This window comes from Eleginops maclovinus, chromosome 20, assembly GCF_036324505.1.
Source record: "Eleginops maclovinus isolate JMC-PN-2008 ecotype Puerto Natales chromosome 20, JC_Emac_rtc_rv5, whole genome shotgun sequence".
NCBI classification, from domain to species: Eukaryota; Metazoa; Chordata; class Actinopteri; order Perciformes; family Eleginopidae; genus Eleginops; species Eleginops maclovinus.
Window position 1 is genome coordinate 20,141,782 of NC_086368.1, and position 144,179 is coordinate 20,285,960.

Here is a 144,179-nt window from a genome sequence, read left to right on the forward strand (position 1 = left end):
TGCATTGATGTTCAAATAGCAGTTTGAATGCTTCCTCAGCGGGAAAGACTGTGATTGTATGGTTGGCGAGCAAACAAGTGTATCAGATGATATCTGCCTTGGCCCACTTTACTATCCCGGGTGAAACGCATGAGTCCGTATCATAAAAACTACACCCGGCTTATACATACATCTGTCTCCAACTCCACCATCAGCCCTCCTCGGAGTGCGTGCGTGTCTGTGTGTGCAAGTTCCTCGACCCCTGCGTCTGTTGCACTTTATGGCAGTAATATGTTAAGTACCTCATATCACAGTCATAAAAAAAAGGTCTGCAAGTTGCTTGATGCAGTTTAAAGCTGTAGAGGTAATGCTGCAAATCACCCTCTGCTCTTTAGCCCGACACGCACTGACACACACACACACACACACACACACACACACACACACACACACACACACACTCTCGTTCATGTTTGACTGGCTGCCAAAGGCCCCGTCTGCCTTTCATATGTATACAAGATGACAAGAGAGGAAGAGGGAAGAGAGGACAGGAGACAAGAGGACAAGAGAGGAACAGAAACAAGAAGAAAGATGAAAAAGAGGGTTGAAGAAAGACAGTAATAAGGAGTGGAAAGCGTCTGAATTGTAAATGAGTAAATGTCACTCCGACAGCGGAGCAGCCGGACAGACACATGATGAAGCTTTCATCCTTCACACTTCTGTGTCATTGCCCCCTAAATGTAAGATATATTTTTGCATTTAATGTCCAATTTCCCTGGGATAGGAGGGCACAAGATAAGTGAAAAAGAGAGATGGAAGCACCCCTACCTACATGTCTCTCTCTCTTTATTTCTATCACACACAGCCACGGCGAGGAGACCAACTTCCTCTTTCTCTTTAGTTGCCGCGCCAGATGAGGTTTGATACCTGCGATTCCACAGTTAATCCTGGTTGGAATTTAAATAGAAGTGAAATTATTGTCTTTTTCTTACTTCCATTTTCCTCACTTCCATTTTCACTTTGAACACCCTCTCCCAATCTCGCTCCCTCTCTTTTTCTGCGGCACGGGGTGTAGAAAAAGCCCTGACCTCTGCGTTTTCTCCCGTCCTTAAGATTGGTTTTAAATACTCCGCAGATTAAAGCAGAGGCATGAAAGCTCACATTAGCCATATATTTAAAAATCCCCCTGGCCGATAATCCATGTATTTGTCAGAATCAAACACAGGGGAATAGAAAAGGGACCAATGACATGATGAGTAGCCTGAGCCAGACGTATTGTGAAGGGGAATTAGAAGCAGAGAGATACATTTAGCAGACTGTGGCCCAAGAAGAAAAGTCCTTCAGGATGATTATTGAAATTCAGTCAAGACTGACTCGCATGAGAGTTTGACAGGACAAAAAGCACCGTGGCAATTTGACGACCTCTGATGCCCTTCATCCTCTTTCTTTTTCTCTTCGCAGTGTGCGCACACACACACACACACACACAGAGTGACCTGTAATGCTGAAAGGCTGATAGAATCTAATGTGCATTTCTCACATATTGGATGTGTAACGGTAATTGTTACAATCCCGCTATGGTGGAAATTTAACCTTCAGAGATGTGAGCATAAAAGTGAAATAAATGTGAATGAACATAAGTACTTCTTTTGTGTGAAAGTGTATTTTTGATATATTTAAAAACCTCTTAAACCTTATAACACATCAGCTTTATATAACGAAATACATCTATGAGCTTTTTTTAATTCGAGAGGGGGTGGTCATAGGATGTTTTTTATGTGATGTTTTATTTGTATTGAAATATCTATTCATATTTTAATTCATACAAAACTTAAAAAGTGATGTTTTGTATGAATTTAAATATGTATTCATAAACACAGATTTGACTTCAATTCACTGTTGTTTGCTTTTTGTGTTTTTAGTTTGAAGTTTGTTGTAAGTGCACTTGAAATGCATGTGGAAAAGCTGAATAAATGCATGCATATTTAAAATGAGAAATATGTTTTTTGTCCATCTGTGGCACATTCTCTGTGTGTATAGAAAAACACAAGGACATACTACAAAATAAAAAAAGAGTCATATTCATAAACAGTCTGCCGCTGCATCTTTGTCGTTGAAACGATTGGCATGTTGCAGTGTGTTTCCATCAAGATAGCTAAACGGAGCTAAAGAAGACGAGATGAATAGTCTCAGAAACTGAGATGTGCAGGTCAAAGGAAATCATTGAGCCTTTCACAACCACAGTTCACTGAGACAAACAGAAACACAAAAACCCATATTGCATTCAATGATGTGAAGCCTCCAAGGTTGTCAAAACTACAGGACGTTATAGGTTTTTATTTTATTCAGTTCAAATGAGTGAACTTTTCTTAACATTTACGGAGAGCTTTTGATAACACATGGGGACAAAAAAAACCTGCAACACATTCTTGAATAATTGTGGGGGACAAGGTGGCTTGTTTGAAATAACTGAAAGAAAAATTGTGTATTTTCAATGTCAATAACGTTATAGTGCTTTCATTTATTGTATTTGTGTTTCAATTTGGGTTCCTTTAAAGTGCTCGGCAAAGGACAAGGAGTTCAACCCGAATGGAGGTTAATGGGCTGTAGCTTCATCGGTAAGAACATGTATTTTTTTTATTTTCACCTATACTTTATTTATTTTTTATACATTGTTCATTTTATCTTCCTCACTTTCAATACTTTTCCTTAGTAACAAATGCTTTCCCTGCCATCTATCAACCTATCGTGATAGAGTCTTGAGCTGGTTATTGTATCAGGGCTGTTATATATGTCAGCTTAACACTGATGGCCACACTAATGTGACAGAGCTCTCCGAGTTACATCTCTCTCTCTGCTGTGTTAAAAAAATCCTCTGCAGAGAAATGCCATACATCCCATCTCAAAAAAAGAAAAAAAACACACACTGAAAAGGTTGCTACAGAAAGTCAATCCTATCTTCCTCTCCATCCCTCCATCCCAGCCTCTCTCCTTCTGTGGACCAGTCACTGACGGCACACAATGCAGAGGTAAAATCATAGAGGCTTTTCCACATCTTTCTGTGTGTGTGTGTGTGTGTGTGTGTGTGTGTGTGTGTGTGTGTGTGTGTGTGTGTGTGTGTGTGTGTGTGTGTGTGTGTGTGTGTGTGTGTGTGTGTGTGTGTGTGTGTGTGTGTGTGTGTGTGTGTGTGTGTGTGTGTGTGTGTGTGTGTGTGTGTGTGTGTGTGTGTGTGATGCTTTCGGAGACAAAGACCCCTGCTGTAGGGAGTCCTGTGGGAAAGGCGTGCGGCCGGAAGATGTGAGCGCGCTGGCGAGTGATAATGTCAGCTGGAGAGATACGGCGTGTCATTTTACACAACCACACATCAAAAAAGACAGTGGGGGGAGAGAGGAGAAGACAGCATGTCATTTGTTTGCTTTGATACAAGATCGCACCGAGGGAGGGACTGGAAAGCTCAAAGTGTGTGTGTGTTTGTCTGTGTTTTCTTGACGTATGTTTGTATGTCCTGCATGTGAGCAGATGAAGGGATAGGGTTTCAGGGATATTTCCTAAATGTCCTGGATTGAGTTACAACTAAATGGACAGACGGACATGAAGAGTGGCACAGTTCCGTCATGTCTGGCTTTGGAGCTCCTCACCCTGCATGTGAGGCCGTGTCACACAGCCACACACTGAAATATCGCTGGATGAAATTGACCCAGTTTCGATGAATATTGTACAGACAGAGCACTGGGTTAACTTGACCCAGTAACCAGCGTTTGTAGAAGTATGCTAATCTCTCTCTTAAGCAAAAGTCCTGCATTCATACTTGCACTATACTCAAGTGGAAGTATATAAGCATTAGGTTCAATATACTTTAAGTGTCAAAAGTAAAAATAGTCATAATGCAGAATGGCCCTTCTCACTGAAATGTGATATTATTAGATTATAATTTGTTATGTATTAATGTGTAAGCACTACTAATGTGCAGCTGGTAATGGTGGAGATAATTTCAATCACTGCAGGGTGCCTAATCCATAGTAATCCATCATAATTTATAAGATTTATTTTTATAATATTTATCTGAATTTGCAAATTAACTGGCAACTAAGATATTGTTGGCTTTCTTAATGCAAAATCTAAAGTCAGAGTTGTTGTATTTAAGGGCAGTACTTTAAATTAGATCCCCACATTGGTTTTGGATATTTAAAACGGCAAAGCAAATGCATTCTATTAAAAATTGAAAGCTAAGGAAAAGTGACATGTAAGTACAAAGTAGATCAAAAACACGTATAACAACACAACAGCTAACAGCGTTATGTATTAGAATCATCCATAATCTCTTTTTCCCTTTCCTTCTTTGAATCCCAGGTTTGCACAGTCACTCTTACACCGCATACAAATTCTAATAACTTGCACTTTCAAACACTAGTAAACAGTTTCCCTCCTTCACTTTCGTCACCCTCATGTCAGTGTGTAACATGCAATCATGTGTGTGTAGATTCACTGCCTCAGATGTGGTGCGATTAAATGACATTACTCCCAAAACATCAGAAAACATAGCATTTCTTTTGCTTTTTGATGCATCGTTGCATATGAACTGGAATCTAATTGTAAATCCCCAAACTACAAGGGTGTTTTAGAAAATCTGTAAAACTGTTTCCTAACAGCAACATTCAATATTAAAGTTAGAATAAATTCCTTACGATGGAAATCCTTCTCTATCTTTGATATAACCACTGCCTTTACTGTTGATCCTTCATCCATAAAGACATTATTTTTTCTTACTAAGTTTTTTTTAAAAGGATAATTGTCCTTACTTTTTTTTAACTCTTCACGTGCAGCCTTGGCTTTTTAGTTTGAGCCTTGCTGATGTGTGTGCCACACCACTCCAGGTAAAGGCTTGTTTCTGGACTCAACTTCTGGGTCAGAAAGGTTTTAAAATGATGTGAGTCCTTGAGGCATACAACAAGATCCTCTCTCGCTCTCTGTGGTTATCCCTGCCTGGGAAGAAGTGTGTGAGTGTGTGTTAAAACAGCTTGTTAACACATACACCACTGCCTTGGCTGGGACTCCCTAACTATTCCCTTCAAACTAAATGCCAAGGAAAGGAGATAGTATTCATAAACACACTCTTAGTCTCACGTTAGTGTGAGTCGTTAGTGTGTTTGTGTGTGTGTTAGAGATGCGTAGCAGCTGTGACAGTAAACATGTTTATGAAGCACCTGCTAATAGAAAGCAGGTGTTGATTGTCTTCTGAGTATATTTAGAGAGCAATGCTGACACTATTGTCTGCAATGGAGGGTAGATTAACACACACACACACACACACACAGTCATTTTTTTATTATAATACACCCAGCCTTGAGAAAGCAGTTTCAGACATTCTTCTGTTGTCTTTTGCATAACCACAGAGGCGGCAGTGGTATGTTTGTGTGTGTGTGTTTGTTTATGTGAGTGTGCTTATGCAGCCTTCCCACTTTGTCTTTTTATTTGTAAACATGCACACTCATATGTGTACCAAAGTGGGTGTGGGCACATATGAATGTGTTTGTGAATGTTTGGATAATATGGTCTCTGCGCTGCTTTACTGCTCTGGGTCTGTTTATTTGTATACGTGTGTGTGCATGTGTGTGTGTGTTGTGAGACCTCCTTTTGGGTTTGACTCTCAAGGCATTGTGGGGATTTTGTGGGGGTTGTTTGTAAACATCAACAGCAGTAAGTTTTATTTTATTGTGTCTTTATTTTACGACATTATTCCCAGATGGCTGCTAAAGCTTGCAGATTTTAATGCGTCTACCACACATTTCTGCGCTCCCTCGCCTCACGCTCCTCTGCCACACATGTGCTTTTGCTCTCATACGCAAACAAACAACACGGTCTGCGGGGCTGATATGTTCAGGAATGAGCACTGAAGAATAATTCTCCCCCACATTTCCACTCAGGCCAGAATCAGCTCTTTTTTTTTTAAGAATCTAAAATCCTGCGTTTAAAGGATCAGAGTGAGTTATTCAAGTTAGTGGCAGGAGCTTTTTTTCCCAGCTCTGTGACACTGTGGGTGAGCTCTCCCATATTTCTCTTTAATTAAGCCAGAGAAAACCTTGTAGTACAGCCAACCCAGCTCATGTAGCCACTTATGTTTTAATTTAATTACCTGTCCACTTTGATAATTATTTCCCCTGATTAACAGGGAGAGAAGGGTTCCTAAATGGGAATTGGAGATGGGTGAGAGGGCCAAACAGCGCCTTTCTCTTTTCCCCCAAGAATAAGAAGGAAGGTGTGGACTTAAGATGTCCAAGCCAGCCCTTTTTTTCCGGTTAAATTTTTGGCCCGCTTCAGCCCAGGGTTGCTCGGCTTTATTTAGGCAGTGCTGAATACAGAGTCCTATTGAGTTTCCTGTGCTCTGTTTAATCTTGTAATTGTATGCAACTATGAGCCAAAACAGGCAAACAACTAACAAATCATGATTTTCCAAGCAGGCAGGGGGTGATTGATATCTTTAGTAAAAATGTCAACAGTTACACAACAACAAGCACAAAGATGATTCAGTCTCTTCGCCCTCTATTGTTTTTCTCTAGTATATTATTTCCCTATAATTTGGTTGATTTGTCTGTAAGTGTATTATCTGTTGTCATCATTTCTGTGGACCCGAGGAAGAGTAGCTGCTTCAGTTACTAATGGGGATTATAATCAAGTCCGACACATATTTAGTTATATGAATTTGGTTGTTTGTCACTATACAGATTTTACCTTTAGTGGTGTCCTACTAACTTTGTTTTAATAACAGCGTCTCGTTTTTTCAATCAAACTTGGAAGTGCACCTTCATGATAATGGCCACTTAAAAAGCATCACTGATCACCGTCCAGTTTCTCACATTAGCGCCCGCCACTCCTCTGGAGATTTATTGGAGATATATAACAAAGTGTTCCTGGCAAAAAAACTGTCAGGCTCAGAGGAGAGGTGTATAAGTATAAAATAAAATATGGTTGCTCATGTAGTAGTTAGATTCACACACACCACAAACACACACACTAAACATTTGCACACATACACACATATTTTAGTGGTATTGATCGTGCTAATGAATGTGTTGTGATTTACTGCAGTCGTGACCCATTGTTGGGTGGTGCTGTGATGGACTGCCATCATTTTCCAATGGTAAAAGCTCAGATACAGCAAAGGCAGGAGGGCAGAATCTCATTTAATGGCCAAAGCAAAATTATTCTAAGATCTTCTTATGAGTTATGGCAATCTCTTTTTTCCCTCACTTTATTCCTTTTTTTCTGCGACAGGTATGATGTAATTTCCAAATTTCATCAGAGACAGTAATCTCAACACTGATTATGCTGTCAATTACTAAATGAATGTGGTGGTGAGGTGAAGAAAAAAGGTGGTAATAACTCTGTCGAAGGATTTGTCAGGCTTCCGAAATACATAAAGGACATAGTAAGGTAGGCAGACAGTACAAATTGTCCAATCACAATATAACTGTCTGTTTGCAAGGTAAGTGTAAAACAAAAAAGAAACCATTTAAAATGATTTTACAATTTTTTTGTATTTGTTGTTAAATGCAGCGTTTCTTATGTTGTGATACATCTTGTGAACCAATAAAGGTTTCCATGCAGTATCACGAAAAGGTCATTCAATAGTGGAAAAGGTAGAAAAAGACAACATGTATACTTTATTTAAATTGTATAAACCAATACACATTTTAAATCTCTGAAATGTACAAATGTTTAAAGGAAATCAAAGTGTTTTAATATTAAGCTTCTTCAGTTTGTGTGATCGTGCTTTGTTTGTGACGGTTTTTGAGCTCAAACTCTGGGCAGGCTAACATCTGTTCCTCTCTGCCTCCACAATAGCACAACTCAGCCGGGATGCAAAGAGAGGTCAAAAGATCAGTGCCTTCCCCTCAAACACACACACACACACACACACACACACACACACACACACACACACACACACACACACACACACACACACACACACACACACACACACACACACTGGGAGGGAGGGAGAGAGAGAGAGAGAGAGAGGGATACCTCAAACCGGCTGCTGTTTTCCTATTGTGCGCCAGGGCTTTGCGAGGATAGGGCAAGCGATCAAAAACGCGCACCTGCTTTAGAGTAATTACGGTAGCGCAGCAGCAAACTGTCCCTCTCGCAACACACACAATCCACACTCGTTCTCTCGCACAGCCCTAGTGATTCAACCCTGATTTCCAGCGAACAGACGGGATGCCAAAAAGTGAGGACCGGTGAAGAGCTTGTTCGCGCTGAAGAAGTCTCTTGAAGAGATAGCGAAGGGAAGCAGACGCAACAAAACAAGACGAGAAGCTGCGTGCTTTCTCCGCGGCAACTTGCGCACAGTGCCAGAGTTTTAGCGGCAGTATTGTTCTGACTTCACTCCAGAGGGGCCACTCGGAGGAGAGAGGACGCACACAAAAGGGAAAAGGAAAGGACTAACGAGCACGCTTTGTCGTTTGAAGTAATGGTCCTGCGGTCTTAGATCCTAGATTTCTCTGTCTCTCTCTCCCCTCTCTGTTTCTTTCCATTTTTCTTTTTTTGAGATTTTTTTCGTCGGTTTGTGTCCCCCTTTGTCGCCGCGAGAGAGTGGACGCACCGGGGGCTCGAGGAGCAGAAGCGGGGCTGTCCACATGGTCCAACCACTGGCGTGAAAGTTGACTTCTTCAGAAAACCAGAGAACAGGTTGATGCATTATACACTTTCCTTTCCCACTTCTTTTTTTACCTTCCTTAATCTTTCCTCACTCTGTGCTTCCATTGAAACTCTGACACACACACTACTCTAGTAAAAGCCAAAAACATCTCGAACTTCAACTTTTTCATCGCAAATTGTTTGTGAAACATCTCCAAGTCAGCCTAAAAATATAATACGGTATAACAGAGTATTATAAAGGCTGGCACACGCGGTGTTTCCCTCTTTTTGACTTCCCTCATGTTACATTTTAACTTTGTTTTCACCGGAACGTTGAATCACTAAACTTATCAGCCACGTTTTTAAGTCCTCTTTGAAGTTTTCATCTTTTAAATTTGTACAATAGAGGTGGATCAAGTTTCGTGCAATTTCTTCGCAACTTCCGCACGTGTTACACAGAGTAACACTGTGGTTTATTTCAAACGAGGTTTATTTTAATGGTCAGGTTGAACTCTTATAATTTATCGAAGCAGTTGTGTGCACTGAGAGACCGGTGCTTATAGAAAGTGTCATTGTCCGAGGCTCATGAGGCAACACAAAGTTTGTCTCCCAGGTTATGACAAACTAAGATGTCGGGAGTGGATTTGAATGGAGGCGAGAAAACTTAACTTTGCGTGGCTATTATTAGCGCTTGTTAAGCGATTTGATAATAAACACCGACGTAGGTTATGTGGTGATAATTTTACACACCCGTGCGAGAGTGCTTTGTCATCGCTTTACCTGTTTAACTCGCAGCCGTTAAGCACTGTCTCCCTATTCTTTACTTTTTGTTTTTTAAAATGTAAAAATAACTTTTAAAATAAAAAAAAGCTCCATACCCTTAAACGAGGAAATACACCGCTTGTTTAAAAATAGGGGGAGAAACGTGTTTTAGTGGACAGTCAATAGGTCAGGGGACAACACTTTCTTTTCAAATCATTCTGACTTTTGAAATCGGAACCGCGTTAAAGTAGCCTCAAAGAGTTTGTTGTATTTTCCCAATAATCTCACTGGATTAAATAAATAACAATAAAGGCCTAAAGCTGGGGGTCTTAACAGCAGGACGTGGAGGGAAAGTTGTTAATGCATAGTAAAAGTTTAACGGAGAATATTAAAACGGATCTAATTTGTAGACAGTGATAATTACTGCATTATAACACTGATGCGTCTAATTTATTCATAATTCACAAGTGATGGCGTTAAATAAAACAAAAACGTTCTATATGAAAACATGTACAGGCCCACATATTTAAAACAAACTTAGACAATGTTATTCATTTAGAAATTGAGATGGTTAAAGTCTATATGGAACCTCTACATGACCCATGTTTTCCCTTTCTTTTTTGCAGTCATAAACCGTCTTAAAGCAGGCCCACACCACAAAGGAAAATTATATTTTCTTCATGGAGGAAAAAAAAACGTATAACCGGAACTGTAATTTTTTAAATAACATATTATAATGATATAAACAGTTTAAAATCCGCCCTTAATTTGCGCAACAGCACACAACACGAATGGTGTCACATCTACTTAAGTGTTGTTAAAAATAAGTTGTTATTCAATTTCCCCCTGAAAAATCAAACCAAAGAAATCAAATATGAAATTCAGCCACAACAGTCCCGCATGTCAGATGGACTCATGTCCCGCGTGATGGAAGGTTGCAGACAAAAAAGAGGGAGAGATGAAACGACAATTAATCGCTGTTAGTTGTCTGTCATTGAGAGAAAAGCATACAGGCCGTGTGGGTGCACACCCTGACACGGGCATTATTGCCCTGTGATTGATGGGCGCCGGGGCATTTGGCATAATTAATTTTATTTACTGTGTCCTCTCTCTCCTGTTGTGTGTCCCCCCCCCCCTTCCTTCCCCCACCACCGCCTTCCTGTCCTCTGTGGTGGCATTTCCACGACGCGATGACACACTTTTAATTGCACTTTAATAGAAGATCCAGCGGGAATGAAAAAGCTCTTCATCACGTTTTATGACCTTGTCACATTTCTGGTGTCAGACAGGAAAGCAGGTATTTTGTGCTGGCTTGGAGCCCCAGGAGTAAAGTGTTTGCTGAATAAGAAAAAAAAAAAAGTTTATTTAATCTAGATTAATAACATTAATGTGAAGCCCTCTCAAAATTCTGCATCAATGTTTTATGTGTTTATTTCAAACCAGCCATTAGATCAAAATCTGAATTTTGAGATCTTTTAATTTTTATGTACATTTCTGTATATTTGAACCATTTTTTTGTGTGAAAACAATTAGCACAAATGAATGCTGACAGCTTCTCACGGTTAGATAATTCTTATATGCTGAACTGGCTGAAATGATTTTCCTGGAACATGGGAAACAAATTCTTTTAAAAATGCATGTAGCTACATGTTCCTTCAGCTGCTTAATTTCTCTCTGGCACAGTGAAGGCTCGGCAGCTGACATGTCTCAAATACTGTAAAACAAGGTTTCCAACAAAATTCAGATTACTGGACAATTTAGTGAATTGTACATTTTTATTTAAAATTGCCTGACAAAGCTTCCATAGAAACAAATAATAGAGCTCAGGGAGAACAGTGAGACACTGATGAAATATAAAGGATTTTTTAATTAATTACCCCTATTTGAACACTGCAGTGTTTACCAACAGTAAAAAGTCATTGTGAAGTTATCATTCATGATGTGCTTTGTAAATTCATCGCATCAGTAAAGGCTTTCCATGGAAATAAACAATGCGATAAAAGATTTTTTTGAGAATTTGGTTTTAAAGAAGAGTGTATGTGTGCAGGAAGCCAGAGGTGTCAGAGACAGATTGACTCTCTCTGCTCTCTGTCGGCTATTGTGCGTCCGTGTGTTTGCCTCAGCACTGCCACCTTTTTTCATCTGACTTGCCTCAACACTTTTCCTTCTTTGCCTTTTTTTCCCTGCCTCCTCTCGACAGCTGTGTCTTTTCCATGTCCTGTTTTGTTTCAATGTTTGTAAGAGTTGCTCATGTGCTGCTGATTTTTATCAGTTTCAGACTCTGTTCTCCAGCAGACAATTGTTTTTGTTATGCTTACTGACACATTACTTAAATGATGATTTTCAGCCCGGCCAGTGTGTGTGTGTGACTATGTTCCAGTGTGTGACTCCGGTACATGTATGAGACTGTCTAGAGACGGGCATTAACGGCTGTGAATCTCATGCGCGTTAAAACCCCTTCAAGCAGGATTAAAGCCAGCAACATGATTGTGTTAGTCCATAAACTCACTCAGAGAGTCCTTACCTCCAGCATGAGCGTGTGTGAATGTATGTGTGGAAGAGTGTACATATCTGAGTGCGGGAGTGTGTGTGCACAAGAGTGCTTTTTCTCAATTCACCTGTCCTGCTTGAGTGAAAATGGACAGTATTTGAAGTTTTAAATGTCCTGTGCGTCGGTAGCGTTGATGGCTCGCCTGTCCGTCTCTCCATCTCTCGCTTTCCCCTCATTAGAGCCCTCCTGCTCCCAAGCCCACAAGTCTGAGTGGGCTTTTGGCTCCAAAGTGATGTTGAAGAGCACCCGTATACAACTCTGCTATACATGTAGGATTTGACCTGTGATGGATACTCACAGGTTTACTTCTACTGCAGCACTTCAGTGCATTACCTGCTCAAAAAAGCTGAAATGGTTAATTTTCAATATCTTTTAGACGGGGTTTGAGAAAAGCAAAAAATGTCACTGTGCATGGAGCAAGGCATTTAAAAAACATTGAATTATTGAAAGTGTAGGTCCTGCAGCTTTCGTTATAGCAGCTTTTGGCTTTTAAATGTAAAAACGGTGTAGGATAAGCTATCCTATAGGTTGTATCAATTGTTTAAACATGTCTTGAAGTGAAACATATTTAAATGTAGTGTATCTCATATTTTATGGATTTTCATTGTGATTTTAAAAATTGGAAAATAGAAATCTACATGTCTCCATGTGTAATCACTGAGTAGCATTACAATAGCAATCACGGCTTGTTACCTCTTTAAAAATATGTTAATGAAATATAATTGACAAATTAATGGATTAAATGAAGGTGTTATGTATCAAGTGGGGGAGTGCTCTGGTTGTGTATTGAAGTGATTGACTGCACAGTGAAAGTGCCGCCACATTGCTTTAGACTGAGGCCTGATTATACATGTGGTTCTAATTGAACCTGTTATTCAGAAGAAGTCGAGGCCTGAATAGTTGTGTGCGTCTGTCGGTGTGTGCATCATAAATCCCACACATTTCCAAAGATGAGATGTGTTTTTAATGACGGGTCAGAAGGCGCTGTTGCGCAGGAAAGTTGCTGGAAAGCAGAGAAAAGAGAGTGAGAAGATGCCTTTAAGTGGTTATTAGGAAGTTGACCACCTGTGTGAAAGAGACATACGTTTTTCCCTTTGTTGTATTTTGCCTTTTGTGTCTTTTAAAAGAGCAGTCATTGCATTTGTGATGACAGCAGCCCTGCTCGCAGTCCCAACCTCGATTCTTTAAAATCTATACACTTTTCTCCTTCTGATTGATAAGCTAATCATTTTTGCTTCACACAGTGGTTTAGCCTGTGGTCTTTAACATTTCCATACGTTTCAGATGAGTTTTTTCTATATGTGTGTGAGTGTGGGGTGGCTCAGAGATGTTCCTCCATCTCCTCCGAGCACCGGCCCATTAACGGCTGATGGATGTGGGAAGGAGTGACCCAGCAGCTCAGAGCGGAAGAGACTGTTTCCTATGGACACGGGGGGGAAAGGGAAGCAGGAGAGGGACGGAGCGAGAGATATAACGTATGAGTGAAAGGCTGTTAGAAGCGGAGGAAACGACAGTGCGAGTGGGTTTTTAGGCGTGGGTCATTATAGCTGAGGAAGCATTAGATCAGCCTCTCCAGAGTGCGCCTGGCACCTGAGGCCATGGCTGGAGCTGAAGGAGAATGAGAGCACAGATCGGGAAGTTAGGCAGTCAGACCTATCAAGTGTGAGTCCACAGACAGAGAGAAATGGTCACGGGATCATTAGGTCAGCGGCACAGCAAGGTAAAGCACATGAGATGGTGGGCTGAAGCCGAAGGAAATGCCAGAGCGGTGTTGAAAGTGAGCCTGTTGTGTTCAAGCAGAGCGTCTTCATGAAAAAGCTCTCATTGGTTGCTGTGTCCCCTGCTAACTCTGCATTGCCCCTGACAGCTGTATTTGTGTTATGGATTTTCCTTCACTTCGTCCCGTCTCCCTTTCCTTCTCCCCTGCCTCCCTCTCTCTCAGTAGTCGGCTCCCCTACTCTCCATCGCCTCCACCCTATGACCTTTTGTAAGCACTTCATCAGAGAGCCGTTGGTGTTTTCTAAAGCGCCGCGACAAACTGACAGGGCAGCCGTCAATCGAGCGGGGGAACCGAGGGAGTAGATCAGTGGAAAGCTTCGCTCAGAACAACAATGTGACTAAACTTTCTGCAGCACTGCTTTAATGTGTATTGAAAGGATGGCGGTGAAGGGTAGGTGACAGCTGGGAAGCGCAAGACTCGCAATGTTATGGATATACACACACACAGATGCACGCACACACACATTTTTGCACATTTCATAAACTGACTGGAGAGACGAGTTCCGCAATTCTGGAGTGCTCATTTGTCCGTGGTGCTGCGGCGGTAAAAATCTGCCGAGCGGACGAATGAGCGCCCTGATAAAATGCTGAGATTTACAGAAGAGGGGGAGCGCACAGGGAATCATATCCTTGTCCTTAAACCCAACTACAACCTGATTGATCTCAAATCAGTTTTTTATTGTCTTACATTTCCTGTTTCAACAAATAACAGCACCTAATATTTAGACATCTTTGTCATTTTGTTCGATTTTTCTCAGTACCTTTGACTGCCATTATCAGATCTACCATAAATCAGATTTATTTTTGAATTTTTTAAGTTTTTGATTTGCATTAGAGTGTTTGAATTGCCTCAACCAGGATTACTTAACATTAACATATGATGATAGGAAATTAGTAATGCAGTATTTCCCCGTTGTCCCTGTTCTTTGCCATCCTGGACCAGGGAGGTAATAACCATTCATATGCATCTCATTATGTTTTTCTAATCCGTAAAGTATCGGGATGTTGGCTAACGCAGGCGAAAGTGAGGCTGGAGCGTTGGCGCATCGCTCTTTTATGGTATTAGTATTTCTGGTATTAGTTCTGGGGACATGGGATGCCTACTTAAGCTATTAGCATGTGAGGCGCCGTGGGATGATCCATCCCCTGACAGGACGAGCTGTTAACCAGTGTTAAACCAAATCACAATAGGCTGCCTGGGATGATGGATTGACAGAGCTCGCTCTCACCACTTGCTTGGGCCGCCCCTCGCTTCCGCCTCCACTACGCGTAGCCTCACATGACGATTTGTTCGCTTGGGAATTAAGTTTGTCCAACGAATTTTTCAAAGAAATATACATTTTAGGAGTAAATATAATGAATATTATCAGGCCTATAGAAAAGGAACCACATGCTCCCTTTGTCTTCGTCTTGTCAACTTCTGTCCTCCTTCTCTTTTTATTCTTCTTCCTTCTCCTGCTGTGGCTCTCAAGGTGAAGAGACTGTACAGGCTATGCCCAGTGGGGTGCGGACTCTATGGCTTCTATAGTGCCCTTTCAAAGAGGGGAGGGTGGGGAGGGGGGGACTGCTAGAGCCACTATCGGGAGTCTTGGAGATCACTCAAAGACGGGAGGGATGCTGTTCTGCATGTGTGTACACTTCCCGTGTGCGCGTGCGTGTGCAACTACAATTAACTGTCAATCAACCGGTGACCCTCCACCTCTCTCCTCCTCGGACAGAATTCCTCAGGTTTCAGGTTTTGTTTTTCAGACGGCTGTCGGAATAGAAGAAAAGCAAACAGGTCCTCGCTTTCCCAACTTGTGTGTATTTAGTTTACACATATTATATTGAAGAGGAAACATGCTCTGTGTCATTATTTTTAAAGATTCCTCCATCTGCGTCAGTAACTGTTAAAAAAAACGAAAGCGTTCCCAGACAGCGATAGAGTGCTGTGTTGTTAAGTAGTTGGTGCTGGTTGATCAGCGGCCGTTTTTTCCCTCAGTGGCTGCTCGCTGAGCATTGAAACTCTGTTAGTGTGTATGCGCATACACATGCACGCCTGTGTGTGGTGGGCATTGTTGACCGAGAGACATCTGCCACTAGATTATACCCAGCTGTTATCTGAATAATTGTGTAATCCCCCTCCCTCCCTCCCTCCCTCCTTTACTCCCTCCTTCCTTCCCTCGCTCCATCCGCCTCCTGCTTTGCTCTCTTCTTGCACCCACATCTCTTCTCTCTCAGACTGATCAGATGGGGAGTGATGAGTCTCTTCTCTGGGTGGCACTTTTTCAGGAGTTTTTATGAGTGTGAGATCTTACAAGTGTGTGTGTGTGTGTGTGTATCACTGCGGCCTCTGGTCTCCAATCGTTGTCTGACATTTGTAGAAGGATCTTAGTACCCCCTCCACCCGCACACTCACCCAAACCCACCTCCCTATCCTCCCCCCTCTCCCCGTGGCTCTAGGGGAAATAAAAGTAGCCTAATCCTGCCAGATCAAGATTGCTGTCCACCACAGCTTTACCAGCCTGTGAGTTAGAGCCAGCTCTCATGTTCCTGAGGAGCGACAAGGCAGAGTGTGTGTGTGTGTGTGTGTGTGTGTGTGTGTGTGTGTGTGTGTGTGTGTGTGTGTGTGTGTGTGTGTGTGTGTGTGTGTGTGTGTGTGTGTGTGTGTGTGTGTGTGTGTGTGTGTGTGTGTGTGTGAGATTTTGCGTTTGGGCTGTTGGCCTTTGAAGCAGCTTTTGCTGTTTACCGGCAGAACGCTGGTCAGGGGGCGAGAGGAAAGGAAGGCCGAGCAAAGTAAAACAGGAATAGCGGAGCAATTCAAAAGTAGGTAAAGGAGTGAAGAAGTATAGTTGTTCACTATTTATATGTTTGACTTGGTGTTTAACCCAAAGTACATTTGTAATTATTTTAACAGTCTGCATATTACACTGTTCAAATATTGTTATTATAATCATCTTTCGTGTTAATTGAAGAACAAGTTTTCTAATTGTTTTTTGATTTTTAAAACTTCAATACATACATTTCAAATAAAAGGTAAATAATTGTATGTAATTTTTTAACAACTAATTAAATCAATTTTTAAATGATGCTTTCACATTCTCACTGTTCCCCGTATCTACAAAGACACAACACAATGTTTTAAACACAGGCATGTTCCTCCTTCCTCAGAACATTTTGGTCGACTTATAGGGAGATATATAAAACCAAAATTGTATCACTTATTATTTAACTTGTACATTTTTAAATGCATTGAGAAAGATGTTTTTGTTTTACACATAAGGCTGCTTACACACACACACACACACACACACACACACACACACACACACACACACACACACACACACACACACACACAGCATGAGTGCCTGCCGTAGCGAGGGCTGCCTTTTATTTCTGGTCCGTGGTTGGTAGGAAAGTGTTCTTTTCCCTGTCGGAGCTCCGATAGTTGCTCAGTGTGAAGGACTCAACACTCGCTGTCTTTCTTTTCTCCTCCTCTCTGGTGCACTTTCCCCTCTCCCTCTCTCCTCTTCTCCCGTCATGCCTGTTGTCTCTAATTATCAAGGCTCTGTGTTCCCTCAGCCTCTTCATTACATCCAAGCTGTCATCACAGTTTACCTCCAACATTTGCTACCTCTCCTCAGTCTCCATTTCAATAGGATCATTTATTCTTTATGACCGAAATGACAAAACTCAATGCAATGTCATGAGCTCACTCTGAGGAACTGTTTTCCTTTTTGTATGTGTGAAAGGGACTTAAAATGCTTCCCCCAAAAAAATATTATAAACATTTATTGAAAGATTCACAAATACATTTAAAATAAATATTTGTTATCTTTAAATCTATTTTTGAGGAAAGTTATTTGAAAGCAATTTCTTAAGAGAAATATATTCAGTATGACACATTTTTATGTTGTCAATTTTGTGAAAAGCAGTTCTTTTGTAAACTCCTACTTGTCCCTGCACAGAAAACATGTTAAAAAAACTTGCCTTTTTTAAGTACTTTAAGATTTGAATAACAATCAGAAAGTAATGGTGAAACCACAAGAGTATCTTATTCAATAACTGGGGGCATTTGTTATCAAAAGGCAGCCATTAGGTTGTTGGATTAGCAGACACCACAATGCCCATTTTCAGAGTTAAGGTCAGCGCTGCCTTACGCAAACTGTAGCCCTAATCGGCAACTTCTGCTGCTACAGGTTTCCATTGTCTAAAGGTCAGTCAGGAACAGTGCATTAGCCTCGGAAAGTAGTCAGCATAAACGAGGGAGGGGACCGAGGGAGGACCGAAGGACTAAAGTACAAAAAAAGAAGACAGGAGGGAGGGTGAGTGGCAATGAAACCCTGGCATGCTACATGGTGTCAGGCGGGCGTACAGCTTCTGGGGGCTTTGTGAAAAGTTTGCCTGCAAAACTTTGCTGAAGGCTGGGTTTGCTTTGGAGCGGCTCCCCCAGGGGTCCACTCACAGAGTGGGTGGAGGGAGGAGGAGGTGGGGAAGGGAGGTTAGAAACCAAAGAAGAGGAGGAGAAGGGAGCAGAGCTCAGAGAGCCGGCATGCCGTCACAGTTGTCCGTTGTTACGGCGCAGGCCCTTAGTCGCTGATCTAAGAAACACAACTCCTGCCTCACGCCCCCTCCTTATCCCTCCCCCTCTTCCCTTCACCCGTTTTCTCTCCCCTTTCTTTCCCTCCATTCTACCTCCCTGTCTATCTCTCTTTTAGCTTTCAACAGCTCTGCGCTGCGGTTTGAGCGCCGGTTATTAACATACAGTCTGCATTAGGGAACAGTGGCGGGGCCTATTTGCTGGTAATGAGGATAGGGGGCCTGTGCTGTATAGTAACTTGTTTGACCTCCAGTTGGGGGCTCAAGTTCATCCTGAGGAGGTGTAATTCTCTCCTTCCTTAGCCCAAACACATGGCTGCACCCTGGGGGGATGACGTGGGGGGGCAGGAGGAGCGGACCAAGGTGGCCCTCTTCATCCCAAATTTGAATCTCTCATCCCCTTCTCCGCTCTCCCCTTCCTTTCCCTCGTCCCCTTTCTTCCCACAGGGTTAATTGAAGGGGAAATTGATAGTTCTGTGCGGTAATTGTGGCTTTGAGAATTCTCTGTCTCCCACGGAGAAAGATGAGGGCAGCTGTACCAAAGACAAGATGACGTGTCGTAAGAGAGAGAGAAAAATATGGGGAGAGAGTGGCAGATGGAAGAGCAAATAGAAAAGCCCCCCCCACCCCCCTTTGCACCCCTGGGGGTGGGGGTTTGATTGGTTGATGAGGGAGCATGTTGATTGGCTGATGACGAGCTGAGATTTCTGTGTAACTTTACGAGCCGGGCTCTAATAATCATTCAATTCATTATCCAATCAGAGGGACTCACCACACTGCTCTGTATCCTCACTGATTCTCCTTTTGAAGCCCCCCCCCACCGTCCCTCTCCATTCCTCCCATACCTCCCTGAGGAGTCGGGGATGGACAGATGAGTAGACCGCGCTGTATCTGTTCGGTTCTGCTCTGCTGCTCGCTGAAGTAGAGAGAGACAAACTTATATTCCACTGATGCCAGAGCTGAATGGACTCTCTGCCTCCCTCTCTCCTTCAAGAGGGGCTTTTCTCTCCCAGGGGCAGAGCTTTATAATTAGTCTTCTTCCAGAAATAGAAAACTAGTTTTCTGAGGTGAAGTCACCCTCTGATGTGTGGGTTTTAAAGCTGTGAATTTAAATTGATACAGAACAAAGTCAAATCTATAATATATGCAGTATAGAAAAATCTATTTCCATCACAACCTGCTACATTCACATTTAGATTTACAAAATAAACATTTTTAGAACATTTTATCCAAAATGAATTGACTGTAACAGAACAGTTTTGGTCGGATATTTTGTTCCTGTATTAGTGACAGCAGGTCTGGTTTTAGCTCCTGGCTTAGTTGTTTAGTCTCAGCTCAGACCACCCCAAGGCTGTCACCCAGGCAACATTGTGTGTGTGTGTGTGTCTACGGTTTCTTTTATATTTAATTTTTTTCATTGTACTAAAATTTGTCAGTGTATTCATTTCTTTCTTTGACTTATTCCCTGCCATTGATTCCGTTTTTTTTTTCTTGCACTGTTTTTTCCACCTCTTGCCCCCCATCCCTCTCTCCCCCTGCCTCCTCACCTCCCTCCTTTGCTCTTCCCCTTCCCTCTCCTTTCACTTTCTCTGTCCGTTAATGAGAACGTGTTAACGAGAAAGAAAGATCTATTGAGTATAGCACAATTTATCAGAAAGGCAGAGGTTTGGAAGAAAAAAAGGCGACGGGCCCTTCAAAGAAGTCCTATTCTTGTGGTTGTGAATGTTTGATGAGACAGTGAAAAGTTCCTCCTCTAACGTCATGGTGTCTGAACAGAAGAGAACAGAACCGTTCTAATCATGCCGCGCAGAAAAAATGAGTTCCAACCCGATTTAATTAACTGATAAGAAACGGCTTCAAATTAATTTTTCAAGGATGTAAGATTTTGATTAAGAAACTCCTAAAAGAAATAGACGAATAATCAATTTTTTAATCAACTTACTCAAATGGTAACTGGTTAATATGATAATTCTAGCAATTAGGGCAAATATTGTCGAGCAGCAGTTTCTATGCATCCTGTTAAAGGAATTATAATATCTTTACATCTAATTATCATGGTTATTTAATGTTTTTGTATGGCTACCTCTCAATTTTACCATTCATTTTTTCATCTGCCATTATAGGGATAATGAAATGAGAAGTTGGAAAGTGTAACAAGATGAAACTTTAATAAGGGCGAACCTGAATGGGGCTTTTCATGCACCCTGATTGGATAGATATTTAGGAAAGGGGAAAGGGGAGTTGTTCAGAAAGACATTATTTCTGCTGGTTTTACATGCAAAGCTGAGATGGATCTTTTAGATGTATGATTCTTTTATTTCGTCAGCAGATTAAAGTAGCTAATAGCTCCTGGCTCCTCTGTGTGCCTCCTCTCTTATTCATAAGCAGGTATGGGCCCGGCAATGAATATGCTCACGGTTTCTAATCCACAAAGTTTCAAATCATCTATTCAGCCAGAAGAGAGAAAGAGGAAAAAACTGATTCCGCTTTGATTGAAAGAGAGATTGGGCAGTTCACCTGCTAGCGGCCATAAAATGTGGATGTATGTGTGGACGTATGTGCGTGTGTGTTTCCCTAATTGGACAGGTATTGTAGCTGAGGTGAAGAGGGGCCAGTTGAAGAGGTGGATGGGTGGGGGGGGGGGGGGGGGTGCAGAGAAAGAGCTGGCGGGGGGGGTTTGGGGATTTAGGAGAGCAGCAGTTCCTTACTTCAAAGAGGCCTTACAGCCCGGACAAACGCTAACCCCGCTCACATACCACCGCAACACACACACACACACACACACACACACACTCCACATTCACATGCGGTGGCTCTTTTGCCTCTCATGAGATGAATATCCAACCCCTCTCACACTCCTTTCTCTGCGAGTCTCGGCTGTATCCCTCGCTCCCTGTGTGCTGAATATCAGTGGAGTCGTACGTTCACAGGGAAATATTGACAAAGCGTTTGGAGAGATGGAATGGTTCCTTTTAATTATATGCTGCTCTTATGATACATGGTTGTTTCTGTCTGGCTGCTTACGCTGATCAGCTGAATAGGTATTCCTGGCACAAAGCCCCCGTATTGAGCGTACATATTCAATTAGCAAAACGCATTAGCAAAACTTGGCATTTGTTGTTGTTTTTTTCCCCTTCCTTGCTTTGAATTAATGGTTTTGATATGCTAATTAGCGGGTAATTTAATTTCAAAAGGCCTCAATTAACAGCAGCGTTGTGGACACGAGGAAGTTAAGCAGCGTAATCTAATTTGCATTAGTAACGAGCAGGGAGTAATTAGTCTCTAATTAGCCACTTCAGACAGCACTTGTGTTTACTTTCCTAATGAAGTGGAGGGAATTTTTTTTACAGGAAAGTGTGTGTGTGTGTGTGTGTGTGTGTGTGTGTGTGTGTGTGTTAGTGTTTGGTTCAAGGGGGGCACCAGAGGGAGAATGGCATATGGCTTACAGTTTGGCTCCAGTTACACACATGGGCACCCCACACATACACAAAAACAAACACAATTGAACACACACACACAGGTCAGACCCTGCTGTCTCATGTGATTGGGCGCACACTCACAGTAGTTTTAAATCCATTGAAACATCCCTATGAGATCTCATACACACGTCTTAAAGGATCGATTGTGTGTGTTTGAGGGGTTTTATCTCCCCAGGGTTTCCCCTGGTGTTATTTTATATGGTGCAATAGCTTGCAATATTTTCATATTTCCCTTTTCTTTTATATCCAGGCACTTGCTTCCAAATTATTACTTTTTTGTATTTTCAAGCATATAAACTGTAAGTGATGACGTTACAAAGTCGTGGTTGCTGGCCAGCCTTATGCAGGGTTTATTTCTGGGATACGGTTGCCTGTGTTGACAACGTAACAAAACAGAAAAAGGGAAAACAGACATCTATATAGATTCATGGATGGATAAACAGACACCTCATGGCAAAATGTGTTGTTTTCCTGTTGCTGTCATTGAAATAATCAGGAAAAATACCCTGATCAGCACTTAAGGAAAATGGTGGCCAAATTGAATACAACTTTTTTTTTTCTGGGATGAGCTCTCCAACAGTTGGAACTTTTCCATTCACAGCCGTGGCAAAAACAAGTTGAGAACAACAGGCTTCCTCCTGGGCTTTTTTTTTGGAAAGGAGATGGGGTGGAAGGGTTGCAGGGGGAGCAGCGTAGAGGGGCTTTAGGGGAGGGGGGACAAGCAGCTGCCCTATTAGCCCAAATCCGTTGTTCAGAGGAGGTGGGAGGAGGGTGGAGCAACACCACTGAATTTCCACAAAAGAAAGCAAACACTGTGTTCTTCACTTTGTGTGCAAAGAAGGCTAAATTCTCAGATTATGTGACAAATTAACGTACGTTTAACCTCCAACACCTCTTTGGGTTTAGATCTTGTCTTCATTTTTACCCATAATCCAGTGCATAGGACAGAAGAGACCAGAGGGACCCCATTAACTGACAGCTACTCTGACGGGAAGGCGGTTTTCTAAAGGCTTTTCTCCAACCTTCCCTGGGAATAATAAGAGAGGTCAGAAAGTTGGGTGACTTCCTGCTGCAAAGAGCAGGGTCAGAGCGCAGGTTGGCAGAAGTAGTCAACACTCAGCCCACATGACACACACAAACACACACACACACACACATACACACTGAATGGACGTCCCATGACTAGCGCAAAACCTGTGTGATTTACACACACTAAGAGCAGAATCTGGGAAGAATTCAATAAATATAATGAATGAAGGCGCTACAGTGATTATGAGCCTGTTTCCAACACTGACCTCTACTCATAAGCATATACACACCGATTTATAGGCACGAAGCCCCACAAATGCACATACACACACAAACACTGACACGTACACATCCATAAAAAGGCAACTGATTTACAAATGAGCTGACCTATGTGTTGGCCTTGCTCTCAGATAGGCTCACACCCCCGCCAGGATGCATAAATCACAATGGACATGCATATGCATGAGCATCTGAGGAGGTGGGATAAGTGTGTGTCTGCATGTGTGTATGTGTGTGTGAGCATTAGCCAGCAGCGGCATTTGTATCGATCATTGAGGCTTAGTTAAGTGCCTTTTATTTCATTGAGTTAAAGTTAAGGGCCGTGGACAGGCCTCTCTCCACTGTGTGTTGCTTTTGAATGGAGAGAAAGACAGAAAAAGAAGAAAGGACTCTTAACTGTTCTTTTTTCCCTCTTTTTAGTGGCATCCAGGGATAGCACATCACATTAATGGAACCTAGATGACGTTTCACGTCCCTTCTCTCTCTGGAAGAAGTGGTTTTGGTGTTGGACCTTTGCCTGATGTGTGTGTGTGTGTGTGTGATGTGAGCTGCTTTAACCTCCTCTTGTTTTATGGACTTATACATGGCTCTGGATCTCACTGCTGCTAGATTAATTTACACACCACTCACACATGCTTGCCAAATCTCCCTCTGTCTCTCTCTCTCTCTCTCTCTCTCTCTCTCTCTCTCTCTCTCTCTCTCTCTCTCTCTCTCTCTCTCTCTCTCCTCTCTCTCTGAAGACAGAGCAGAAATTGCCTAGTGAGGTAAATAAATTACTTCCATCGATTGCTGTAGTTGAAGAGTGACTTTATCACAGTTTGACTTGTCCAGATACAGATCAGCGTGTGACAGCTTGTGTTTTTTATAATGTGTCTCTGTGTGACTAGTTTACATGTGTTGGTATGTGGGCTGCAAAAATCTGGGTAAAATCTACCTGATGGATATCTCAATATATTAAAATCTATTGCTAGAGCGACTGCATTGTCCATATGCTGTGTGTGAGTATATATGCGTGTTAGAGGTTTAATTGAAACAGGCCGCTGTGTGCATATTAAAAGCAGATGAATAAGGCTGGCATTATTAGGTGGAATCTTACAGCCCACCTTGTGTCCAGGTGGGTTGTTGACTGATTGAATTTATCTGTGTCTCGTTATCCATCAGCGCTGGTCACTGATAGGAGCCGCATACAGATGACTTAATGATACCTTCTTCTGATTGCATACGTTTTATCTACACCGCTGTGTGCATGCGGTTAATACTTTCAGCACACCTTAACCCCCGCCATGCCCCAGATGTCACTTCTTGGAAAGAGGTTAAAAGTTCACCGAGAAAATCCAAGTGCAGAGGCTATGTGTTTTTCTATGTGTGTGCAGGCTGAGACACATGCTGTTTTAATAGACGCTGTGCTGACGTTACTGCAGAGGCCAAGAAGCCACCGTTAAAAAGAAAGGATTTGGAAAAAGAGCGAGAAAAGGCCTCATCTGTTTGCATTAAACAGTGGAAGAACTGACCAGTGAAGGAGCAAATGAGCGGCAGACGGCTAAAAGATATCTGCTTTTCTGGCTACCTCACTCGCTTCAGATTTCCCTCCCTCATTTTCTTCAGCGTAGATTGCTCAGTTGGCTCCTTCTTTTGTTTTTATCTATTTCTTGCCGCACAAAAGCTACATTTTTCTGTTAGAGTAATTGTACTTTATATTCTCTTGAAATAAAGAGACATATCTTTTTGGACTTTAGTACAAACTGAAACACTAGTCCTTCCTCATGGTTTATTCTGACCTGTCTGTCTGTCGTCTACACTATCAGGTTTGTTTCTGCATCAGATCGACTCCTGATTTGAGAATTAATTAGGCAGCGCGGTGGCGTCAGGGTTGGGATTTTAGGTTTGTTCGCTAGCTATTTTAGTAGCTAATTACTGAGGGGGAGAGTGTTAATTGGAATTCTCTCTGATAATATGAACTCCTCTTCCCCTTTTTTCTCCCCCGCCTCCACTAGAGTTTAATAGAAAACCACAGCACTTAATAGACCTCTCCCTCACAGTCAGGCCATGTTTTAATCATTATTTATTTTAATGTTGATGTTTCTGTCAGTAGATCAGCTGATGCATTTATGGACAGAAGATGTGTGGATTTTATGTCATTGTGTGAGCTATACTGAGTAATCCTCTTAGAATTCATCAGAATATTGACTCCTTCACTTTACCTCTCACAGGGCACAACAATACAGAGACACAGAAATCAGCAATACATCACACAGAGAGAAATAAGCAAAGAACAGAGTGCACAAAAAAAAAGCTGTGGTTCACAGAAAGATCCGAATGCATGATTAATGTTTCATTGCATTTATATTCTTTGAAAAATAAGTAAAAACATAAATTTGATAAAACTCATCTTAAGGGCTTGCTTGATCTTTTTATTCATGTATTTTATGCTTAACACTGATAATAATGAACAAAACTGGCCTAACCTGCATTTTGACTTCGCACTTTCCCCGTGGCCTGCAGGGCTGAAAATGATAATTCAGTCGTGCGTAAGTAGGGGGATAAAAACACAAAAAGAGATTTAATTTTAAAGAATGTTTGAAATGAAACAATAGTTGCATTTGAATGTTGTTCTAATTGGAGCGAATGGCTGGCTATATAAACAGACTTCAGTTGCTGGCGTAGGATCACACACTTGGGGGTCTTTCCCTATCTGTGCTCTGTTTAAAAATTAAAACCAGCATAAAGTAGAGCGGGAACTAAATTAATATACAGTGAAAGAAGACTAATCAGAGATCTGTGGTTACATTGTAATTCCTCCACCGTCCTAAACTGTGACAAAAACATTATTTAACATCTTTACCTCCGCCTCAGCCTCTCAGAAAGGCTCGGCGCACACACACAAGACCTTACAGTAGTCACTGCTTGCATATTCTAATCCTGACACCACTTGAAATATAATTCCTTCTCATATTTTAAATCACGGATGTGAAATTGCATTAAGGAAAGAGTGTGTGGGCATGAAAGCAGCGATGTTAAATGGACATATGAATGCAGGGGTGAATCCTAACCTATTAAGTACTTTCCTTATTATTTCTGAAAGTGGAGCGTGATAATTAGTTGGGTAGAAATCCTATAGCGGGGTGGAGGTATGGGTCTCAATAGTTGAGCCAAATTAATTTCTTCTGTCACCTTGAGCATATGTTCGTCTTAATAGGTTTAATTTATTTCACGGTGATTATCTTTTCTTTTTTTTTACCACTTGACTGTGATGCAAATATTCACGGCAAAAAACTACTTCAACCGGTCCACGTGAATGGTACATTCATAGCTAAAGAGAGCTGCACAACGTCATTACAGCTTGACTCCTGAGTCTGTGATCTGAGAGATGGCACAGTGCCGTTTTCCCAGGGGTCCCTACTGCTGCGGCCCAGTTGTCATGTGATCCATTTGTCTGGCTAAGAGCTCTGTTTTTCTCAGGAGTCACTCCAAGTCTTCTTAGTCCTAAAAGTTAACAATCATTCCTGATGTTAAATCCATCAGGAACCTCCATGTGCCACGAGGTCGCTTTAATAATCTCCCGTGTGTGTATGTGTGTGTGTGTGTGTGTGTGTGTGTGTGTGTATATATCTGTGTGTGTGCTGAGGTTAGGTTGGACCATGGGAAAGTGGCATACCTGAGCGGATTACAGTGATCCCAAAGGACACTTTTGCGTGGGACAATATTCAAATTCTAATTTCTTGTAAATTCCAGTTCATGGCCATTTTCTAACACCTCCGGCAACTCTTTTTTTGTATTTAAAAGTCACTGTGAGTTTGTTAGTTTAGAGCATACCTTGTAGGCCTGCGCTTGAGTCTGTGTGTGTATAGCCCCCACCCAAGTGTGTATGGTTTGTTTTTGATCTAGCAGGGATCAATCTAGTTGCCCTGTCTGGTTTCAACTTACACTGGTAAATTACACCCAATCACTGAAATTACATCCCAAAGACTCTGTTTGTGTGTGTGTGTGTGTGTGTGTGTGTGTGTGTGTGTGTGTGTGTGTGTGTGTGTGTGTGTGTGTGTGTGTGTGTGTGTGTGTGTGTGTGTGTGTGTGTGTGTGTGTGTGTGTGTGTGTGTGCTTGTGTGCTTGTGCGTGTGCGCGGGTCTCTTCATTGTTGACGTCATCTCACTGGGATGTACTGGATGTCAGCTTTGATTAGGCAGAAAGTAGTCCAACTGTTTTTTTGTGTTTTCCTCATTTAGGGGAAGTAAAATGGAAATGCAGCTGTTTAGTTTGTGTGTGTGTGTGTGTGTGTGTGTGTGTGTGTGTGTGTGTGTGTGTGTGTGTGTGTGTGTGTGTGTGTGTGTGTGTGTGTGTGTGTGTGTGTGTGTGTGTGTGTGTGTGTGTGTGTGTGCGTGCGTGCGCGTGCCAGCACGCGCTTTGTTAGTACTCCATGGAAATGTCTGTGTTGTGTGTGGTGGTGAGTGCGTAAGAGTGGTTGTCAGCTGGTTAAATGGAAAGACAACGCGCCGAGTGAAGCTGATGTGCAAAGTTTCTGTTTTATTTGAGCAGCTTTGGTAAGGGAAGCTTGATGGGACAAAACTCAGACAGAAAAGCTGTAGTCTGCCAATTAGCACACCAGATGTCAGTTATTGTTGGACCAGGATTATGGCAATAACTGCATTTGGCCAATTGGTGTGTGTGTGTGTGTGTGTGTGTGTGTGTGTGTGTGTGTGTGTGTGTGTGTGTGTGTGTGTGTGTGTGTGTGTGTGTGTGTGTGTGTGTGTGTGTGTGTGTGTGTGTGTGTGTGTGTGTGTGTGTGTGTGTGTGTGTGTGTGTGTGTGTGTGTGTGTGTCTAAGTGAACTAACCCTGCTGTGATAGATTTTAAACAATCTTCTTTTGGGACTTGCTCCTTTCTTTATTACTCTTCTGGCACCTGCAATGTTTTTCAGAATCCTGTCTCTTTCTTTCTGTGTAGTTTTTCAGCATTTTGGAAATGTAAACACTTCTAAAATACATCCAGATGTTACCAGCTGTGCTCCGCCACCACAAACACTGGGCAGGGAGTGTGTGCATGTGTGTGAGCCTCGGTCCTTTCCCAACTATTCACTTACAGACAGACGGACAAAATGATTGCCTGATTTTGTCATATATCTATGCTTCTTTGTCTGAGTTTGAGCAGGTTTTTAAAAAGAGTGTGTGTGTGTGTGTGTGTGTGCTGAATAAGACTATTGTAGTCGTTAAAAGCTGCTGCAGGCTTACATTGGCTGAATTAAAGGCGCTATTACATTTGGAAAAGTCAGAACTGATGCAGTGTGACAAAGACCGTGATTTCATAAAACATTGACCTCTTGTACGCCCCATTATCTCTCTTTCTGTTTCCTTCCCTCTCGCTACTATGGACACACACATTCACATGGAGCTCCATTTGGATTTGTCATTTCAAGAGATTGGACTGAGTTCAACCACTCTGTGTAGGCGAAGTTGAGAAGGGTCTAATTGTGAGGTGAATGGTGTTAATGTTTGTTTACAAAATACAAAATCATACATATACTCACACACACACACACACACACACACACACACACACACACACACACACACACACACACACACACACACACACACACACACACACACACACACAGTACATTCTAGGATTCTAATTAGCAGGTGGGTTCCCTACCTTCATAATGATGTTATGTTATTACTGATGTTATTGTATCTTCATTTCCCTTTCCCACATGGTGCCCTACACACACACTTCTCAACAGGTGAACCATTTAAATGTCAGGCTCATGCTGTTTTAGTTGTATCAGCATAGTGTGTGTGTGTGTGTGTGTGTGTGTGTGTGTGTGTGTGTGTGTGTGTGTGTGTGTGTGTGTGTGTGTGTGTGTGTGTGTGTGTGTGTGTGTGTGTGTGTGTGTTTGTGTGTATGTGTGTGTGTGTGTGTGTGTGTGTGTGTGTGCGCGTGCGTTTGCGTGCGTGCGTGCGTGTGAACGTGTATTTGTTTATGCACTGTGGCTACTTAAACCTGGCTCCTTGGGGAGTAATTACGGAAGATCTTTTCTGGCCATTTTCTCTCATTAGTGTGAATATAGAGAAAAATCGCACAACTTAAGTTAGTATCCATATACACACACACACACACACACACACACACACACACACACACACTCAACACACAGAGGCTAGGGCTGATGCTATGACTTAAGTTTGGAGGTACGTGGTCCATTTCTTTTCCCACAAGTCTATTTCAGCCCGTGCTCCTCTGTATACATACATGCCATGTGTTTGCGCGTGTTTGTGTGCGTTTCTCCGGTTCGACTTAGAGCATCTGGCCTTAGAGGCTCAGTCCTTCAATTCAAACTGCAGGTTGTTTGTTTGGTTTCGCCCTTACAAACACACCATTAGGCCTGAGGACTATTCCAGGCTCTGGCCTCAGTTTAGCTCAGGCCTGCTGCCTGGCTCACTGGAGGTCCCTGCAGGCAAACCTCAGTCCTACCAGAACCCAGGAAGATCCGAACCACAGCGCACCGCCCAGCCACCACAGTGAAACTCTAGCCTACTTCAACCATGCTCACAGCACGGCAAGCCTTAAATGTCAGCTAGAGGGTTTTATTGCGTGTGTCCTGTAGCCTGTCTTCTCTGTTTGAAAGTGAACCCATCATGATGCAACAAGTCCACCTTTTCCGCAAACAAACAGGTACGGACAAGAAGTGGGCCTGAGTCTTTTTGACTCACAATCCCAGCTAGTGAAGAAGGATTTGGGAATGATAGATGAGAAGAAGGGAAAAGAAAGAGAGTCAGAGGCAGCAGTGAGAGAAAGAAAAACAACAAAGGTAGTTAGGACAAAAGCAGTATTGTATCATTGAAATTACTTGTGAGTTGAAAGCCCTAAAAGTCCTCCCCAGAGCCAGGTCATAAAGCCCAGAGTCGAGGTTTGGCAGCCGAGGCCAGAGCCAGACAGCCCTGGCAGTTGAATCCAGAGAGCTTCCAGTAACAGGAGATGTAAAAATCAATTTGCCGTGAAAAAGGTAAACAATCGGAAATGACAAATATGCAGGTTTTTTCCACCGCTTTTTTTTTTCATCTCTTGATATTTTCACTGTTATTAAAGAAGACAAATGCAGGGGCGAGGAGAATGACTAGTCAGGAGTCATGTGGTGAGGGATCCCAGCAACGTTTAGGGGGAGGGTGAGAGGAGGTAATCTTTTTCTTCTCCCTTTTCCACTACCTGCAACAGTCAAGCTGGACTTTTACAGTTGGCAAACACATACACTCCATATTAGTATGGGTGTTGTGAACATGCCCACATGAGTACAAGTTAGCACTCCCGATTAAAGAGGCGGAGGTCAAAACAACCATATGCAAGAAAAACGATAGAGGGATGGTGGTATGACAGAGAGACAGAAAGAGGAGGGAAGGGGGGTGAATCCTTAGGGGCATGTTTGGTGGTAAGGGGCCCTTGGAGGCCTCAGCGGAGACCTCCATTAGCGGAACGATCCAAGCCTGGGGGAGCCCGTATGGTGACGACCCTTCGAGGCAGGGGCCAGTCTGTTTAGCAGCAGTTTGTCTGCATTGCTCATAACATTGATCCAGTGTTGAGCTGCAGCCATAGGAAGCTCTTTGCTGCTGAATAGGCTGAGCAGCGGTGTATTGATAAGGCAGAGTGGACTAGTGGAGGGCCCGGTGCACCCTGTTGGTCACTTGGTTAAGATAGACAGATCTTGTTCAATACACACACCCCACGACTGCCTTATGGTATGTTAAGTCCGTCTGTGCATGTGTCCGCGTGAGCGCTGTTCCACATCTATAAGTGTAACGATTTGTGTCTTACAGAATCTAATCCTCTTTGCTTTCTCCGCTCGTCCTTCTCAGATGAACTGATCTGCTGTGACTGGCTGGGAAAAATAATGAAAGGGAGAAAAAGAACAAGCGAGAAAACAAACATGTTTCCCAGGCCCAATTAGGCACTTTTATTGCCCCTAGATATGCTCTCCCACCCTCCTCACTCCCCCTGCTCACTCTCTGAAGTCTGCTTACACAAAATGCTTCATTGAGAGTGCTTAAACATCAGCAACAAAAAAAGGTGGCAAGGGGACACAGTAACAGCAGAGGGAGGTAGTGATAAATAGAGAGAAGTGCCACTTTTGTCCATCAATGTATCATCTTAAGTCAGTGTTTTTCTTTTAAATGAGTGTGTGTTTGTGTGCTAGCAGCGGCTTGCGTCTGTGCCGGCCGCACTGTAGGAGATATGTGTTTTGTGGTTATTGTGTTTGTACAACATTGGTTGTTGAACGCTCACAAACACAACAGTGCAGTTTGAACTGTGCAGAAGCCATCAATTCTTAATGAGATAATGACATGCTAACGTACTCCCAGCAGCAGCTCTGTTTACAGATGAAGACAAACCACAAACAAGACACAGACATGCTGAGCGCTTTAGTTTCCCCCTCCTATACTCTTTATTCTCGCTACTTTCCCCCCTCTCCTCTAATGTAGCTGTGACTTTGTGCGTTGGCCAAGACTTAGCGAGAATAACAGGTGGGGAACATCTTGGTGGTGTGTGTGTGTGTGTGTGTGTGTGTGTGTGTGTGTGTGTGTGTGTGTGTGTGTGTGTGTGTGTGTGTGTGTGTGTGTGTGTGTGTGTGTGTGTGTGTGTGTGTGTGTGTGTGTGTGTGTGTGTGTGTGTGTGTGTGTGTGTGTGTGTGTGTGTGTGTGTGTGTGTGTGTGTGCATGTGTGTGCATGTGTGTGTGTGGTGTGTGTGTGTGTGTGTTAAATTTGTCTGTCTGACAGACACACACATACGCAGTAATGAGTCAGGCGCTATATTGTGGCTGCAGACCAGATTCCCTAATAAGAGAAGAATGTTGTCCATGGCATCCAGAGTTTTCCACTGGAATCACACATTCATCCAGCCTGTTTCCTGCCCCGGGGTCTTCCTCTCGGCATGAACACAAGAGGAGAGGGAACCCTCTGTCTCCCTCTCGCCATTGTCCCTGTTCCCCCCTCATCGCCACATCCTTTTTCTCATCCTTTTCAACACTTTTCTATCCCCCTCCATCACTCAGGATCAGTTAATGTGGGCTATTGGACCCTTTTCTTCTCTTTCTCTCTGTTAGATTGTGCTAGTCTGGTTCGGGAGTGACACAAGCACATGACTCACAAAGTGAGTCAGACCAATTCAGGCTTATTGCTGAGGAAATGGTGCTGGATTAGGAGGAGATATGTCTTTCTCGGACTGGTACAGGAAAACACACACACTCTTTCACACACATATGAACACATACAGCTGAGTAAGAAAAAGAAACATCTGCGGTTCGCTGAATCTCCAAATTAATGGAACTTTAGTCTGACTGTGGAGCAACTTTAAACAAACCAAGACAGAAGTTTAAAAATTCACATTCAAATACTTTAACCTTGAAATCTCCCCTTGCCAAGGCACCAGCTCCCTCTTTTTTTCATCTGTTAAATGTTTGAGTGTTTGATAGTTTGAGGTCTATAGCAGAACCCGCCCGGGAATTAATGTCATTCATATGCCCTGCGGAAATTACTTTTGAAATGCATATAATCTAAAACATGCAAATGAGGCTGACTTTGTGCACCCTGTTTAATATGAATTATCATTTTCTGAATACCTATTATTACTGCGTACATTTCTCCAATTATATTGTTCTTTTTTTGTCACTTTTGCATAAGGACGCACATGTGCACATCAGGAACAGCAGAAACACGCGCACATGCACTAGCTCGGTCACATGCTTATGCGTGAAGGCGCACACACACACACACACACACACACACACACACACACACACACATACACAGCAGAATGTCTTTGTGATGGGTGTATTTTAATGAGGAGTAATAAGGATGGTAATGACCCAGTCCACTTCTCTCTCTCTCTCCCTCACTCTCGGTCTTTGTTACTCTCTCTCTCCCCCTCTGCCTGGCACACAGCTGTTAGTTTACATGAAGCCATTGGGAAGAGTAAGACGCATCTCATTTAAAGAAATAAATAAATAAATAAAATTCCGCTTTTCGCAGATTCTGCACAAATGTTCCAGTCAAAAAGTCCTTAAACAGCAAATGAGAAAATACAAGGCCAGGAATACAAGTGTTGCTCATCCAGTTTTCATTAGCTGGCTTAAATATTGATGCGTTCTAAAAGTGAACAGTGCATGTTTAGTTATCTATTCCTTTTCTCTTTCAGTGATAGAGCACTGTTATTAATGTCCTTGTCCAAGAGGCAGACGTCTTTTTGCTCTTTTCTCCTAAATTGAAATGAAGGCATCCCTTTTTCAAACGAAGTACTCTATTAATTTATTTATACTGCGCCATAAATTATTCTATTAATATTAGCATGTTCCAAATTAGTGTGACTTCTCTCAATGTTCCTTCTACTTCTATTAATTAGCCTGCTTGTCACTATAACAAAGATTTTTCTTTCTCTGATAAATTATAAAGAAGACATTTTTCAATACAATGAGAACCGCCTAAGAAATTATTAATATTTTAGTTGTGGCCTGTAAGACATACGTAGGGAGAAAAGAGCAAGAAGAACAGAAAACTAACAATTGCATTGAATACATTATATACTGCCATTGTTGTGCAACAGTGTTGATTTTTATTTCGCTTTTTTGAAAGAAATAAGCTGTGTGTGTGTGTGTGTGGGTGTGTGTGTGTGTGTCCATACTGACTGCTCAGGGATATCATCTTGTTTTAGCACTTTTGGATAGGATGTGAATTAATTACCTCTGTAACAGCTTGGACCAAGTTCAAAAGTACTAAAATTCAATTAATTTGAAAAGTGGACATGCTATCATTTTCTCTGCATGTCTCCTTTAAAGTCTGGCCTGTTTTTACTGTGGACTTATTCAATTATATTTGATTAAACTCGCTCTGATCCAATCTATTAATTAACTAGGAAATGCAAAGTGCCCGACTTGAAAGCCGATGTATAAAATTATATGTGCACTTTGATATTTATTTATTTATATTTTATACACCACATTTTTTTAATCCATTGTATCCCTTTATTATTGTAACTCACTGTTGCTCATTTTCAGGTAATATTAAATCTATTCACTTTATCTTCCTTTTAATGCAACATTTGATCATAAATGTAATTATGCCTCACCTACTGGCAAATACAACATGTTACTTCTTCAGTGAAAAATATACCTCCCTCTTTCAAAAATGTGTCTTTTCACACCATACTATAAAAAATTATCTCTTGTAATTAAAGTTAGTAATTTATATGCTGAAGTGGAGAGTATCAGTGTCTGGAATGGAACAATTTCTTGTTTGAATAGGAAGTTATTTTTTATATGAACTAGAGGTTGGTCCACTATTATAAACGGCTGAACATTCATGTATTATTGACAGGGCACACACACATTCATTCATTCTACCAGATTATAGAAGGATAAAATGGAATCGTGTTTGCTGCCTGCATTTATAAATTCCTTGTCAACCTGTTCTTTGGAACGAAGGTCAAACAGATCAAATTCAGCACACACCCTCTTCGCGATGCGTATATACGATTTAAATCTCAATGTCTTTAAATCATAGTTTACTCTTTACTATTTCACCTTCATGTCATCTGTCCATTTCCCTACTGACACATTTTCATCTTTGTCTCTCAAAATGTCTCTTCTCCCTTTTTCTCTCTCTCTCCCCCCCCCCCCCCCCCCCCACAGTGAAGGTCATTCTAATAAAGAGCTCTCGTAGGACAGAGCTGCTAATTGCTCCGCGGCGCTCTAGCTGGTTTCAGATCCAAATAAAGGCACGTCGTTCTTTCTCCAAGCTCCTCTCCTTCCTGCCCTAGACCCCCCCCCCCCCCCTTCACCTCTGTTCCACCGTGTTAAATACAATCTGAGTATTAGCTGTGTGGACTGTCATAACCTGACCTTAGCCTCCATTACCTCTCCGGACAGAGGGGAGAGATGAAGGAGAAAACAGGGATTTTTCATCCTCATGATCACAGGATGATATCCAATGGACACATGGGAACCCGCACATGTGCAAGCTTTACCTCTTTAGGAATGTACAACCCGTGATTTTAGGCTCAGATAAATGAGGTGTGCGTGAAGTCCGCTCCTTCTACAAATATTTGTGTGTGCGGTATGAGTGTATGTGTGTGTGTATCTTTGTGTCTGTCTCCAGTATTTCGAACAGACAGCAGTCTGCAAGCTGGTAAATCACTTACTGCACTCTAAAGGAAGGGTCGAGGTGAAGGCAGGAGTGTATGTTTGCCCCGGTCATACACACATACGAAGCGATCTCATCGGTGTGGAATGTGCTGTGTGTTTACCTATGGCTCCAGAACCCACCTGACCGAGGGAGGCTAATCTTTATGGGCTCTGTAAACAGGGACTTTGTCTTCAGAGAACTGCAGGCGGGCAAGCAGACACACAATTCACACATCGGCGCGCACACTGACATACACTCCAAAGAAGAAAGGGTAAAGAACATACTGTATATGGCAGTTTACATACTGTACAGCCAATACATAGAAAAGCACACATGCACATGCAGAGGCTACGTGCACTCACCAATGCTCACTTAAATGCTCAGACAGACCGAATGCCATATGGCAGACAGAAGTACAGAAGAATTACCCATGTTTATATAGCTAGGGATTTTCTTATCATCTGCACTGCGAGCCCCTCTCTTCTTCTCTCTACTCCCAAACAACAGCACTGGCTTCTTCCATAGCCAGCTGCACAGCACGCTGGAGGTCAGCCTACAGGCCAGTGCTGCTAGCTCCTCTCACTGAGTGGACGCTGCTCTTTGAAGCCAGCCAGCAAGCGAGCCAGCCAGTAGTAGATATTGGCCCACATCTTACTGACTATCTGTCTGTGGGATAATGGAGTTCACCTGTTAGCACTGGAGCAGGGCCAGGGCAACTGCAGACAGCTAGCATTAGCCCTTTGCTGTTAGCCAACCTGTTAGCGCTGGCCGGCTGCCAGAGTAGCCTGGAGCAATGCTGTTAGCGGCTAGCTTCAGGAAGCACGACCTGGCTGCTCCGCTCTGATATCCTGCTGCAAATCTGTCCTGCATGTAGCAAAGGCCAGCTGCTGAGGAAAGAACCAAACTTGGACAGGGAGGTGATGGAAAAAGAATTTGCAGTTTGTTTTTATGTGTGCATTCTCTTGTGTGAAAATACGTGTGTGTTAGGCCTACTTCTTCAGCTTTCTCCTGACCTCATTCTCTTTTATTGAAGTTAATACACGTCAAATCAGGAATGCCACGCAGATATCTCTCCTATCCCCTCTTCCTCTCTTTCTGTCATTACTTTTGAGTCAGCAGAGAAGAAAAGAATGCAAACATCTGAAAATACAAACATACACAACATAAGATATAGTTTTTACTAGGCTTTCATGTACATTTGTGTGTTTTACACTCAGATGAGAAAAAATATTCATACGGTATTTAAAATGAATTTAATGCAACCAAAATGTTGTTATCTAAAGTATTCAAAGGGAGTCAGTAAGAACTAGTGTCTGAAAAGGAAATTGCCCATTTAGTAAGAACCAAAACAGTGGAAACATCCTTTTTCAACAGTTGAATTGCGGCAATAAAACTGAAGCATATTTGCATATTTATTTATTTTTTAAGTCATAACCTGTCCGTCCATAATTCATTGAATTGCGTTAAAATCAACATAACTCAACTTAACATGCACAAGGTAGCCTCATTAGTTAGATATTTGAATATCTGCTTGCTTGGAAAGCTACATAGAAAAGTGCTTAAGTAGCAGGATATAGGAGCTGCAGGACTGTAGTGGAAACTCCGTCCTGAAACTATAATTGTTCAAGAACACCTTGTGTCTACAATAGTTTCTGCTCGGTGTCACTACTACCACGATAATAACCCATGTTGACTTATTTCTTTTTTGCAACTCAATGTCTCACTGGGAGCCAGGATGATTTATTTTGAATAGGATTATTTTTTGTTTCATCTCTCATGTTTGAACCTAAGGAGTGATTAATGGATACATACTGCAGGAGCCCAAACCTGATAGTTGGGTTTGTTCTAGGGTTTGGGGTTGAAGCAGATTCCCCCGAGGGCAGTGTCACTGTTTATTTAGTGGCGCAGACTTTGCCAGTTTGCATTGTGAGAAAGTGAGAACATGGGTGTGGAAGTGTTTACTAAATTAATATCTGTCTGTGTGTTCATGTCTCTGTCAAAGCATTGAAATGTAACAGCTCAGATTCTTTGTGAGGCTTTAAGAGACAAACCCTGGAGCCGCTCCACTGACAGTAAATAGGACATTATACAGACACAGTGACAGCAACCAGGGTCATGGTTTTCATGGGTATTTATTAATTTGTGACTGTCAGTTGTATTGAAATAAAGCACCTTTGATTATAACAGCTTAACCAAATATGTTATGAATCCACATAGCCACTCATTGTCAACAGAGGCTCCTCCAAATTCTTTTTTCCTGATTACAACAGGTTACAGCTCCAATTTCTCCGATTTCTGTCTCCGGGAAGAGTGTTTCTCTTGTTCACAAATATTGATTGAACTATCACAGATCATAGAAATAACCTATGTGGATTCTATTTCAGGGTGAAAACTTTAATGTTGAACTTGCCACTAGTTACCAGGCGTAACCAGAGGGAGGAAGACAGCAGGCAGGGAGAAGGAGAAAGGCAGATAATTCAAGAGTCAGATGAAAGTAGATAGATGATGGAGTGTAGATACTGGTACAGACAATTCTTTTTCCTTACCCCCCTTCCTCCTACTCCTTCCCCCCCTTACTCTCCCTCCCACCCTTATTCCCTCAGTTCTTTGCCTAATAAGCAGCGTTCCTGCGAGCTGATGCAAGGCGGAGGAAACAGAACAGGCGTTATGGGACTGCTGGAAATATTCCCACATGAGGCATAACATGATAAAGACTTATTATCTCACTAAGCTGCTGTAAACACAGATGCACACATAAATACACACTGTACACAACGCTCTCTCACACACACATTCACAGAAAGTGAAAGTGGTCCGGCTTTACGGTTCTGACGAGCTATGACCAGGAGGAATCTGACAGAGCCAATCCCTCCAACAAAGCCTGAGAGTCAGCCGCTGTGAGCCAGCTCACTGGGCATTTGTCTCTGCCTGTTTGAACTCCACACACCCAGAGCAGTGGGAAGGAGCAGGAGGGAGAGTTAAGTTCTGATTATTATTAGCGCAACATTTTTGGGAAACATCTGAACGAGCTTACGTGTTCTAACAGGACTCATCCCAGCTCCTCTCCACTCATCAATCACACACATAAACATATGCACCTAGCGTTGGCTGTGAGCTAATCCATTACAGTACAAAGGTAGGTGTCAGCCTCTAAGACAAACACACACAGAGTCATCAGAAACATGTTGAGTCCCATTTTCCCTTCTTCTCTTCTCCATCCCAATTAAAAGGCAAAGGAGGCCTTTTATTTCCCTCTCCTCGAAACACATTCTTTATCTCTCTGATCTGCGCCCCTCCTTCCCTCCCTCGCTCGGTCCCCTCAGGGTAGTGGGAATGTCTCTTCCAACACACTCTCAGGTCAGGGGTTCAGCTGGAGGGGGTTTCAGCATGTAGAGAGACTGAGGCACAGGTACAGAAAGAGTGAGTGGCGGGTTGAGGCAGGCCTCTGCACGGGCAGCTCCTCTTCGCTGCCAGAAACACTTAAACTTAAAGCACTGTATGTGTGTATCATAACCCTAATCAGAGACTTCAGGCTAGATTTATGCCCCTGCCTTTTTCCCGACCTCCATTACACAAGCTTATATACACCCATTACAGGATATGACAGAGTACACACCCTTAGATGAGCATACCACACTGCCTGTGTGTGCTAAAAAGAGGGCATGCGCTCACGTCTTCACACACTCCCCACTTTCCCATTAGGTCCTTGTCCACCTGTGAGCTCTATCTCTCTTCCCTTCATTGCTAATAAGGTCAATGAGAAAGAGTAAGAAGCAGATTGGTGTACAGTACATTACAGCACAGGCGTAGTGTGGGCTAGATAGCAGGCCGGTGATTCATGCTTAGTGAGACGTGTGATGATGCGAGGAGTTTTTACTGCAGTGCAAAGTCAGTGGAGTGTGCGGCGGGATCTGTTGATCACTCAGCACTATGGCTTGCTTCATAATATTACCTCAGGGAGCAGTTTGACCCAGCAGAGGTCTGAACAAGTGCAGGAGGAGATGGAAGGAAGGAGAATGAAGAGAGGAGGAAGTGTTAGGAAGAAGAATGTGGTTGGAGATTAAGTGACTAGCTTTAAATGTCACAATAACACTCAACTTTGCAGTCTTAACTTCACAGGCGGATGGGTGCCAGGAGAGACACAGGAGAGAGTCAATGGGGAGGAAAAATGCCACAGCGTGATTTGTGGTTGGGTTTTCAAATTGTGCTGCTTGTTAAGGAGAACTGGGGAAATCTGCCTGTAGCCACCTTGTACTTTTAAAGGTTTAGTTCAACACATTTTCTGGGGAAATACATTTGCCAAAAAAAATGCCAATATGTAGGCACCCACCGTCTCCAAGGTCATGAATAAACTTTCCACCTAAGAAGTGCAAAAAGTATTTTCTCAGTGGTATCAAGCTATATTTATTTTTGATTTTATGGGTGCTGAGACCTGCTTCTGCAACATCTGCTAATGTCTGCAAACAATAAAATGTTAGCAAATACATTTTAGTTTGCTCTGCTTAAAGGAGAAAACGTTTTTTCAGAGAAATGAGACTGAAAACCACTTGTGAGAGAATATAGTTTTGAGGGGATTTGTTTAAACACACCCTTTTACAAGCACAACCAACAGCCCTTACACCTGCATACTCTTGTATTGACCACACACACTCACACACTCGGGTCCCTGTCCCTCAGCAAGCATCTGGCAGCATTCCATTAACAGAGCCACCATCGCTCTTTCACACCTTCACCTGCTGTTAGCAAAAAAAATAGGCTTATGCACACACACACACACACACACACACACACACACACACACACACACACACACACACACACACACACACACACACACACACACACAGCACACAGCACACATAGCTCCACCTGCTATTGCCTCAGAGGAAAAGAAAAGTTAGATTCTCTCATGAAATGCCTTTTATTGTTTCCCCAGAAGGCATGGGTTGTAGACTTCTGAAAAATACGCACATACACACACAGACAGCGGGTACAATGCCTCGATGGCGTTTTGTGTACCCACCCTGGGTTGCTGAAATAAAAGCATTAGAACTTTCCCCTTAAAAACTATGCGCTGTGTGTGTGTGTTAATTTCTAAAACTGGATGAGGCGGAAAGACGAGATTGAGCTTGTCATTAGGAGTTCACAGCCTGCGTGCTTGTGTGAAGGTTTGTTTTGTTTTGTGTTAGCAGCCTTGTGTGTGTTCATGCCGCGTATGTGTGTGTCTCAGCAGCTCCTCTCTCCCACGCTCAGGCTCCTAACGATGGCAAATGCGCCTGTGTGTTTGCGAGGCGTTGTTTCTCAAAAAACAACAACACATCCAGGAACGGCTCGTTTTGTCGGGTTTTGTGAAAGGAACACGGTCTAATTAGAGAGGTCCTATGAAGGTGCATCAAACAGATCTGTCTCAAAGACCAACCTGCTCATGGCTCTCACACAGCGCACACATGCCACCTCTGATTATTGGAGAAATGTCTGTGTTATTTAACTATATAGCAGAGTATTAACAGCCTTGTCAGTTTAGATTTGCTGCACGTCTTATCCTAATCCTTGCGTTCGCTCCTAGACACACATTTACATACAGACAAAAAAGTGTCTGCTTCAGGTGTTGCTTTGTGGCCACTTGGGCATGTTTTTGTGTGTTTGGTTCATGACCAAAAGCCCTTTTCAAAAAGTACACATGCACACACTCGTGCACATGAACACACACAATTCACTTCCCTATCTCTACGTGTGTTTACTTTAGTGTCCTGCCTTGTTTGTTCACTCAGATGGGAGCAGGCTTTCTTCTCAAACTGCCCCGGTCACTTTTTTTCAATCTGTGTGTTGTTTTGCCCCACCACCCCTAACCCCCCCTTCTTCTTCTCTGCTTTCAGGTGCCAGTGATGATGGTGGAATCAGCCTCTGAGACCATTCGAACGGCACCGTCCAACCAAAACGGAGTCAGCAGCCTAAGCAGCCAATCAGATGGAGGGGGAGGTAGAGAGGGTGGATCTAACGGAGACACCAATGGAGAGATTAGCCCGGTCGACTTACTGCACCTGCAACAGCAACAGGTGTGTGTGTGTGTTTGTGCCTATGTGTGCTTCTGTGTACATGTCACGCATGCATTTGAACTTTTGTTTACATATCTACCTGTATGTACATGCCTGCGAGAACTTGTTTTGCAACACCTCCCATTTGTGCAACTCGTACATATGTACTGTACAGTTGTATAGAACAGCATGTACACACCAGGCTGTTACATAATGTACAGATGTGACAGCACGTCGTCAACCAGTCTCTGGTAATTGTCAGGCTTGCATGAACAGTGAAAAGCTCTGACAGGTTGGCTTTTAGGTGCTTTAATTACTCACAGTTCATAATGTGCCAATTATTTCAAATGGTCCACCATGATAAATCATATGCCCGAGGTTCACATATTATTACATGTAGCTGGCTGAGAAAATATTAGAAAACACACCTGTGGTTAAACTCTGTAGGTGGAAAAAGCCATTTTGTCCTGTCAAAGGGATCAGACATCCCCGCAATTTAAACTGGAAACACAAACACCCGATATACGTTGCTCAAGAAATGTGTGTAGGAGTTTTACTTTTTTAGTGATCCATGAAGTGCTGTTTGTGTGTGTTTGACAAGTCTGCATGTAGTGTATCCAGTAATGCTATTTGTCTTGCCTCCTGTGCGCCAGTCCCCCTCCACACACACACACACACACACACACACACACACACACACACACACACACACACACACACACACACACACACACACACACACACACACACACACACTGAACACAGAACACAAATGGAATTTCCAAACTTCCTGGAACTTCTTGGATGAAATTTGCCATTTTAAGTTCTCATTTCCCAAAAATTCTCATAACGATGATTGCAGCCCAATTGTCCCGAGCCTTAACACACAAACACACAAATAAGAGCTCAATATGAAATGTTTTTCTCATCCAAATGTCTCCACATTAGTCATTTGTCCATAACCACAAAAGAATGTCTGCAGAGTGTTGTCATCCAATGACGGAAACTCACTGATTCATATTTTTCATCTGCCATTTGCTGCAAATGATGAAAAGATTAGGATGGAAGAAATTCTCCTAGTTACTGCATTTTCTGGCTGTATAAGCAAGTCTGCAATATGTATCACTCCCTGTGTGTGTGTGTGTGTGTGTGTGTGTGTGTGTGTGTGTGTGTGTGTGTGTGTGTGTGTGTGTGTGTGTGTGTGTGTGTGTGTGTGTGTGTGTGTGTGTGTGTGTGTGTGTGTGTGTGTGTGTGTGTGTGCCGCGTGCGCGTGCGCAGTGCGCGTCAGTGCGAGACTGTGTCCGCCCATCACAGAGATTCAGTGATGTGAGTTCTGGGCTCTCTGACACCAGCTGAGTTTCCGGTTGAGAAAACCCAGGGGAAAAAAATCAGGGTTTCCTCCCTGCTGCTAAAATTATGCCCTCTAATTATAATGATGGAGCCTTAGGTGAATGAAGAACACTCAAGGCCCTTCACTCCTGTCCTGCTCTCCCTCCTCCTTCCCCTGACTGCATCCTCACCCTGCTTCCTCAGCAACCTTCATCCGAGGACACACACACACACAGCCACGCACAAATGCACATACATAAACACTAAACCTGTAGCTCATACAAAGCAGGTCTTTATTCTCTCGGACGTGTCTCTGCTCTCTATGTTTTTGCACCTGTGTGTGTGTGTGTGTGTGTGTGTGTGTGTGTGTGCACGCTGGTATTTCCTCTCTTGAGCGGGCTACCAACCACAAACATACCTCCCTCTCTCTTTCCATCTTTTTCTCTTCCTCTCCCTCACTGTACTTCTTTTTGCTTCTATGTGCTGCGGACCATGAAAGACAAGCACAACCTTTCCTCCAGATCCCAGCCCTCACCTCTCTAAAAAATGTTACATCCACATATAATGTAGCAGTAAATACACAGCAATTTATTGTAGCAATTCTGTATTTAGAGCTTTCTGTTCAGCTCAATTTGAGCAGATTGAAAAGATTAGAGTTGTCATGAGGCATAGGTGTGTCCTTCCTGTACTATGGATGTTTTTTTCTGGAACTGTTTTACTTTCTGCCACTACAGTCTTTTCCCAGTTTATGGCTGTTTTACTGTACAGTTGAGTGGTACGTCAGTTTATAATAAAAAGCTAGAATTTATGAATGTATGAGTATAATCTTCAGAAACCTTTATTTTCTTCTTTTACATTTCCATGTTGGGTAGTTACTGTATAATTTTCTGTGTGTCCCCGCCACCTCTCTTCAGAATGACCAGCCTTTAGTAGCATCATACACCTCTGCCTCACCCGCACCTCACCCACTGGATAAAATGGGAGTTCTGTGCCAGTGAGCACTGTTGGCTGCTCTGATATCAAAACCAGCAGATTTTCTTTATTTATTCATCTATTTTTCTCATTCTTGCTTGGTTTTTAGTGTCCATTCACATCATTTAGAACTATCCACTTAAAGTGAAAAAGTATTGTGTTACATGTCCAATTGTAAATTCATATTTTATCATTTCTATTATAATATATGTTTACCGACCACTTCAAGTTTGAGACGTTTTTTTTGCTTTTTCCCCCTAGTTATTGTACTAAAAACTAATAACTTTTTTTTATCCCTTATTCCATCACAAGACAAGTCGTGCTAGGTGGCCATGGAGGCTGTATTTTTTTAAGCTTGTGCCCACTAAAATCAATATTTTCTGACACGGACAGCCTCTATACTGACCCTGGTCACCTGACTAAATTGTATAAGAAACTGCTCTCTAGCTTCAACCTTAAAGATATACCTCCTCCTCCTTCTCTTCTTGTTCATTTCTACTCCACGCTTGAGTCTCTCACCTGAAGGTGTACTGCAGACTAGTGTTGGTGCTTAAACACCATGCCAGTGCGCACTGGAGCAAAAAAGACACACACACAGAACTCCTGACAGCGCGGTCTTGTCAGAACACAAAGCCGTCTTTCCTTGGGCCCCTTGGGAACCTGAGAGAAATCACAGCCATCAAACCACATCCACTTGCCCCTCTCTGTTTTCTGTTTCCATCTTCTTCGTTTTTTGTGTATTTCTCATAGATAGATAGATAGATAGATAGATAGATAGATAGATAGATAGATAGATAGATAGATAGATAGATAGATAGATAGATAGATAGATAGATAGATAGGTAGGTAGATAGATAGATAGATAGATAGATAGATAGATAGATAGATAGATAGGTAGATAGATAGATAGATAGATAGATAGATAGATAGATAGATAGATAGATAGATAGATGTAGATAGATAGATAGATAGATAGATAGATAGATAGATACATACATACATACATACATAGATAGATAGATAGATAGATAGATAGATAGATAGATAGATAGATAGATAGATAGATAGATAGATAGATAGATAGATAGGTAGATAGATAGGTAGATAGATACATACATAGATAGATAGATAGATAGATAGATAGATAGATAGATAGATAGATAGATAGATAGATAGATAGATAGATAGATAGATAGATAGATAGATAGATAGATAGATAGATAGATAGATAGATAGGTAGATAGATAGATAGATAGATAGATAGATACATAGATAGATAAATAAATGAAGGTCACAGTTAGGTGGTCAGCGGACATATGGGGAAGTGGGTGTCCGGAGAATAGGTGTTGGGGATATGGGACATAAAGCCGGAGGGAACAGAGGTAAAAGGAGGGGCAACGAGTCAGCATACTGGTTGGGTGGGTGGGGGGGTCGGGGGGCATTGGTGGGCTAGAGAGGAGGAATAGAGGGATGAGGGAGGGGTGTAACGCTGAGACGTGTCAGAAAAGGGCGCCTGGGCCTCCCTGTGGAATGTTGCCTGTCTGCCTCCCCAGAAAGAACAGAGCAGGAGAGAGGGAAGAAAGGGAAGAGGGGGCGAAGACCAGTTCTGCCCCATCATTGAGGGGAGAGGGAAGGGAGGGAGGGAAAACAAAGCGCGGAGTAATAAGGCGACGGGAGGAAGGAGAGGTGGAAAAGTGAGAGTGCAATGGAGAGTGTATGGCACTTTGTTGAGGTGCTGGGCACGGGTGTAGACATGAAATGATGCATAGCAGAGGAGAAATGTAAGCAGGATAAATCCTAACAAACCTCAAAGTGTGTGTGTGTGTGTGTTCGTGTGTGTGTGTGTGTGTGTGTTCGTGTGTGAGGCTGGGTGGAGGGTGCTCTGACGAGAACCAGGTGTCTTCAATTCTTTTCTTTTCTTTACCTCTCTCATCCCCCCTGACTTTATTTTTTTTGCAAATGTGAGTCCGCACTGAGCTCCACCACTTCCCCCCTGTCCCTCCTTTCTCACCCATTTCATGTCTCCACCTTTTCCCTTGCCATCAATGAATCGCTTCTGGTGTTCCAGCAGCTACAGTAGTTGCGGCCTGTGATGTCAAGAAGAGAGGTGGGGGAAGAAGGAGGGAGAAAAAGGGGGAGACAAAGACAAAAAGGTGCCGTTTCCTCTCAGGAGTGCGGTCCATCGGTCAGCTTAAACAGCTAGGGAGAGATTTTTCTTTCTTTCTCTCAATTTTTTTTTTTTACCATAACCCACTCCTACAAGTTCATATAAAGTGAGATTTCTGTAGCAGCGGCCTTCCTTCCCCAAGGGTTTGAATGGAGCAGTTGCAGAGAAAAAGGCAGTTTTAAAAATTGGTTTGGAGCTTCGATCCTCACTCCCATTTGTCATAATCTATTTTTCTCTCTCAAATGCACACACACATAATGGCAATCATTGTTTCTCTCCCCCTCTCATATACACACAGGCAGTTACATACATGCACAGAGCTGATGTGAGTTAATGAACGGTGTAATTAAGGAGCCACAGTGATGACTGGAGATCAGGGGGAACTGATACAGATCTCCGATATACACAAACACTGATGAAAGATAGCCGTTTTTTTGTGTGTGCACACATGTGCAAAAGCGTGCAGTTGGGTTTGATGGCGGGAGTGCTCTGCGGACAGATGTGTGAGATTGCTTTGCGCATTAACAGACGATGAGAGATGCTGGATAATTCAGATAACATATGGCTTCCAGTTAGATTGGCTAGACTCTGTAATTATGGCCCGTATGGAGGGAGTTGGGGAGGTTTTTGAGACGCATGCGATTCTATAGCCCCGGCTGCTCGGCCATTGCTGAATTATGGGAGGTGAATTTTGGTCACTGGGACAGTTATGTCCTGTTTGACCTCCAGCTCTCCACCAGAGTTCACTTTCAGGTCAGGAGTGCAGAGGAGAGTGAGGTGAAGGGTTGGCTATAAGAGAGGAGGAAAAGGTGAAAGCAAAACAATTCAGACTAATTTGTCAGCGCAGTGGGATTGAATTTAATTACATTATGTTCATGCATCTGCATGACATGTGTGCCTGCGTGTCATTTTCCTGTCTGTATGTCCATCTGCATGTGTGTGTGTGTGTGTGTGTCTGTGTCGGTAGTGTGTGCGGGCCAGTAAATCAGTGCCAGGCCTCTCTCTGAGTGCTGTCACCTCCTAAAAGCTTTCCCTTGGTCTGGGCCAGGCCTTCCTCTTTATGTCCGAGGTCAGTGTAGTTCGCAGGTCACCAAAGGTCATGCTGAGACAGAGGAGGGGCCAGTTGGGTTGCCTAGCATTACAGAACACCCATTGCTGTAACCGCGGCAATACAAAGAAACCTATAGAACACCAACTTCCTCTAGGAGTCTTAACAGCACCAGCAGGTCCCTTTATCCATCTTCTTTGACTTTCACTTCACTTTTTGTTTGTGCTGATGATCTCTCTTCATATGAATCTGCTCATAGTCATTGTTAAAAACTATTACAGAGTACTACATGTTGAGTCTATAGATTTTGGGGAATCTTTTTTTCCATAAATTGGCTTGTGCACTTTAACATATACAAGTTTGTATTCCTGCACTCCACACTGCCACAAACACACCTGTAAATGTCATGGTAAGAACTGTGTTGTTCATGACTCACATTCCTCATATTTACTTGGTTAATACCTAATTCGCAGATGAGATGTTGTATTTAGTAACATTTATGAACAAACATATATTTTTTCCAGCCATGCTGTTTTTAGAATCAACCAAGTGTGACTATTGTAGTATCACTATTGATGTAATTTCAGTTCCCTTCTTTTATATTTGCTGTTAGGCCACCACATACACATTCAAACTCTAATGAAAGAGAAATGTGATTGACATTATGGCGTTTTCTGAAATAATAGCTAACAAGTATGTCACACTGAATTGAGGGAAACTGTAAAATCTACATTATAATAAAGGTTATTGCCTGAGGGCCTCTGAAGAACCATGCTACAAGGCTACAAGTCTTCTGGATAAAAAGAAGACGGACAGTAGACATGGTCCACTAGGCCAGATCAGCCGGCATGGACACAGTCACGGTTGGTTGACCCAACCAGCGAGAGGCTGAGAGACAAGAATAGACATATACCGGCAAAAGGAGGATGTGTGTGTGTGTGTGTGTTTGTGTGTGTCTTCTCTGTGTTATGGAGACTGAGTAATACACAGATCTCCGGGCACCTGAAGGGGTTAGGTTGGGTTTGGTTGCCATGGGAGTGTTTGAAAGCACTTAACCCTGGGCAGGCCTTGCTGTGCTGGCAGGTAAATAACACACACATGTACACACACATGAGCAGGGACAGATACTCTTCACGGACAAGTTCCTAAGGGTGAAAAAGTTGATTGTTGACTCTCACCCTTCAGAAGGGATCGCCATGGTGACTGAGGCCTTTTTAAGAGGTCATAGGTCAGCAAGCAAAGCTGCATGACCTCATTACTGGTGCTGGTCAGTGACACTGTGGTGTGACTGTGTGTGGATCCCTGTTCACATTGGTCTTCAGCGTTCTCAATCAAAAAGCAACAGCTGTAATTGGTTTTAATTGAAGTGGGCTCAGATGCAGTGTTTCAGAGTTCACTAGGGGCAAGGCACTCAAATAAAGAGAGCATTAGTTTACAACCCCCACCCACAGGCTGAAAAATGCTCATATCTTGGTCCCATAGTGTCCTCTCTTTTCTTTAAGGTCTGTACTCCTTTATTCCCCCACTCCGTACTCACAAAAAGTGATGGACACCGAGAGGGGGAGCGGGGAAAGTAAGGAGTAAAGACAAAATGTGCAACGCTTACAAGGCTGCTTGGCAAGTAGTTACCCTGGAAACAGTCGAGAGCCCGGCGGTGCACACAATGAACGCACACATATACACACCACGCACACAATAGCTGCAGAGGCCTAAAGTGTTGCTAATTAGCTAGTCCGCGCTGGTTCTTTGTGAGAGCCATTTTAAAGAGAGATTAGAGTCAACAGGGAGGAGGAGAGGAATGTAGCTCTTCTCTCGCTTTGCTTTCTTCTTGAGCTCTGGGACAGTGTGTGACGGCCTTTTTTTCCCACCTGACAGACAGTATGAATTTGTGTATTTGTCAGTTAAGTTTTCCTTAAAAAAACATCTTTAAACAAAAGTGCACTGAGATGTGGAAAGGAATCAGTTGGGCCTCTAATTAAAACAATTATAAAAACACAAATCAGTAAACTCTCCCAAATATTTTAATATATAAAAACTTCATTAGAAACTTGCCCGTCACTAAACTATATGAAATGAGTCTGTTATAAATGCTGCTTTCAATGAGTGCTCATTCAAGGACAGATTTCCCCCCCCAAAAATCTGTTTTGTATAACAGTTTACACAGTTTTCATTGCTTTATAATTAGTACAAGACAGGTTATCCCACATTTTAACTCTATTATGTGAACCAATTATTAGAAGCTACAATGGAGAAAAAAAGAAGTGTACAGAAGGTCAAAATAATAATAATAATAATAATAATAATAATATCTATTTTTTAAATGAAAAGTAGCAATGTTTTTTATTATGTACTTCAAATAAGTGGTTGAGGTTAATTAAATAGGTTTAGAATTGCAACACTTCTTAATTTTCTTTCTACTTGGATTCATAGCAGTTTTTCTAGCAGAGTAAACACTTTCTCAAATGTTTGAAAGGAAGTGAAAAAATAATAAAAGTGAGTCCAATATGCCTAGGTCAGCAAAATTAGTTTAAAATGAAAAGGAATTGTTTGGGGTTTTGAGGTATTGTAAATAACAAAATGTGCCTTTTCACATCTGGTTGTATTGAGCCTTTTACTGAATCACACAGTCCAACGCACGCACACGCACACACACACACACACGCGCGCGCACACTTCCCCATTTCCCCTTTCTGCTTGTCATTTGGGGAAGTTTAAGATTTTGTTCTTGTTTAGAGGTTATGGTACAGCAGCCAATCTTTGTTGTTCCTGCCCACTTCCGCTGTTTGTGTGTGTGTGTGTGTGTGTGTGTGTGTGTGTGTGTGTGTGTGTGTGTGTGTGTGTGTGTGTGTGTGTGTGTGTGTGTGTGTGTGTGTGTGTGTGTGTGTGTGTGTGTGTGTGTGTGTGTGTGTGTGTGTGTGTGGTAAGGGTGGGTGCTAGGGTGGGTCCATCTCCATCTCCGCAGCCACAACCAGGTGTAAAAACCCTCTGAACCAAAGACATGAAAGAAAGTTTAATTTCCATCCAAGCGGGCAGGAAGGCTAATACTTTTACAGGCCACTGACTAGGAGTGTGTTTTTCTGTTTAAGCAATAGGCGTCTGTGTGTGTACATTCGTCTTCATGTGTGTATGCGTGTGCACATGGCAGACAGTCTCTGTTTGTGTATGTATGTGTTTTCCCTCTGTCTCCTGAGCTGAGTCTTGGCAGTGTCTTGCATGTGTTATTAGTTTGATTTTTTTTTGATTTTTTTAGGGATATTAATAATAACAGTTAAACGGTTTCCATATGTGAGGCCTGGTTGCCAGGCTAGTGCTATCCCCATCATGGGCTGGTTTCGCAAAGTCTAGCCTCTCAGGAGTTACTCTCATTGGGCAGGAGAAGCAGTTAAAGCTCTGGAAGTCACACAAACACTTAAATGTTCCCACCTTCCCAAAAGCATGAGCAAACTACTTAACTGTCCTACCTTATTCAAGATAAGAGCTAAATATCATAACACTGTGTGTGTGTGTGTGTGTGTGTGTGTGTGTGTGTGTGTGTGTGTGTGTGTGTGTGTGTGTGTGTGTGTGTGTGTGTGTGTGTGTGTGTGTGTGTGTGTGTGTGTGTGTGTGTGTGTGTGTGTGTGTGTGTGTGTGTGTGTGTGTGTGTGTGTGTGTGTGTGTGCGTGCGTGCGTGCGTGCGAGTGTTTTCCGTTATGGGCTGGGTCTGTCTGGAGTGAGACCTTTCTCTCTTGCCAAACGAGCTGTGTTGAAAACCGCAGGGAAACTGCATATGTGTATATAATATATGACGTGTATTTGTGTGTGTGCATGTGTGTGTGTGGAAGGAAACTGCTGTAGAGCTATTTGCCATCAATTAGCCGCCTGGACCGAGATGAGGCCTACAGTACAGAGGGAGCTGCTTTTATATTCTCAGGAAGGGAGTTCCTTTCTCTTTCTGTTCCTGCTCAACTCATCATTATCTTTAATTGTCTCTTTATGCCCTTTTCCCTTCACTTAACACAGAAAAGCTGACAACATCTCCTTAGGAGAAGAGGTATATTTCTGTGTGTGTGTGTTCAAGATGTGTGCGTATGATGATGAATTGTGTAATGATATAAAGCAGCCCTGGGTATTCAGTCAGCTCCTTTTTATGACTGCGCGTATACCCCTGTGAATCAATAGAAACATTAGATGAGTGTACGGACATAGTTGAAGGGGAGAGGTTTTCTCGTTTTACGAAACAGTTTAGAACTGAAGAGAACCATCTGGAAAACGGCAGGGTCCCCAACGTTTAGAACAGGTCCCTTTTGTGAAAAATAGGATGTGAAAAAAAATGTAAAATCGGCCAGGGTTTTCAAACATTACGGCATATTTTGAAGTTCTTTTGGAGTTTGTGAGTTTTTATTGCGTTGGCTCTTGAATGCGGTCTTTCCTCTCTTTAATGGTCAGTCTGGGCCCAGAGAAGCTTGCTTCAGCCGTTTTAAAACCTCAGCTCTCGAACGGTGCCTTTATATTGCGGAAACATTACATTAAATAGCTGAACGGGATTGCGGCTGGCTGGTGTTTCTGAAGGTGTCCCAGATAGTTCCAGCTAAACAGATTGAGGTACTCAGTGCCATTTAAGTGCAGTTATATTGGTGGACAAATGGTTTGAAGTCCACGTTGCTATGAGCAAAAACAAATGGCAGGAAAGCTGTTGAAGGGAGGCCGGAAAGACCTGATTAAAACCAGAAAAAGAGAAGGAGTACATGAGGAAGAGTCAAGGGAAAGGGGCGAAGTCTTGGCCAAGCGTAGTTTATCTTTAACCCACCGTGAAATTGAGCGGCTTTAGCAGGCTTTGGTTCAGGCTGCCCCTTACCCCTGTATGTTTACCCCTGGAAACCCTTGATCTGCCCTAAATATGTATACCACTCCCTGTTCCCTTACAGCGTTGACCTATTGAGTTGCATTTAACTTTAAAGAATTAAAATCTTTCTGAAAAGCAGTTTTGACCAATTACTTTATAATTATTAAACATTTTCTCACAACAGTGTTTAAGCTGGCGTTACTTCAAGATCATTTATTTCCACTGCAACAAAAAGTAATGCTGTTACCTGCTCCCTCTCCATGCTACTGAGCAATTTATGTTTTTGCCCTAAAATAAAAATAATTCTGCATAGTTCCAGTTAAATTAATCGTCTGGTGGAAAACATTAGCGTCAGTGAAATCCGCTCCTGTAATGTTTGACTGGGATAAAAACTTCCAGACTTTGGCCTTGATGGTTGCACAGTTAACAACTACAATGTGGTTTGAGAGTGTCAATCTTCTACGCAATTTAAAGTAACATGCACCATAGCTGTCGGTCGTTTTTTTTCATTTTAAAATGCAACAAATGTATTAGAATGATCCCTTGAATATTGATGTGATAATCCTAGACACAGCTTTACCTTTAACTACCTATCCTGGTCCCACAGCTGCCGTCACGGTAGTCTTTGTCTGACAGTCAAGGGAAGGCGAGGGTCCTCTCATAAGGCCAACAGCTGCATTCACAAGGCTTGGTTTCCATCAGCCTAGACAATCTATTTTAGGCCTCCGTCTAACCCATATCTGCTCTCAGAATTTACTGTGGCGAATAAGGGTATGGGTAACAGATTTCTCGATCAGAGAGGGGAGGGGGCAGGGCACAAGAAAGACAGAATACTTGGAGAAATGCCAGCCAAACTTTTGTGAGTTATACATTATATGGAGCGGCAGAGTGAAGGCGAGAGACAGATCGGGTGATATAAACGGAGAGAAAGAAAGAGGGGAGTGATCTGGGAAAGCAATCTGGTTTTTGTGGTGACTGACAGTGATGCATTTGATACGTGAGATTCCACCGCGGCTGTAACCAAGCCTTCATTCACATATGCCCCAAAGTCATATAGCAATCCTTCTAACTGTCACCTCTTCAGTGATCCCACTTTGTGTACAGTGTGTACAGTGTGTGGGTATAAATACTCGGCCAGCTTCTGAACACAGGTGAGCTGCTGGTGCTGTATCATCATCCTTTTTACACATTTACATGCTTTGTAGATTGTGTTACATCTGTTCACTCTTGTTTCATCTTCTCCTCTGATCATGATTCCCTCTGAGCATCCAGAGAAAGAGAAGATAGAGAGATTTAGAGGCAGGAAAAACTAGCAGAGAGTAGAAAAGACTAAGACAGAAGGAGAAAGTAAAGTAAGGGAGAGGGGTTTATTGGTTTTTGGTGCTTAAGTGAGGAAGTTCAGTGCAAACGGATACAAGGGATCACAGCAGTGTGACCCAGGAGGACGGCAGCATAGAGGCAGCTTTAGTTTGGCTTTCAGCTTCAATGACAGCACTCCAGAAAGAGTGAAAGATTGAAGTACGTATGAAAAAACCTTTCTGAACCTGGTCTCTCCTACTGATCCAAAAATCAGAAAGCGTGCAGGCCTGTAGAGGAGCAGCCGGTTGTGACCAGCTTTTTTTCTACGTCTTCACCTTGTATCTTTCTACTCCTCTCGCCATCTCTCACTCTCTCCTGGGGAAAAAAAGAGCTTTATGAATGGAAAAGCAGTGCATTACTAGCCTCTCTTTCCAGGCTGATGAGCTGGTAAGACGTAAAGGAGATACTTGTTTGGCGTTGGAGAGATCTGTTGCGTCCGACACTGCCTGAATCACTCGCTTCGTCTAGCCTGGTTAAGCTGACTTGCGGACAGATGCAACTAGAAGGCCTCTCACTCTTGCTCCTTTCTCTTCTTTTTTGTTCTCTCCTCTTCTTGGTCTAAGAGCAAAGAAATCTGATACCACCTGCCTCCCCCTTGCCCTTCCTAAATCCCTCCCCTCCTCCTCCTCCCTCAAGGACAGCCCACTGTCTGCCCCGGGGGCTGTTTATCTACGGGGGGAGATGAGGAGGAAAGGGTAGGAGGGGGACCGGTTTGTTTCTTTTCGGCCGTCAACAATGGACCTCAGTCTGTGCTGACGGACTACTCCAACATATGGTACCCACCTGTCTCTCTCTCTGTTTAGATTTCTTTGCTTATTCCTGCGTTCTCTCTCCCTGTCTCACCCAAACACACTGGGCGGATTAGAGGCCAGATTCATCACACACACAGACCTGTTTGCTTTAGCAACTTGAGCCAGGCGCACACTCACACACACACAACCACACACACACACACACTTTCACATACGTGCTGCAAGATCAGCATACACACGTAGCCAAATGAAATTTCTATCCTTTTTCTTCTAATGGATCCTCTCACTACCTCACCAACCCTCCCTCCTTTTAAAGAAACCTATGTCAGCCATTTTTTGGAATCCTGTTAAGGAGAGAAAGTAGCCTTTAGTGTGTGTGTGTGTGTGTGTGTGTGTGTGTGTGTGTGTGTGTGTGTGTGTGTGTGTGTGTGTGTGTGTGTGTGTGTGTGTGTGTGTGTGTGTGTGTGTGTGTGTGTGTGTGTGTGTGTGTGTGTGTGTGTGTGTGTGTGTGTGTGTGTGTGTGTGTGACCCTGCTGAATTAAAAAATGCACTGTTATTAAAGGCTGTGTCAGAGGCGATGATTTACAGAGGGGAGCGATGACAAGTCAGAAGAACTCACACACCGAGCTGACACTCAAATACATACGCACGTACGCACACACTGTGCTCTCAGGCCTCCAAGCTGAGCACTGACCTCCTCACCCCTCCTTCCCCTTCCTCCTCCTCCTCCCTCCCTCTCTCACTCTAATAAAACCTGTCTGACACCACTGATGTGTGTATATGTGTGTGTGCGTGTTTGTGTGTGTGTGTGCTCCGCGGCAGCACAAAGACTCTGTTGTTGGGCCTCCCTCTTAGGCCTCCCTCATATTTTCTTTAAAGGTGCAGTGCGCCCCCAAGAATGCCACAGGGGGAGCGGGGAGTTGGGGTTGGGGGAGTCTAGGAGGAACTGGTGTGTGGGTGGGGGGGGGGGGTGGGCATACTTTACAATGCTACAGCTCACCCAGGTCACAGAGAGAAAAAGGCAAAGAGTGAGTTTGAAAAGGAGAAATGAAAGAGAAGGGTCAGAGCAGAGGAGTGCTTCTTGACAAGGTAGGTATGAGAGAGTTAGGCTCTAGCTGTGTGTGTGTGTGTGTGTGTGTGTGTGTGTGTGTAGTGAGTAACTATCAAAATCTGTGAAATAACAGTGTTCCCTTCCAGATCAACTATCATACAAAAATAAATATTCATAAAATAAAACTGCTGATTCCTTGAAATAAGCTTTTGCATTTGGGCCAGTCAGCTACAATTGTTCCATTGACTGCAATAACAATAACTTTTTCTTTCAAAAAACACACACAAGCCAAATAAAACATATCAACTTTCATTAGAATCATACCATGATGATCATATGATCATGTCCTGTTTTACCTATACAAAATCATCTAGGTCACTTAAATTATTACAAACAATTATAGGTTCTGAAGAGTGGGAGAGTTTTTTGTTATAAGTGGGAAACATTTGTTGCATTGCTTTTAGTGAAAACATTTTAAAAATTATGTACAATGAATATTGATACAAGATTTCATCATTTTCTATTAGCTATTAAAACTACATTTAATCATCACCATCTTTAAAGTATATAATTTCCTGTAAGCTGTGGCGCATTTGAATGAGTCAGGATCTAAATCCACAATGCATACTTTAGTTTAAATTCTCCAGAGAGTTACATGGTTTGTTGGTAGTTCTTGTCTCTCACATACACCCACCTCCATGAATCAGGCGTAGGAGAGGAGACAGGCATCACCTCTGCTTGGTTGTAGCGTTTATGAAAGCCATAAATGGCTCTTTAATATAGTGGTAATCAGGGTGGTAATTTGGGTGGAATTGTCCCTTATTGTTGCCAGACATGCCTCCCCAACTCCTGCCAACACACACGCATACGCACACACACACACACACACACACACACACACACACACACACACACACACACACACACACACACACACACACACACACACAGACACACACAGACGCACACACTCACTCTTGGGCAGACAGGGTGTTCAAGGAGTAATTCACACCACATGCCAACAAACTGGGCGGTTGTGTTTTTTTTGGTTTTTTGTGTGTGTGTGTGTGTGTGTGTGTGTGTGTGTGTGTGTGTGTTTGTGTGTGTGCATGTCTGCGACTGCTTTAATGCTGAGGTCAAACCAGTAAATGGGAGGGGGTTCCCGAGATTTTTGTTAAAGTGTTAAAATACATGTGTGTGTGTAGGCAAGTCCACAGCCGTGTGTTTGTGTGTGTGTGTGTGTGTGTGTGTGTGTGTGTGTGTGTGTGTGTGTGTGTGTTTTAATTGCGGTCTCAGCAAAAGTAGCAAGTGTGCTGGATACAGATGGTTTTCATCACCGCACAGTGGACTTCTCTCTCTTTCTGTCTCCCTCTAATCTCTCCTCTCTGTTTTTGTAATTAAATGTTACTTAATGTACCCGTGCTTCTAATTTGACAATTCATTAAATATGTGACAATATACAGTAAGTGTGTGCCGCACTGTTTCACAGCGTAACAATTTTCTGCAGTTGTGAAATGATGCAGTACAACAGATTTCTGGTGCTGCATGATTGAGTAAGAGCTCCCATAAAGAACATCCCTCAATCTGGCCGTTAATTTGTACTGTCTGCACACACACAAACTCACACACACACACACACACACACACACACACACACACACACACACACACACACACACACACACACACACACACACACACTTTCATAAATCAATATTTACTAAGCAACCTTTCCCCTTTGAGTCAGAGGAAGCAAATGTGCATCCTGCTGTCTCCCCTCTCTAACCCTCTGTCATGAGGTTGTGCGTGTGTGTGTGTGTGTGTGTGTGTGTGTGTGTGTGTGTGTGTGTGTGTGTGTGTGTGTGTGGTGTGTGTGTGCGTGTGTGCGTGCGTGCATGCGCTTACAGTAAATGCAAGGCAGCTTTTGTGTTTTGAGATGGGTGTTTTCTTGTTTTGTTTTAGGAGCAGTTCAGACATTCCAACAGACATTCCTCTGGGACTTATTTGTCTTAATGATAGAGAGCCTGAGCCACAAATGCTACAACAAGCAACACAGCAAAGAAAAGATAGAGATGTAATGACACAAAGGAAGACGGTTATAATGTTCTTAATAAAATGAAGGGTGAGGAGGAAGGTAGCGGGGGGGAAAAGGGGGAGTTAGACAGCTGAAGTTGCATTGTCTGAGGGATGAATCGCAACACTCAAGGGCAGAGTGAAGAAGTGGCGAGAGCTAGAGAGCGATGGTGTCACTGGTTTGAATGGACAGCACTGGAGGGCATAAAGCAGATAAATGGGAAGAGGAGAAGGAGTGAAGAGGTGGGTGGTTAGTCACAGCTCTTTAGGGCACATCAGGGTAAACGGCCCCTTACATCACTCTGACACACACAAACACAGTGCAACTGACACACATGAAGATTTGCTGACACACTTCTGCCTCAGAGGATGTGGAAAATCCACTTTGCACCTTCGGAAAGGGAAGGGAGAAGTAGGAATAGGAGAAGGAAAGGGGTGTGGAAGTGGGAGAGTGGAGGCATGATTAGGAAACAAAGAATGGAAAGGAGGAGATGATCAAAGTTTATGACTTAAAGAAGGTTTTGGGAAGTATTCAGTCACATGGACGCAAACACGCAGTTTCTGTGTGTGCGCCAGGTTGACGCCTCAGGTTAAAGGAAATGTAACCTGACAGTTTGGCAAAGGGAGAGTGTGCCTAGAGTGGCCTGTAAGGGAGTTTTAGTGCTTTTATTTTCTCTTAATTAGCAAAAAAAATGTATGAGTGTGTGTTATTATAACGGACCTTGCGCCCTTGCATTTTGTTAGAAAATATTTTGAGGTGTAACTTTAAAATGTGTATTTCTTTGATGAGTGTGTCGTTGTTTTATTCACTATATGACAATGTGTGCACGATGAACATCTGATCATCGCTATTTCCCCCTCGTAGGCGCTCCAGGCAGCCAGACAGTTCCTCCTCCAGCAGGCCTCTGGACTCAACTCTCCTGGCAACGAGGTCAAACAGAGCGCTGTGCAGGTCAGTAAACACACACAGATGCACACACACACAAACATACTGAAGCACAACCAAAATGTTGCGTTGTCACAATCTGTATAATATTAAGCCCCTGGAAGCCGCAGCTTTGCCTTCACCAACTTGCCACGTCCACCACACAGTGTGATATAGGCACATACTTTTTCTCTGTTGCTCGCTCCCTCTGTCTGTGAGTGCATGTGTGTGTGATTGTTAATGTGTGTGTGTGAATGAGGTCTTTGTAGTGATTGGGTAGTGAGCTGTTTTCAGAGTTAAATTCCACAGTAAGCGGAGATCGTGGGGTTAGCAGGAGTGCAGGATCCCCACTGAAAGACACTTGAGGAGGACACACACACACACACACACACGTTGATGAATATCACACATGACATTACTTCTGGTGGTTCTTTAGAATTATGTGATGTTTGGAGTACATACAGAAGTGTGATTTGTAGCCATGGCTCATATCAATAAAGTGGGGCCATGGGTCTACTAGAGCAGCAAGCAGTCTGCTGCAGCACTGCTCTTCTCATTAACGTCCAAAATGATAAACAGACAGCCGTAACACCACAATATGGGGAATAAAGAAAGAGAAGGAAAGGTGAAAAGGAGGGATGTGAGTCAGAAGCAATGATAAGGTCAGATTTCATTCGTAGTGTCCGCAGCCAGTAAGGTGCACCTAGAAAAAATGGGAAACTGTTCACATTAAAAGGTGATAATACAAAGTCAATTATGTTTTAGAGTAATATCTTGCAACATTTACATGTAATCGGACATAAAATGGATGCTTCATGGAAGCATTTTAATTTGTTCTCATAAATATTTGGTGTTGGCTCATGTTATTCCAGGAAAACTCATCTGGTGCAAATAAACTTTTATGTGTCCAGCAGCAGGAAGAGGGGTTTGTTTGAAAATGAGCTGGGTGTTTTATATGAATATTAGTAGCCTTCATGATAGAGTAGATAAAGAAAGAAACTCAAACGTCATCAACAGAAAGACCAAAGAAAAAGATTTTGCCGTTTCGGCCACACAGTTTAATTGCCAAGTGACCTCTGGGATGTGCAAAAATGCCACAGAATTAATGAGTGCTTATTACTGAAGATGTCAGAAATGAAATAAAAATGTATAAAAAAGGAGGATCTTGCAGATTACACTTTAATCAAAACCCCAATTGGAAACAGAATCACTTTATTTACTTTGGATAGAAACTGGCATTCGGAGAAATTATATGCTGACTTTAAAGGAGTCAGAGAATAAAATAGATTCATTTTTATATAAGATATTCCTAGGTTTTAAATATAATTTATACTGTAAATGAAAAAAAAAATTGCACATCTTGCTTACATTAATGTTATCACGTGTCACATAATTTCAGGTTTAGCCAAAACTGCTTCTCTGTCTATGGCATGTCCTCCTATAATCTTATCAATCCGACACACATGATTTGAATTCACATTGGTGGTCGATCCAGATGGGTCAGTGTGTGTTATCACACCCTCTCACTGAGCTTTGTCTCTTACATATAGGACACAACTGCCTTGGCCTAGAATGGGATTTGAATAAAATACAGTTTATGATTTAAAAAATGTCTTTCTCTAACTCACGCTTTAAAAAAAACTAAATAAATATAAAGTTGGGAAGTAAGAAAAAACAAGCACGTAAAGGGAACTGAAAGTTGACATGTTATGTAAATCTGTTGTTTAGCAATACGCTGACAATGGATTAACCTGTGAGTATTCTCACATGCATGAGGTCAAACGCAGGTTCATCTGACCTGCCTCACTTAAGTTTTCGGTTATATGAATAACCTAACACTGTTTCCTCTTTATCTATGTCTCATAAACACACACACACACACACACACACACACACACACACACACACACACACACACACACACACACACACACACACACACACACACACCCCTCCTCTACTGCCTCCATATCTGTCTTGTTTGTTGGTGCCTGGCCTGGCTAGCCTCTCTGTACTCTCCAGGGCATCCACGTTACATCTCTGTTGTCTGAGCTGTCAGCTCACATGGCCCCAGATACCCTGCCAACACACTCGCACACACTTTAATTTACATTTGTGTATGTGTTTGTACTTGGATCCTCTCGGTCAGAAACACAGGCACAAACAACAAAGCACAAAGCGTTGTTTGTCTGAAGTTATAGCTCTGAAGTTGTTTACTAGACCTCACAAACAACCTTACTTCTAAGGTGGCACAGAAACGTCTCTTAATTACTGTAATTTAGAAATGTACGATCATTATTCAGAATCGAAGAGGACCTGCTCTCGGTTGCTGTGATTGGAGCGAGCATCCATCGGCCACAGAGAGGGTGAGTGAGCCTGGAGTGAGTGAAGCCAGACATTGAATCTTGTAACTTCTAAAGGTGGCATTAAGCAACTGTACGGTGACACAGTGGCTTACATCAGGCACAAAATGGCCGTCCTCAGGTTGGTTCCTGCTGGGCTGCTCTCACACATGCAAATGAGCCTCAGCCAATAATGAGATCTTTAGGAGCTCGATAATTAGATTTTTCCCTTCTCTCTGAGGGAGAACGACGGAGGCAGACAGAGAGAGCGGGAAGACTTCTATTCGTGTCTTGACTTCTCTTGAGAAGCCTTGGTCTGCGCTGACAAGCCCCCCCCCCCCACACTCTCCTTTACCCCCCCTTCCCCATCATATTTCTCTTCTTTTCTTTATTTATAATAGAGGGGAGGATCTGAGCTGAGAGCAAAAGAAACTCTTAGATTATATCTGCTTTTTGATTGGTTGTTCAGAGATGGTTTCTGTGTTTGGCTGGCTGTGTGAGATGGTATCAATCCACTGACTGTGTGTGTGTGTGTGTGTGTTACTGTCATGTGTCACATTCAGGAGGAACCCGACAATAGCTGAAGTCTCTAGACAGGCAATTGCAGGATAAATTGATTGTGTGCTACAGAATTGTAGCTACAATTGCTGAAAAGCACAATAACAGTTTGATGATTCAAAAGCCTAGAGGTGGTTTAATATGAAGTTAGTAACATTTTTACACATATACTATTACTAATAATAATAGTAGAATATTGCATTAATTTTTACCAAAATTTGTAATTTGGTGAAAAATGTGTGTGCTTCTGTTTTGTCTGTCTCTAACTCACTCTTGTTTAATGCATGAGTTAGGTTTTTAAGGTTCTTAAATGATATTGCAAAACAAATTGTGGATTTTAAATGAGTTTTTTTCAACAAAACTCGTTCTTGGATTCGTGGAAAAACAGCATTAGAGCCCATTCAGTTCCTGAATCAGTCTAAGTGAAAAAGGCATTTCCTTTTTAAGAGATTTCACTTGAAAGATACCTGTAACCTCTGTGGTATTTGGATAATTTCACACTTTAGGTGTGTGTTTGTGGTAGGTATCGGACATAATTGGCCACAGTTAGCATAATTGCTTGTGGCACGCGTGCGACTGAGACAGTGTGCCAATTGGCGGATTACCCAGCATGATGCGTACCATGCCTCCATGACCTGCCAAACGTTCTCTACAATGGACACACTTGGCACGCGCTTATACACTGGGTGGGCACAAGCAGACACATATACACCCACTTGGCAGACCCGCGGCTGGCACACTTAACACACTGCCACTTGGCATGCTCACATACAGATTAACGCACGTGCTCGGCTGTGGCCCATACGTATGTAATTGAATAGCGCGGTGTCCTGTTTTCATGTATTATGGAAGAGCTCGTTTAATTAGGAAAAAAATGAAAAGACTCATTAGAGATATGTTAATTAGCTTGCCTCTCTGCTCTCTGGAGAGCGCTGGCACCGGCACAGTGGGATGTAGGAAGAGAGGGAGGAAGAAACTGAGTCATGTCAGTCTTAAAGCAGGGAGAGTTCATTTCAATGAAAATACTTTTAATCAATATTACAGCCCTTGTTCACCACATTTCTATATGTCGCTGAATAGTTTCTTGCCTTCCCCAGCTGCCTTATTTGAACTACTACATATTTATGAAAATCTACTGAACGTAAGGATTCTGTGGCAGGGTTCAAAGTCTTTTAACTAATCAACAAAAGTATGTGGAAAGATGAGTGTTAACCCCCCAGAGTCTGCGGTACTGAAGCAGTTCCTTCTCTTTTATTTCCTTTCAAAGTGTTTTTCCCAAAGCACTTCTTTTGTCCACTCAATGAAAGTGCTTAGTTGGCAGTTTCTCTTATTTGATGTGGAGGGAATTGGGGCTGTGTGTGTAGGTTAGTGTGTGTGTGTGTGTGTGTGTGTGTGTGTGTGTGTGTGTGTGTGTGTGTGTGTGTGTGTGTGTGTGTGTGTGTGTGTGTGTGTGTGTGTGTGTGTGTGTGTGTGTGTGTGTGTGTGTGTGTGTGTGTGTGTGTGTGTGTTGGGGTGGTATGGGGTCCTGACAGTTTGTGAAGGGTGTATGGGAGGAGGTTGAGCAGCCCGTGGAATGGGTTTGGCTCTGGGCAGAGGTCTGGACAGACAGAGGGGAAGGATGGAGAGGAGAGGTTTGGGTCTGACCACTGAAGTGTGAAAGTCTTATTTTGTGATTTGAAACATGAGTGAAATCAGTAATGAAATATGGTCGATAAAGGCCTCTCACACTTCCCAATGAAATGCCCCGAGTGTGTGTGTCTGTGTGTTTCTAGAAATGTATTGTCATTTTTATTCTGAAGCACTGGGGCGTTAGATGGTGTAAGGCGGCGGACGAGGGGAGAAGAAGGTAGGGGGGGAGTGTTGGGGGGGCGGGGGGATTTTCCACTTGAACTTACTGGTCTTTTACTGTCTGTTTTTTCTGTATCTGGCCCCCGTCAGGGAGAGCTGAGTTTTATGCGAATCCACATGCATTGTGTGTATGAGTGTGTTTATGAGCATAGAGCCCAGATGTGGAATCCTCTGTGGGCTCAGGTGCCTCTACTGTCCTCACTCCTTTATCATTTCATCTATTGATCCATCCATCCATCCATGCTAGCATCCTCACAATCAGTCAGCCTTCCTCTCAACTCCTTTATTCTTACCTTATCCCCAGCTCATTTTGTTCTCAGAAAGCTGCCGAAACACACACAGCACATTTTATATAGAGCTAGATATATTTATACATCCTATGTGATGTTATATATATTATTGATATACATATGTGAAAACTACCAAATGCTTGCCAACTGTGAACAACTTGGCAAACAATGTATTACACTGAAGTAGAAACTCGAAATAAAGAAAGCCTCATAAACTCAGCTTTTGATCAGCTGAGAAAAACCTCCCTATTTTGAACTTTGTGACATTGTTTTTTTCAGTAAAATGATTTAGTCAGTTTAATAAATTGAGGAACCCATGGAGAAACATTTGAACATTTCTTAATCACCACATTTAGCAACACAGTGTTTTAACTAGACTAGAAAAAAGGTGTGACTCACACTTATGGCTTCTACATATTAAATCAAATAGTAATACATCGAAATCTACACACAAAGATACAACATTTTAAAAATCAAACGTGCTTTGGCACATTGACATTTTGATTGCCACCAGGTTACACACACAGACAGAAACATTACTCAGCAGAACGTCTGAGGCGGTAAGAAGCCTGTATCATCCCAACCCCACCTGGCTTCGCTCATCAGTTCCCCCAAGAGTAATGTGGCCCCTGGCCCCTCTGCAGATTAGCTGGAGGAGGGGTACTCACCACACACAATGGGGCCCTTTTACTTCCAGTGGAGACCTGGCCCTGAGCTCCAAACAACGCTCTCGGCACAGTGGGCGCTCCTTCTATTTCCCTTTTTCACTCAAATGCTTTTCTCCTCCGCTCCTCTGCTCTTCTCTTTCTAGCCCCTCGCTCTCTTCCCCAAAACCCCCACCCACCCCCATGCTCTCTTCTCATTTCTTGGCATGATGAGCACAGACAGGCTGTTTACCTGTAGGGACTGAAAGAGGGTAAGGAGCGATAGTGATGATAGCTGGTGAATAAACAACCAAAAAGAATGAGGGGAGTTCACCGCACACCATTAAAGCCTTTACACAGCGAGACGCTGCGCAGTGCTGACTGCATTTTTAACGGGAGGCTCTCGTTTACCCCCCAGCCTGCAGGCAGCTACAGTGGCAGGAGAAGGTCAGGCATTCATGCCATGTGCATGAATAAGCACAGATTTCCCACTTTTTGACCACTGCTGCTAGTGTGTCAAACTTTTTCCCACTGCTCAATCAGTTTGTGGCTACAGGGACTTTCGACAAGGATTTAAAATCTTGCAAAAGAAAAAGATCCCCAAAACATTATGGCAATCAAGTATTTACAAATAATGTAAGACAGGGGCCAATTTTTAATGTCAAATAGGTGTGTGTGTGTGTGTGTGTGTGTGTGTGTGTGTGTGTGTGTGTGTGTGTGTGTGTGTGTGTGTGTGTGTGTGTGTGTGTGTGTGTGTGTGTGTGTGTGTGTGTGTGTGTGTGTGTGTGTGTGTGTGTGTGTGTGTGTGTGTGTGTGTGTGTGTGTGTGACAGGAAGAGAGGCAGGCGTCCCTTCCAGGGTGAGGTGGTAATGCTCAGTGACAAGGATAAACAGCGCTGGGGTTTGCTCCTACCAGGAGAGGGGGGTGAGGAGGAGGAGGAGGTCTGTGTCAGCCTCCCTCTCCTCCTCCTGCCTTCTTCTCTGTCATTTTTTCAATTATCCCTCTCTCCTGCGTGTCCCCATAGACCCAGAGGCAGGGCCCGCATCATTTAGACTGAGAGCCTGTTTAGATTCTGATTATAGCCTCCTTTCTTCTCACCACTCACTGCTGTCTCTCTCTCTCTCTTTCTCTCTGTCTCTCTCTCTCTCTCTCTCTCTCTCTCTCTCTCTCTCTCTCTCTCTCTCTCTCTCTCTCACTCACTCACTCACTCACTCACTCACTCACTCACTCACTCACTCACTCACTCACTCACTCACTCACTCACTCACTCACTCACACACACACACACACACACACACACACATACACACGCACACACATTTTGGTTGAGGGTACACTGGATGTTGCTCCTTTAAAACTGTCACATGCTTTTTGTTTATTTTAGATGTGATAATTTGGTGTGCACATTAAGTGATGTTAGGGATGTTTTGTTTCTTTATTATAAGGAAGGTGAATGTGTGAAATCTAAAGTTGGCCCTGAATAAGAGAAGATGCACTCGTATAACCCGCCGGTCTCTACTCAAACACGGTGCTGAGCCGCACTGGGCTTATTCCCCTGACTGCATCCTGGTTTAATATCAGATCGCCCTCCTTCCTCTCTCCGTGAATCTCATCTGAAATGGAAAGTGGGGCTTTCCTCCTCGTTAGAATGAAAAGTCATCAAGGGAGGAGAGGAGAGAGGGATGGAGGCTCATTGAAATGCAAGTAACATCCCCCTTCTTTCTCTTCTTCGCTCCTCTGGGACGCCATGCCTTTCTCCTCCTTCTCTTTCCCGTCTTTAGGGTACTCTCTCGCTCCCTCTCTTCCTTTGTTAATCAGTTAAACTCCCTCCTCAAACAACCCCTCTAATTACTCCTCCACTCTCTGTAAACGACAAGGCTGTCTCTCGCTTCTCCTATCCTCCCTCCCTCCCTACCCCCAGCTCCCTCTTTTCAAGACAGGGGTTGACCTCTGTCAGCCATCGAAACCTCAGAAATGCGTATGTGTGTTTGCAAGATTCTTGCCTTTAAACTATAGGAGCGACATGTTTTGTTTTAAAATCCTATTGTTCTAACTGGTTCCTTTAAACACCTACACTAAAGCACGGTGTGATTTTTCACCTGGATTTGTGTTTCTTCACTGTAGCACCCATCTCAAGTTTAGGCCACTCTTGCTTCTTCAACAAACCTGCTGTGTAGGGATGTTTTGAGACTCTTGCACACCTCTTTCTGTTTTTCATTTCATTTTCCTCTCTCCTTCCCTGTCTCCTGCCTTTCGTTCACCTCTTTCTGTTCTTTACTTCACTGTGTTGATGGTAACCTTCCTTCTCCCCTCTCCCTGCTCTCCCCTCCTCGTACTTCTCCCCCAAGCTTTACCTCTCTCCCGCTAATCTAACACTCATCTCTCTCTTTTAAATTAACATGCAACATGAAAAAAATGGGGCGACAGCGGGAAAAAAATTAAATGCATTTAATAAATGGCTGACTTCAAATCGCCCGGCTTTTCAGAGTCTCCCTATTCACAGTCCAATGAAAGGGGAGAAATCATTCACCGGGAGAGACAAAGCCGAATGAAAATATAATTCCGCATTGTGAAGCGCTTTTGTCCTGGCCCGTCAAATCGCTAATGGCGAGGCTTTTGTTTTGTGGCGGCGCTCTCAGGCTGGCGGTGTCGTATGGCGGTGGCAACGCATGCCCCATAATCACCACGCTTTGTGATATTAGATTATAGGGGCAATTAATGGCGTCAAACCTTAACTACTCAGCATTCAGCCTGCCACACTCACATTCAGCCTTTAAACACATGCATACATGCACATCTATGCACACAAGTGTACACCCACACACATGCGTTTCAGTATATCAGCACTTGCACACATGGGCGCGCGTTTTGATTGTGGCATCAGAGCATCATCCAGCATACAGAAAGGTGCTATAACTCCAGTAATTATTACGCCTGTGACTTAAAAATGGCGGTGTGTATAAAATAGAATGTATGAGTTGTCAAGGAGGAAGAATGGGATGCACAAGAGCAATTAATTACAGCTTTTCATTTGTAGCTTAGACTGACAAGGCCCGGCGGCGGGGGCAAGCTGGCATGACGCCAAGCAGCACCCGTCACCACCCCCACCTTACTCATGACACCCCGCCACCCCATCCCCTCTGCCTGTTCCTTTACCAACTGCCACAACAGCACCCTTCCCCTGCTTCACCCCGCTCTGTCTTTTTCTGTTCCTTCTTCTCCCTCAGCTCAAACAAACACTCTCTGGCGCTACAGCTCATTCATCTACTATTCTCCATCCTTTCGCCGTCACATGTGGCTGTGTGTAATAAAGAGGAGTCTGCTTTGATAAAGGCAGAGTGTGGGACCACTGACAAACACACAGAGAGAAAAAGAGACAGAGAGGGATGGAAGGAAGGAGGGAGGCTTGGGCCGGTTGGGAATAGGGGTGTTAGTATTTATGGCCAATCTTGTTTACAAAGTCAGATCCTTATGCTGAGAGAGATCCGCACGACTGGCACTTATACAGTACATACACACACACACACACACACACACACACACACACACACACACACACACACACACACACACACACACACACACACACACACACACACACACACACACACACACACACACACACACACACACACACACAAGCCCAAACACAGAAGCACACTGTGACCATGTTGACCAGACTGATATTTCACCATAAAGTGAGTATAGATAAATGGCCAATTTCACAGCTGATAACTCACCCTTGTATTTCCCTGGGAAACAGCCATCCCCTTTTAACTGACAGGATTATCTGTATTGATAAGGCAGTATGGTGTATTAATGTACAGGCAGAAAGGGAAGCCTGCAAATAGTGAGAGAATATCAGCTCCCGGACTCGATCTCACTCCCTTTCCTTCTCTAAGTATCTCTCTGTGTCTGAACTACTCCGTCTCTTTAAATCCCCATATTGTTTTCTCAAACCTTAATTCAGTTAATAATCACAGTAACACTTTGTCAGCAGTATTGTCTGTGTGGTTTCTCATATATTCGTTCTCCATTTATGCAAGGGTGTGAGTTTCTCAGTTCCTGATTTATGTGGTTAGTTTGTCTTCAGTTTTGCAGTGTTTGTCATCAGATTAGCATCTATGCCCATTTCTGTGCACAATGCATGTGCTTTAGGAGTGCTTGCACAACACAACTGCAAGAATTACCAAGTCCTCTCACTGTGTGAGTGTGAGTGTGAGTGTGAGTGTGAGTGTGAGTGTGAGTGTGAGTGTGAGTGTGAGAGTGTGAGTGTGAGTGTGAGTGTGTGTGTGTGTGTCTTTGCCTGCAGCTCTATCTGATGAGATAGACATCTCATCTGATATCCACTTTGTTGTTCTTTTCTTCTTAGCCAGGCTTGACTGTGTGGAAAGAGAATTGAAGGCTGTCCTAATCATGTGTTTATAAAAGCAGATAAGATTTTATATTTCATAGGGAGATTGCCTATCCATCCTTTTATCTGCCTGTTGTCACAGAAATTGGCAGTTTCCATTTTTTTTAAATCTTTTTACAATGCCCGCCTTGTGGAGGACTGTGTCAACAAGATGCGTGTGCTGTGATATCTATTTATCTTTGTCTGATGTTGCCAGCTCTTCTTAGCAGTGACTGACAACAGAGAATGAGAGAGAACACACCTCTTTCACTTTACCTGTCCATACCAGCATACTGTACACCCTCCATTCACATTGTTTGTTTTGAGTTGAGCATTTAGTTGCAGGCACAGTCATGCTTAAAGTTCGCTGTGCCGGCTGGGCCTCTTTACACAAAGCTCAGCACGTTGATTGAGTTGTCCTACTTTTGCAAGCCAGTGTGTACATTTAAATATTCTAACATGTCTCTGTTCTGTGCTGCTTTTAGGTGCCTGTATCCATGGCTATGATGAGTCCACAGATGATCACTCCTCAGCAGATGCAACAGATCCTGTCCCCCCCTCAGCTCCAGGCCCTGCTGCAGCAACAGCAGGCTCTAATGCTACAGCAGGTAAAATACACACACATTCAAACACACATTAGAACTGTTGGACTCGGTCCCAGGCTGACATGTTTGGATGTGTCTGTTTTAGTAGGCGCTGACACACACTGGGCGTGATTGTGTCTTATTGAATGCTCGGAGATCTTTGAAGATAAATACACATCCACATATCCACTTATACACACATTGTCATTTGGAGTACCTCCACTTTAGCATTGTTGCTAGGAGAATGAGCATGCTCCCACCTGCACGTATATACACACACACCCACCCCACACACACACACACACACACACACACACAAACAGACGCCTGTACGCTTCTTAGCATCACACAGTGAATCATAGTGATTCAGGAGTGTGTGTTGCTGATGCCCGGCAGGTGAGAGAGGGGTTGCCATGTCGACACAAACCAATAAACACTCTTCATCTGCAACAGATCTGTCAAATACCCAGCCGCACCAACCTATGACCTCCTACCTACACACACAAAACACACACACAACCTCATAAAGGCTGTGAAGAGGAGTATTAACAGAGTGGGGATAGAGAAGTAATTACAGCATCTAGGATGTCTAGAAAACACATACATACACACACGCAGGCAAGGACAGAGGAGACAGAAGATTTAATAAGGAGCGGTAGCTTTAGGCGAGTATAAATTGCAGTGGGAAGATCTGACAACATGTATCATAATGGAAATGTGAAATGTGCTGGCTTTCTGGAAGCAGACATGCAGATGGGTAAGAACCTCTTCACCAGCTCTTGTTACAGAAAAAAAGAAATGGGAGGTTGATATTGCACCCCCCACCTCTCTCTCTCTCTCTCTCTCTCTCTCTCTCTCTCTCTCTCTCACACACACACACTATTAAAACCACTGAGTTTAACATTGCTCTCCCACTTAATTAACCACAGTATGGACTTGCTCTTAGTGTATATCTGCAAATCAGGCACTTTTACACACACGCACACACACATACACACATGCAAAACAATCAACCAACATATCACTCACTGAAGCGTTCGATTTCATATCCCCATGGCAATACAGCATTGTGTAAGTAAGGTTCACGGCCCACTGTTTGTACGGGTACCCGTGTGTGTGTGTGTGTGTGTGTGTGTGTGTGTGTGTGTGTGTGTGTGTGTGTGTGTGTGTGTGTGTGTGTTTTAACCTTTAAGTTTTTTCTAACCTTTACTTATGCTACAGCTGCTTTGCCTTTATTTCTCAGTGTGTTCACTAAAGTCAAGGTCATGGTAATAGGCTGGAGAGGTGAGTGCCTCACTTATACATACTCTTAATGCACAGAACCACTGAATCAAATCATTAAAAAGACTTTAATTATCACTTAATTATTCCCTCATCTCACCACTCTCCAGCCAAGTGTGTGTGTGTGTGTGTGTGTGTGTGTTTGTGTGTGTGTGTGTGTGTGTGTGTGTGTGTGTGTGTGTGTGTGTGTGTGCGTGTGTGTGTGCGTGTGTGTGCCTGCGTGCATATGCATGTGTCTGTTTGATGAGGAGGCGATCATGGCTAGTGACGCGGAAAAGAGAGATTAACTCAGCCTAAGGAGCGATAAAAGAGAGGAGAGACAGATGGAAAAGAAAAAGCAGCAAGAAGGAATAAGTCCTGCATTTAAAATAAATTAAGGACAAGAAGGAACGTCCTCGTACAAAAGCACAGTAAATTATGCAAATGTGGAGCAATGGCTGGGATAAGATTGAAACTGGAAATGTGAAACAGCTTTGCACAAAAAGAGCAGGGCCATCACATTACGCAGACTGTTTGGCGAGGATGGGCAGTGGTGTGTAGTCTGCTCAATGTAGGGTCAGACGGATGAGAGACTGAAACAACTGCTGCACTGTGAAGTCATTCTCTGCTGAAAAGCCTCTTTGAACATTTGACGCACCATGAAACAAAGACAAACTGCAGACAGACACATGTACAGGCTGTTCTCAGGAGGATACCCCCCCTTACACACACACACACTGTGGTCAGTGTGAGTTTTTCTGTCCGCCTTGCTCTCCTCTCACTGAGATTTGAATCTTAATGGAGCTTCCTGAGTAAATTAGTGATTAGTAAGTCAAACAAACAGAAAAGCTGCGGCCAGTCACAGGAGACTGTGTGTGTGTGTGTGTGTGTGTGTGTGTGTGTGTGTGTGTGTGTGTGTGTGTGTGTGTGTGTGTGTGTGTGTGTGTGTGTGTGTGTGTGTGTGTGTGTGTGTGTGTGTGTGTGTGTGTTTGCATGTTTGCATATGCAAATCATGTCTGTGTGTTTCCTTAAATTAGACAGCAATGCTATTTCCTGTATTTTAAATTATTTCACTAAACATTTGCAGACGAAGATGAAGTAAACATAAGACTGTCAAAAACACTTTAAGTCCATCTCACAGATACACACACACACACACACACACACACACACACACACACACACACACACACACACACGGAGTTCCAGCTGGTGTTTTATGACAGCAGTACATTTAGTACAGTAAGAGCTGGTATTTCGCAGAAGAATATTTCCATATGGATATTTTCGCTGTAGGCTTAACGCAGTCCTGTTCAGTCACGCAGGCTGTATGTGTGTTTGACCAAACAGGTTCAGCATTACAAACAGAAGCTTTGACAAAAATCTAACTGTACAAACTTAACACACTATACCAGATCCATAATATTTTTCAGCAGCCTTCTATGTCAGGTCTGTGTTCGCCTTCTGTGCGTTTTGTCAATGAACTGCACAGAACCACAACAATAAACTGCGGCCTTCACTGAGAGGAATAGAAAGCATTCCATGAGACTCCCATTCAAAGTGGCTGACTATAACGGGGTGTTTTACTGTCGGTCAACTGCGGTATTGTTGAGGTTGATACCAAGTGTGTTGTGACCCACATGGCTCATATTTCTCCATCTTCTCTCCCCTCCCGTCCTCCCCTCTTTCTGTGTCTGTCTCTAGTTACAGGAGTACTACAAGAAGCAGCAAGAGCAGTTGCATCTCCAGCTTCTGTCTCAGCAGCAGCAGCAGCAGCAGCAGCAACAACAACAGCAGCAGCAGCAGCAGCAGCAACAGCAGCAGCAGGCCGGGAAGCAAGCAGCAAAAGAGGTGAACTTCAGCATGTACACACACTCAGCTCAAGTACACTCTGAAGTACACGAGGACCCTTAAACGCAGTAAAAGTGGTTGACATGGGAACCAGCAGAAGCAAAAAACCCATGAAGGATATAATGTATAGATATGTCAGCTCTCTTTTCCCCTCTCTCGTCAGATCCTATGCTTCACTAGTTTATTGTTGTGTGTACAAGCTTGTCTCAATACAAAGATTAGTGAATATACATTTTCATTTCTTCCAGCAGCATGCCATGCCGAGGCAGTGAAAGAGGGCTAAGCCTTACGCTATACTGCCAAAGCATTCATCTGCGTGCCTTTAGCTCTAAGCCCGAGGTGAAATCTTTCTGTAGGAGGGTCTGCCACTCTTTTAATTGTCAATTAACCCCCGCCAGCATTAGGAGCCTCCCTTGTTCTCCTTTCACTCTCTCACACACACACAAGTCCAAACCAGGTTTAACCACAGCTGTGGTACTGAAGGATATCAGAGGATCAACTAGGATCACATCGTGGCACAACAAAGAGGATCTCTATCGATCACATTACTGTCAAAACCTTGTGTAAAAGAATGTGTGTGTGTGTGTGTGTGTGTGTGTGTGTGTGTGTGTGTGTGTGTGTGTGTGTGTGTGTGTGTGTGTGTGTGTGTGTGTGTGCGTGTGTGCGTGTGTGTGTGTGTGTGCGTGTGTGTCTGTGTATATAACAGATATTTTGATGCTCTTTCACCAGCATTACGAACACATAAAGGGCCATGCAGGAGACTTAGGGAGAAGGGCCTCATGAGACTATCTGATAAACGCATGAGGAGTCACATCCTAGATTTCTCCTCTTCTTCCTCGTCCCCCCTCTCCCAGTGGGCAGATCCCCCCCCCCTTACACTCCGCCCCACAAACTCTTCGCCGACAGCGGTCAACCAACTCGACCGTGACCAAAGCAAACCAGTTGTGGTTGACTCGCATGTTGAGAGGGTGTCTGCATCGCTTTTCCCCTTTCTCCCTCCTCTCTGCTGCTGTCCCACTTTTCAGGTTTGTTGTCCTGTAACAACGAGACAAGTGCAAACACTGGTCACACGGCTACACATACATGCAGAGAGGGAGATGCTTGATGTGTGACGGTTCACCGCACAAACACACACACTTGAGGGAATATGCCTCCCCACAGAGCTGATATGACTAAGGCCATTTTCAGTAGTCAGTTGTTTTCAGTTGCTGCGAGCCGTCAATCAAAAACACCTTTTTAGTCTGATCTCGTATCTCTCTTGGTCAAGCAGCTGCTGTCAGATATCCGGGGTGGGGATGTGTTTCATTTACGTTAGGCTTGGTCTGTTTGTGAGCCTGTCTTACACTGTGAGATAATCAGAAATCAGCTAGGAATATTTTCTCTTAAGCAATAAACTACTAGTAAGAGTCATGGGGAAAAGGATTTTAACCAACTTCAGATTCCAGCAGGCCTTTAACACAAACACACACAAAAAGAGGATAGAAAGAGACAAAAGACGGAGGAGGAAGGAGGGAGAAAAGAACATAAAATCTCTCCTTTGCCTTTCCACTGTTTGTGCTTCAGTGGCTGTGACTTTTTGCCCTTTTCCCTCTTTCCTGCAATTTCTCTTCACTTTCTTGTCTGCGTGGAAGTGATGCATTGAAAGAAAGAGTATGTATGTGTATGTCAAGCCAGTGTTTGTGTGTCGCCGGAGCATTTGGGACTGGTCAGGAGTCAGCTTAATGAAGTGGCTCTGACCATCACAAGAGATGTGTGCATGTGTGTGCCTGAGAGTCTCCTCGACTGTGTGTGTGCGTGTTTGTGTCTGTGAGTATCCTTCTAGATGTGTGTGTGTGTGTGTGTGTGTGTGTGTGTGTGTGTGTGTGTGTGTGTGTGTGTGTGTGTGTGTGTGTGTGTGTGTGTGTGTGTGTGTGTGTGTGTGTGTGTGTATGTGTGTGTGTGAATCTGTGACTGGCAGGCTCAGACAGTGTGTGATGTGCTCATAAATCACATTGACAGCCTGTTACTACGCTAGCTTTGGCCACTCAGCCACAGCTAATGTAAACAGAACACAGGCGCGCACACACACACACACACACACACACACACACACACACACACACACACACACACACACACACACACACACACACATATATACACACATATACACATACACAATGTGTGTTTTAAAAAACCATAGCCATATCTCAAGAGAGAATGAGGGACAGAGGGGGGAGTGGAAAAAAATCAAATGGACAGACAAGTAGAAAAGGAGGGGCAGGAGGGCTGGAGAGAAAAAAGAGAAAACAGTTCATTCAGGACATTTTCATCATGATAGACCATTTATTGTAACAAATGAGAATTTGGCAGTTCACTTCAAAGAACTGAATCATGTAAGAATGACACAGATTTTGTCTGTGACCACAACACCCATTGCTTATGACAAAGTTTGTCTTTGTGGACAAAGAATTCTCAGTTTAATGTGGATTCATTCCTCATTCCTTAGAAGCTCTTTAATGAATCTGGCCCCAGATTTCCAGCAAATGATATGGTACAAATAATAAAATATTTGTTTAACTTACATGAAAGCTTAAAGCTGAAACCATATTAAATTGAAACAGGCCCTGGAAACAATGTTTTCTCTCTCTTTGTTTGAAACAGTTGTTGTGATAACTCCTCTACACCCCCCAACAGCCCCCTCCCACTCGCAAACACACTGCCATCACACTTATTCTCCCCAGGCACTGAGTCTGAAAGGAAGTGACCTATCTGCCCTTCCTGTGAGATCCTCGCTGTTCAAAGAGTTCCAGGCTGCCACTCTCTCTATCTCTCCCTCTCTCACACACACATAAACACTCGTGCACACACAATGAGCCATTCTTCAAGTTGTATTTATTTATTTTTCCTCTCTACTTGTTATCTACAAAAGATAAACTCCATCTCTTTTGGGGGTTGGTCGGGGGGTTCAAACAGCCCAGGCCAGGTTTGACCCAGACTGGGAGGGCAGGAAAGGGGACATTTATCACCGCAACACACACCGACATTATCGCCATGTAGTCTCTCCCACTCTCCCTTCAATCGCCCTCATTCCCTTTACCTCCTCCTCCTCGCAGCTTTCGTCTGTTTAATACAGAACTTTTATTTATTTTAAATGGTGTTAGTTGACTTTATGCTAGAATTTGTTGGGATTGAATGATGTAATGGGACAGGCTGACCAATTGAAATCATAATAACAATACTGGGGAGGGCTTCTTTTTAGATGAAAGACGACACAATCAAAGGCAGCTGTCTGGCAGTTAAGTCCAAAACTATAATTATCTTTTTTTTAATTACTTTTTATAGTTTGTTGTGGGTTTGAAGATTTCTGCAGAATTGCTCAGCAGACTCAGTGTACTTTCATGGATTCAAATTTTTTCTGCCAATATTAGCAGAGGCCATATTAATACAACTGTTGGCATGTTTTGGTCACAAATTGACATATACTTCAGTGGGTTGCCAATCGTCCAGTGGGAGCTATATTTTAAAACATCATAGATTTCTGTGTTTATAACTTATTTTCAAAATCATAACAAAAACAAAAGTAACCGACTAAGGAAATATGTGCGGATAACATAGAAGTAATACGCTACTTGATAACCTTTTCCCCCCTCTGTCTTTATCCCTCAGCAGTTAGGCAGTAAGCAGTTGGCCTTCCAGCAGCAGCTGATCCAGATGCAGCAGCTCCAGCAGCAGCACATCCTCAACCTCCAGAGACAAGGCCTGGTACCACTGCAGCCCACCGCCGCCATGCAGTCTCTTCAGCAAGGTACGTGCATGCTCCTGCAGACACTTTCATAAACAAACAACACTCATTCACACAGACACAACCTGACAAACATGCAGACACACATGTTCATAACTGAGGACACACGCATACACATTGGCCTGTACCCAGTGCCGCTGGTGAAGCCTGTTAAGTTAATCAGCCCAAAAAAGATGAAAGGAACCTGATTGGTTGGTTTGTGGAAGGTATTCTTTTGGATAATAGGTAAAATATGCCACTAAGCCCCCTGCTTGGAGGTGTGTGCATGAGCTTTTGCAAGTGTGTGTCTACTTGAGATTAGCCAGACACATGAACATCATCGTTTTGCTATTGCTATGCCCACTGGATATTGTCCTGTTGCTATGTGTAACTGCTCCCACAGTCCCTTCTTTTTGTCAGCATGGTTTAAGAACGATAAATGTTGACTGTTGACCGACCCGCCCTTAGTGAACATGTGTGCATTTGTGTGTGTTTTTCTACACTTTTGCCTGTGCACAATAATGTCTTAACGCATGCACACACACTACCTTACACGCAGAGAATGCTTTAGGGGCTCTAAAGTGGCCGTAACATTGCTAAAGCGCTGACTGAGTTGACCAAACAGCCCCGTTTCCTTCCCCCCGTCTGTCTGATCTTTCTCTTTCTCTCATGCATGGTCACATGCAAGTCACATCACACACACATTCATAGCCGCTCTGTTATTTGAATCTGCCAAAAAACCAACATAAACCAAATCAAATCATTATTACTTCAAAAAGTTTCATTTCAAATAATACAGGACCCAACAATTTAACAGAAACTTGATCTTGCATGTGTGTGTTTATGTGCTAGAGGGCAGGGAGTGTGTGTGTGTGTGTGTGTGTGTGTGTGTGTGTGTGTGTGTGTGTGTGTGTGTGTGTGTGTGTGTGTGTGTGTGTGTGTGTGTGTGTGTGTGTGTGTGTGTGTGTGTGTGTGTGTGTGTGTGTGTGTGTGTGTGTGTGTGTGGTTGTGTCTGCATGGTTGTGTCTGCCAGAGGGTAAGTGGAATTAAAAGTTTACAGAGACCGTTAAAAAAAAAACCAGAGAAGATACAAATTATAAAAACTACTAAAAAGACAGAAGCCATAGGTTCGGATAAAAGAAGTGTTCATTTTCCGATAGATAAAAACATTTGCCTTTGGCATCTCCTTCCCTTTCTCACTTTCTCCCTCTGTATCAGAGTGGAATTTCCCTGCAGTGTGAAAGAGCCGGTCCATTGTGACGGCTCAGCCAGGCGTGAGGCAGAGCATTCCTCTGACCAGCCATGCCACACAAACACACAAACACACATGCATAAACACTTGCACCTACACACATACACAACTGCACACACTATTGCCCCGCCTCAAAGGGCCGTTGTGTCCGGTGGGTGGCTGGTGGGGGGGGACATGAGTGGGGTCCTGCTGTGGTTATGTTTATTTCTCTTACTTGAAGGCTACTGAGTTCATGGCAAAGAAGAACAGAGAGCATTAAACCATTATCAATCAAAAAGTTATTTCTATTGAGATTGTGTTTCAGCGCTCAAATATAAATACAATTAATTGCATTTGACTACATCCTGTTAGATCCCACCTTCTTAGTAACTAAAGGCCACGCAAATCAATGAATAGACATGTGTTTCTGGTACCCTGAGATGGGTGTGTACTTTTTTACCGTAAGCAAACACACTCTCATCCTCACAAACACTTTGTAGGTGTCAACACTAGATTGGGGTTATTGTGAGAGGACATTTCAATCTGAATAAAATACACACACGATCTAAATGTTTTGTATTGCCTGCTCAATGTTTAAGTTTATTTGTTTTGCAAATTCATAAATGCTGAGTTTTACCAGAAAAAACATCTCAGTTCTTATCAAAATTACATTTTTAGCTTCTTATTTCTGTTTGAATAAATGTGCTTTTCTGATAAGTCAAAAGACGAAACACTTTATCGAACAACCGTCTAACTTTTTTACACTTTTACTCGCTGGGTGTGACCACAGTGTTTTTTGGATAATGCAGGCACACACATATATGTACAGAAATCTATTGCACACACCGCCTCATTCCTCCAGAGTGAGAACTTTTGTTTTGGCGGGACCACAGAAGAATGCAGACAAAGCAGACATAATATTTGGATTGCTGCGAGGTCTCTTTAGGTGTGTGTGTGTGTGTGCAGATGTGTGTGTGTGTGTGTGTGTGTGTGTGTGTGTGTGTGTGTGTGTGTGTGTGTGTGTGTGTGTGTGCGTGTGCGTGCATGCGTGCGTGCATGGTAAGATCCATTGGAGTAGGCTGTGGCATTTTAGGCGTCTCTCTAACTGTGAAATTGGAGCAGAAATAACAAAGCTGCAACTACAGAGAACTCAAAGTGTGCACCCACCCTGTTCAGACAAATAGTGGTAGTGACAGGAGCAGTGGTGCTGGTGGCCAGTAGCAATTGCCAACAGAGATTAGGAAATAGTTGAGGAACAGTGAATATGTGGAAAGATAACAAAAACATGCAGAAATTAACCTCTTGTCTGTTTTAGTTTGTTTTATTTTCCTCTTTCTTAACCACTCTCAGAGGACTTTAATAGTTGCATGTGTGTTTTTTGTGGATTAGAAAAGCAAGTCACATCTCTCTATGACATCAGTTTATTTACAGTGTGTCTGTATGTGGTTGATATTGTCTCATCTGAATTTATATGAACCAAATGTGTTCTTGTTATAATAAGCTTAAATATTGTTTGATCACATTTGCACTGAGCATGTGAAACTTATCAACAAGAGTTATGCAGCCAAGTGAACTGTGCATTCCTTCTCTGCAGCGATGTGTCCGTCAGACCTCCAACAGCTGTGGAAGGAGGTGTCGGGGGTGCAGAGCAGTGAGGAGGCCCTGAAACATGCCGAGGGCCTGGACTTGAGCACCAACAGCTCTAACTCTACCTCAGCCTTCCCCAAAGCTGCCAGTGCTCACATCCCACTGCACAGCTTGATCAATGGACAGAGCCACACCCCAAAGAGAGACAGGTACAATAATGTAAAAATACTTGAAGGGATAGCTTGGATTTTTTTATTTGGGGTTGTATGACATATTTAAAGTTAGTGTGTAACACAGCAGTAGAAAGAGATTCCTATTTGGAGTAACAGACAGGATTAATGCACAGAAGCTAAATGATGAACTGTGGATGGGCATTAACCACCTAAAGAAAGGCCCCAAAACAATTTCACTTTAAATGTACCCTATATTCAGAATATTTTCACTACTTTACTTAGCTGTCAGAGAATCCTTTCCATTGGGGTACTAAATCTATGCTCACTTTCAAAGCTTTGGAAACAACACATTTCAGACTATTCCTTTAAAAATATTTACACTGCGACATGCATCTGTCCTCTGTGTGACCTGCAGTCAAGTCACACACTCTTGCTATGTAATTTTGAGGATGAGTTCTTAGCTTTTAGCTTTAAGATGTTCCTCCATACCTACGCACGTAAACACAAAACATTCACATGCAGCATACCACACATCACCAGGGTGCAAACATCTCTCAGCTCATTTGATAGGAGGTGTGTTGGGTTCAGTATGTTCCTCCAGTGTACTGTCAACCACATGCAAGTATAGTATAGATGAGAGGACAGGATGGTGGAAAATTAATTTGTTCGATTCTATATTTGTAGGTCAGTATATGCTGTAGACATAAATTATTCTACCCTTGTTGACATATTGTTGATACGTTTGCTTGATCTTGTACTTCACTATCCGTTTGAGGGCTGTGTATCATATAGCTTTATTTGCTTGTCTTTGTCTTTTAGAGCCCGACTGTTTGAGTGGATATCCTCCTTCACCAAGTCAGACATTGGAGATGAACATGTCCCCCTTTACTCCAAAGGTGGCCACACCCCCAGCAGCCAGTGAGTAGCACATCCACACTCACACACAAACATGGGAGGATATGACGAAGACAAGGAGACTTCTGGGAGGGTGGTCTAAACACTGATTCACTGTTTGCTCCAGGGGCAGTGCTGACCCTAACCTCTGACCTCATTCTAGAGCTTCTATTAGTGTTCATACTAAAGCTGTATTATACTACCGGTAGACCAACAGAATTGGCTGTAGATGACACACAGAGGGTTGCATTAGTGTGTTAGCCTGCTAAGCTAATGCATGGCTGATGTGGAAGAGAATGTGGTCGCCAGCAGTTTGTCATGTCTGCTGTCTGAGCTGCTTCTGAGTTGACTCAACCACAGCCAGCAAACACACACATACGCACACACACACACACACACACACACACACACACACACACACACACACACACACACACAAGATTCAACCTCAGCAAGCACATATGATCAGGAAGAGGCGAAAAAGAAAAGGGAGAGGGAGAGAGACATGTTTCCATCTGCGAGACAAATGTTTTTTGTTAGACAACCTTCTGATGTTGATTTGGGAGAATCCCCATCCCAATACCCCCACACACGTGCACGCACAGACATACACACACATACACAGTGATGTAAATATATGTGGAGACAGCAGTCGTCGGCGATGGTCCAGGTCTGAACCACATCTGCTACTGGACCTGCCCCACACACACAAACATGCACGAGCACAGTTATTCTACCCTGGGCCCAAACCAAACCTGGCTCAGTCTTCCATTGCCACACACAAATACACAACCGCTCATAAATATGCACAGATGTATGCACAGAAACACACGTGCACGCACACGTAAGCTCACCACAAAAGAACAACCAGCACATGACGGCACCCGCCGCCAATCAGTCATGGCTGGTTGGTCCTGTGCCGAGTCTGTGTCAACTCCTGAAACATAAGAACACACACCAACACTAGCACACACACATCACATACGGCAGGGACAGAAAGACAGGTCATGGACTTGAATGTGCCTCTGAGGTTGCTGGACCAATTCCCTTAGTTGCCTGGCTTCTGTAACTGACCCCACTCTGCTCTATCCTCCTCTCTCTGCACTTGGCTTACTGAACTGTTCAAACTAATGACTGCTAACCAGACTCAGATGGCTGAATGGTTGCTTCTGCTTCTGCAGTTAGCTTTGTAAGTCTGTTTTTGAGTGCCAGAGTGCGGTATATTAAACATTTGCTTCTTATCTGAGGAAGTAGTTGCTTTTACTTGCTGTTTATTTTATGAACATAACATTATATGAAAATTGGGACATGTGTTTTACTACCTCCCTCTTCTTGTGTGCAGTCATGAGGAGCATGCCGGCTCCCATCCTCTTTACGGCCATGGGGAGTGTAAATGGCCTGGCTGTGAAGCACTGTGTGAGGACATGGGACAGTTCATCAAGTAAGTTAACAATCACACAAAAATATGAAATATTATTGAAATGTTTGGGTTACTGACACAAAAAAATGAAAAACATTTATCATAGTACCTTGAGGTTCTGCATATAGTATATTCAGTACACCTGTTATAGTGAAGGGCTCTTGGATGTAATTTATTAACAAAATGTCATATAGATAAACATATTGATTATCTTCTAACTTCAGCATTCTTTAAAAAAAAAATTATAGCTCATCAATGCTAGCACCTAGTAGCATTGGAGGAAAATTACACTTGACACCTTTGAATCAGATTACTAGAACTAGCAAAAGATGAAGCAGAGCTACAGTGTGTGCTTAATGAGTGTCAGTCATGATCATCAGCCATGTTTCCAATTGGTTAACTAATTCATTGGTTGCAATCAGTTGCATCACATTTGCTCTGAGGCACATTCATGCATACATACACCGATACACAGTACACCCAGACACAACATCTGCCTAAGATTTATTTGGCTTCCTCCTACAAGACTATTCCTCTTCCTTTGTGTTCCTTTGTTAGTATTTGACACTAAGTCTTTCCCTCATTTAGTTGCTGTTTGTTTTTTTCTCTGTATGTTTTGTAAGCTTTTTCTTTGAAAGGTCCAACACATTGTTTCACTTCTTAATAGAAAAATTACTGTTAATTAGCTCATAGACATGCACATCTTTTTGTTCCACAACAAAAGTAAATACATCAAACACCCTTCCCTTTCACTTATTCCCACTCTGCCACCATCATGTTAGTTTGGAGTCACTGGGGGATGTTGATGCAGTCTCTGGCCTTGACATTCCGCTACCTCCTCCTCTATCACACACTGTACAGCGGACTTCCCCGTGGCACTGCAGCTGCTAACGAAGGCTTCACAAAGCCTTTTAATGAAGCCCTAAACAAACTCACACTCTCATTATCGGTGTGGAACTCTTATATATTTGAGCAACGGAGATATTAATAAGCAGGGGTGATGAAATACGTACTCATACACACACATTATCACAGAAGCGTGCGTGGTGATTGTGATGGCATCGGACAGTCAGATCAAAGTGTGCAGGCAGGCTGGGAAAGTTTGAAGAGGAAAGCTGTTGTTTGGTGTCTTATTTCACGTTGCCCCGGGGCAGATGGAGGGACTAAGTGTGTGTGTGTGTGTGTGTGTGTGTGTGTGTGTGTGTGTGTGTGTGTGTGTAAGAGAAAGAGGCAGTGACAGATAATGCCGTCAGTCCGACAGTGCGCTCCCTTCCAGCCAGCCTTAGTCATCGCCCCAGGAGGGAAAAGGGTAAAGCAGAAGAACAGAGGCGGGAGATACTCCACTATTTCAGGCCTTTCTTCTCTTCCCTTCTTCAGTCCCACCTCCCCTCCCTCCCCGTCCTCTGGTATAATACTCTGGCTGTGGTCGGTAGAGCTGGGTGTAATGTGGGTTAAAGCCTTGTCTGCCAGCACTCAGAGGAGTAAACAGAGCCTCATTGTCGGGACACATCGGGAAAAAAAACTGCTACTGTTTATGGCCCGGCTATAGAGAGAGGGGAGGGTTTTAGGGGCAGATTTTGGTTGGAATGAGTGTGAATCATAGGCATTTAGGGAGTTGCGGGGGAAGACGAGTGGGAAGGGGAGAGTGGACAGAAGTACAAGGCATTGCGAGAGTGAGCTTAGCACAGAGTGAAAAAGAGAGTCAGGGGTGAGATCATGTTTTTGTTATTATTATCGTGCACTTGTGTTGAGCCGTCTATCTGACTGGATTAGCCATGCCATGACATCATTGTTTTTGTTTCATTTCTAGTCTTCGTCTGATATTGCCTAACTTTTTTTTTGCTTTCTTAAAGACACACACACACTCAGTAGTCACACACTCTACACACACATTTCTTCTTGTACATTTCACAATAAACAAGTCAGGAAAGTGGCTTTATGAAGATTACTCGGATTGTAACTTAACACCACAGGATATAGCAAAGCTCACCGGCACACACAACTACACACACACACACACCGGGCAGGCTGCAGCAACCTGTGAATAACCTTGGCGATGACAGAGCAGAGAGAAAGGGATGGAGGAAGAGAGACAGGGAGGGTTGGGCTGGGAAAGATCAGAAGGTCCCGGGTCCTCCTACATTGGAGGAAACAAACAGTGCCACTATTCACACATACACACTCGTTCATGCACACGCACGCACATGCGCAGCAGTGTTAATATGTGGAGTGGAGTTTAGCTAACAGAAAGTCTTAAGATAAGGCTTTGTGCGATAACACATGAGCTCATATCCAGGTGGTTGTCTTGGATCACGGCTCGCTGAGCACCAATGAAGTATACACACACAAAACACAGCTGCTGCGTACTTCACTAGACAAAATAAACCTCAAGATTATGATTTATTTTTACAGCGCTGAAACAGCTCATAACGCAGTTTAAATAAAAGTGCAAGAGTGGGGTTGTGTTACTTCATTATCCAGGACATGGTATTTGATTTAACAAGGATGCTGTTCATTTTATTTAACTTTGGAACTTTCAGTGATGTTTTCGTGGATGTCAATTTACCTTCTTGCATTTCCCCTCACCTCCAGGCACTTGAACAATGAGCACGCCCTAGATGACCGCAGCACTGCTCAGTGCCGAGTCCAGATGCAGGTGGTCCAGCAACTAGAGATACAGGTGAGTCACATACATACGACGACATTTCATCCACTCACAAACTAAGTCTGGAACAATGTTTCAGCCAGTCAATGGCAGTAACTTGTCTGAAGCAGGGCAGAGTTTATGGAGAGCAGTGGAGCTTGTAATTTAAAAGGAGCAGTCGGCAGAGAAAAGCTGCCATTGCTGCTCCAATTATAAAGCTGCTCTGGTCACCAGCAAGAGAGAGCAGGGCTGAGAGGAGGAGGGAGAGAGAGAAGAAAAAAGAGAGAGAGAGATGAGCTAGAAAGCGGAGGACAGCACAGCCTCTCTTGATCTCAAAGTGGTTCATGCACGCAATGCTCTTGAAACATCTGAATGCTCGGACAAAAGCAAAACACCAACACTGGACAAGAAGTGAAATTCTGTTCTCACACAGTATGTAAGAGAAGTGAAAACACAAAGGCCACCTCTTCACACAGACACATCTTGACATAGTTTCTAAAGCACTTCAGAATACCCTGTTCACATCACTGCGTAATATGTGTGTGCGCTTTCCAGCATTAGGGTGAGCATTGTGTTTGGTGGCGGTGGTAAACAGCGTTTAGCTGAGCGCCTGAAGCCACCACCAGGGAACACAAAGTGACAGAGAGGCAGCTGGTGTCACATCACATCAGGACGTCCGTCTCTCTCTCTCTCTGACAAGTCACTTCATCCCTCAGCAGCCCACAACTCTACCCTCCGACAGCATACACACACACACACACACACACACACACACACACACACACACACACACACACCCACACACACACACACACACACACACACACACACACACACACACAAACACACACACTCACAGCGGCTCAGGCACTGTGTTTAAATGTTTTATATTTACACATCTCTGCAGTGTGTGAGTATGTTAATGGTGCTATCTGTCTTAGTGTAGATCCGTTGGTTCTGGAGGCTACATGTGTGTACACTTGTACTCGCGCCCAAACACACACACAGGATTCAGCGTTTCCACAGGCTGTAGCAGCACCCATTAAAAGGCAGTTAACAATGTCAAACAGGGACGAGTGTGTCTGCAGGCTAGTGTAAGTGTGGGAGAGAGCTCCGGGTGTCGAAGCGGATGACTTTCATAATCGTCTCTCTGCCTGAGGTGTAATTGTAATTGTAATTCTGTGTCAATACCGCGAGATATCAATCTAAGCATTATGGAGTGAAATAAAGACTTTTTCATGGCGGTAACCACCCTTGTTTGTTTTACAGCTGGCAAAAGAGAGTGAGCGACTTCAGGCCATGATGACCCACCTGCACATGCGCCCCTCAGAGCCAAAGCCTTTTAACCAACCGGTGAGTACATGCTTCCAGCCTAAACCCAATATAACATGACCTCATCTTCTACCCTTTGACCCCAAACCATTAGCTCCTATTCACCTACAAACTCCTCTTAACCGAACTGTTTCTTTATTCTTAAACCTTCTTGGGATCTCTTACTGTCTAGCTTGGTATCTACGCCCCCTATTGACCAGTGCGGGTTAATATGTTATTTGAACAATTCTAGAGACAACTTTGTTTCATTTTGATCTTGAAAACTGTCATGATACAATGCATTTATTTCCTCAGAAAACTAATCTTTCATGATGTTTTTATTTCATTCAAACTGTCTCGGAGTCAAACTTCATTTCTGTATTCAATTCAACATTTGGGATTTTTAATTTGCTAGGTTGTCGGAGAGAGAGAACAGCCAAAGCAGTCTCTCACAGTATTTTCCATGTGTGCCCACAAAAGGGATAGAAATTTGATGTGATGTGAGTGCATGTGTCTGTGTGTGTGTCCACACTGGTTGGTGAGGTTGTTATTAGATATCTAATGAATATTTCATTATTCAGATTGACGAGGAGTCTTATTAAAATATGAAGATGTTGAAATTAATTGTCAATTAGAGGTAGAGTGTCTTAATTTGAGGGGATGTAAATGGGTGCAGCCGAGTGGCAATATGCGTGTGTGTGTGAGTGTGTGTGTTTGTGTGTGTGTGAATGATGCGTTGATCGCTGGGGGATCAGCTGCTATTAACATCTAATGGGAAATCAGGAAGAGGCGTGTTCTGTCACCACCAGAGACGAGCCTCGGGGTCAGGGATTGGAGGAGGAGGGGCAGGGGAGGAGCGTCAGGAATGGAAACAAAGCTTGGCCTCAATTAACAGGGTTCGACTGTTGCCGTGGTGATGTGGCAGGGTTGCAGCATTAATGAAGTACCTGTTAAACAGCCCCGCCCCCTCCAGTCCACTTAAATGGTACAGAGAGGGGGCAGAGTAAAGAGAGGGCGATTCACACGTTTTACATATGGACAACACACACACACACACACACACACAATCACAAACAGGGGTTTTAATTAGTCCTAAACTAGGAGCCCTGCAACGCCTGTCCCAGAGAGACTGGGAGTACTGGTTCTGTATGTTTGTGTGTGTGTGTGTGTGTGTGTGTGTGTGTGTGTGTGTGTGCAAGGCTCTGCCTAATTGGGCTGTATTGGTCACGAGACAAGACACCGCCACCGCAGAGTGCATGTGTGTGTTCCCTTCTTACAAACACGCTGTCGTGTGGTTTTGTATTTGTAAACGCAGGGTTAATTGCAGCCAGTGCTGTGTGTATAAATAAAGTATATATGCATGGTGTGTGTGGTTCTTCGCAAGAATGCATTTGGTACAGTAGGGACACAAACGAGAAGAGTGTTTGGAGCTTTAATTTTTTTATAGGTTATTTATCTTAACTTCCTTGATATAGCGACGTATACTGCTGTAGGTTAAATAATTACATTTTACTGAGTTACAACTTCAGATTAAAAAATATTATTACATACCCAGGAGGCAAAAATTTTAAGAAACACAATTGGTTTTGTATGTTGTGACACACAAGCTTTGTCTAATACATTGATATCACCTGACTCTGTCCTGTGTAGATGGCGCTCCTCTGTAAACAGCAGCCCAGCAGATTGTGGAGCCTTAAAGTAAATATAAGAAAAGCATCAATCAGATATAAAATCCATTGTATTTAGAATGAGGTTAGGATGAGGGCAGGACATTTTTCAGTGTGTGTTTGAAAATATATATATATATATATATATTTTTTTTTAAGAAGTGCAGAATTTACACCTATTTAGTTGATTTGATATGTAGAAACCTATGAAACTTGAACCCTAATGTCTGCGTTTCTGTGTCTCTCTCTAGCTGAACCTGGCTTCCGGTGGCTCTCTCTTAAAGCGGGACAGCGATATGTACCCAGAGGGTCTTCCTCACCCCCCCACCTCAGCTGCCGCCCCAATCACCCCAATGCGCCAGGGCCCCTCAGTCATCAGCTCCTCCAGCCTGCACTCACACTCCCACTCCCACTCGCACGGGGTCGGGCCCATACGAAGGCGCAACTCGGACAAGTACTGCACCCCCATCGCCTCAGGTAACATACAGTCACTCAGTACCTGACTTTTTAATATTAGGCAAATCATATTATTTTGCAATAGAACTGCTCATAGTATCTTATTTCTTGTTAGTTTTTTTTCTTCAAAACGTTCCCTGGAAGAGCAACTTCATATGTTTTACTTTAATGTACTGTTCAAAGAATTATACAGTTGATGCTATCTCTTTTGTTTTTTGGTTCTATTTTTTAAGTATGGGGTTAAGAATGAATGTCACATATTTTAACATTCACAAAGCTTTAAATAATATAATAAGAAGAAATAAATGATTGGCTTCTAAAGAATAATATAATATTGCGCCTCTTTACAAAGCTGTGCTAACCACAGTTCTCACCCATTATCAGCTCGATCCTTGAATAAAAACAAAATCAAATAAAAGCCATTTGTAAATACCTTACACACGGCTAATATATTCTTTACATTAGACACAGTTTTTTTATCCTTTTATTTAATGGATATATTGATATATAATTCTACTGAGAATCTGCTTATTTCCATTTTTATACTTTTAACTTTGTAATACATTTTTTTGCTGAATTATAATGATCATACCTCTTTTTTTTCAGAGCTGGCTCAGAACTGTGAGTTCTACAAGAACGCTGATGTCAGGCCTCCTTTTACTTACGCCTCTCTTATACGCCATGTAAGTCCCTCTCATGATCAAGTCTCACTATCTTTCTTGCCATCAGTATTTTTCCCCCTCTAACTCTGGTTGTGTCCCCTCTCTCTGTCCTCAGGCCATTCTGGAGTCCCCAGACAGACAGTTGACTCTCAATGAGATCTACAACTGGTTTACACGGAAGTTTGCCTATTTCAGGAGAAACACAGCAACATGGAAGGTAAAAGCTCATGCTATACACACTCTCAGTTGTGCTTTGTCCCTCTCAGAACTAACTAAATGTCAAAACTAAATGTTAACTCAACAAATAGAAACCAGACCATTTAGCCAACGGGTTTGGCGTTGTTTAAATGATGTAGAAAAAAAGCAGCACCATATTTAGAAAATGAAAGTTGGACCGCGGCTCTGAATGGTTGGAAGCTGATTCAATCAAAGAGCAATATTTTGACTCAAACTATAATGTGATACACAACTCTGGCTGGATGAAAGCTGCTCTAATTGAATGCAGAGTAACTGTGGTCTCTGCCTACTGACGAAGCCCCTAACCCAAGCAGATGCCAGCTGGGACCACAATGAGAGAAACAAAATCTGCAGGCAGGTTTTGCAGTGTTAAAAACATTCGGATTGTACAAAATGACTTCACTTTGCAGAAAATTGATTCATTTTTAAGGGTTGAATGTAGCCATTACACTCAGGATGATACAAAGACACACAGTCACACAGACACAAGGTAAAAAGCACAAAGGTTTTAAAGCTGACTTTGCTCAGCTCCTAAAGATTTGACTGATTTGACAGTTATTGGCTCTTTCCATCCTTTATGAGACACTTTCCTACTGCTGCACTCATTATCTCCCGCTTCCTCACTCTCCCTTTTCCTCTTTCTCCGTCTCCCTCCATCTCGGCCCTAAACAATTCTCTCACCTCCAACACGGCACATGGATAGTCGGCCCCACTTAGCCCGGTAGAGCCACAATCTAGCTGTTATACAGCCTCATTACAGAGATGCACATAAAAAGCTTACACACACACACACTGCTCTTGATCACACACATTGAATTCTCCTTCTCACTCTCCTCATGCCTCTCGCACACCTGGCCTGATCCCACCATTGTAGGTGCTGACCCATTTCTACCCAAACCTCACACTAATTTGAGTGTCAGTTCCTCCAGAGAGGTAAAGTGAGAGAATAAGCGAAGGAGTGAGAGAGACAGAGAGAGGAGGGTGAGGAGAGACCCCGTCCTCCTTTTAATAGCCCTAAACTAAGGAGGGAAGGATGAGATGATGATGGAGGGATGGAGGGAGGGGTGCGGAGAGGGTTAAGAGATGGGGCAGCCAGGAATATTTTTACCTCCTCATCTCACTTTTATGAATTTTAACTATTAATGTCTGGTGTCTGCTTCCTGTGCTGTTGGCCTCGCAGACCTTTAAATATAGCTCGGCATGGCCTTATGTATTTATATAACAGCTCAGCGAGTCAAATAGGGCCGTAGAGATGTATGTCCTTTAATAAGCCGTTATATTTCATGAGGAGAGCAGCGGTGTCAGGGAGTGGAAGTCATTGATCATAGGAACGAAACGGACAGAAATGAGGATGAGACAAGAGAGAGAAATAGAGAAAAATAAAGGGTGATTGAGAGAGGAAGAGAGATGAATATAAGTGTCATATCAAGGTGCTGCAGGATGGATAGGATGCCTAAAAGAAGAGGTTTATATTTCTGTTTAACTTACCAGAAAACAACGGTTTATTTTTAGTACAAGTGTTTTACTTTTATTACATTACAGTGATTTTTACGGTTTAAATTAATACATACTTTGCAGGTTAAATGCTGCTCACACATTCATCAGCAATTATTATCCAATCATGTAACATATAATAGTAACGCTCACCGGGGCCTCTTTCTGCATTGTGAGATGCCAAAAAAATGTTTCTTATAATAAATACATATAAGTAATAGTATTTCCAGTGCTTCAACACTTTTTCCACCACCGTTTAACACTAACTTGGTTTCAAAGTCATCACATATAATTAACTTGTTTATTAATTATGTTATTTATGATTGGGCCTGTTCTCTTAAATTCTTATTTAGGATCATAGAGAAGTAAAGTGTCTCAGTGAGGCAGAAGCACAAGCAGACTGATCAAATGTTCAAACATTTTGAATTTGCAGAAACCTGATATAAATGGTACTCTAATTTTTCCATTTCTTTTTTGTTTTACACAATCTTACCTCCCCTCTTTCAGCCGGAGAGAGAGGAGATGAGTGGCACATGTGCTGTGACCCACTGTAAATGACTGCTAATGTTTTAACTGGGAGAATTAGGCTTTCATCACGGAGACGAATGCAAATAGCACTGCAATAGCACTAGTGTCTGGTGTGTGTATCTGTGTGTGTGTGTGTGTGTGTGTGTGTGTGTGTGTGTGTTTGTGTGTGTGTGTGTGTGTGTGTTTGTGTGTGTGTGTGTGTGTGTGTGTGTGTGTGTGTGTGTGTGTGTGTGTGTGTGTGTGTGTGTGTGTGTGTGTGTGTGTGTGTGTGTGTGTGTGTGTGTTTGTGTGTGTGTGTTTGCACTGTCAGGGTGGCGGGCGCAGATTGGGGTCAGACTCATTTACAAAACTTAGCATCACGGCTCGGGGGTTGAGGGGATGCGGGGGAGAAAGGGTTCCTCCGCTGATTATGGCTTGTGTAATTACGTCTGTGTGTGTGTCTGTGTGTGTGTGTGTGTGTGTGTGTGTGTATCTGTGTGTGTGTAATTATGGCAAGGAGTGATGCATGCCTGGCCTGTCCCTCCCTCTCGGCTTAGAACAACGTGTCAGAGAGAATATGCAGGATTTAATTATAGACGAATTAAAATTGGTAATGAAATTGGGCATGAACAAACTACAAATAGCAGATGAAAAGGGAGGCCTGTCCCTGGGGGGGTGAGACGAAGATAGCGGTGTGCCTGCCTGCGTGCCTGTCTGAGTGCTTCTGGATGTGTGTGTGTGTGTGTGTTTCTGTGTGTGTGCTGATGGTGACTGATTAGAACAATTCTGAGATAAAATAACGCTCCTAGAGAACTCCTACCCTGTATTGGCACTGTACATAGAGCTACAGTGTGTGTGGATAAAACACACCCTCAGGTCACACTACTTTAAAGGTAATCTAACACCGAGCTGGAAAGCATTGTTTGTACTGAACACACCCTGAGTGAGTGTTTTTACCTCCAGCCAAAAGAGAGGAACAAAAATAACAATTGCTGCTGGTTTTGAGTTTCTCCTCAAGGACATGTTTATTTATAGAAGTCATGAAATGTAATTGAAATTCAAGAAGTAAAGTTTAAAGTATTTAGGGAAAAGAATGTCTGATATTAACAAGAGACATCAGAGAACATTAGAGAGTAAACTATGTGTCACTGTACAGATAAAGATTATGTCGTTTTTGATAATGTAATGCATTCCTTGCATGCTGGTGTTTCTTCTCCACCACAAGCCAGACTTTTCCGTCCCTTCTAAAGAAAAAAAGAAAGAAGAGGTCACTACAAAATTGAATAAAATGTGACAAATCATATTAAATATTACACCATGAATCAAAATAAAATTCCTTCGCTTAGCAGTTGTCAGTTTTTCTTCAGTGATGTTAAAACTTCCTCTTTTTTCTTTCTCCCTTTTCCCAGAATGCTGTGCGCCACAACCTGAGTCTGCACAAGTGTTTTGTTCGCGTTGAGAACGTGAAGGGGGCTGTGTGGACTGTGGATGAAGTTGAATACCAAAAGAGGAGACCACCAAAGATGACCGGGTAAGCACACACACAAAACACACACACAAACACACACTGCTCCACACACATTTGTTTTCTTGCTGCACGGTTCAGGTTGATGTGAGTGCGAGCTTATGGGTGCTGGCACTATGATTGCCTAAATGGACCCTCTATTATTACCAAGAGGCCAACTCAGCAATCCTGAAAAAAAAAAAGAGCTGCTGGTTTATCGTGTGTGTGTGTGTGTGTGTGTTTTTCTCTGTTTGTCGACACCATTAGTAAGCAGCTGTGTGAGATGCAGGAGAGAAAAAAAGCTTGTTAGCGTATGTAAACAGATGTTCTCTCCAACCACCAGAGAAACCAGGGATAATTACGCACACACACACACACACACACACACACACACACACACACACACACACACACACACACACACCTGCACGCCAGATATTAGACACTTTCCTATGTGTGTGTTTTAGCATCTGTTTACAGTCTGTGTATGTTTCTACATGTAACAAACCCATTTGTGGCATCTGTCAGAGGTGACATCTTTTCACATGTGCACTCAATCTGTGATTCTCACTCCCTCTCCCCCTCTTGGTTTGTGTGCAGAAGTCCCACTCTTGTGAAAAACATGATTTCAGGCCTGGGCTTTGGATCCCTAAACGCCAGCTACCAGGTAAGGAATGCCCTCTCCTCCCCCCAATGTCTCTCTCACTCTCTCACACACACACACACACACATACATAGCAGCCAATCGCAATCAAGGGCACTAATATCAATTCCCTCTTATAATTAGCAGATTCCCTAACGACGTTCACACCACCTCCCTCCTCCTCCTCCTCCTCTTCCCACACCGACACACACTCTCACCTCCCACCTCACTTTCTCACACATGCGCCACCCCTACCTCTGCACGTACACACTCTACACACATCTCTTCACTCCTACGCAGACACACACACACATGCAATTTTGCCACTGAGATGATTTATAGCGTCAAGTAGTTGTCAATTAAGGTTACCGCATAAAATTATCGCCTGTCCCAGAAAATCCATCTCTGAGCCAGTGAGAATTCCCCTCCTTTTGTCTTTTTCCCCCCCTTCCTGTGTGAGGGAGAGGAGGGGTGAGTCTCTCAGCTTGTGTCCAACCTGTCTCCTCCACACACAGCTGGATGTGGAGCAGTGACACAAGCCGCCCTGTTGGCTCAGTTGTTTTCTCCTCTGCAGACATTGATGTTCCGCCGTGTGCGTTTAAGTTGAGGTCGTGGATCAGTCCCGCTCAACGGTCCTGTTGAAACTTTCACATGAGCACACACACACTTATGACAAGGACAAGCCATGATGGTGAAATGCATTGTATATAAGTGCCCCCTAGTGGTTTGTCAAGTTCACTAGCAAGTTAGTGGATCTGAATGTGCTCCATATGTAAGAGCTCACATATGACCCAAAGAAAAACATTATCCATCAATTATTGTAGAAGTGACCATTTATTATACAGTTTTTTACATTTATTTTGGTTTCAACACATTTTAATTAGTACAGTTAAAATGTACAATGATTAGTTGATTGACAGAAAAATAGCCAACAGCTATTTTAACAATCAATAAATGTTTAAGTCATTTTTATTGCAGAAAATGCTTTTTTCAACCTCTCAAATATGCATATTCCCTGATTTTCTCTGTTAATATTATATAAAACGGAATATCATTTGTTTTGAACCGACTAAACCATACTTTACATTTTAAGAATCTGTGATTTCTTAAGATTGTATGTCAATTAATTAAATAATCTCTAAAAAAAAAATAATACAAATAATTGTTAGTCCTAAAGTCAGCCCTAAAATCCAGTAAGGACATATAATTTCCATAAAGCCCTTTGTTATATCACATACCCCTTTTGCCTTTGTCATTTAGCTACTTCTAATTTAATGAAACATATTTTAAGACAAAACTTTTTTTTGATGTTTTTGTGTAGGCGGCTCTGGCAGAGAGCAGTCTGTCCCTGCTAAACAGCCCCTCCATGATGAGCCCCTCTGCGGCCAGCCTCAACATGCTGCATGTGGGCCACGATGATGTCAGCTCCACTGTGGAGCAGGTCAACAGCAACGGCAGCTGCAGCCCCACGCTCAGCCCTCACCAGTACAGGTAAACATGGAGCTCAGACACATGCACGCACACAAAGCCACTGTATAAGACTCATAGTGACATTTTTATCAGCAGTCAATGTTGTCGATCAATATTATATTCTTATGATATAGGTATAAGGGCTAAACTGACATTATTGTTGTTTTGTTCACACTAGTTCTATCTGCCCTTGGACTGCAGATGAAAATATTTTTAAAGCTATATCGCCTGCAATATACAGTATTTTGCGTTGTGTTACCTAATGAACATTACAAAAAAGATATAGATAGCTGGAAAATATCAATAATAATAATTTAATGTGAGATAATTTTACACAACTGGTCAATCTACAGACCTCTATAAAAAGTACCAACTACTTTATACATACACCAACAACAACCATAGCTGTGTTTTATTATTGTGTCTTTTTTGTGCTTTGGTTGCCTCAATTGTACTTTACATTTACTGCAACAACAATAATCATAAAATAAAATAATAAAAACACAAAATGCATTTTGATATAGTTTGAACTAGATTCAGGAAATATTTGGGAGGAGAAATTCTGTCATTGGCATCTGCCTTTAAAACTCGCCCCCTCGCCTCGCTAACAGCCGTTTGCTCTTTCAGCCACCATGTCCATGTGAAGGAGGAGCCCACTGATCTGGAGGAGGACATCCGGTCAGTATCCCTCCTGCCCGGCGCCACACACAGCCTGCCATTGCCGAGCGACGAGCGCGACCTGGAGGAGGATCTTCCCACCGAGGAGCTGGAGTAGGAAAGATGCCCATCGGACCAGAGGGAAATCAATCCCTGAGCCCTCTTGTCAGCGTGAAGAGGAAACGATAGCTTCAGTACACTTAAGAGAAAAGAGAGAAAAAAGAGATTTTTTTTTTTGTTTTTAAGAAAATGCAAGCAACCAAGGACAACATTGAGAAACTCCAAACAGGGTTAGATGACCTCCGTTACTCGTAAGGCGCTAAAACAAGACAGTGGAGCACTGCTTTACCTCCATGTGTTTCTTTTACAACACTTGGCTCAGAGGTGTAACACCACTTACCGCATATACACAACACAAAAAACACTTACACACACACACACGGAATCACTTGTCAAACCTTGTGTCATCATCCTCCCTGGTCAGCCTCTGTGTAGAGACCCTCAGAGGTTTGGACACACACTCTTCTCCTTGCCCGACCACTCTGCATACGCCCCCCCTCGCTGTTGTCCCAGGCTATCTGGCTAGCTGTTTTATCTTTACGTCAGTTGAGAAGCCACACAGGTGTGTGAGTTTGTGTGTGAGTGTGTTTGTGTTTGAAAGAGATAGACACACACAGGATCATGTGTATATATATTTGGAGCAGTCACCAGGGGCTGTGCAGTACACCTCTCCTTTTCCCCCCTCCTTGAGTCAATCACTTGCATTTTAATTTTTTTTATTTGATTGAAATGAAACTGTCGGGCTTCAAGATGGGAAGGGAGGAGGAGCGCTTTCAAAGATTACCTCCAACAGTGCTCCGACACTTCTGCAGAGCAGGCTCCCGTCTCGACGGCGAGGCTGTGGCCCCAGTCTCTGTCTAAACCCCCCTTCAAGACACTTAGTGACGAACATATTTTAAACTCTTTGCTTCTAAGTGAGTAAAAGACATATTCCTTACCCCACCTCGATCCCTTCCCATCTCCACCCCGAAAAGACTGCAGGAATAGGACCATTTGGTGCTGTCCTTCTCTTCTGCTCCGTCTGCGGATGGAACGATGAGCTTGGAACACTTTGAGAATGAGAAGAAAGGAGGGGAAGCAGAGAAAAATGAGGGAGGAAGCGTCTACAGAAAAATTGTGACTTAAAAAGAAAACTGTTCATGATTATGGAGTATAACAAGAAAAAAAAGTGTGGTAGCTTTTGTCATTTCCTTTTTTTATTTGATGTTATTATCATTGTTTATTTTTGAGGATCAATATTTCCATGGTGGCGTTCTGTTTCAACGTACCTTTTCTTAGGATGCTGTTTTTGTTTTTGTATTGTAAATTGTTTGATTTATTCTGGCTGTTCAAACCATTCCAAATGAGTATTGGCAAAAACAAAAAAGAAAGCGCAGTATTGTCCCAACTTGTGATACCCAACCCCCACTCCTGCCCCTCTCCATATCTATCCCAAGTGTAGCAGGCAAGAAATTTGGAAATAGCACTTAAAGTTGCCATTATCCAGACATTATTTAACAGCTGAACCTTTTTTTTTATTTGTATTCTCTCTTTCATTTGTTTTTGGTTGTGTATTTAGTTGAGAAATATCAGTAATGCTTTAAAAATATATATATTATTACTGCAGTGAGAGAATACCTCATCCCACAAAGGTTCTGCCTGGAACTGTGTCCAAATTGATAAACAAAAAAAGGGGAATTCTTTCTGTGGGACACCAAATGTGGCAACTCTGCTCAGTTTCGGTTCAAAGCTCTATGGTTGTAATAGTTACTGTGTAGAAGCTATCTGCAATTCACTGTGTGAGTTTGTGTTAAAGGAATAGCACGTGAGATTTATTCTTTTTGTTTTCCGTGATCATAAAAAGCATTACTTTTCTCTACAGTGCCATACCAAATTTAACATTTATTTTAAACTATTATCTGCTTATTCCCATTTTATTTTTGTTACAGGTAACCAAAGAAATATGTAGAAAACCAAAAACCCTGTAGTTTATTTTGCCCTTATGAGTTTCCTTTTTTCTTATTCTTAAAGAATTGGCCAAAAGACAACAAACCAGGAGTTTGAATTCTTATTATTGTATTCATATAAATATTGTGTTGAAATTTTACATAATTTACAGTGCTGACCATTCCGAAAACCAAAGTGTGTGAAGCAAACTAAGACTCGGAGACATCAAAGCTTTTACATGATAAGCGGTTACAAATGACTCACATTTAGGTATGAGGCCAAAAACTAGTATTAACAAACCTCGCACAGTTCCTCTGAAAAAACTAAAAGAAAGAGAAAAGAAAAAAAAGCACTTAGAGGTGAAACCCTGTCTCTCCCACTCTCAGGCTAAACTGTGTTCCAAACACAACCCGACTGGCCCTACTGCTGTATGAGCAGGCCTAAAAATTAGGCACTCGTTAGGCATTTGAACACTTTCTGCTTTACATGATACTTTTTCTGGTGCTGTCCTAACAAACATTTGGAGTTTTTTAATCTAGGGAAAAAACAGAACGCTGTAGATCTGTATGTAGTATTTGCAGAAAGGGGAAGTGTACTGGTCACATCTTTTGAGGAGTTATTCCAAAAACATATTATTTAATAAAGAGGGAACAAGTAAAATATAACATACCAATGTAAGAGGAAAACAACCAAGGGACATCATGTAATTGAAAGTTGGGTTCATATTTTCTTACTTTTTGTCAAACTATCTCTTGCACTTAAATAATTTTCTCTTATTTAATGAAAGAACCTTTCTGATGACTTTGTGTTCAAACAGGACTGTTTCCTGTCACATTAGAGACTGATTTATAACAAAGTACAAAGTGGCAGACGGACATCTTGAAACGAGATAAAAACCAAAAATAACACTACCTCCTTTTCAAAACGGTTCAACACATAGCCAATGGGAGACCGAACTAAAATATTTTTTTTCCTCCATTCTTACTCGATGATTATAACAAATGCCAAAATTGTTGTTACACTTTACTGTATGACTGACAAGAGAAAAAAAAAGGTATTTGGCGATCTGGACTCCCTAACACATCTGCTCCAGCCCAAAAACTTAGAGACGTTTCACTTTCCATGGAATTAAAAAATGACTACCTCTCCTTAAACCACATCTAAAGCACTCTCTACGTCTCTTAAGTGTGTTGTGAAGTGAAGACACACATGGGAGTAACATAGGCTTAGAAGCAGGGCTCTGGGTTAGTGCAACAGAGGCTCTAACCATCCAGATATCCAAAGACCCTCAACACAGCGGCAGCCGCTTCGCCGAAACACTCACAGAGATGCTGAGAGGACTAACACACACTTAAAGAAACTCATCAATACTACTAGTAATATCCAAACCCAGAGGAACTGCTGCATACAGTACATAGATGATCTCTGACTTGTGCTTTAAGGTACACCTGTAAACAAAGCTGTTTTATAAAGATGTAGATTGTTCACAGGTCGCCATGTAACACTTCTGTTCTTTCTCCAGCTTGGCATAACATGATGTATTCTTGTATATTAATGCTTGACTTATCTCTCCAGGGCATTCTTTCCCGTTCTTTCCTTTTGATTTTTCTGATCTCCTGTCTTTTTTTTTTCTGCACCTGTTTAGCTATTGTAAAGCTTTCAGCTCTGATTCCTATACTGTACTGCTAATGCTGAAGTATATGTATTTATCATATTAAGTGCTGCAGGTATCTTGGTTTATTAGTTTTTGTTTTGTTTGTTTCCATTTTTTCAGTTCTTCATAAAACGTCTGGGACGATGATTTTTTAAGTGTATTATCTCAAAAAAAAATTAAAAGAATAAAAGTTAGATCAGTGGTTTAGGTAACACCTGTTTGTATATTTATCTTAGCTAGGTCTATTTTGATACTTTTTTGTCTCTGTACTGCATTTATGCATTTTTAAGGAAAGAAAAACAAAACAAATGGAAAACAAACTAAAAAGTTTCTTCATTATGTATTGATACCTCAGAAGGACTTTTTCTCAAAGACAGGACCAAAACCTCTGAAAAGAAAAAGAGAAAGAGGAAAAATGTATGAATATGTAGCCCCTCTCTTGCTTTAAAAAAATCGCGGAGCTCTAGAAAGATATTGCTGTTGGTCCTCTCAGGTGCCAATATGTGTCCCAGCTCCCTGTGACCCCACCCTCTGACCCCTGACCCCTGTCATTCCTGTGCTGAACTCCGACCCACAGAGCTGCCAATCATCTGCAGGCGCCATGGGGGTGTCACTGAGTCACACACCTGGCTGGTGGTGACCAGTCACAGACCTCATCTCCCAGTCCCACAGAGACAGATCAAAGCCAGACATTGTTGCATTTTTGATACTCCTCCTCATGTAGTCTCAATACCAAAATGTGGAATGGCTCTCAGAGATGCAGCTCACCCTCTGACTACCAAAGGCATTGAAAGCAACCATTTGCTTAGTCCAAACTCCTGAACTGTAACCAAACTGTAACCAAACCAATGCCACAACCTTAACCAAACAAAAACCAAGCTACTTCCAAAAGTCTCCATCGACTTCACTGATAGCTGTTCTCTCGTACATCCACGTAAGGTGTTGTAGGAGCGGCCTGCATCCTATTGGCTGGTGACTGACTCAAAGGACACGGGTGCCCAAATCCTGACTTGTGATTGGACAGTTCTGAGGTGTCATGTGAGGGGAAGGGACTCTCAAAGTGGAGCATTGCCTGACGGTATTATCACGTAGATAGCCAGAATCTGATGGAACTACCACTTCAGCTGTCCTCTGGTTAAACCTAAGGAATGTGTGTACATTTTCAGCAGTGACTCTCTATTGTTTCTTAGTTTCAGTTTACCTGTTTACCTCTCTTTTTCCTTTGGTTTTTGTTCTGTTTCTTGTTATTTGAAAGTGTGACCCGAGGAAGAGGTGGGTACAGGGACTGGGCAGCGGCTTTAGACAGAAAGTGGAGCCCAGCCCTCTGACCCTCCACCCCGGGCAGCCATGTAATGCCAGTCACTGCCCTTTCCTTCATGCTGTATAAAAAAACACACACATATATCTGTGTATTTGTAACCTGAATCTTCTTGTGTCTGTCCATGCAGACAATAAAAAAACTGTACAGTAGGTCTAGTTGCATGTAATCTGTACTAATTATTGACAATGGCATTATAAAATGCAATAAAATACTTATTACACTGTCCATTGCTGCGTCCTTGTTGTTTGTTCTCCAGGAGTAGATAGCTAGCTTTGGTTCCTACACATGTTAAAGGCAGCTTGAGGAACAGAAAAGAAATAATATGTATTTCTTTTTTCTAAATGACCCTCTAATCATTGCTTTTCTCTTAGCATGTTAGCTTGACCTCTTTGATCTCACACAGGTCTTGAAATATATCAGCCTGCAAAGAAAACAAATATTCTGATAAAATTATCACAACTGCTTCACATAATACAACCAACAACAAAAAAAACTCTGCTTCCTTTTAAGGGGTCATTCTACTCAAATCCACAGGACATATTATGTAACAAATACCTGTGAAACTACCCTCCACAGTAAATAAATGCTTTATTTTATGTTATAATACCTAACAAAAGTAATGCAGCAAGCTATGACTACACATAAATCACAAACTAAAAATGTAGTGAAATACCTGAGTATTAAATAAGGTCATCTCATTTTCACTATGACCACTGCCAGACTACTTATTATATAAACGCTCGACTCCTGCAGTCTCTAACCAGTATAATGAGGGAAAACTAATCAAGGCAACTGCTGTTAATAATGAAGGATGGCTGAATGTTCCGAACAAATTTCCTCTTAGCATCCTGTTGAGTCACACTGTGTAGGTAAAGCTATTGTACAATGTTTAACCTATAGAATAATACTTCACCAGATGTACATGTTTTCCTGACACACATTTACATTTCATTTGGTAGAAATTTGATACACCTAAACATCTATAAACATGTCATTTATAACAGGCCAAATATTACATTAACTAGTAAAGACTCTTTATGAGTTCCATCATAAATTGTGTCATCTCACTTTTAACAGTTAACTCAATGACGATTTGTCATTTCAATAGCTAAGACCATAAGCTATTATAGAGATATTTCACTTATTTTTTATAGCCTACAAATCGAACAACCTGCACTCCTACAAACACATAATCCTTTGCTGAATTTATCAAATCATTACAGTATAATAGTTAATCAATCTTATCTTAATGTGAACCTCCTTACATTACATGATAAACTCCTGCTCAAATAGAAACATTTGCAGGCAGCCTGTGTGAGTCATGCAAGGCCTTCAGAGAGGTCAGCATGTGTTGTGATACAAAGAGTGGCCACCAGGAGGAGTAAACAAACCGGACAACACAAGCAGCATCTCATAAACACAAACCCAGCAACAAACAGCACTGTGGTCCACTGACAGGGTCCAACCAACAGGGTGGGCCAGAGAGTGCAGAACCAACCTGTAGAGTTTGGGATGGAGGGAATGAGATGAATGCAGGTGGTTGAAAAGGACAGTCACTGAATATCAGTTTTTGTGATGGAAACTGGCTGGATGCTATTTGGAAAGTTGAGACTTTGTTTAATCTTGTGCTTTTAGTGAACTTCTCTGTTAGTCAACTGGGAGGAAACTCACTCTTGACGCTTAAATCCCTGTGACATTTGGTTTTGGGAGAGACCCCATCTTAAGCTTATTACAGTGACACATGCACACGCATACAGAAACACACTCACTGGCATGCACACATCATGAATACTAAGCAGAAACTCAGAACTATATTCTTGTGCAAGGTGAGCCAGGGTGCAGAGCAACACACAAAGAGGTTATTTTTGGCGGGGCGCAGTAGTGTTTGGCTCTGAGCGCTAAATATATTTCTTAATGCTCATCTGGACCAAGTGAGCAATAGGTGTGTGCACAGGAGTGTGTGTATTGTGCAGACCTGGATATGTATACATGTTTATGCATGTACTTGCTTACTGTGTACATGTGTGTCTCTGTGTCTCTGTGTGTCTGATTTGGTATATGGATGGTTGCTTGTCCCAGAAGCATAGTGAGCACTGAGGTCCAGGCAGACCCTGTGAGTCACAAAATAAATGTACTGAACGCCATGCTCACATCTCTCTCACTGTCATCCTCACTCACCCGTCTTCCCCTCCTGTCTGTGGCTGAAGGAGTGGGCAGTCCTCCAGTGTGTTGACTTAATACTCAAAACAACATAACATACTATGGATCTGCTGCTGCATGCATCCACATGGATCTGATTATTCAGTCTAATGCAGGGGTTATCAAAAGTTATTTAAACAGGGAACCAGTACAGCGGAGAATATTTTAAAAGGCCTCAAATATCAGGAAATTATAAGTATGCTTACAGTCCGAATAAAAACAAACATTCAAACTTACCAGTCTTGAGCTGACTTTCGGTAATTGCTTCAACTTAAAAAAAAGAGCTTAACAAATATCTTATTGTTTTGTGTCACAACAATATCAGAGTTTCTAGTGGCCCAAAGCTAATATGAGCAGGGGTAATTGACCGTAGGCTATGTTTCTTTTTCTGGCCCAAATGTATAAATAATTTTTAAGACATTATTATGAGGTACTACGATATTTATTTATTTTTTCATTATGTTTTTATTGCATTTTTTTGACATACTATACTTTGACTTCTTTATGGCATGTTTATGGCATGCTATAATATAATGTTACTCGGCTATTCTACACCTGATTTTACTTTTCTATCAAATACAATGATATGGACTTTTTTATTGATACTATTACTTTATTTATTACTTTTTTATGATATACTAAACCAGGATTTTTTAATGTCTTTTTTATGGCAATAACTAAAGCCTCCAATTAGTGAATGTCTCTCAGGTAGCTTTCTCTTCCCAGGATCCTCCTCAGAGAGTTCAAATGGGAAAGTGGATGAAACTCCAGAGAGAGAGAGAGAGAGAATGAGAGAGTGTGTGAGAGAATGTGTGTGTGTGTGTGTGTGTGTGTGTGTGTGTGTGTGTGTGTGTGTGTGTGTGTGTGTGTGTGTGTGTGTGTGTGTGAGAGAGAGAGAGAGAGAGAGAGAGAGAGAGAGAGAGAGAGAGAGAGAAAAAGAGGGCCCCAGCTCCAGAACAAAAGCATCTTTGTGAGTGATTGGAACCACATTTTCACCCTCGTCACTCTCTCTTTCTCTACCTCTCTCTCTTGCTCAATCTCCCACTAACACCAGACTGTTCGAAACCACTGAAACAATCAACGTCAAAAGTTTAGAATAATACTCAGATGGTTTCAGCAGATACTCTGTGTGTGTGTGGCTCCAGTTTCATTCCCCTGTGAAAACACACCTACACACACACTGTACTCTCTCCCAATCCCTATGTTTCCTCTGTCTGCCCCTCCAAGCCTGTCCGCTGATAGGGCCTGGATGTGGCATCTAATGCATTCTGCTCAGAAGTCCAGGAGCAGTGTGGCTCACGGCTGAGGTGGAGAAGCAACCTGCTCTTTCTCTGCTGTATCTCAGCTAACAGGAAAGCCTCTAAAGCCTAGGAGGCCTCAGCCAAACACAACACAGGTCTGCCTGCTGTGAGAAAGTTAGAAACTCTTCCACTGGTAAAGCAGGACTTCAAAGCCCTTGTGAGTAACCCATGGTGCAGTATGTTGCAGAACATATGACTTTCCTTTGTGCATTAGTACTTACATTTGGCCTTCCAGCCAGAGTTGTAAAAAAAAATTGTAAAAGAAATTAAACTAAGAGTAAAATACACAAGCAAGTATTCTAAAAAAGTGTTTTATTATAATACAGGGTGGTGGACTTTGAACAATATTTGCAACTATTTTAGGGAGGTAAATATTGGAAGGTGTGTAGGCCTTCGTTTATTCATAATTGTTTAAAGTAAAATGTAGATATTAAAGAAGATACACATAACAGCTTGCTTGCCAATATATAGTTACAAACATTACTTTCCACTGTGATGTCCTGTAGATGAATAGGTTAGTTCAGGAGCTAACTTAGCTAAGCATAAAGAAACAGTCAAAAGGTAACAAAATACAACAACCATAAAAAAGGACTGTTACTTGGCAAATCATTCTGGCTTAAATATAGCCTGGTAACCATAAAACATTGAATTGTAATGTTTACATAGTTTTTGTAAGCGTTAAGCAAATTTCAAAACCCATTTTATTTTATATAAGCTTGAGGTGTGCTTGCAGGTGGATTTTGTTATCCTCATGGACATGAACTGTACTAACATGCGAGTGGTAATGATCTCCTCATTTAACTCTGAAAAAAATACATCTTAAATATGAGACTATTCCTTTAAAGGAATATAACATTTCAGGATCAGGGACAAGATATTTATGTCCATCTGGATGCAATACAAATATTATTGTGTATGTGCCTGTGTGCTGTTCCTGATTCATTAACTGAAGCTGATTTGATGGTGAGGAATGTGGAGGGACACTGCCATATTAATATGCCTGGTGCTATAGACCCTGAACGGTCCAACGAGTCCTCGTTCACCTCCACAGGAAGCTGCCAATTACTGTAGAACAAGAACAAAGGCAACCTGCTAAACTACTCTTTGAAAAATTAGTTTAAAAAATCATTAATACATGTTGATTAAATCATTTCTGAGTACCTGTTAATGACTAGTGTTTAAGTTATTATGTAAATACCAAGCAACAGAAATGGAAGCTATCTGACAGCATCACTGTGGTCGCGTTGAAAGGTTAAGGCATGTGAGTCACGAACGAAAGAAGCTTTTCAGGAAGCTGATGACAAGAAAATGTCTCTGTTCTCATTGTTCAGTGCTGGAATAGGTGGGGGGATTGAATCTTGTACACACAGACAAGGCTTTAATATAGCCACAATGTAATGTCAACAGTCTTCAGGGTCTTTGAAGCTTGTATTTGGTTTATTTAAGTAGGATCTCTGCTTTTATTACTCCATAATTGTACGGTATCATTTTTAGCTGATGTGATGATATCACATAAAAGACAAGAATTTGCTTCATTAACACATTGTGATCCTGTGAATAAGTTGACATTTGGGGGAATTTAATGTGATACAATTTGGATGCTATTGTCCTATCCTGTTAAGTTATGCATGTGAAACAGCAGGGAGGGCAACTATTTGAAATGTGTTGATATGAATTAACTCAAACAGACTTCCTGTCGGTGGCAGACTTTGTTTAAATCATCCATTGGTGTTACTGTGGCAGCCTCTTAATTATCCATCTTAATTTAATATCTATAAGGAATATGTGTTATGAAAATGTTTGGATCTTAAAGTAAGTTTTGTCAGATCAGCAGTACCCAGCTGTACAGTAGCAGTGAAAAAGCAGTCCTGCTGGGACACTTCCACACACACTCTGACCTTCATGCCCAGACAGACGCCAAGCCCACACTGAATCCCACAAATAGTTCAGTGTCAAAGCCTGGCTGCCTCAAATGAGTAAGTGTACACACAAATAGAACAGGAGGTTATCATGTTGTTAGTTAAATGAAGCCTGTCTCAGAAAAAGCCTCAGAACATTTGCTGCTGTGAATTACCTTTCGACCCTGCCACACCTCCAAGCATCAATCACAATAAACGCCCTAATCAGCAACAACCCCGGATGTCAACATGACACACTTAGACAGAGCCTGTCTGTCATGGGCTGTAAACCTCTGTATCATCTGCGACACAAGAAATACAACCAATATTCCTACTACCTTAATGTAGGTTATATTAAAAGGTGAAGAATATTCTCAACTTTAAAAAGGTTGGACGTGCTTTTTTTTGCAGATGCTACGAGGTTGATGTTTGAGCTTAGTATTCAATAACAGCTTAATTGAATGTGTCTTACTGATTACATGTCACATGGAATGTGTGTTTTTTTTCTATCAAGTGATTCTGTGCTGTTGTTTTATTGCTCATGTTATATGTTACTCTATATTTATATATGTAGAGTAACTCTGGACCTTTGTGTGTTGATAAATATGTAATTAACAAATGTGTGGTTAAGACCACAAAAACAAATGAAGATAAGTAGTGGATCTGTCTGTTGGAAAGTTTTTGCCAAAATAGAAAACAAAAATCTGAAACTGGTAGTAATTTCAAAATCTGTGTTTTTACTTCATAAATATTGGTATAAAGGTATGTGCATATTTGAAAAAATTCAAGAAAATCACATTGTAATTTAAAAAATCTTAAACTGACTCATGAAATTAGTCAGCTTGTCCAGCCCTTAATCACATGTTGATAGTTTTGACAAACAATGAAGTTATCAGTGAGTTTTGCAAGGCAAATTATGTTTTAATATCTATGGATTAACATTAAATTACTATAGTTTTTAAGCTTAAAATAAAATAAGAGCTGTCAACAGCAAAAAGGGTTTAAGGTGGGGATGTGCTTTGGAGGATTAATTGTAATTGCTTTTGAGTGCACACTTACTATCATGAGGATGAATCATGAGAAACGACCTTGTTTGGTCTTGTACTGGGACATCTTAAGAGGTCATGTGCTTCATAATCAAAATAAAAAATTCCCACAGTGAGTCATAACAGCATGTAAACTGTGACCTGAAGAACAAATGTCTAGTACGACTCCTGTGGGAGTATGTGAACTTCGCATAAAATGTCCCATGATTAAAATAATTAGACATTGTTCTAAATTATTCTACAGAAATCGAAAGTTGTTTCTTAAAAATTACCATTTAAGTTTTCAGAGTTTCTTCAAGGTGAAAAGAATCAGCATTGGCTGACTCAAATAGAATTTAACATCAATTGAAACTCCTTCAGAATTATAATTAAGAACTGAAAGGTGTAAAAATATAGCCGTAATAATTCCACCGAATGTTACAGAATATCATATTATGTTAAAGCATAATGTGGTAAAAGAGATTAACATGGCATTAAAATAACTAAAATAGTGACCATAACTGAGGAATACAGATATGCTGGTTCAAGTTATTTTGAATGAGTAAAAGTGTTAAAACTTGTACTTAAAAAGTTATATTCACAAAGTGTTACTCTGTTATTAATGACAAAACATATGGTCTCTGGCCTCATAATTCACGATGAAAGCTACCCTGTGTTATTGCTGTGTCTGGTTCGGGTTAAGGGGGTAATTATATGACAGTATAGTTCAGCCCAACTAGTTTGTAGCCTGGAGGAAGCACAATCACTGCTGACTTTAGTTTCCTGTCCAATAGCTGCAGCACAGAAGTCTGAGGCAAGTTCAGTGGGAGTAAAGAAGAGGGGGAACCGAGTAGCCTACACAGGACGGAGTTTAAACTCTGGGACAGTGGTGGACTTGGACATTTTTTGCAGAAAAGCAACAGAAAGTAACTCTGCAGTGCAGACAAAGAGGACCCAGCAAACTGCCTGCAGAGACGCATACACTTTCCAACATCTGGTCTGCTGGAGGACGGGGCGAGCCGGAGAGACAAACTGTTGGAGGCGGAGAGAAAACAATCTTCGCTGGAATATGCATTGAATTTGGGAGTTTTGGGCTACCTACATGAGCCGAAAAGAGAGCTGGTGGTCGTGTGAGGTGAAAAGAGTGGAGGCAAAGAGGACGGGAAAGGTCGCAGAGGGCGAGAAGTCCACCTGGTCGGTCAGAGAATGAATTAGCCGAAAGTTTGGCTGCACTGCGTCCCAGCCAGAGAGAAGGTACGGGGTTGTTGTGCTGTGCTGTTGTTGTACATAAACAGATTTTTCTGAAGTATGAATCTAGACAGAAAAAGTATCACTACATTGCAGCTGAGCTCGGTCTGAGCGTGCAGGGACTCGTTTAGGGAAAGCAGGGCGCAGACATGCAATAAAGGTAAACAGAAAACGCCCGTTATTAGCTGGCACTAAAGGTAGTTAAGACTTTACATTTCAGCATATATTTCTTTTGTAAGGTAGGCTATACAGTTGACTTGAGCTAGACGTTTGGCAGTGTTTTCACGCGTGTGGTGAGATGTATTTCTCTTCTCCCGAAACTTCTACACGTTTTTACTTTTTGTATAAAACTGAGCCCAATATAGTTTTAAATGGTAAAATGTTACATAAACTTGGTAAACCTTGCTTATCAAAGAATTTCACAAAAACGTATTTAATAGGTTGTCAAAACTTTTCTGGCCAGCGAGTTCCGAGCAGAACCACGGGAGCGCGCAAACAGCTGTCCAGCTGGGCTGCTCTGGCAGGGCTGGCGCGCGCCAAACACACGTTGGCACGTGACACACTCAATTTGGCCCATGTTAATGATGAGCTTGAGAATGTTGCCCGGGGCTCCGTGCTGACTGTCTGCTGGACTCCTCTCGAAAAATCAGATAAAACACAGGTGAACCGATAACAGGTAATGTGGCAGGTATGAAGTTAGGAATGCTTCATTTAGGCTAGATGTTGCCTAGCAACCGTTAAGTTTGAAATAATGCTGCAATCTGGGGTCAAAAATAATAGTCAATCTATTAAAGCCTTTAAAAGCACTATAAAAGTTGAACCTGTATCTGTCTGTTTTGTCTAAGATCAAATCTAAATGTTCAATATAAGCCTACCTTTTCATTTATGACATAAAATAGTAAAAGAAAATGCCAAAGAACTTGCAGAGAAGAAGTTTTTTACAAAAAGAACACTATTGAGTCTGTTTCTTGCTTCTTCAGTTGTCTGTGTTTGAATCATTTTGTGTGTGTTCTTTTCACGTAATTATCATTTAACTTTGCATAAGACTTGAGTTCCCTTTGTGTGTTTATCTCTTGTTGTTGTAGGCTAAACAAACTACACATATTGTTTGTGTTTGTGTTTCCACAACACAAGTTTAAAGAGTTTAAACTCTATTTATTAATGAAGGCTATTATTATGCACATCCATTGTGTTGCCACTGTTTCATGAAAGCAGCACGCCAGCGCCTTCGTTGAGTAGTTTTATAGCTGTAAGGTATTCATGCTGGTTCAAGTTGTGCCTGATTACACCTTCTTCTCGCTAAAGCATTGCCACAAGCAACAAATAACAAATGGAGCATCAAGACTTTAGTTTTTTTATTTAAAAAGACAAACAAAATTATGTCATGTGACGCATGCTATCAACTCTGTAATTATACGTTTGGCTCTCCTCCCGTCTGATTCAGGCTCACTCCTTGGCCCCTCCACCTCCTCCCATAAGAGCCAGGCCTACGCCCATGGATGAGGAGAGGAAGGCCCCTGCCATCTCCCCAGAGCCACCAGATGAGGGGGACCCCACTCCAGCTCCACAGCACAGTTCACACGAGACCTCGACAACAGAGATAGCAAACAGCTCCCCGAACCCAAAGCCCTGTCCTAGTCCAGGTAAGGAAAAGGTTACAAAAACAGAAAAGACCTGTACACAATCTTAGAAGTTATGTGATACGTCTAAACAAGTCTTTGATAAGGCCAATGTTTGTACTACCAAACAAAAACACTATGATATTAGAAATCCTTTATGTTTTTCTCTGTGGCTGCCTCAAAACAAAGTGAGAAGGCGAGTTCATTAACAGAGATTGAGCCATTCAGTAAGCAAAAGAGGAACTGGATTTGTGCTTTTTTATACATTTTAACCTTATTATGTTAAATGGATTGGCTCGTGTGTGAATATGTCTTGATGCAACACTTTTTCCTTTCTTTGGAAACTGTATTTGACCTCCTTACCCGAAAACAGAACAATTTATTCACCTTTGTGAAAGTAAGGTTGATGATAGTTTTCCAGACTGGAACAGCCTTGAGTCATTGTTATGCTTAACATTTTACAGATTGGTAATTACTAATCACTAATGGTTGACTTAAATGATTCCAACTATATCCCCCCCAAAAATCATTGTGTGTTTTTGGTGGATGTCATGGTGATTCATTAGGTCAGAGGCCTTCTCACTGACGGATAAAAACAGTTGTGTACGGAGCTGATAGGTCAGTGTGGGGGGTGTGCCGCTTCGGATGATCTGAGGGGTCAGGACCAATTAAGCGCTGTGGAACGCTTAAAGTCTGCAATGGGACTCCTGGGAATTTGAGAATGAACCCATGACCCTTCGCCTTTGTGTGATTGGTCATGGTTAGGGTTGACTGACACTCGGGCGGGAACAAGGGAACAGCATTGTGCCTGAATGACTCATCCAGGATAAGCCAAAATGATTCAAGTTTCCTAAAACATTTTGAGAAAACGACAGCACATACTGTAGTTCAAAATGAAGGTCGTAGTTAGGGTAGGTATGGTAAACAGTAAGGGAAGTGTGCAGAGAATTTATGTGGCATATTGCCATGGGAACCAACCACCAAAACCTGTAAAGGGTGATGGGGATTTTTTAGTTCTGTTTTTTTAAAGACAAGTCTTAACCCAATCTATTATGATTACTGTATTGAATGTGCATACAAGTAGAATCAACACACGCACATTTCTGTGCCACATTACGGTGCACCATGATGAGTGTAAATACAGCATCACATTTAATGATAATACGAAGAGTTTTAGAGTTATTAACTGTAGGTCTGTGCCTGGACATGTTCTCGTGGCTGTGCTTACTTTACCTGTGCTTGTTCGTCAGGAAGCCAACATAAAGTATAACTGTGGCTTCTCACACTAAAGTTGCTGCTTCTCTGGCTGACAGGGATCATTTGTGTGTGTGTGTGTGTGTGTGTGTGTGTGTGTGTGTGTGTGTGTGTGTGTGTGTGTGTGTGTGTGTGTGTGTGTGTGTGTGTGTAGGCTGAGCATAGGTAGGTGAGCCAGGATGGGGGGTGGAGAAGATTGGTCAGGCCACCACTGAGGGCAACAAGGCCCTGCTTTCAGCACTGTGCGACACCCCCACCCATCAGAGAGCAGCGCTTTGAAACAACACAACAGGCACATGTTTAGATCCAACTGAGGCTAGAATTGAACCTGTGCCAATTTTGCCCGTAATTAGAAATTGATAACAAGATGGCACTATTTATTCCTATTGAAGATGCTTAGCTTGTGAAGATGCTAAACACATTTTTTTTTTCCTGGGTTACTTTAAAATTGAACAGCCCAATTTGAGTTATGTTGGTTTCTAGCCTGATAATGAGACCGTATTGCCATTTCATTACACACATTTTGACTGTTGTCACTTTAATGCTGAGAGGAAGGCGTTATTGTGCCCTAAACAATCAGTAGAGACTTACTTATCAATCAGACCAACACCATTTTTCTTTGACATGAAAAGGAGGTATAAAGCCTAATGTTTCACACTTTGATCAAAGACTGACGCCGATATAGGAGTTGTCATTCCTATAATAGGAATGACAAATATTTGGACATCTGTGTAAAGGTTCTGCCTTTCGCCCTTTTCCTGCTGCTACCTGCCTTTAATTCAATTCCTAATATGTTCTGATTGGTCCCCTTTCTCCAATTTGCTGAACCACGCCTAAATATCTGAGATATAGGTGGTGTTAGTTTGCATAGGCATGTACGAGACTACACCATAATGATGCCCTGCTGAAAAGGACACTTTTTTAGGCTTTGAGAATGTTTTATAGACAACTTTTATCTTTTCAAGTACACAAAGAATTTTTCCTGCATGACGCTTAAACGTCCTTTCTAACTTTAACAATTGCTTCTTTTATAATGCTTGTGTATAGGAAAAATGCTGTGCCACAGTAGATTTTGAGGCCATACTCTAATTTAGATATGACAATGGCAGCATCAGCACGGTATCTGGCCAATCACAATGCACCAAATGAGTTCAGTTTGAGTTTTAGCCCTCCTTGTCAGCCCGTATTTAAAGAGGCGTATTTTCGGCTGTTAAGAATAAAGCTCTGTTCAGTCGTTACAAGGTCATTGAACAGTGGTGTGTGTGTGATGACAGATGTGTACCTCACTATTGTAAGTGTTGCTATCACTCAGGCATGAAGATGCAATGAGGCTGTCTGTTTATATAGTAGCCTCTTACTGTACCGCCACATGCTGATTCCCTCATTCTCTTTCCCACTGGCATTTTTCTCACTCTATTTTTTCTCTTCCGTCGTCTTTTTTTGCCCACTTCTCTGCTTTTGTCTTTCTGTAACTCTCTGCATTAGGGCTGAGGAAGAATTTATTTTTCTGTTGCTATTGCATACAGTACAAGAGGTGCTTTCTCCTCAAATCACCAGAGCTATGATTCTATGAATGGCATTATTATCAGTGTCTTGAACAATAGAACAGTTTTCTTTGGAGCATGTTGATGTCAGCAGTTTTGAGACAGCTGTAGCTCTTTAAAGTTTAATTTCAAGGGGGCCAAACAAAATGAAGATTTTGGCTGTTGTTTAGTTAATATGTTTGATGGAAAACTGGTCTGTACCTTTTATACTCACCTAAAAATGCTTCAGTCACTAAAGAAATAGCCACTCTTTTATTGAATTTGGACTGTGTCGTTTTTTCTGCCCAGAAATACCAACATAGTGGTTACTCTTTCTTTAAATAAACAATGTAGTATTAGCTGACCGCATCAAGAGGATTTCAGTCAGGTAGCTTGCAGTTATTTGCTCTTTAATAATAAAGCATAATTTACTGACAGCTGGTTGTTAAAATCTCTCTGTACCATTACTGAGCACATCAGACTCATTTTAACATTTAGCTCAGGATTTTTGTATTAAGACCACCAATATTTTGGCTTTTTGAAGTACTTTATGCTCTTAGTATGTGAAGCTAATGCTAGCTCAAAGAGCAAAAGTGCAGAGCTGTCCAAAAGGATTATGGTATAATTCATATGTTCAAAAAACTTGTAGTTAACCGCCGTTGGACAGGAAGTTTGTCTTGCTTTGTTTTTAGCTGTTATCAATAAATGTTACTTTTGAATGCGGCATTATTTATTCCTGGGATAATATGCTCAGCATTACTGCCAGTGTGCCAAACTGACGTGTTTTCACAGTTTAGGTGCTCTCTAGATCTCTTTGTTTATGCTGCTGCCCTCCTATAGTGCGTAGAATAAAAAAGCACAAAAGTACTATATGTAACAGTTTGAACTAGATGTAGTTGTATCTCTCTCTCTCTCTCTCTCTCTCTCTCTCTCTCTCTCTCTCTCTCTTCACTCTAGCGTGCAGATGCAACTATTTGCCTACTTGTCCCTTTTTAGTCTTTGAGGTTTGTCAGGGCTTGTGTCTAATTTGGTTTCTCCCAGGGATTGAAATAAACTAGGAGCAATTTGAGGCATTTTACAGCATATTTGAACTACGAAAATGAGCGTACTTTTTTCTCTTTACCACCTCGCAAACATCTTAGAAACTGTTGCTGCTTCTTCTCTGGTGGCCTGCTCTCTCTCTCTCTCTCTCTCTCTCTGCTGTTGACAGGAAGTGTCAGCATGATTTGATAGTACTAACCATCCAGCAAACTGTCTGTCTTTTTGAGACACTTGAGCCAGAGGCCTGTTACTGTACACCTATTGCTTCAGTGACAGGTATGGCACTTAACTCTTCAAGTATGTGGTTGTTGTCTCTTACAATTTAAGTCTACAGAGATGGTATGTTGATCTTTACCAATACTGCTTTTCATGACAATATGGATGCATTAGAATAATACAAATAGGAGAACAATATAGACATATTTATAACTTTTAAAACTAAATGATGGCCTATAATCGGCTGCATCGGCATGGTAATGAGAGAAGATAACCTTTTACTGTCCCTCAAGGGGAAGTTTTACAAGTTGCATATCTTGAAAATGAATTATCTTGCAATTCATTAACAGATAACAAAATATACTAAGTTCTGCCTTTCTGCTACTTTCAGTATCCCGCTAACTACATCACATTGATTGTTGAATTTTAAACAATGAAGGAAAATATTTCAATCATGTTTTAATTAAACAAATTAACCATTAAAGTAAACACAAATGGCAACAACATTGCAGTCTTTCGCAATGTGTTTTTCCCACAAATTGACATCTCGATAAGACAGTAAACTACTTAAGAGGAGTTTGTGTTTATGTGTTGACCCTATTTTAGGCTCACTGTGTTAAATGCAACAGTATAGCGAAGCAGCAGTGTTTTCCCAGGAACCAGAGGAATTTCAAAGACAAAGTAACACAATTAAATTCCCCTTAAGCCTGTTCAACAGCAGACAGTTTTTGTCTTTAATGAGCTTACACGGCTTCATTCTCTCAACAGCTATAATCTCTGATTTTGGATGTATTCCAGATCTGCACTCTGCACTGTGTGTGTGTGTGTGTGTGTGTGTGTGTGTGTGTGTGTGTGTGTGTGTGTGTGTGTGTGTGTGTGTGTGTGTGTGTGTGTGTGTGTGTGTGTGTGTGTGTGTGTGTGTGTGTGTGTGTGTGTGCTTCTGTGTGCGTGCTTTAGGCAGGATTGCCCATTCTTTCCTTTTCCTTTGAGTGTACATGTGTAAGGGTGTGTGTATTTGTTGAGGAATACAGATAGAAAACGTTTTTGTAGTTATGTGTTATTTTCTTTGTATTTTCCTGCATTTTTGTCTGAACCCCAGCGGTTGTGTGTGGTTTCAATCAGTTCCAGTCATTACTGCTGGCCAGAGAACTGCTACTGCATCGTCTCCACTAACTGCGCTCTGCTGAACATTATTCTGCTCCGTTGCTCTTCACCTCATCTCATTCTATCTTCTTTCCAATTCTCTCAACTCTTATCTCTATCTTTATGTTTTTAGAGATGAGTCAGCAGGGCGTTCACCCATTTGTGTTCGGTGTGCCTGATAGTGCGCTTCTATGTGTCTGCTGCAACCGTAATAATCATTTGTATTATATATAGATTTCGTAATTGTTTTTCGAAAAGGTTAAATGATCACTTATTTAATCCATTATATGTCAGAGAATTGTAAAAAAAAAAAAACCTTTAAATTATTTTCTAAAAGATTGCACTTGTGTTTTTATATATTTATGGTTTAGGCTTGATCACTGCATTGTCTTATATTCTCTGTAGTTAAAGTATTTGTCATATGTTAAACATACTGCACACATAACTATTGTACTGATTATAGAATTATCTACTGTATATTGTATTTTTTGCCAACACAACTTGTTATCAAAATGTTTTGTAAAATGATCAAGATAGCTTTCACAGAATTATTTAATATACGTTATAAAACATAAAGCGCCTAACTTTCCTACTTTGGTATCTAAAACCAGTATGTGACTCATGACTAACTGATTAGCAAAATGTTGTCAAAAAAGTTCAGGCTAATTGACTGATTGTTCCTGTACTACCTTCAAGTAGGATCAAACCCAGAGATATTGATATCTTGACAGTATTAAATAGAGTTGCATCTTAACATTCACCCTACAAGGTGAAAGTTTCACTGGATTAACTCATCATTTTAGGTGCCTGTTTGCCCCTGTTTGTGACTGGGGGGTGTATATGTACCGTATGTCTTTGCCAAAGGGATGTACACACCTAAGAGACCAGCTCCTTTCCTTTGAACATTAGAAATCTGTGCTTCTAAAGAAGTACGAGTGAAATCGTAGGTTGAGGTAGTTTGAAAGGCGGAAGGTAAACTCAGCACAGCACTCCCCCTCAGAGATCATACCCAGAGGAACAGCAGGTTGTGCTCCCCTTTAGGTGATCTAGGATTTGTCACATAATTTGCCAGCTAGCATAGCATGGATCTGTGTGGGTACGTATATATGTGTGTTTGTGTGTGTGTATCCAAATGACAAACACGCATATGAACACGCACATACATGAACACAAGCAAGCATGCACAAACAAATACACATGCACACCCACACTTGTAAACACACAGCCAGATCTCCTCAACGGCTCTTGATTGCTCTGGTCTGATTTGAATTAGAGGCTCATCTCTCTCAGATCTCAGAAATGGCTCTGAGGTTGAGCGGTTCAGCGGTTTGATGCTGATGCCAACACACAATTGGTATAAGGCCTGCTTGGATGGCACTAGGGGTTTTGATGGGGTTGTGTTTTGCTCCAACAATCGTGGTTTTAAACGTTTACAGGGGGAAAAACATCTACGGAGTCTCAAGACCTAAACTCATTTAACCCATAGTGCTCAGCAGCAGGAGTCTAAATGAGAATTCATAACATGCAACTATAAAACAAAACACTGATACTTCAAAGACATATTTATTGCATATCATCAACATTGATTTTTCCAAATTACGGCAGCAATACTTTGGTATCCTTACTTTTAATTTGACTACTACTTTTGTCACACTTCCAAGGTGTTTGCCCATTTGTTGTTTCTCTATTTTAGCTAAATATATCATTTTCAAATGTAGTAATAATGGGTTCTTTTTAAACTGATTTGTTGTTTGGACTCATGGCTATTACACAGAAGAAGACCTTTCCTCTCTGTGGTTTGCTGACGTTGGGATCTTGTGTGGCTTTGATAATGACATAATTGCCCCCAAAAGCAGCTTCCAGAGAATGTGACCAAAACAACATGAGAAGAGGATAACCGATAAATCCCACCTCAGGCACTTTTTGTTTTAATTATACTACTGATCTGAATATTCTCAAAAACCTGCCAACTGTCATTAAAGTCAATTGTTGCCTGCCAGCATCTGGTGAAATACTACTTTTTTTTATCATCTTTAATATTTATAAATGGATAGCAGCTGCACAGAACAATGGATGATTTGGGGTGACTGATGGATTTGTATGAGCTCATTGGTTACTGATTATATAATTATTTTACATGAAAAAATACATTAAGAAATTCATTAGTTTACAGACTATAGAGGTTAGAATATGGAAAACGTATGAACCGAGCTACACATATTGTCTTTTTCCATATTCCACAACTGCTGAGTGTTATCCAAAGTGATTACAAGAAAGTAAAATAAGGATGTATGGGTGAATGTATGTAATAAGAGATGGACATATATAGTTGCTAGTGACATACACAACCTATAATACACTCACATCTCTAAACTAGACAAAATGCTGGCAGTGTCGAGGGCAACAGTTCTCACTAGAGGCTTTCATATCTGAAGCTGGCTGATTGAAACTAATGGATACAACATGAGCCTTAGAAATGGCTTCCACGTGCAAGAGACAAGTGTGTGTGTGTGTGTGTGTGTGTGTGTGTGTGTGTGTGTGTGTGTGTGTGTGTGTGTGTGTGTGTGTGTGTGTGTGTGTGTGTGTGTGTGTGTGTGTGTGTGTGTGTGTGTGTGTGTGGAGAGAACTGGTATTACACATAGGAAGGTAATGTGTGTTTTATGTGTGTGTTTGTGTACAGGTATGTGTGGGGTTTGTGTACCACCGTCTAATAGAACGGAAGAACAGGAAGCACTTCCCATCCCTTCAGGTCCTGTTTATGTCTCCTCCAACTTCACAGCCACAGAGACACACAAAACACACACACACATATAAAAAAGTGAAGGCAAACATACAAAACATCCAATGCTTAAAGCACCGTTTCTCTTCGTCAAGGTTAGACCACCTTACATAACCAAGTGATTCATATGAGTAGCTTTGATTTACTTCGTTTTCTCACAATATATGGGTAGGGTTTATTTAGAAAGGTGAATGCCCTGATCAAACAGAATGAGTTTTATCAGCTTGGGGCTGCTTTTTGTAATTGTTAGTAATGAGAATGAAGGGTTTTGCGCAATGCTTTTACATAAAAGACATCTCTTGTCATCATCTTTTTGCCTTAAAGAAGAGGCGTTTGAAGGACTGTTGCTAAACACAGAGCTTTATGAATTACCAAAGTCTTGATCTGAACAAAGAACATTCTGCTGGTAAATGAATGCTGTGCTTAAAAGTTAGTGCTGTTTTATTTCACATTATTAACCATGATCAAGTGTACTGTTCTTTGTTTGTGTAAACTAATATTAGCACCTATTTGGTAGTTCGCTGGTGAAAATATTTAAAAAAGATGCAACAAGCTGATTAAATTGCCTACAACAAAAGACACAGTGTGGTGTAGCCTGTCGTTTCAACCTGCACCACATTCTTTATCTGATAGAGCTCTAGTCATTGTTACAATATGAACATGTAGCTGTGACGAACCCACATTACTTTCACTGTGGGCATTTTTCAGGACTTTAAAGTAACAATTAAAAAATATTGCATTTTTTATCACAGAATTTCATCTGCATGTCATGATATATGAAACAGTGTAAACAATGTGGTAAACATAAATCCAACAGTTATCAATATTATTTATCACTCCATAAAGAATGAATTCTAGAATACATTGAAAAATGTCTACCTCAGGATGTCTTCAAATATCTCATTTTGCTGACTAACAGCACAACATATTAAGAAAAAACAAACCAAATTACCTTACATTTTGAAAGTTGTTGCTGTTTATTTTTCCACTGATTTATAAAATAATGAATAGACTGAGGATTACACTTTCCTGGTTGATACTGATGAAATCTTGATCCTGCCAAGTGTGAGTATCCTCATACAGAAATAATATTTGAACAAACTTTCAGAACCAGATACAGTAAGTGTGTTCTATCAAGTACTCATCTCTACACATCACATTTTTGTTCATTCTTTGTCGTTGAAAGAAACTGTTGCTATTAGTTTTCTTTCATCTTTCATCCCTTCTTTCGCTGTGCTCCACAGCTGAGACCTCTACATTGACATACTGTATAGGTTTAGCCGTGAAAGTAGGAATTAATCTATTGAGTGATGCCAAATATGTGAAGGAATTTATTTGTAAGAGCGGAGAGGGAATTTGAGCTGGAAACGAGAGGCTGGGGACAGGAAAGAAAGGACAGATAGAGAAGTGAGCGAGAGTGTATAGAGTAAATAAACATAGCCGGGAAGTGTTGAGTCCATGCACAGGACGTGGTTTGGTTTTTGTGTGCGTGTGTATGTGTGTTTATCAAACCCAGCTGGCTCCCATTTGCCCAGGAATGAGTCTGCACCTCTCAGAGGCCCAAGCCTGCCTGACTTTGAAGGCCTAGTGTGTATGTATGTATGTTAGTATATACGTGTATGTGTCTGTGTGCGCATAATAACAGCTTCATTAGAGCACTGCATGGTACCGGTGAACACATAAAACACCCAGACATGTATTTACTGTATGTAAATAATGTATACGTCCTCTTATGTGTTCATTATAAACACATACACCACTCTTAAACACAATCACAGCACACACAGATTTCAGGTTTCACAAGCATGCACATAGACCCCTAAACAGTCCCAAGGGGTTGGATTTAACTGCTTCCAGATGCAAGCACAGGACAGAGCACACACATACAGACAAAATCTTCTGCTTTGTTGAAGTCAGCAGAACTACTCTGCTTAAATGAATTAAGTGCTAGTTGAGGGGAAAGGACATGGGTGTAGACAAGTTTACTACAAGCGGGAACACAGCTTGTTGCTGATATCTGATAATATCCTCATGGAAAGCAGTAGTCATTCAGCAACATGAACCTCAAAAACCTTTAAAGAAACTTAAACGTAAACATGTGTGATCTTATGTGATAGTATGTGTGTTGTTTTGTTTTTTAGATGTGGCCCACACCTATACTGAGCCCCTCATATTGAGGTTAAATGGCACCCCAGAAAGGTTGCGAGGGGAGGATGAAGACAAGCGCAGCAGCAGCCTCTCACACACGGAGCTTACAACACCCAGCAAGAGTATTACATGTGAGTAAACAGCACACACAGATTCACACATATGGACACATTCAGAGACACATTGTGAGAGGTTTGTTTCCAGTACCGATCACTGGTTCGATGAATCACATTGTCCTGACCTTTAGCAAATACGTTTGAACACCCTGAAGAAATAGGTCGGGCAATCACACATACAGACAGGAATATCTACATTGTTAGCTAAGTAGGTTAAGATTTCTGAACACTTAGGTATAAAACACACTTCTGTTTTTTTTCTCTGGATTTTATCTCCGCCTATCATTTGGGGATAAGGCTGGAATTGTTATAGGGTATCACAGGGACATGCTAGTTGAGAGTGTGACTGGCACTGGTGATTATGCTTCCATTTCCAAGAGTCTTTTAATTATTTAGGGTTAATAAGACATATATTTGTATCTGTAAAATCTAAATAACTAGCCCAAAAAGTCTCTAATTTGATCAATTGAGAACAGAAAAGTCCAGTCACATGCAAAGCTAGCTGGCTCCACTAGTTTCTGAAACTCAATGTACTCAAATGTGTTTCTGACATTAACTATCCAGATTCTAAAATAGAGTAGATGAGAATCTAACAAAGCACTCAATATTAGCATTTATACAATGAGTAATGTCTAAGAAATGAAAGCATACATTTAATTACAGCACCGCTCTCCCACCCTCATTAATGTCACTAAAGGGATCTAACATGTAAAATGTAATCTCTGCAGTTTAAAACTACTTAAACGTACTCTCTACACTGGTGTTCTGGTGACCTACGTAGAGGTTTAAGATAGACATCAAGTTGTCACAACATCTTTGCTTTTAGGCAATGTCGTTGTTAAATCAATCCATTCCTTTCCCTCCTCTTTTCCTGTCCCCTTCTACTGTCTATGCATTAAAAGGTAGGAACATTCAAGACAAAATAATGGCAGAAATGCTTTAAAATTATCCCTCCCTGTTAATTCATAAAGCTCATGACTCAACTGGTTGTCAAGCTTGTCCTGTTCAACCCACAACTGTCTTGGGCTTGTGGGGAATGTTTGGTGAAGGTTTCTGAAACAAAATAATTAACAGTTTTTATACATCATTTTGTTAAGATTCACCATCCCTGGCTAGACATATGGACTAGACCACAAGACATAAGACTGAGCATGGTTTTGTTCCAGGGCTGGATTTTTGTCATTGGGTTTATTATACATGTCAGTGTGATTTCCAATGAGGTTTTCTTACTTCAGTAACAGAAACCAGAACTTGGGCTCTTTATTCTGCAAAGTGTGTTGTGACAAATCCACTCCAATAACATTTCTCATTGCTGCAACATAAAATGTCTACCAAAGTAAGAAAATTGTAGGAGGAGAGATGAATGTGTCTCGTGTTGTTTGGTTTTATTTATACTCCAGTCTAAACTACTTCCCAAAATCTCCAGCTGTCCGGTCATTACACTCCCCACTGGGTGTATTGGCATCTCTCCACCTCAATTTGCTGGCCAGACGTGTCCCAACACCTGGAAGTTCTCTTTTCAGAGTCATATCACCAATTGCCACCGCCCATTTCTCTCCCTCATATTACAAGTCCCATGGTTATGATTCAGCCAGAGAGAGACGGCTTCACTCTCCTTGATGTGCAGTTGCTTAACTCTCTGTAGCAAAGCCTATGTTATTATCCCACCACATATTTTTTTTGCTTTCACTCCAGTTTGAAATAAGTAGAATCTCAACCTAATTATCAATCTCGTTCTTCTATATCATTTATTCACTTAGAAAACCGACCTTGACAATAATAAACACCCACAAAACTCTAAGTAAGATGTCTGGGTTCTTGGCCACTCACACTGTAACAAATTGAAACGCCATACAGTGGTCTAAATCTGTCCTTCCTGTCATTTAAAAAAAAAGAGGGAATGTGTACGGGAATAAAGGGAGGAATAGACGGGTGAGAGGACGGTTGAGTAAGCTGAAATCCGAGCATGTGTTACAAAACTACGAGCATTTTTTTCCCGGAATCCAGGGCCAGCCATGGGTGACATGCACAAACACATAAACGTGCCCCATGGTAATAGCTAGTTTGTGGTAACTGAATAACCAGCAGTTCAGTGAGGAAATGGATAAGTAGGTGAATGCAGTGTGTTTTAAGTAGGTGTGTGAATGTCTGTTGTCTCCGTCTATGTTTGTGCCTCTACCTGTCTGCTGTTCTATTTCAGGCTCAGTCTGGAAGACTTTTCTCTGCCTCTCTCCCGTCTTCATTTTGCATCCCAATAAAATCTATGAAACCCACCAGCTCCATATGTTGTGCAGCAAGGGTTATGCAACAGTAGGCTTGGACAAAATGTACCACCATGAACACCAGTCCTTACTGGCTTTGCTCTGCCTTCTACAACTTACACATATCAGACGTGTTCACGGGACTTGAACTAAAACTAAACAGTGAAATGTCTTCCTTTCTTTATCCCTTTCTCAGGTGAATACACAGCATATGCTTGCTGTATCCATCAAAGATAATTTTGTTGATTGAAAATACTAAATATGGTCTTCATCAACCTTTTCTTCCAGAGGAGAATGAGGTGATTAAGGAACTGATGTCATTAACAAATTTTGCAAGATTATTGACACAAAAAAAGACTAAAATGTGGTTTTTAAAATACATTATTTTGCTATTATCCCTCTTGATTTTTGTTGTCAAAATGAGGAGATGAAATGTTTAGTTTGACTGTATAGCTTTTTAATGACAGTTATATTTCCTGTGCTATGTATGCCTTGTCATAAGGACATTTTGGCTACTGTAGATTAACTGAAATTTTCAATATAATTACGATAACTTATTAATACCAAAACCAGTTTTTAATCACTTAAAACTATTACATGGTAGTTTTCTTTGATGAAGATAAACAATGAACCAAATGTATGTCAGATAAAACAATGAGAAAAAAGTAACAACGACATGTTACAGGACTGGTGCTGAAGAAAAAATGGCAGACAAAATGAAAACTATAAAAATTACCCACTATTAAAATTGTGCCCCTATCAGCTTGTCTGCAGTTTATATATGGTGTGTGTCATCTGCAACCCATCAATCAATCAGTATCCGTCCTCCGGGTTCATGATGAGCGTGAAGACGTTACAGAATAGCTGTGACTCAGGTCTGCGGTGAGGTCATGGCTGTCTGACATCTGCCAATGTGTTTGTGAGTGAGAGGGTGAGGAAACAGAAGCCAAAACAGAAAATTCCTCATCCTGTCTCGCAGTGATGTCATCAGAGTTACAGAATGCGTCTGGCCCTTGGCCCATGAAAAGCTGTCTGATAACAATGTGCGGAGAAAGTGATTCACATGTGTGAGGGTGTACATAAAAGCACACACAGACACACACTTCCTGTCAGTGGTGTCATGAACACCCTTCTATCTTTGACGCCGCTGTCGCAGCAGAATACACATGTTCACAGATGTTTAAATCCTTGCACACTTTTGGACTCACGAGGAAACATGTAATACATCACTGACAGGATCGCAGTAGCGTTTATGATTCTTGCACTTTGTTTATTTTTATCGGTTTGAAATTATCTTCTGATCCAAATCAGATCAAAGCATGAAACTGATAGAAAACAGACCCTTTCTTTATGCTTGTACCAATCCGGGCATGGAAGTGCGTGTAAGGAAAATGCTGAGCGGAGCTGTTTGTTATTATCTTGTCATCAAAGAGGAGGAGTGTGCAGTGTGTTGTTGGTGGGAAATCTAACAGAACTGTGTCATTGGCTTTAATTAGAGACCAGTCACTGTGCTCAAAAAGTTTTCCATCCCCGGTCCTCTGCTTTAATTCTCTCCTTTCTTTTCTTTAAATCTCTCTTGTCTTCCTCTGAATTTATGATCTATTTATACGTTAATTCACAAATAAACACATATTTGACATGTTCTGTCAGGTAGAGGTTATAGTGACACTGTCAGTCATGTGTGAAGAAGGTGGTGGGATGTAGTCTCAGGTCAGGGATTAGTGTTGCCTTTTGTCATGTTATTATTGTAAATCTGCTGCTTGTTCTTCTCTAAAGGCCTAAACCACTTCATGAAATATTTGCAAAGTTTTTACATTCCTTAGTCAGGTGAAAGTCACAAACAAATGAGTCAAACTGCAAAAATAAATAACTGAGATTTTTCCAACAGTTGCAGCAAATAAAATGTGTTTCTGAATGTCAAAAAAAAACACAAGAAAACGTCAATTATTTTTGTTTTCCAGAATGTTTGTGAATTGAGCAAGTTGTTGTTTTGCATTGTAGGTCATATTTTATGTTTTCTTCCAGCAAAAAGAGAAAGAAATGTTCTTGGCAAATTTCGAAACAATATACAAAGCACTAATTCCCAGTGCACAGCTTTGTTATTCCTGGTATAGAAAAGGCTCTTCCGCAAACTTGTGCAGGCACGAACACATCTGTCAAATTGTAATCAGTCGACCGTTTTGAGTGTTGAGACCATATTTAGGCTATTGTATGTAAACACTTTAGAGGTGAATGAGAATATCTCAATCATTTACGTTTTATGCCAACAAGCAGTAGTTCTGAGCTGTTTAAATACCAATTCTGCTTTTTCTCTTTGCAATCATGAGGTTTGATTGGGTTCTACATTTCCTGACTCAACACTTAACTGAGACTGTCTTTCCACTTAACTAGAAGTGCAGCGCTCTAAGACACCCTCAGGAGCCAAAACAAGCTCCAACATCTCAACCTAAAAATAAATGTTGACATGCCATATTTTTTACACATTAACACTGAAATCAGAGCTGCCTATTGTACTTCTGTCTTCAAGCGTGTCTGTTGTGTAAAGCTTGGCTATTGTGTGACTGTATGCACATTGTATTTTATTGATCTGTAAGTATGATTTCGCTACTAGGAAAAAGGCTTTGCTAGGATAAGGGGTGTTGTTTTTTGGTAAGCGTTGGTATCTTTAACCAGCACAAAAAACGCTAACACACACAGACCATTTCCGTCAGTGATCCAGTTTTCACTTTGTTAAGTACTTTTATATCTGAAATGTTGTGTGGTTCAGATTTAAAGTGTGTTAAAAATGCTAAGACTAATCTAAGGGGTTATTCTTTTACTGAAACTAAGAGCCTTTTATAGATATAAAGGTAAGTCACGATTTCAAACCTAATTGATGCATCAGTCTGTGTACTACTTTTTCAATGCACTATACTACCACTATAATGTTGGTTTTAGGGCTTTATAGGAGCCAAACGTGTGGCAAAATCTCATTGAAAACTGCACCAGCGACACATATTATTTTCCCATTCTCACATTTTTAGTAGTTGACACTTTTGGCCCTTAATTAATAACAGCACAACTCTGCAAGAAAGAGTTAGTGAAAGTCTAAAATGCTTGTGTGAGATTGGGTTAAATATGTGTAAATGATTGGAGGATATTGAAATGTTGTGCAAACGTTGTAAAAAGTTAACATGTGCACTTATCAAGCCCACATGACTTATTTTATTTTATCATAAATGGCACATGTCCTCATTGACAAAACAAATTCACTGCAAGCAGTCTGAATGCGCATTGGTGTTGAACACGAGTAGAACATATTTGATTGGATACTGAGCCTCTGTTGTGCCTTATAATGCAAAAAGCATTTATATACAGTGGGGCAAAAAAGTATTTAGTCAGCCACCAATTGTGCAAGTTCTCCCATTTAAAAAGATGAGAGAGGCCTGTAATTTTCATCATAGGTACACTTCAACTATGAGAGACAGAATGAGAAAAGAAAATCCAGAAAATCACATTGTAGGATTTTTAATGAATTTATTTTCAAATGATTGTGGAAAATAAGTATTTGGTCAATAACAAAAGTTCATCTCAATACTTTGTTATATACCCTTTGTTGGCAATGACAGAGGTCAAACGTTTTTTGTAAGTCTTCACAAGGTTTTCACACACTGTTGCTGGTATTTTGGCCCATTCCTCCATGCAGATCTCCTCTAAAGCAGTGATGTTTTGGGGCTGTCGCTGGTCAACACGGACTTTCAACTCCCTCCAAAGATTTTCTATGGGGTTGAGATCTGGACACTGGCTAGGCCACTCCAGGACCTTGAAATGCTTCTTACGAAGCCACTCCTTCGTTGCCCTGGCGGTGTGTTTGGGATCATTGTCATGCTGAAAGACCCAGCCACGCTTCATCTTCAGTGCCCTTGCTGATGGAAGGAGGTTTTCACTCAAAATCTCACGATACATGGCCCCATTCATTCTTTCCTTTACACAGATCAGTCGTCCTGGTCCCTTTGCAGAAAAACAGCCCCAAAGCATGATGTGTCCACCCCCATGCTTCACAGTAGGTATGGTGTTCTTTGGATGCAACTCTGCATTCTTTCTCCTCCAAACACGACGAGTTGAGTTTTTACCAAAAAGTTCTATTTTGGTTTCATCTGACCATATGACATTCTCCCAATCCTCTTCTGGATCATCCAAATGCCCTCTAGCAAACTTCAGACGGGCCTGGACATGTACTGGCTTAAGCAGGGGGACACGTCTGGAACTGCAGGATTGAAGTCCCTGGCGGCGTAGTGTGTTACTGATGGTAGCCTCTGTTACTTTGGTCCCAGCTCTCTGCAGGTCATTCACTAGGTCCCCCCGTGTGGTTCTGGCATTTTTGTTCACCGTTCTTGTGATCATTTTGACCCCACGGGGTGAGATGTTGCGTGGAGCCCCAGATCGAGGGAGATTAGCAGTGGTCTTGTATGTCTTCCATTTTCTAATAATTGCTCCCACAGTTGATTTCTTCACACCAGGCTGCTTACCTATTGCAGATTCAGTTTTCCCAGCCTGGTGCAGGTCTACAATTTTGTCTCTGGTCTCCTTTGACAGCTCTTTGGTCTTGGCCATAGTGGAGTTTGGAGTATGACTGTTTGAGGTTGTGGACAGGTGTCTTTTATACTGATAACGAGTTCAAAAAGGTGCCATTAATACAGGTAACGAGTGGAGGACAGAGGAGCCTCTTAAAGAAGAAGTTACAGGTCTGTGAGAGCCAGAAATCTTGCTTGTTTGTAGGTGACCAAATACTTATTTTACCGAGGAATTTACCAATTAATTCATTAAAAATCCTACAATGTGATTTCCTGGATTTTGTTTTCTCATTTTGTCTCTCATAGTTGAGGTATACCTATGATAAAAATTACAGGCCTCTCTCATCTTTTTAAATGGGAGAACTTGCACAATTGGTGGCTGACTAAATACTTTTTTGCCCCACTGTATGCTTGTGTTATGTTAGGTAGGGGGCACATTTTCGGGTATCCACCCTTCCCAATTGCATTTGGGAAAGCAAAATAAGTCTGATGTAAAATTATATTTACATTTCAACACTTGACCCACATAGACAGACACATTGCACCACAGTAGACGGGAGTATAAAGCAGCTGGAATATAGACAGAGTTCATACTCATGCTGGTGACTCATTCTAGCAGAGCATAGGGAGAGAGAGAGAGAGAGAGAGAGAGAGAGAGAGAGAGAGAGAGAGAGAGAGAGAGAGAGAGAGAGAGAGAGAGAGAGAGAGAGAGAGAGAGAGAGATGAACAGCAGATCTTTGGTCTGGGAAAGAGGTGTGTAAGTACAGGGTAGCTGAGAGACGCCAGAAGAGAAGGAAGAGGTGAAGGGTGTGTGAATGGGGGTGTGTGTGCTGCTGCCTTCAACTGATGGTGACTCACTGGTTCTCACTCACTGGCCCAACTCATCTGCATGGACAAACAGGTACCCACACATTGTAAGGGTTGCAGGACCCCCAGTGGCCAACGCTGCTGAGTTAGCACCATACACACATGCTCTGTGGTTTCCCAGTCTCATCATGTTAATCCCACAGTCATTTGGCTCTTTATTTGCTGTTATTTTTAACTAGCTCCCAATGCTGAATCATTGTGTTTATGAGTCACACCCATGCTTCCTCCTGCTCCAAATAAGCAGTAACCCATTTCTCCAACTTTGTTTTCTCTCTTTCTCAGTCCATATTTCTCCCGTACGTTCTTGATCTCAGACAAAGGGACCTTGTGTTTTTTCTGTGTGTGTGCATGTGCATATGAGTGTGTGTCCGCACGTGTCCTTGCATGCATATATTTGTGTGTGTGAGAGTGGGCCTAACCCCATCTCTGTTTGGAGACAGTCCTGACTCCCCGTCTCTGGCTGTCTGTTTGCCAGATCCGCCTATGTACTGCATTCATACCCTCACACACATGCACAACACAAACTCACAAAAAGGATGAATTTCTCTACCACTCACAATCCCCTGGACAATACACACCCAGAGGGAATGCTGAAAAATTGTGCACAGCCTCCCTCCTGTCTCTCTAATCCCTTCTTCTCTTACCGACCTACATCCTGGCCAGCTCAGAGTGAAACTACAGTATTGTGCAAAAGGTTTAAAGGGAGCAATAAGAAAGACAGAAAGAAAGGGAGGAGATAAAGTGAAGTAAGAAAAGAGGAAAAGGGAGAGACATAACACAGGAGAGAAGAAGTATTGACTTTTTACATACTTTAGATTAGTATGGCTCCTTTTCAATAGCCTTGCATATGCATACACGCCTACACACTAATGCACACAAACACACACACACACACACTGGCCCTGCAGCCTGCCAAACATCTGGAGCAAAGTTAGAAAACGCTGAATGAAAGAATCTTTAATAACACTGGATTGGTTGTGTGACTACGGCCTTTAGCCAATCAAAACAGGCCTGGATGGGTTATCTGTTTCTGCGCGGTTATCGAACGGATGCTTTTATTGCCAGTCGTGTTTCATAGCCAGAGCTCAGGACCACACTGTTTGCCTCCCTGTGCAACTGTGTGTGTGTGCATCTGAGAGGTACTGCGATCCTGCTTTGATTTCTTCTTGCTCTGTTGTACTCTACCCTGCCCTGTTAATTTTCACCACGTCTCTCAACACCAGATGCTTTCAGGTCAAGAAAATATTTAGGGCCTCAATAGGATGGTATTAAATACTACCATAATATATAAAAACCAGGCTTCCATTTTATTCTTCTTTTCAGGGTGTGTGTTTTGTTTGGCAGCGAAGGTGTGCTTTTCTGCCTCCATCACTCTGGCTAAGTAGTTGGAGGTAAAACATACCAAGTGGAATATCTAGCCAAGATGAACAAAGTGTGCACACTGTTTGTAGGTACTCTATACGTTGTAACAATACTGTATTCTTCCAAGAAATGCATTGATAGGATGAGCTTATCCACAGAAAAACACTCTTCTCTTCTTCTCTTACACTCTTTTCATGTATCCTGTATTTTTCCCCGTATGTCTTTATTGTTGTATAAGAGTCTAGACTAGTAGGCTCAGGGGTCAGTTCAGCAAATACAGAGCTCCTCCCTTGAGCTTTTGCCTTTAGGATAGGCTTTGTAATTTAACTCAGTTTCCCATAGCCTCCCTCTGCACAACGCTTCATCAGCACAAGTCTGCACGCACGCTAGAGGTGCCTCGGCCGTGCCTCAGAGCTGTACTGTGATCACCTGCATTAGCCACACATGTTGGCAAGCCTGCTCGCACATTACTGTACATATTTTATCCCTAGATGCTTTAAGGGACGCTTCAATCTGAGAACATCACATGCCTCAATCTCACATGCCAGTTTGTAAATTGAAAGCACTTTTGGTCATTGATCACAGTTCAAAACTTCTTTGCACAAATGTATTTTATCCAAAGTTCAGCAAAAGCTTTATCAGCAGTCTGATTTTGACAAATCAAAGTAGGCAAATCTTACAAGTAACAGGCTTTGTGTACAAGATTAACGCTTGTTGTTTCCGTCCCAACAATGTTACTCAATACAAGATTTAGTTCTAGGAAAACATTTATTGCTTTCTTTCTTTTTAAAGCAATCAACAGTACTCCTAATTGACCCATGATCAAGTGAGTATTGTTTCAAAATAGACTTGAAATGTAAATCCTTATTTATAAGTGACTCATCTTGCAAATTTAGCAAGAACAACATAACAGGAACTGTGTTGCAGCTGTGCAGTAATGTGTAACACAAGTGCTGAATTTAATTACACAATTAATCATTAACATTTTTGACATTTTGAAATTCTTTATCAAGCACGCATGTCAAAATATATAGTATCCTTGTTAAAACTCCTCAAATGTAAGGATTTGCTGCTTATCTCTATTTTGTAATGCATATTGAAAGTATGGCCTTTAGTTGCCTGTCAGATAAAAAGGATTCGTCGCATAAAAGGCATTGTACTGATTCATTGATTATGAGAATTTTCAGTAAAAGTCTTAATATTAGTATACTTACTGTGTTACTCAATTATCATATTCATGTGGGCTTTCATAATATGTTGTCATAGGATCAGAAAGCAACAGCTGTGTAACTGTAAATTAACAAACCCACACAATTTAAGGTACCTTAAAAGTGAAAGATGGTTTGCTTTGTAAGTGATGTGAACACAACAAAAGCAAAACTCTCAGTTAAACTGAACAGTTTTTAATTTATATTCAGTTTGAAATGCATATTATCCACAGCCTAATGTAAATTAATTCACCTTTGTGTTTTAACAGCTCAACCAACAGCCAGATCCACGCCTGTCCACCACATCCAGCCATGTCGGACACAGCCCAGCGGCCAACAACGCAACGGAGCCAAGCACCACGCACACACACACTCCACTCAAACGCACTGTCCGCATCACACGCCTCGCACACACATACTCCAGTCCAACGGGGTCAGGAACGGGGGCCCTCATGGGCATCCTAAGCTGGGCTCCCTCCCCAGAGGTGAATCCTCCACCTCCTCGTCCTCTTCAGCGGGACCCAAACACACCAAGAAATTGCGGTCCAACCCCTCCATCACATCCCAAAGCAGTAAGAGGAGCAAGAGCAGCTCCAAGAGCAACAGCTCTCAGATTCCCACAGAGTCACAGGACGGTGAGATACAGACACTGACGGGGGGCTGGGGGCAGCAGGAAAGGGAGGGATAGCAAGCAAGGTTCAACATCAAGTTATTTTCATGTCTGGTCAGAGTGAAGGATCATAACGTTTTTTTAACATATTCATTGCCCCAGAAGTAGAAATCATTTACATTTTGTTGCATAGTTTGTACGATTATTGCATGTATTACCATTGATGGTTTGTATTAAAGAGCAAAAGCAGCAACCATGAGTTCAGTTCTTAATTATATTAACCGTGGCATTCCTGTAACAAATCCACTTTTGTGTCTTTGAAAAGTGAGTGGGCTAGATCCATGGCAAAGTGTGAAAAGTATGGCATTTAACATTTTCAACTCAAGGTAACTGTTATATGGGGAAAGAGGCCACCTTTTCATGACATCCCCTAATTACAAACTAGCTACTGTCTTTTACATGACTAATACTGATACTGAGAGCTCAAAGAAAGAAAAGAGGGGTTATGTGGTTTAGCAGAGAGGTGAAAATAACTAACTTATTACCAAGAAAGATTTTGTAAGACCGGAAATTTGTTTGTTTTTTTTAACTCCTATTAAAGAAGAAATGTTGTAAGTCAGGATGCTAATGCCACCAGGACATTGGCAGTCCTTAGCCTTTAGCCTGGCACTGAAGGAAAATGTGTTCTTGTGCAATTACTCAATTATGTTTCATAATTTCTGACCTATCACAGAGAACATATTGCCAAACTACTTCGGACAAACCTCAGCTTTATTTATTTGCTTTTTGGCATGACATGTGACAAAAAATACTGGCAAAAATATAATGAGTGGTCAATGATAAAACTCTCTCTCTGTTTCTCTCTCCAGACTGCTGTGTTCACTGTATCCTGGCCTGCCTCTTTTGTGAATTCCTAACTCTGTGTAACATCGTGCTGGACTGTGCCACATGCGGCTCCTGTGCGGGGGACGACTCGTGTTTCTGCTGCTGCTGTGCATCAGAGGAGTGTGGCGACTGTGAACTGCCATGTGACATGGACTGTGGCATCATCGACGCCTGCTGCGAGTCTGCAGACTGCCTGGAGATCTGCATGGAGTGTTGCAGCCTTTGCTTTTCCTCCTGAGGTGGCCCAGCTGCCACCACGGTGGGGCAAAGTAGATGTCTGCTACAAAGTGCCACAGCCAAGGCACAACTTCAACAAATGTCTCCCCAGAGCTGGGAAGTGCTATACATCTTTGTTGCCTGTGCTCTGTGGTTAACACTCTATTGAATGGCCTAGTTGGCTCTAGAATTAGGTTTCTTACAAGGTTTGCTAAGCAATAACATGCTGAGAGCGATCAATGTTGATTCCTCCTCTCTTTTATTGATCAAACCATGTGACATCAGCTTCCCGTCTTTGCCTTTGCTGCGGCCCCTTGCTACACAACTGGATGCATGATGTAGAGTGAGTTCTAGCTCTGTTCTGGGAGTGTCTGCCAGGCTGTACAGACTGGGCGTTCGGACCCTCTCAGAACAAGCCATTATCACAATGGAGCCCCTTGTGCCATCTGAATCAGTGGAGTTCTCCAAGCATGAAAAATGACCTCCAAAGGCAAATGAGAAAATGGCTCCATTTAACCGGATTTTAGTGTTTCTGTAGATAAGAGCAGCAGCATAATGGGAAAATGGAAGCTCAGATCTCAATAGAAACATAGTCTGTCCTCCTGTCCTTGGCAAGGTTAAAGTCTTCCAGTTTGATTGCGAACAGTGGCCTTTGTGACACACACACAGACACACACTTAGTGGTGGATCCACCGCTGTCTTTGTTCTTATTGCAATGTACAAAAATATAGAACGTTAATGGTGGCTTGTGGCAATACTACAGAGAAATTTCTTTTGTTAATATGCATCTCACAGTCTTATTCAGAGAAGAATCATGAGAGTGTCTGGCATCAGTTAAAAGATGGGTCAAAATAAATGAGTACTGTAAGTGACTTTTGAGTGAACGGCTGATAGCAATCGTCATGGACACATTCTCTACTCTAACATGTGAAGGGAGAGAGTTTTAATCAAAGGTCTCTCCTCATTTAATGTTTCACATCTTGTTTACTTTTACATTGTTTATTTTGAGGGGCTTCGGCTGGATTCAGTGGATTCCTCCTCATCTAAAAAAAGTCAAGGCTGGAAGAGGATGGAAGGCATCATCTCTTTTTAACATGTTTCATTTTTCTTTGTCATTTTGTTATGTGAACAAATGGCCTTGGCTAAGCTTTAAGGCCTGAATTTTCCAGTAGATTCCTCGCCTTTACCAAATCTCTATTAATCCTTGTTTTGTAGATTTTAGTAAAGATATTTGCATTTCTCCTCTAATGTGAAAATCACATTTCTGTGTTATCGGGTTTTGCCGGGCTCTCTATAAAGCAGACATTGCTCAACATCTAATTTAATTCCTTGAGTGAAAATCTCACGACATTATGCTAAGTTAGATCCATATGCTCGCAGTGTGAATGGTACGCTTTTGATAACAGGCCCGCACTCTCGTATGCTCAGATGCATACTTTCTCCAACTCAATACCTCTTGAGATGTCGCCCATATCTGTTGTGCATTTTAAAATGACTTGATACAAATCTCTCTCCTCTCTTATCAAATACTGTTTGTGCAATCCTTTTTTCTTGGAAATACCAAAGAAAGTTTTCCTGTTACTGGACCTTAGTTTTTAGACACACAATTACTCTGAAGGGTCTTTGCCGTGCTGATGTGGCTTTGGTTTTTCAAACCCTATTTAGGGCTGAAATATAACACTGTTGATTAAAAATACACTAAAGCTGCCAATCCACCTGATAACACAGAAGCATAAAATCGAGTTTTGGGATATCAACAAATGCAACTTGAAAATATATTAAGACCTTTCATTTCTGTTTATATAAGAAAGGATGTGTTTTAGATGTTGACACGTTTCAAAATCCTGGAGTGCCCTGGAAAACGATGCAATTTAAATAACAGCACAAAGAGATTTATGAAGGGAGAACTGGATTATATAATGTTGTGTATAGAGGTTATATCAATGTCATTTGTTTTGATTAACAACATATTCCCAGTGCAGATTGTGAAGACGTTACTTCATCCTGGGACTGTCACCAGACCAACCATGTCACAAAAATGGAAATATGAAAAGAAATCTTAGGGAATGCAAGGCTAATCAATGAGTTTGGAAGACAAATAAAAGCACTGGTTTGTTATAGTAGTCAATCAGTACAAATAATAAAGATTAGTCTACAAATGTAAGTTAGCTACAGATTAAACATACTAATGATAGCATAACTGGCCTCCACTGATGACAATGGCCTGGCTACTCTGCCTGTTAGCCGGCAGTGTTAAACTAAACCATTCATCTTGCCTTCATGCAAACTATCACTATTGCTATTTGGAATATTAATACATATTAACATTTTTGTTACTGACTCATTTTACAGCACAAACAATACGTCTGCTTTAGACTTGATGATTTTTAGACTGATTATGTGGAAAACTGAGTTGCTTTACAAAGAATCATGATCATTATTACCAGAGATGTGACTAATCCATTGGGAGCAGGAAGCCTTAGACCAAATCCAGTTGGCATGTTGTTTCCTAACTCTTGTTTATGACTGTGCATAAAAACGACTTCACACACTCTAGCTCAAGTTTCAAGATTCTTACACAGTGCCAGCTTCTCACTGAACCTAAAAACGCAAAGGGTCAATCTTTTAAAAAGACTTAGCTTATTTTGCTTACATTCCTGTTTCCAGCTCAGATGTCATTGGATGAAGGTCAACAGAAACCTACCGGAGAAAAAACGACTTTGCAACTCCCCTTTTTGCTGTAGATCTTATAAAGAAGTCGAACCCTCCTGTGAAGTTCCTGCTTTCCAAAATTAGTTTAGCCTGGGTGTTAAAAGAGTCCTTGTTGGAGTATGTCAATACTTTGTTGTGCAATGCATCATAAATCTTGTGAAACAACAGTGAACACATCATTTAAGTTTTATTCAATGGTGTTTGAACACAATTATGTCATGATCCTTAAATACTTTTTATGTCCATCATCAAAAGTGCCTCACTAATTGGTTGGGAGTGGTGACAGTCTGATGGATGAAAACACTGACTGGTTGGTCTGGAGATGGATAATATTTCTGGACATAGAGAGATGAACAACTGTCTTATATTTCAGTCACTCTCTGGATTGTAGAGATGGCATAGGGATATGGATTCAATGTTTTAACTGTACTAGACTCAAATATTTCCCCACTACTCGGTCAATCATTACAGTAATACTTGAAGAAAACAAGTTGACTTTCAATGGTGTCGATAATCAGTATTATCAGTATTTTTGTTTGAGTTAACCAACTACAAAAACGTTTAATTGTTAACTTTCCCAGATGTATTGTCTTTTTTATAAGATGCCATTTGGATATTGGTTGAAAGGACTCTGCAGTCCTCTGAAAGTTATCTTTGCCCGGATTAGTTGTTACTCGACTTTAGTCCACTATAATGTCATTTTGTTTACACTACACCCATTTTATGTCAATTTGAATTGCTGTCCTGGAAGTCACGTTAAAATCTCCTAGTTTAAGACTGAATAAACAATGTGAACTCCAGGCTACACGTGTCATTCTTTCTTCCTTTTCACATATGCTCCAAGCTTATTACATTATGGCATTATTACATTATGGTAACATAAGTACTTGGGTTGTACTGTAGTCTGGTATTTTAAAAAGTGTCTTTTTAGCAGAAACTAACCTAATAACAACAAAGAATTGCTTAGCCATCACCTGGACAGTGTGACTTACCGAAATTCCAGATGGAGCGTAAACTGTTTTTAAACATTTGACCTTCCCCTCTGCACTGCTTGGCCCTCTTAAATATTAGGAATAAATATAAAACGTATAAATTGTCATTGCTTTCTTTAAAATTCATCTACATGTTTTACATTCGCTCAAGTATAAGAACACAAGGTTTGATCAGCAAACTGTACTCATGGTATAAAAAGCCATGGTTATATCACACCATTACTTGATAACATAACTTGAGTAAATGTACTTAGTTACATTACAAAATTGGTTAACACCACATGTCAAAGCAGTATATGTTTATTTTTGTCATTTTAAACAGTGTTGTTGTTCCTTTTCCTGCTGTGTTTTATTATTATTTGTCATAAAAATCTTTTAGCATCTGCAAATTTCCCAAAAACCCCACCAGATTAGCTGATCTCTGAGTTGAGCAGAGCGAGAGAGAAAAGGGGAAAAGGGAGAAAACAGCAACAACTGTGCTCATGCAGAACAGAGCCCTTTAATGTGTTTTTTTAAAGGCTTGCCAAAGTCGTTCAGTAGGAATGCGTGTTCAGGCCAACACATCAGCGTGTGGAGAAATGCAGGGGACTGTTACTGTTGGAGATTTTCTTCTTCTCCTGCCTTTTATCTGTTCTCTCTTTTCGTTCTCTTTCCGTTTTGAGAGTGGCCAGCAGTTAGATCTGATGAAAAAAATCCTGTCTTCTGTGTTTCTGCGCATCCATACTTGTGAGCACACGTGTGTGTTGACCACTGGGTGGGAAATGCTGGCCAGCCGCTGCTTCTTGTAGACTGTAGTGTTCACTGATAGGAGGGTCAGAATTAGGCTTCGGGGCCAAGTCCAGTAAAGCCATCCTTCATAAAGATGAAAACTGTATACATTGCAGAGGGGATTCAAATGACTCGGGTTAGACAGAGGCAGCTCAAGCACCTAGAGACACTGAGGACATCTCTGGACATCTGTAACTGTTTTGCAGGAAGGCATGCTGCAGTCGACCCTCGTTTCCTTTTCCATGCGCACACATGCGCAAAAACACAAACTCAAATCAAAAATGATGTACACCCCCTCCAGAAATTTCACATGCACAAAGCGGGCACAGGGGACAAGTGGCTATTGAATATTAACCATGAAATTACAAAGGCTGCATTCTAATGGAGGTGAAGAGGTCAGAAGCTGGGATGGAAATCATAAATTAATACCCCTGACATGACAAGTCGCTCGCCCTTGGCTCCCACCAAACACAGCTCTACCCTCCTCCACTGAAGTCACAAAGACACCTAGAGAAGGAAATACTCCATGTATTATTAATTTTGGGTCAAAGGAATGCAGACACAGGAACTCATACAATATGCCTGTTACTTTTTGATGTGACCATTGTATGAGGCGACAAGTATGTAACCTTCATGTGTGGCTACATCTAAAGGGGTTATTTGTTTAAGTGTCCTCGGGGGACCTCTATTATAATTTCAGCTATTTTGCATCTTTTGCAATGCATTTAAATCAGTGCCTTTCATATCAACACTTTGGCAACGTAATTTGATGATTATGAATAACAATTATGGTAATTATAGACACTCAATTACACTGCAAACTGGTATCTACCAATTGTTTCAAAAACCTTGTTCTTTCACCCATCAGGTCTCAAACAATGAGTCTTCAAATAGAATAATTAGAGCTTAAGCACACTTATGATTTATTTGATTTATTATTTTAGTGTCATGCACATTAAAATGCCACTCATCAAGATGCTTAGATGAAACAACATGTGTTACAGAAGAAAATATGACACAAAACTCATGACTCACATGTCTGACTTTGTGTACCAAACGCTTTGTCTCCTTTCAAGTTCTACAAATGAATTCTGTCAAAAAAAGTTCTCTTTCTAAAATACAGTTTAAGTCTTTCACAATCAACCAACCAGAAACAATCTGCAGAGAGGGAGGACATTTCTCTGAAGTGTAAAGTTCGTAAATCTTCATAAGGAGCAATGAAGCATAAAATGGACTTTGTTTCAATCCAACCTAAATCACGTAGCAAAATCTTTTTCTCTGAGGGAGGCCTTAATCTGTTTCTGCATGTGCCTGCACAAAGTCTGGCACGTACAGCCCTTCAAAAGCTGTTTAAATATTGATTAATATAAAACATTCTAAGTTAATAGTTGTCAAGTCGGAACCATATATAAACAGATCATCTTCAAGCACTAAACATAACTTGGATTTACAGGTACAAATACAATAGTTTCACATACAGGGACGCAACACATTTCAGCTCTTATTCTGGAAAAAGACATTCATAAAGACCTCGACACCTTCACATTCGCCATCAACATATAGGCTCACTTGCTCATGTGCAGTAAATTAACCGCAGTTATTTAAATACTTTTGGCCATAACTTAATTGACCATTAACAAGTACAAATGTAGTCTGAGCTGTGTGGCAGCACTCTGAGTACTGTAGTTATTGAATAAGTGAAAGTGAACTTAACAATGGGGTTTTGAAACTATTATTTTCTTTCAACCAGTGTTTGTCCTCATCACTTGATAATAGCAAAATATCCTATTTCATATTTTTTTTAAACTAAATGTCAAAGGTAGAACAGTACAAACATCTTTGCACAAACTGCAGAAACACAGACAAATGGATTGAAAGAGCCAGTAAATAACTTTGGAAAACAACTAGAAACCTATAATACCACCACTGGCTGTAAATCAGAGGGAGGAGAGCACTATTGGTGCAGCTGTGTGAGTCAGTGGAACTATTGCCAGTGGGTCCTTATTACAAAGAAACATCTTTTCTTCCTACATTAGAGGCAAAGAAGAAGGTGGGGGGCCGAGACTCAGAAAGAAAGAAAGAAAGAAAGAAAGAAAGAAAGAAAGAAAGAAAGAAAAAACTATTATTGCAAAAGTTACTGTGGAATCAAAATGCATTTACTGTAATTTTTGTAAAAGAGCTGCGGAGATTAGCTGGTGTTTTCAGCGCTATACTTTTCTGAAACACTGAGAACAAATATTGCATTGAAATATGACTTGGAGCCATAAAAATGCTAAATCAGAGTCTGCAGCAACAAATCAACTTCATTAAAGTGCATATAACCATCTTTCATAACAGGGCACACGGTGTTCATTAGATGCTGATTACATGTTCTCCTATTTAACAGTGCACAGCAGTGTTTTACAACAAGTTCAACTGAACCAAAAATCGTGGCAAGCAGAGAAGCTTGGATCAGCAACAAAAATGTGTGTGTACTGTATTGAGTTACTGCCGCTGCAGGACTACTGAGGGAACCACAGCCCAGTGTGCTCCCATGGAATACACACTCACACACTCTCACACGCTCACACGCACACACACTAACACACACACAAGTACCACACAAGAGTTGGCAGGCCTGAGACATTTGTTTCTGCTTCGGTCTCACGGAAGCAGCAGAAGCGGCAGAGCGGTAGGCCTTAGCAGTGAGAGTGGGCGGAGGAGGATAGATGACCATTTGCATGTGTGAGCCTCAAAAAGTATCCCAGACCATCTGAGACGCGCCTTGACGTCAGTAAGTGTGAGAGAGACAAGACCAGGAAAATCATTCTGCAGCAGCTGGAGCTTGCTTTAGTAGGGATGCTTTGAAAAGCAAGGACATTTGTTAATTATCTCCTTATAGAACGAAAAAACAGCAGCCTATAACTCCCAATATGATCTTGGTGTTATGTACTCATTACAAATGTCCATGTCCAGTGCTAATACAAATCCGCTCCTTTACTTCATCCCTGCTCTGTTGAACAATGACCATATATCTTCCTTATACCACGATGACAGATAGATTAATCTAGCAAACTAGATCCCTCTGCTCTGAGAGCATCCGTTAGATAATGAATCACTGATGAATCACCTGAAAGATCTCACTCTAAGGCAGAGTAAAGTAATTTGATTTAATGGCTCCGCATAGCTGCAGTGCAACATGCATTACCTGATCAATCTGAGATGCTGATCTCAGGTTAGTTTGGGTCATTTCCTCCAGAAGTTTACGCCAAGACTGCCTGAGGCTTAGTTGCTTCAGTATCAGAGCCTCAAACCAACTGAGGAATTAAGAAAAGGAGAGATTTCTGCACTTAGCAAGTGACAGTTATAGCTTTTATCTTTTGGTTTACAAATGTTAACACTGCTGCGCAGTTTTAGAAAAGCAGGCCTTGACCATTGAATATAAGAGACACCATAGGATATGTACATAACTGAACTTAAGGATTGGGTAATTGGGTAATTCCTACTTCACTGGCCACAACCACTAGTGCAAATTTCAACCACACATATACCCCTGCCTCAACTTAAAGGCAGACAAAAACAAAAGCAAAAATCAGTTGGGGATCTTTAAAATGCTGTATCTATCCCAGCTGCTTGTGAATTCGGAATAAAGTGAGAGAAAGGCAAACAATAGAAATGGGAAGCTATAACTCCTGACTATGCAAAATGGATCCCATGTTAGCAAACACACACACACCAATCAGCAGCATCACTGTGTCAGCTCTCCCTTCTCTCTAAGTGTAGAGCTCCGTGTCAGACAGGGGAGGTTCATACAGAGCAGACACTGCCACTTAAGTGTTGGCTTTCATCTGTGTGGGTGGGACATGCCAGATACCCAGTGCTGGCAGAAGGACAATAAACCACTGCCCAAAAGTTGGTTCCAGCAGGGAGTACTGCTCCGGTTTGGCTGCCTCTTTATGTCTTGTATTTTGGCCCTATGACTCACCCGAGGCCTTGTAAAAACAGTTGAACTCATAAAATTGACATTTTAATGTATTTCGATAATCGCTAATTAATCAGTGCTAATTTGCTCAGCCTCTTTTCCACATTGAACCAAGAACTTTGTTGATGACCACAGCCAAATGACCTGACTTAGAACCCACCAAAGTAATAGGAAGTCATTGAGGACAATATTCTATTACCCTTGAGGGTGTAAATGTGGATGCTAAAAACGGGTACCAAGATGTTATCCTTTGCAAAATAACTTACTTTAAAGAAGAAATTGCAACACATTTTTGAATATATTCCTGGTGGGTGTGTGATTCTTCCAGAGAAATTCTGTGGGTGAAGGCCGGGGCCTGTGGCAAGTAGGCCTCTTGACGATGCGATGATACTTTATCACAGCAGCTCCATTTGCAACATCAACAAGGACAAACAATTATACAAAAACAAGTGAAAAGACATTTAACATAACATACAATAACAATATGTTTGAGACCCTTTTACGTAAATTTGATCTGGGATTCAATTCCTTATTTAATTTTAAGCTTGACTCCCATGGTGATGTAGCCAGTTTAAAAGAGATCTTCCTTTGTATAATACTGAGAACTCTGGCTTCAGGCTCAACATACCTAGCTAACCCACTGATCTGACTTCGTAGTAAACCCCTCAGGCCTGTTCGACTGCTGTTCATGTTGTTGTTAAAGACATTATAAATCATAACGAGAAAGTTTTTTTTTAACGAGGCTGTAAACCATTAGAATAATAACAGCACATTGATATTCTGTCCACTTCATTTCGCGAAATAGGTTTTGTTTGGGGTTATCATGGACAAAGCGAATAGATAAAAAGGAATGTTTGGTGTTAAAAATGACCTAACAGGAAGAGATAAAAGACTAAGGTAAAACAAAACTAAAGGGAAGAGAGGGATGGAAAGGGGAGGGGAGGCATGGCACCCCACTGGTTTAAGGGCACCGTTATGCAACTTCTGGCCTATTGCCAAACCCCTCTGGCTGCTCATAACAGCAGCAACTTGGGTTGGAGGGGCACAGGAGAGGAGGAGATTATTAGACCCTCCCCCTAACACATCTTTATCCTCCTATCCCTGATCCATGATCCCAGACCCCCACATCAGCCTAAACCCTCAGCTCTTTCCAAGTCTGCTTGAGACACCAAATGTGCCTTACAACCACCCAAAAGGTTTTCCCATCACAACTTTTCCCCATTTCCCAACTTTTTTGACATCCCAAACCTTTGGTAAGTCCCATCCTGACTCTTTACTTTGGTACTTGAAAATCCAGGTTCCAAGTGAAACATATGAATCCAAACAACATGTATTTATTCGTTATTACTTTTGGTGGAAACACGAGTTCAAAAAATAAGCATTGAGGCGATGGAGAGCCAAAGGGCAGTTTTGCTCTGCAGAGTGATGTTGACTTGCGGCTAAGTGTGTGTGTGTGTGTGTGTGTGTGTGTGTGTGTGTGTGTGTGTGTGTGTGTGTGTGTGTGTGTGTGTGTGTGTGTGTGTGTGTGTGTGTGTGTGTGTGTGTATGCTCATACGTGCGTGTGTGTGAGAATGTGTGAGAGAGAAATCTAGCTAAATGTCAGACAGGCAGTTGGCAGGTCACACAAAAACAGGCTCCTGTTTTTGAGTCAAGCTGACTCATGCCACCTTAAGCAAACAGGGAACACAGACCAGAGCCTTGTCCTTACACATACACACACACAACACACACACACAGAGATACACACACATACACAAAATGCAATGGTAACAAGTCAACATCTCACAGGTCTAAACAGCCTCTCCAGTTTCTGCTGCATCTCTGCTTGGCCTTGATACACACAGTTCTGTCTACTTCAACAGTGAACTACCGATGGCCTGTGCTGCCAGTTGAAAGCCCTAAAGCTAACACATTTATTGGGTCATCTGGAGTAAAAATGAATGTGAAAATGCCAGTAAAGGTAAACTTCACCAACAAAACTCCATTGTTCTGCACAGCCAGTAAAAACAGAAAGACAGAGGAGGGGAGTGACAAAGTGAGGAATAAAAGAGAGACAGATTGACAAAACCAAGTGTGAGAAATAAGAAGTGACGAGAATGAGATTTTTCAGAAAGAATGATATCCTGGGTAAGTGTTTTTGAGAGAAGGTGAAATCCAGAAGCGCATATTGAGCCTGGATTTGGGGGGGAGTGGTCCTCTGGGAACGCACAGGAAGGGGCGCCTCGTCCACATAAACACTTATTTCCTGTCCTGTGTCCGACAGAGCGCCTTGGACCATTGTCTGTGTGTGTCTGCATCTGTGCCTGACTTAAAAGAAAAAAGGACACACTAACATCATGGTGGGTGGGTGCTCTGGTAGAAAAAAAGATCTGGTCCAGTTGACCTCAATGCAAGCGCACACACCTCAGCGAGTGTGAAGGGAGGTGGAAGGGGGATCAGGGGACGGGCAGCAGCAGCGTGGGTTGGGGTAATAGCCCGGAGACTGTTTGGGTCATAACGCTCTGATTACCATGACAACCTCAAAGCCCATTTCCTTTTAGCGCCTGTTGTTTTTGTGTAGTTGCCCACCTGCTGTCACATGTCCACCTCTGAGCAAAAGACGGCTTTCAAACACAGTCGAACTGCAGCACATCACAGCGCTCCATCAAAAGCACCGCCATGATAATCCCTGTTTTCCCAGGCAAGATGGCAAACCTTACATTTGCGTTTTCATTCGTTTGTGAGAAAACAAACTTGAAATCTAACGCTTGCTTTATTTTACTGCTGCAGTTTCCTACATACAGTATATGGTTTGTATAATGGCATCCATGACTTACAGTTCTCTAACGGTTAACGAACACTGCCCCTTAAATAGTCAGTTCCCAAGGTCATAGTTGTATTAACATTTATCGTATTGAGGGGTCTATAGCTAGAACGACTCTCAAAAAGGTGGGTTTACTGGATGGATTGCCATGAAATTTGGTACAGATGTTGATCGTACCTCAAGGATATTTTTCTTGAAATTTCCTTAGTGCACCCAGCATCACAACCTTGTTCTTACCCTGGGAAATTTCTCAATATGTAATTACTTGTAAACAATTGGCAAAATGTTGCATAGGCATTCATGGTTTGTAGAAGACACATCCTCACGACACTGGAGATTCCCTAACTTGAAATATATCAACAACTATTGGGAGGATTGCCATAAAATGTGGTAGACATTCTTCTTTAGAATGAACTCTATCCATTTGCTTTCTCCGTCAATGTCGTGTTATGTTGCAAATTAAACACAACTAATGACACTCTAATCAGCCTCAGTGCTAATTAGCAAACAATAGCACACTCTTATGGGCTCCAAATCAATTTTATATCTTAGGCCGAAACCATCTGCAAGGCTATACATTGCAAGGGCTAAGGGAGAGAGTATGTCTTTTGAATATTGATGTAAAATTTGGGTAAAATGACTATCTTCATAATTGCACTTTTACATTCAGGGGCTTCAGACTGGTCTGATTCGGCTGACACATATCAAAGTGTCTTTGCTCTAACGCTGCTGTGATTAAATATATTTCAGTAAGTCTTGCAACTGAGTTGGGGATTGAGCATCTGTACTTTTGGTGAGTCATGAGCCTCACTCCATTATCACCCTAACGGAGGCTACAGAGCCACCAGCAGGCTGCAGCTATCTTGGTGTCCTATCTGTTTCTGTGGCAGGTGGGAATGAGGCTGTTCTCAGTTGCCGACCCTGCTCTGGTTCTCCTCGGGCCGGGCCGTTAGATAGGATGGTGTCAGCAGAGATAGGGGCAGGAGGCCGTTCTGCAGACAGCTGGTAATGATGTCCTCTCACACACTGCACCCTGTGGATAATGGCTGTGGCGAGGCCTGGTGCATAGAGCAAGATGAAGCGGAATAGTCGGCGTAACTGAGTTCAGGGTGCAATCGTGTGAACGGTCTTGTCTAGTCATCTTGCTCTGATTCTAGGCTACCACGGGTAAGTCAGCGTAGCGTGCAGCTCATTTCACACTGTGATTCTCTTTCTCCTATCCAGATCTGTTAGCTGCCAGATTGAGTTTAGGGGAACACAATTAAGTATTTTTTCCAGATGTGATGAGAAGTTATGCGATTGGATTTTGAGTGGCAGGAGTTCAGCCTGCTCTTTAATCCAGCTCTGAAACAATAGCATTTTGGGTGCAAGAATAAATGCATCTTTTTTTATCATTCTAACAGAGCCTAATGCCTACATGAAAGTTGCTTTTTTCTAAATTGCATACTTTACCAACCCTTTTTTTGAAAGGAAACGTATAGCGTTCACTGCTGATACAAAATTGCCTGTGCTATGGATGATAATGGCCTCACACCTGTCACAATTCTCCTTATGAATTTCCTGTGTGCCCTGTCTGTGTGACTGTGAGAGGCAGAGCTGCAGTGTCAGCTGCTTCATGGATGAGGACATCATGGAGGCCCGAGAGCCAGATAGCTCAATTACACAGCACTGCTACTCCTGTACTACTAACGACAGATTGACTGGTCGGACAGAGATATTTAAAGGTGCACACACACACACACACACACACACACACACACACACACACACACACACACACACACACACACACACACACACACACACACACACACACACACTTCCTCTGTCGGGACCTGCAGTGGACGATGCTGACCTGCTAGGCAAAAGAGAGCAGGAGAAGGGGAGTGAAAAAGCCAATTAAAGGAAAGATCACTTGTGTGTCTGCTGGAGTGTCTCTGAGAGCCTCTCGCAGCTAACCTTTCCAGCTGGAGAGTGAGGAAACGAGAGAGGAACGAGGGAAAAAATGGCCAGGGAGATCAGGCATTTCGACTTTAATGGTCCCTCAGTGTTGGAGTGAAGCTGGTTAATTTGCCTTTCCTTCTGTGGGTGCTGCAGGGTTTAGCTTCTGTCAGGCCAGCAATCTGTGAGGAACTTATGCAGGAATAATAGAGGCCACATGGATGTGAGATAGTGTGTGTGTGTGTGTTTGTGTGTGTGTGTGTGTGTGTGTGTGTGTGTGTGTGTGTGTGTGTGTGTGTGTGTGTGTGTGTGTGTGTGTGTGTGTGTGTGTGTGTGTGTGTGTGTGTGTGTGTGTGTGTGTGTTAAGCAAGGGTAGATCTTTAGCTGTGTTGCTAGTTGGTTTGATTTTACTCCTTACCTCATACAATCAACATCAAAACTAAATGACATCAACTCTTTATAAGCCTCTGTTGCCTTTTGTGAGCGTGTGTGAGGAAGCGTTTAAAGTGTGCCTTGCTGCTGTATGAATTTGTAATTGTGCGACCAAGAGTGAGTACCATGCATCACAGCAACTGAAGACAACACAAATTGGGGGGCTAAATTAATGGGTGTGCGTGAGTGGGTACAATTGTGTGAGTGTGATTGGGGGCAGGGTTGCAACTGACAGTGTGTGGCAGCATAAATTGGGGTTAGATTAATGCAATGC

The 144,179-nt window shown here is 41.9% G+C and overlaps 2 protein-coding genes across 5 annotated transcripts; both read left to right on the top strand.

The window, feature by feature from the left end:
• Window positions 1-8,139: 8,139 nt before the first annotated feature.
• Window positions 8,140-99,049, top strand: foxp4 (forkhead box P4). Of its 3 annotated transcripts, none has more exons than XM_063911117.1 (19): window positions 8,140-8,673; window positions 41,117-41,296; window positions 57,714-57,800; window positions 68,334-68,456; window positions 71,397-71,543; window positions 75,192-75,330; window positions 78,132-78,333; window positions 79,117-79,215; window positions 80,534-80,632; window positions 83,204-83,291; window positions 84,525-84,608; window positions 86,217-86,264; window positions 86,485-86,710; window positions 87,296-87,372; window positions 87,467-87,568; window positions 90,999-91,120; window positions 91,694-91,760; window positions 93,058-93,227; window positions 93,834-99,049. In XM_063911117.1, exons 2-19 carry the CDS (start codon window positions 41,126-41,128, stop codon window positions 93,979-93,981), a joined length of 2,199 nt encoding a protein of 732 aa, XP_063767187.1. In that variant the 5' UTR covers window positions 8,140-8,673; window positions 41,117-41,125; the 3' UTR covers window positions 93,982-99,049. The 3 variants fall into 3 exon arrangements, with proteins under 3 accessions (XP_063767187.1, XP_063767188.1, XP_063767189.1); XM_063911118.1 differs by having other exon boundaries at window positions 75,195-75,330; XM_063911119.1 differs by lacking the exon at window positions 86,217-86,264.
• A 7,003-nt stretch (window positions 99,050-106,052) lies between these two features.
• On the top strand, window positions 106,053-133,808 carry mdfi (MyoD family inhibitor). 2 transcript variants are annotated; one of them, XM_063912008.1, is made up of 5 exons: window positions 106,053-106,501; window positions 107,940-108,138; window positions 118,212-118,349; window positions 128,855-129,220; window positions 130,065-133,808. In XM_063912008.1, the coding sequence occupies exons 2-5, from the start codon at window positions 107,991-107,993 to the stop codon at window positions 130,316-130,318; spliced, it is 906 nt and encodes a 301-aa protein (XP_063768078.1). In that variant the 5' UTR covers window positions 106,053-106,501; window positions 107,940-107,990; the 3' UTR covers window positions 130,319-133,808. The 2 variants fall into 2 exon arrangements, with proteins under 2 accessions (XP_063768078.1, XP_063768080.1); XM_063912010.1 differs by lacking the exon at window positions 118,212-118,349.
• Window positions 133,809-144,179: the final 10,371 nt, after the last annotated feature.

Coding starts and splice junctions, on each gene's coding strand:
- foxp4 (XM_063911117.1), top strand. CDS start 41,126: ATGATGGTGGAATCAGCCTCTGAGACCATTCGAACGGCACCGTCCAAC. Junction 41,297..57,713: donor TGCACCTGCAACAGCAACAG/GTGTGTGTGTGT, acceptor TCCCCCTCGTAG/GCGCTCCAGGCAGCCAGACA. Junction 79,216..80,533: donor GGCCACACCCCCAGCAGCCA/GTGAGTAGCACA, acceptor TCTTGTGTGCAG/TCATGAGGAGCATGCCGGCT.
- mdfi (XM_063912008.1), top strand. CDS start 107,991: ATGGATGAGGAGAGGAAGGCCCCTGCCATCTCCCCAGAGCCACCAGAT. Junction 118,350..128,854: donor ACCCAGCAAGAGTATTACAT/GTGAGTAAACAG, acceptor GTGTTTTAACAG/CTCAACCAACAGCCAGATCC. Junction 129,221..130,064: donor TCCCACAGAGTCACAGGACG/GTGAGATACAGA, acceptor TTCTCTCTCCAG/ACTGCTGTGTTCACTGTATC.